This window comes from Brassica napus, chromosome C4, assembly GCF_020379485.1.
Source record: "Brassica napus cultivar Da-Ae chromosome C4, Da-Ae, whole genome shotgun sequence".
NCBI classification, from domain to species: Eukaryota; Viridiplantae; Streptophyta; class Magnoliopsida; order Brassicales; family Brassicaceae; genus Brassica; species Brassica napus.
In genome coordinates this window covers 36,574,033-36,716,175 of record NC_063447.1, presented here as the reverse complement: position 1 = coordinate 36,716,175, position 142,143 = coordinate 36,574,033, and the positions used below count along the sequence as shown (strand labels likewise).

The window sequence follows — 142,143 nt, the reverse complement described above, 5'->3', positions numbered from 1 at the left end:
TAGCATTTAATCTAATTAAAATATAATCAAACGACCAATCCAATTGGACAAAACCAATTGTATTAAACCAATCAAACCAAACACTTGATTCAATCGGTTTCATTAGTCACGAATACATTATATCTAAATATTTAAAACATGCAGTCAAACATTACGATAATGCGTGATGCCTAGTTATTAAATATCATACGATAATCAAGTATTATATTATATTAACTATGTATATATTAGTTGCTTAATAATCTGAAGAGTATAATTATCTCGAACATGCGTATATTGACTTTCTCAAAGTTCAATTTTTCTTCATACGCAAATCAATAATTCAGATTACATGAATTCATCTACTAAAATATATGAACCAAACTAAACTTAAACTCATAATCCAATTACGGTTAAGAATAATTCATATAGAGTTCAGCAGTTTTGTATATTTAACATATACTCACTTATTCAGATTCAGTATAAAACAAATAGGCTGTGATACCACTATTGGAATTCATACCGGTTTATAACGATTTATAAATCAACCTATAAATTCATATGCCTAGAATCTCATGCAAGTACTGAAAATAAATCTAGATCTTAGGGTTCCGAATATACCTGGTTATTCGCAGCAAAAAGATGAATAAACCAAATCGAGATGTCTAGCACTCCAAACGTCGTGCCTCTACCGGTATCCACACGTACACAAACTGGATCAGAACGGGATGCTAGTGCCGTCGAGATCAAATCTCAAACAAACCTTTTGTCTCTTAGTCTTTAGGGTTTCACGTGAGATCGCTCCACTCAACAATAATCACGTCCTTTTTTATAATCATCATTATAAACATAATTAGGTTAATGTGGGCTAAGCCCATATCCTTATTATTAAGGGGAGTGCACACACGTTCATTAACATGTACGTATGTCATATATTTATATTATATACATTATATAATATAACATATAAAACCCAAATATATTTATAGTTACGATCCAGTTTGTTTAGGTGTGTGACCTTGTAGGATCATATAATATTCGTAATGAATTCTCAATTCATAGATTATAAGCGGTTTTTACCAAAACATTATAACCACCTAATATTATACGATTGTCAATTTCGACACTATGACTTTAACAAGAGTAAGTACAAATGATTTTAGTACATTCCCAACAAAAACCTCTTAGTCATTTTAAAAAAAATCTTCATCTACAAATACGGAAGACTTTTTTTTTTTCCTTTTCTTTCAGTTATTGAAACTCAAAATGACCGGTTTGTTTTGTGTATGTAATTTATGGTGTAGTTTATAGATGGAGGAACAATGATGTCACCAACTGTTCACGCACGGCGTTGCCTATTATATGTGATGAACGAGAACGCACAAGAGGCTCTGACGGACGCATTTGAAGCACAGGTTGTGTCTCCAGAATGGCCAACCGCATTGTATCTAAAAGCTGCTTTGCTTGTTCAAGCTCGGCATGGACCAATGCACAGGAAGCTCTTAAATACGGTACTACATTGGAAGTCAAGAAGACAAATAGACGCTGATAAAGTGTTTTCAAAAAGAGCTTTGTATAGGCTTGTTTTGTCTCCTCTCTTTCTTATCTCTCCATCTATATGCAAATACACATGGTGTATATATGTATATTTGCTCTTCTTTGTCTATATTAAGAATGATGATTGTGATTCTGGTTTGTTTCATGTGATATCTTTTTTTTTCTGTCATTAAAAAGAGGTGTACTAAACACATACAAGTTCAAGACACAAAACCAATCAAAAAGAGAACGTAAAAACAAAAATCTCAAAATAAAAAAAATTAGGAAGTACAAATCCCTTAAAACATTCCATTAGCTTAACATCTTCTACATAATCGTGTATACTTTAGTACTCAGATATTTAAACTCTTGAAATCCTTGTATTTCAACAGTTGTCAAAGCCTTCCTCTCCACATTGTAGTAAAAAACATAAAAAGGGTCTGACAAATAGTATGGCGACAACACAATATCACTTGTGCCAGTCATTCCAGCAATGTAAAAACCTCTAAACGAGACAGCCAGTTCATAGATATTCGAACGACCTATTTGCCAGCATGATCTTGTTCTACCAACCAAAACTGGAGGTTTCTTCTACCAATATCTGTAAAGTGAACCCCCACCCAATTTAGTGATTTACCCTTGTAGTTGACCAAAGTAGAACCTCTTGTCATGCTTTCATCATCTATTTTGATATAGCTGAACTTCTCAAGCCTAACATCTAAGCAAACTATCATAGTCTCCGTAGCCTCAGCGGGGTAATACAAAACACCATCTATACAAATACCATGATAGGACAGAAGATAATGGCGTTTGCATTCAATCATTCTCCACAAATGTTTTCCAGTCTTTAGTGTCAAAACATGAGCCGGATGGAGTTAGCGTTAACGGATACACACAGTAGCGGCCCTAGAGGAAGCGTCAGCTTCTGGCCGTTTTTAAAATAGATAAAATATTGGCCTTCCTTTTTCCAGAGGTTTCATTAGTTCAACCAGCAAAACATGCAGAGTAAGTAAGTTGCCGTTCATGGGTTCGATTCTTTGTAACCGTAATTTTTTTCCTTGTTTTTATAATTTATTCCAGCCCAAAACATTTTTTAAGCTTTCGGCCCAATGTTTTTTAGAAGTTTCAGGCCGGGCCTGGATACACACAACACTTTGAATTGTTTGTCACTAGGATCATACATGCAATAAATTTTTGGACTAGGTAAGATTGCTTTCACTTCGGGTAATGTAATAAGAATATTTTACATCTACAGACACTTTCACACATTCAAATTACACTACAAGACACTTATCACTTGAGACACACTTTCTTTTGTCAAAAATACTCTTATAACCCTAAACTAAAGAGAATCTCTCTTCTCTTCTTATTTCATTTTATTATTTTCTAATTCAACTTTATGTATTTATTTACTTTTATCTCAAGTTCTAAAATATATTAAACAAAAATAATTGTCATAATAAACTATATATAAAATTCTCTATCTTTTAAGATCGATGTTCATATATATATTATATAATGTGTAAACAAAATGTGGATGTGGACACCAAAACGTGGATAACAGAATTATAAACTAGTTGTGGACATGAACAATATTCCTTCTATTCCATTCATCATCTCGGAATCTAAATTCAACTCTAATCAAAATTACATCCATCCACATCATGATAAAGCGCAAATTCCTTAGATCAGAAATCTATGACATGCAAGATCTATTACTCTCCGACAAAAGGTAAACGCTTCTTCGATTTTTCTCTCCGCTCATACTCACAATATCATCCCTTTCTCATTTTGATTGAAGTTTAATTGCAGATAATTTATCAATTGAGCTGAAGAAGCCAAGTGTTTGTATTGGAGATAATAGAGTCTTTGTCCACGTTTTATGGTATAATTTTAGTAACATGAGTCCATATCTACGTATTGTTGTATAGTTTTATGGAATCAAAACAGAGAGTTTGTCCACGTTATCTATTATAAACACATTAACATCACTCATCCACACATCACCAGTCCACAAATCACCCAACCACACATCACTCGTCCACAAATCACCCATCCACAAGTGTCATTTCCATTAAGGGCAAAATTGCCCACAATCTGTTGCTGGCCCACAACAAAGTGCGTCACATGTAAGAAGTGTCTCTATTGCTGGCCCACAACAAAGTGTGTCACATGTAAGAAGTGTCTATAGGTATAATAGAAAGTCAAAAAGTGTCTCTTAGTGTAATCAACTCATGTAATAAACTCTCTGGTAACATGATTACACATCACCGGCGTCATCGTTTAGTTGGCTTCTGTTTTTTGAGTCAGAGGGGATTAGAAGAAATATAAATTGCCATTATTGAATCAAACTCTCAATAATATTTTAAACAAAACTCTTTATTAATCACTCAATGCTTTAGAAAATCACTCAAAACTAAAGCTCTCAAAACTTATATGTTATGTCACACTTTGACATCTCCATATATATATATTTATATATATAACTTAACTCCTAAACACACTAGATCTATGATGTTTAGATAACACCTAAACATCTAAGGATTTTTCTATTTCCTAATCCATAACTCGGTAGGAAATAGCTAACTTGCTCTCCAAGTTAGTTCAAGCTTATCTCAACATTCTCCCCCTTAAGCTTGAAAACACTTCTTCACACATGTTGAAGTCCAATGAAATCTCTCATCTCTTTGAACTTGATTCTCCCAAGCGCCTTTGTGAGTATATCAGCCTTTTGCTCTTTCCTTGCTACATGCTTAACGTCTACGAGACCATCTTCCACACATTCCCTTATGAAATGAAACCGAGTATGTATATGCTTGCTCCGCCTGTGGAAAACATGATTCTTTGTTAAGGTGATTGTTGATCTATTATCCACCCGGATCACCACTTTCTTGCTTGATTCAACGCCAATCTCGCCAAGTATGTCCTGAAGCCATATCGCATGTTTTGCAGTCTCTTTTGCTGCCATAAACTCAGTCTCACAAGATGATAATGCAACAATTTCTTGTTTCCGTGAACACCAAGTAATAGGACAGAAAAGATATGACCGGTTGTTGACTTGCCATCATCTGGATTTACATTGTAACTTGAATCGCTATATCCAACCAGTTCAGTAACATCCTTCTGATCATACACAATTCCGACTAGTGAAGACCCCTGTAGGTACCTCAAAACCTGCTTCAAGGCTGCTTTGTGTGACTTTTTTGGTGCATGCATATATCGGCTTAGAACTCCCACACTGTACGACAAGTCGTAATGCATATGTATTAAGTATCGTAGACAACCTATCTTCCTCCTGTAACTCTTTGCATTTGCATCTCTTTCATCTTTCGCTTGACATAACTTCAAACCTGAGTCCATAGATATATGAACTGCATTGAATTCCGCCATTCCAGCCTCCTCAAGTATACGTCTTGCATATCTCTCGTGGCTTAGTATTATTCTTCCTTCACTTTGAGTTACCTCAATACCAAGGTAATAGTTTAGTTTTCCGAGGTCGCTCATCTCAAATCTTCTCGCCATACCTTCTTTGAACGCCGTTATCATCTCCATATCAGAACCCATGATGAGAAGATCATCCACATACACGACTACTATAAGGATATGCCCGTTTTGTTCCAAAAAAATGATGGCTCCGTGGAGCACTTAGTAAAGCCTAACTTGCGAAGAATGGTATTGAGCTTGTGATTCCATGCCTTTGGCGCTTGTTTTAAGCCGTAGAGTGCCTTATGTAACCTATAGACCTTACTTTCACTACCTTTGATCTCAAAGCCTTCAGGTTGAGCAATGAATACAACTTCTTTCAACTCTCCGTTGAGGAATGCCGTTTTAACATCAAGATGATGAAGCTCCCAACCCTTGAAGCTACCAATGCCCTGATGATTCGAATTGATTCAATACGAGCTACATGTGCAAAAACCTCTTCGAAGTCTATCCCATGTTTTTGCACATAACCTTTTGCTACTAGTCTTGCTTTATACTTGTTGATGCTACCGTCTGAATACTTTTTTCTCTCTTAAACACCTATTTTAGTCCAATGGGTTTGCATCCGGTGGGAAGATCAACGAGGCTCCATGTATTATTTTTCACCATCGAGGCTATCTCATCCTCACATGCTTCTCTCCAGACCTTCAATTCCCTTGTCTCATTGTAATCCCATGGTTCATCATTTAAAGCCAGCAGACGTTATGATTCAAGGTCTGCAAGCAAGGCTTAGTCGTCAAGATAGCTCAGTTTTACCTCTTTCTCTGGTTGATCTTCGTAGTTCAGTGACTTCTTTAGCGTCGGAACATTCCTCATTTTCACTATCATCGTTAGCTTCTTCTCGTATAATGACCTGCTTGTCATTACCCTTATTCTCTTCTCTAGTGAACTAAAAGTTTACCACACTAGATTCCGTATTCTTATCTTCCATCGGTGCATCCCACTTCCAACCTTTAGTTTCATCAAATACCACATCTCTACTCACCACTATCCTTTGGCTGGTTGGATCAAGAGGATGGTAAGCTTTCGATCCTTTTTCTGTTCCTAGGTGCACCAAAGTACGAGCCCTATCATCTAACTTTCTAAGATGTGGTGCCTCGATTTTTGCATAACTTATACAGACAAACACCCGCAAGTGCTCTACATTCGGTCTTCGTCCTTTAAAACTCTCGTATGGCGTTTCAGAAACCAAGGTTCTAGTGGCAACATGGTTGATTAGGTAGGTTTCGTGCCGAACCGCTTCTCCCCAAAGAAAGTTAGGAACATTCATATACTTTAGGAGACTCCGAGTCATCTCCATTAGTGTCATATTCCTTCTCTCAACTACTTCAATCTAGAGGGGAGCATGGTGCGGTGAGATGTCTATTTATTCCACAATTATTGCAGAAATCTTGAAACTCTTGGGACGTGAATTCTCCACCACTATCAGTGCGAAACATCTTGATTGCTGCTTTGGTCTCTTGCTCGACTAATGCTTTGAACTGTTTGAACTTTAGAAACACCTCAATTTTATCCTTCATAAGAATACTCCACATGTATCTAGAGTGGTCATTAATTAGCATGAACACATACCTATTTTCTGCATGAACACATACCTATTTCCTGCGGCCGTAGGTGGTGAGATGGGACCGCAAAGATCTCCATGAACTAGATCGAGTATTCCATTGGCCCTGGAAGAAGTTGATTTTGGAAACGTCTTTCTTACTTGCTTTCCAAGTAAGCATGAGCGGCATGTTTCTCTATCGATAGTGAACTTCGGTATGCATGCTACAAGATCTTTGTTTTTCTTTGTCTTCATGGTGTCTGGGCCGACATGCCCAAGTCTTGCGTGCCACTTACCGGAAGTGCCGAGTTTAGCTACTTGTAAGCACCGTGCACTCTCCACTTCGAGTATGACTTTGTAGAGTCGATTCCTCGATCTTCTTGCTTTCACTAGTAACTTTCCATATCTATCGTATAACATTAAGTGATCTTCCTTCATACGAACATCACACCCTGCTTCTGTTGCTTGACCGAGAGATATAATATTGCTTCTAAGGTCTGGTATATAGTAGATGCATTCAGGATTTTCCGCTCTCCGGTCTTGGTTAGAAAGAGGATATAACCTTTTCCTTTTATATCTATTCGAGATTCTTTTCCAAATTTCACTTTTCCTGTTACTTTCTTATCAAGTCTCGAAAAATAGCTAAGGTTTCCATTCATGTGGTTACTGGCTCTATTGTCTAAGTACACCATATTTTTTCCATCTACGCTGGTCTCGAGCTTGATTGGTGTGATGTTGTCTTCATTGAGATATACGACTTCGTGCATCATTAATTCTTCAGCCTCCTGGGTGGTGTCATCCTCATTCTCATGAATTTCTTGAAGTTTTAACAACCCATTGATGTATACCATTTTTACATGTTTTTGGTCATTTTAGTGTCTAAAGATTGCATTTAGGTGTCATTAGGTGTTGCATTTGTACGTATTGCATATACATGGGCTGGAATGCACAATCAAAAGTTATGGGGCTAAATGGAGGACAAAAGTGCACAAAATGGAAGTTATGAGGCCAAAGTCGAAGAGGAAGAAGAAGAGACACAGTTTCACCTACAGCTCTGAAGTGCCCACTTCAGGAACTTGCCTTCAACACTTTGTTGATGTAAGGAAATCTGCGAAGTTACCTAGAACCCTGAAGTGACCACTTTAGGAAAGCTGCATCTTGCACATTGATGCTCTAGGGAAGCTGTTTTGTTTGAGCCTTTGTGTTTTGAACCCCATTAGTGCTAGGACAACTAACCACTGCCACAGTGCCTATATATGTTGTTAAGGGTGATAAAAACCGTAAGCTACCTTAGCCACATTTTCTCTCCTTTTAGATCTAAAAATCTTGTTAGTTCTTGCTATTGATGTAAGTACTTACCTTGTTTATATATTTTATATTCTTCTCTAAACATGATTCTTCAAGGATCGGTGACAAATTCTTGAATTTCTAAGGCTTATAGTGAGTAGAATTTTAGAGTTCTTGGGTTGGTAGATTAGAGTGAAAGATGGGAGATTGATGATGCTTATGACTAAATTAACACTGTTCTAAGCTTGTTAGGTGTTCTTAATGCTAGATTGGACTTGATCTCTCTAGCCTAGATCTTAAGCTATTTCACGCCCGGAAGGTGTTTGTTGAAATGCTTGAATCAACCTAATATTGTCCTTTACAGATTTGGCCAATGGCAGTTGATGCCCGAGATGTTTAGTGGTTAGTAGACTTGTGATTCATGCATGCTAGATTGCGTTAGGCCAACGAAAGTTGATGTTTAATTCATGATTAGCATAGGGATTTTTGACACGGAAGTGGATTAATCTATTTGAACGAGATCTAGACCTTTAGAGCATTTGTTAGTCGATGATGTATGGTATCTAAATCTAAAGTCAATCATCTTTGATCAATTACCTCACCCAAGAACCCAAGAGCTTGCTTTTCTTAGTTTATTTCTAGTAGTAGCTATTAGTTGTCTTTATAATTCATTAGTTTAGAATTCATATCACCTCCATATTTTCTTAGATTAAGGAGATTTATGTATTCATAGTGTTATAGATCATTAGTTCTCTGTGGATTCGATCCTAAAGTGATGCATCGATATACCATTCGATTGTGGTAGCGTGCACATTAGGTTAATTGGCATGTGCTAAAATGCAGAACATCACCCATCGGGACATGAGGAAGCATAATGGCCGGTCTTGTCACACCTGTAACACACAACCTTTGATAGATCGATATTTGGTCTGTAATTACCATATTTCTGGTATAGATAACGTCCTCGACCTCTTCTTCGATACTGAAATCGTCCACATCTGCCTCTTCCTCTGTTTAATTCATACCTCTCTTGGTACTGCTGCGTCTCTGTATTCGCATACATAAGCTTACTCTGACCTTGATCGTCTTGTTTCTCTTCTTCCTCTCCGAAGATTCTTTCTTCATACGCCTTTAGCCTACCCAGAATATCTTCAAAGCTGGTTTTGTTCAGGTCAAGAACCTGTTCAAGTGCAGCTATGATGTGGATATACTTCTTCCTTGGTAGACTGTTAAGAAACTTCTTAACATGCTTTGGTTCTTCGATAGTCTCCCCCAATACCGCAGACTTTGATGACAATTCCGAAAGCCTTCCGACAAAGTTATCAATGGAGTCGGTTTCTTTCATCTTCATCCTGTCAAAATCCGCCATTAACGTCTGTAAACTAGCCTCCTTAACTCGATCAGCACCCATATGTCTTTTCTTTATGGCTCCCCAAACTACTTTCATATTTTCTAGGTTTCTGACTTGTATTATTAAAGATTCTTGTATGGATTGGAGTAGAAGAGCTCTTGCCATATTATTCTTTTCTCCTTCATCTTCTCCTGAATCAATTGTCTCAAATACTTTGTGAACCTTTAAAGCTACCTTCATCTGTATCGTCCATCCGGTGTAGTTGGTGTCATTAAGAAGCGGACATTGTATCGTCGAAGAGCTACTCTCCTTCGAACTGCTATTTGCTGCAACGATCTCCCCCATATGTTCGATTCAATAGAATGCTCTGATACCAATTATTGAATCAAACTCTCAATAATCTGTTAAACAAAACTCTTTATTAATCACTCAATGCTTTAGAAAATCACTCAAAACTAAAGCTCTCAAAACTCATATGTTATGTCACACTTTGACATCTCCATATATATATAATTTAAGTCCTAAACACACTAGATATATGATGTTTAGATAACTTCTAAACACCTAAGAATTTTCCTATTTTATAATCCATAACTCGGTGGAAAATATCTAACTTGCTCTCCAAGTTAGTTCAAGCTTATCTCAACAGCCATCAACTTCAAAGGTTAACAAGAGCCGTGGATGATTCAGAGACTTCCTCAGAAACAGCTCAGTGAAATATGGAAGGCGGAGTATGTTAGCCCATGATTTCGATACAAGAATATTTCGAAGTATATTTCAAGAATATATCGATAAGGAGATCAACTGGGATTAGTTTTGTGTATTGTCCTTCTGCGGTTGAAGATTGTGTATTGCGTCGTATAATCTGTGTTGGGTTAAACCCTAGATAGAGTTTCTTTTAGGTCATGGACGAGCAAAAATGATTTTGCCAGTGCTCTTCCTTAGTTTGCAGTTTTTGAACTAAATTTTATAACGATACTTATGATGGGCTTATTGGGCGGGACTAAATTACAATTACAAATTTTGCTTCAATAAATCAAAGTGTTTATGATAAAAACTTTACAAATTAATAATATTAGGAATATGACATTTTATTAATTAGTAAAATTATTAATTTACAAAAAGTTTCTCTTTTTAGAACTATACATTTTAATTTATGCTTAATGTATTTTTTTAAGTACTTGATTTTACGGTAAGTGGATTGATTAATTATTATAGATAAAAAGTTTTATGTTATTTTATTGGATTATTTGGTATATAGAAAATATTTACCGTAAATGTAAATGGACTTTGAAGTATAAAATGATAAAGTAACATTAGAATATTTTGAAGTGTTTAAAATATTAAAGATAAACTTCATTATGAATAGAAGACAAAGGATATAATATATTTTAATATTTATATAAATTTTATAATTAAAATATTAACGGTAAACTTCATTGTGAATAGAAGATAAAAAATATAATATATTTTAATATTTATATAAATTTTATATACAATAATTATTAATTTATGTTTACATTGGACCATTTGTTTACATAAAGTTTTTAAAAATTTATTATCTTATTATCTTATCAAGTTATATTATATTTTACACTGGTCCAAATTGAGACTGATGAAATTTATAAATTTACCATATTTATTAAATTATCGAATATTCATTTATAAATTTTCTATTTGTTAAGATTTGAGAGAAGATTTGTGAGAATGTGTTGTATATTTCTTATTGCTTACACCACTATATATAGTGGTTCATACAAGGTGAAGTCAAAGGGAGAATTGATTACAAAGATACTCTACATAATGACATGGTCAAACTCATAAAGACATAAGGTTGAATGGGTCTTCCATGTGGCTGGATGTAAACCCCCAATGGACTTTAGTCTTGAACTTGTATTGTCTAGGTTATGGACCATCCACTTCATGATTCATAACACTCCCCCTTGGATGCCATAACCATATAGGGTTTGTTACATGCTAATGTTGCCTCATTAAAACCTCTCCCGGAAAACCCAAAACCCAATGTGGTAAAAAGGGAAACCAGAGAAAGGAAAAAGAGTACAACACACATTAATCCCCCTGATTTGGACATCACTGAAGGTCCTTGAGTCTACGCGTGCCAATCTTGTTGCGTGAACTTCCTGAATGTGCAAGAGGACAATGATTTGGTGAAGAGGTCGGCTGAGTTTTCACTAGACCGGATCTGAAGGACGTTGACCTCTCCAGCTTTCTGCAACTCATGGGTAAAGAAGAACTTGGGTAGAATACGTTTGGTTCGGTCACCTTTGATATACCCGTCTTTGAGTTGAGCAATGCAAGCTGCATTATCTTCATATATGATGGTCGGACCCGTTGGGTCGTATATGGACGCATAATGTGGTCCGATACCTTTTGTTCAAAGATGAACTTCGATCTTATAGCTTATCTTTATGATAGCTTATTCATTCATACCACAACTTGGTTGGTTCATGCTGAGAATTCGATCAACCATAAGTATTACCAAAATTTTGCTAATTTGTGGTGATGGTCTATAACCTTTTCTAAGGTTTAATAAATAACCATTTAACCTATCTTAGGCTGGTTAGTATAAAACACAAGGAATTTAAAATTCTTCTATGGACTGATTTGAATTGTTCTTATAGAACTCTTCACTTGCTTACATGTAGTAATTTAATTCAGTCCATGAACAACTTTAGGAAAATGCTGTTCAAGAGAACTTATTTTCTCATCTTTTGATTCTGAGCTCAATACCGTTTGGTAAACCTTTTGGTACCAATAATATTATCATCATCATCCAGTGAGTCATATATAGCATACTACATCTTTTGAATTTCTTCCAGACATCATATGTAGTGAAATATGTAGTAGTATCCACCACATTGGATTATATAGACCTTTCCCGGTCTGTCTCACGATTTATCCTTCTTTCAGAATTTATATATTCACTGGGCATCATATGGCGTTTACATATTCATGGTCAATACAATACGCCTTTTATATATTACTTTAAACCCCACGTTTCTTTCATTATTCATTATGAGTACTCTTGTGTGGGTTTATGATCCTCGATATATATCTTTGTATTCATGTGCTACATACTTGCGCATTTTCTATGAATGTATGTGTCGACACACACACACATATATATATATATATATATATATATATATATATATAGTTCCTTTTAGTTCCAGACATGGTATAAATCAATTTGAGATTTCATTATCTAGGACCTTAATAACCTTATAACTTGGCGTCCCAAGCTATATGGTATGGTACCTAGTTGTTCAGATGGCCAGCCTTATATCTCAATGTCTGGAATGGTTTCCTTTAATAAAACTCAGATTTTATCTCATGCACCTTTCTTTCTTTCCGAGGTTCCTTAGAATTTATGGAACTTTATTTGGAACATTTATTTGGTCTATCTTATATAGACTTTGTAGCAACTTGGTTGTGTCCTTAAGACATCAAAACCGTGTGGTGCTAAGCTGGGATGACATAGTCATTCTTTCTCTCGGGTCAATGTGTCTGGCATTTTATTTTGCTATCATTGTAGCAAATGGACGTCTATAAATTATTTTCTAGTCCGAGGATCTTTGCCAAGACATTGATGGTTGATACCAGATGGTAGATACCATTCTTTATCATTCTTTATACCAGCTTATTACCTTTCTCCTTTCATTGTTGGATATTCGGATTCATAAACCTTATGTAATCCTTGTTCCTTGGCCTATAATTAGATCACCCATTTTGGCTCAAGGTTTCTTTTAAAATTATGGAGAAAGTATATTCATAATATATATCCAACATATATTCCCAATCCTCTTTATGAGATTCTAAGATCACATGATCTTAGATGGCACATATATTTGTGGTGGATTCTTTCATGATATCTTAAGATGATATATGTCTGGACTCATGACCCGTATCAGTCTGAGGTGGGAATATCTATGATCACTTATATGGCCTGATATAATTACTATGGCCTGATGCAAGTTCATTCTTTTATAACTCATGGTGTCCCCAAGCATATGAACTTTTAGAATTTGAACCTTATAGGTTATGGTCTTTATATCAAATTCAACCAATGTGTAATATGGTTGTGGACCATATTTCACGGATTTTAGTATGGTCATGTATCATGGGATTTGTCCTCACTCCCCCTCATGAACATACTCAAATTCGTGGTGCTTGGGACAGTAAATTCCCTTGTGCATAGATATATTGCACACACGTGAGATCTTATGGGATAACATTTGTGCCCTTTTAAATATTTGCATCATAATCCGAATGGCTAAGTATGGTAATGCGATCTAAGTGATAAATTTCGTGGGTTAATCAAACATGATTGCCCTGGCTATTTGCCTAATATCATATTGATCACTTGATCAATAGAGAATGTAGTCTCGACCATTAGGCGATTTTAATTTAGGTACTCTTATTCCCTTTTGTCCATTGTTGGAAACCATTTTTTCTTCTTAATTCAATGGACCTTATAGGGTGAATATAATGTCATTTAGGCAAAGCCTTGGTCGAGCTTCTTTTCCTTTCTTTCAAGGAATGTCCAGTTGAGTTCAAGAGTATTTTATAACTGAGCATGGATGGCAGAGCATGTCATGCCATTTGTCAAAGGCTTCTTTGAACTCTTTGGAAAAGTGAGTTGGGGTATTAATCCTCAATCATATTTATCTTGGCACAATAAAGACATATAAATATAGTTTCTTATCAAACAACAGTTTGAATAAGACAATGATGAACTCAAAGTAATTCTTTTTATTAATGAAGTCGTGTATAAAGCAAAGTATCAAAGCAATTCATGAAACATAAACTTAGGAAACATGAAAATGAGAATGTCAAAAGACAATTACAGAATATGGCCTTCACAATGCATGTGTTGCCATATGGCGCTCAACTTCAGCTTCATTAGCTATAGGAGGCCTCATCTCATTATTCTTGAGCTCAATGTATCTTTTCTGAAGCTTGTCAAATCTGTTGATGGTATCTTTGATTTTCTGTTTTCTTTGTTCAGAAGCCAAAAGATATGACAAATGGTCATTATAAGTGGTGAACTTCTTAGCCGTGTGTAACAACAGCACATCCTTTGGATGGAATGTGGAGTAGGTTTTATATAATAAAGAATAATGTGTTATCCTTTCACCACATAGTTCAAGACTATAAGCAATATCCATCAGAGCATAATTATATTTGTCCACGGATTCAAAATCCTGGAATATGAGGATCTCCCATTCATGGTTGGCCTTTTGCCACGATACCGGTTTGAACATTTTCCTTAACTGTAACCAAAGGTCACAAGGATCCTCAACATGGAGATACATGTCTCTTAGTTCCTCAGTGAGATGATAACGAATAATCGTTATAGCTCTATGCCTTTCACTATCAATGATATCATTGTACTCATTGATGCATTGTCCGAGTCCTCTGGATCTCAGGGCAACAAGAGTATTCTTTACCCATTCTAGGTAATTATCTCCAGAGAGATTTAGGGCAGAGTAATCTGAGGGTTCAAATCTCGTCATCTGAATATTTAACGAGTAATTCAAGCACTCAGAATTCTATGTAAGCAATAGAATAAATCAATGTATATGATTTCAATAAGGCTTTCCCCAAATCATATAATCTATTTGCTTAAGCAATCTTAGTATGAGAATGATCAATTGATCATTGCATCTAGTAATCCTTTTAATTATAATTCAAATTGGATTGATTATATATATAAGGTATTAAGGCCTTTTAGAATTTGAATAAAGATCAATCATCATTTTATTAAATGAGATCAAGCAAGATGGATGAAATCAAGCAAATGCATGGATCAAGAAATAGCTGAATGCATGTTCAGAACTAAGCATTGGACTTAAACAATCTATATGTGATTCCTAATGCATGAGGGTATTTGGTTTTCAAAGATCATAAAGCAAAAACCGATTCCTTCCCCCTTTTACAGGGTAAACCAAGACAAGAAAATTTTATAATTTTCAGGATATGTCTAGAACAAATTCAATTAGATTTTCAATCAATTTGGTTTCAAGGCAGGTTTATTATTTCAATTAAAGAAAACATGCTTAGTTTAAACAATAACCGATTTAATCTAATTAGATGCAAGCAATATGAATCAATTAGATGCAAGCAATATGAATCAATTAAATTTTAATTTAAATACACCATGATCAGAATAGTCAATGATATGCAAGCATGCATGATCGGTTTTAACAAAATGACAATCGGATGCATGGAAAAAGGTTGGTTCAAAATATTCCAAGTTTGATCTAATGATTTACTAATCTAATAGATGCTATCAGGTATGCATATAAGATCAGTATATAATTCAATCATCACAAAATCAGTCTTCAATGATGGTTTTAGATCAAGATTAATTTAGCAAGCAACTATGTGATCAATGTTCAGTATATGATTTAATCATCACAAAATCCGGTTTTAAGGTTGGTATTAGATCAAGATAAATTTATATCAATTGTTCAAACTATAATGAACCGATTTCAAGGCCGGTTAAGATATAGATAAATTTTGACAAACAATAATGTGATCAAATGATATCAAACCAGAATTTATTTTATCTTATGACATATTAATTTAAATCAAGACTATAGGTTATAATATTTAAAATACTACCTAGTCAAAGATATGCATTTATTAAAATCAAATATGCATTTATAAAAATTAAATACGCATTTATAAAATCAGAAAAGTTTTTAAGATTTTATCAGTTACAAAAACAAATATCAATGGTCAAAGATATGCATTGATTATGATTTATTTCGATTTTATTTGGTTTGACTGATTTTCAAAGAATCTGGCCGAATATGGCTCAGGATGTTTTTGATTGTTTTGAATTTTGGATTTGCTGGTTGAGAAAACCAAGCAAGAAGGATTTAGGGGATTGATATGTATAATGGCACTACAAGAAAACAGCGGTATTCTGACGGACATTCCGACGGAAAATGAAATCCTCGGAATTTCCCGAGGAATTTCCTCGGAATATACCGACGGAATTCCGAGGAAACATCAATCCGTCGGAATATTCCGAGGAAATTCCGACGAACTAGTGATCGATCGATGCGTTTTTGGACATATACCCATCGATCGATCACATTGTTACGCTTTGGTCCATCTTAGTGATCGATCGATGCGTTTTTGGACATAAATCCATCGATCGATCCGTTTATAAAAAAACATTTGAGATTTTGAAACCCCAAACACTAGTTCCTCGGAATTTCCTCGGAATATTCCGAGGAAATTCCGAGGAACACTTGATATCCTCGATCGATCGATAGGATAATCTCATCGATCGATCACATTGTTACGCTTTGGTCCATCTTAGTGATCGATCGATGCGTTTTTGGACATATATCCATCGATCGATCCGTTTATAAAAAAACATTCGAGATTTTGAAACCCCAAACACTAGTTCCTCGGAATTTCCACGGAATATTCCGAGGAAAATCCGAGGAACACTTGATATCCTCGATCGATCGATGGCATAATCTCATCGATCGATCACATTGTTACACTTTGGTCCATCTTAGTGATCGATCGATGCGTTTTTGGACATATATCCATCGATCGATCCGTTTAAAAAAAAATTGACGTTTTGAAACCCCAAACACTAGTTCCTCGGAATTTCCTCGGAATATTTTGACGGAATTCCGAGGAAGAAAAGGGTTTCCTCGGAATTCCCTCGGAATATTCCGAGGAAATTCCGAGGAAATAGGGTTTTTAAACCGAAAACAACGTTTTTGCGGTTTGAATAACACCTATATAACCCTTATTAAGTGTCTTACGTTCATTATGAAGTCAAAAATTTGTTCCTTACCCTATAATAAACACTTTTCCGATTGTATAAACGAAATCCCCACAACATAAGAGAAACACTTATACACTTTAATGAACGGTAAAGGGAATACTTACAATTCGTTTTGAAATTTGTTATTTCATGGTTTATGCTCATCTATACAAAGAATCCTCAATGGTATGCATTACAATTGTATAAGAAATGAAATACGGCAAAAAAATTGATGTTTTGAAACCCCAAACACTAGTTCCTCGGTATTTCCTCGGAATATTCCGAGGAAATTCCGAGGAAATTCCGAGGAACAATATAAATTAATAGAAATACATGCACAGAATATTCTTTTTCCTCGAATTAATGAAAATATTCCGAGGAAATTCCGACGGATATTTAAGTGGCCGTCGGAATTTCCTCGGAATATTTTCATTTAACCGGGCAAACAAGCCACCAAATATTTCGGGAAAATTGAAATTGAAAATACTGAGGGTATTCCGACGGAAAATATCCGTCGGACCCAAGGTTTTATAAACTCGAACGCATCTTCTTCCCCATTTCTCTCTTCTTCCTCTCCGGCGATCTCTCTCTCCTTCCGGCGTTCTCCACCTTCTCTCGCGGCGATCTCTCCGGCGAATCCTTTCCATTCCCTTACAAATCATGTAAGGACCCTATCCCACTCTCTTATGTCCTATTTGTTAGGTTTTTAAGTAGATTTGATGATTTTAGAAGGTTTTTGATAGATTTGTTAGGGTGATTGGGTAGGATTGTGATTTGTTGTGTAATAGGTTTAGAATTGTGATTTGGTTGTGTTGAATTGATTTAGAACTTTTTTTATAAATTGTTCATTATTTTTGTATTTACAAAACGTTTTTTCTATATAAATTTGATTTTACAAAACGTTTTTTGTATATAAATTCGATTTTTGGATTTATAAAAGATGATTTCATATTTATAAAAATATTTATATTTATTAAAGCTAATTTTGTATTTATAAAACATTTTTTTGATTTATAAACACTATTTTTATATTTTTTGATTTATAAAAAATATTTTTAAACATACAAACCGTTCTTTGTATGTAAATTCGATTTTTGGATTTATAAAAGATGATTTCATATTTTAAAATTAATTTTGTATTTATAAAATATTTTTTTTTATTTATAAACACTATTTTATTATTTTTTGTATTTATAAAAACTATTTTGTATTTATAAAAAGATGATTTCATATCTATAAAAATATTTATATTTATAAAACTAATTTTGTATTTATAAAACATTTTTTTATTTATAAACACTATTTTATTATTTTTTGTATTTATAAAAACTATTTTGTATTTATAAAAAGATGATTTCATATGTACTAAAACTAATTTTGTATTTATAAAACATTTTTTTTATTTATAAAAACTATTTTATTATTTTTTGTATTTTAAATATGTTTTCTATTTCAATTTTAATTTTATATTTTCGAATTTCAATTTTAAAAAATAAATTTATAATTATTTTTTTTTAATTTTGGAAATATTCCGAGGAAGTTTATCCCTCGGAATATTTCGACTACATCTTCCTCGGAATATTCCGAGGAATTTCCGATGAACTTGTGGTCCTCGGAAATTCCGAGGAAATAGGGTTTCCTTGGAATTCCGTCGGAAATTTCTGAGGGATTTCCGAGGAAAGATGAATTTCCGAGGAGTTATTTCCGAGGACTTTTTTCGTCGGTATGTCGTCGGAATAGCGTTATTCCGACGACATACCGACGATTTTTTCCCTCAGTATGCCGCTGTTTTCTTGTAGTGTGGCCATCAAGATACATATTTAGATTTAAGGATTTTGATGGTGAGGTTTTTGATGGCCGGCTTATTCATCCTGCTAGAATAACTGGTGATGCGGATGATCAAAGGGTTTGATTATGGGTTTTGATCCTTTAGACAATCCGGATTTAAGGTCGGATCAAATAGGAAAAAAAGGGAGAGCCGATTTAAAGGCTTATGATTTTATGATTTTCTCTAATATTTTTTATGATTCAAATAGTTCTTAGAGACAAGATTCATATAGATCTTAGATTATTAATAAGTTTTATAAGTTTTTAGAGATTCTTAGATCTTTAGAGATTCAAATAATTTTAGAATCAAAATTCATATAGATCTTAGATTCAAGATTAATATTTGAGATAATTTTAGATCTATAGATTTTTATAAGTTTTAGGATTCATATAGATCCAAGATTCAGATATATGATGTTCTTAGATCTTTAGGTTTTGATTAGTTTACCTTTTACACCACAAGGATTCTGAATGGACCACCGTGAGAGAGAGAGTGATCCGCGGATTGAGGTGGTTGAGAGAGAGGAGTTGGCCAGAAAACCGTGAGAGGGATAGACTTGGCCGGCGGAGCGAGGCTGAGGGCCGGAAGAGATGGCCGAAAAATAGATGATCGCCGGCGGATGGGATTTCTCAGGTGGAGAGAGTCTCGTGCTGATAACGTGTTAAGATTTGTGAGAATGTGTTGTATATTTCTTATTGCTTACACCACTATATATAGTGGTTCATACAAGGTGGAGTCAAAGGGAGAATTGATTACAAAGATACTCTACATAATGACATGGTCAAACTCATAAAGACATAAGGTTGAATGGGTCTTCCATGTGACTGGATGTAAACCCCCAATGGACTCTAGTCTTGAATTTGTATGGTCTACGTTATGGACCATCTATTTCGTGATTCATAACACTATTGCACTTGTATAGCGTTTTTGGGTAATAATGTTAAAATTCCATACCAGTTTAACAGATTCTTACTATTGTTTCTCATCAAAATCGATATACAAAATATATAAAAATATGAAACTGAGTGGGAGAAAGATGAAACCCGATTTTTGGAGAATAAACTCTCAAAACTCATGTACCATTTATCAGTTTTTAACTAGTGTAATTCTTTTTTGTATATTAATTTTCATTAGATAAATGAATTACCTTAAAATATGAATATATTTGTATTGAGAAATCCGTTTCAAAAAAACCCACCATTAATGATAGTTTTTATTTCGTGTTCCCTCTCTCATTCTATATGCACATCATGTGGGTGTAAGTGTAAGATATGCATATTTATCATGAATTATGATGATGGTGATTTCAATCGTTCAGTAAAATATATTTACAATTGCAAACTCAAACTTGAAACACAAATGAATTTACAATTAACAAAATAGTTTTGGTAAGATATTTAAGATTGTCGTTCATTTGGAAAGTAGATATACGATTTGGTCACTAAGTAAAAAAAAAAAACTTAATTTTGGATTACAAGAAAGTAGATGGAAAATGGTGACACCCAACAAGTTATCACAAAAATCAACAGCATCCGCCGCTGCCACCAGCTCTCTCCGTCTTCCCCCACCGCAGCGACTCCTTCTTCCTCAACCTCTACCACCACCTCCACCTCCTCCTCCTCCTCCTCCTCCTCTACCATTTCATTCGCGCCGGTCACGTTCCTCGCATCCGAGTGGCAAATCTCACATACTCTACAAGCAAAATTACTTTATGTATAAGTTTTACGTTTATCCTTTATTGATATATATCAGTTTTTAGTATACTAGACACCATAACCAAAAAGATCAATACATCAAAAAATAATCGCACGCAAAACAAAGTTAATGAGATTTGTTAATTCAATAGTTAATAATTTGTGGTAATGAAAAAGGAAAATAAACATGAATCAAAGATATGATATATATAGCAAGAAAGAACATACTCGTTTCCTTTGAGTCTGAACCAAGTCTCAGCACATTGTCGATGAGCAAACGCCAGATCACCCTTACACGAACATCCCAACTCAATCAAACCCTGACCGTATCCAACCTCCGATTTGCAAATCCTACACACACTCTTCTCTGACTCATTACTTACCGAAGAGACACTGCTCGAATACTCGTCAGTGTCATAGTCATAATATCCGTACGTATTCGAGTGGAAGCATGAAACGACATCTTCACTGTCTCTGAACGATAGACGATAGCTGTCGATCTCCTATTCTTCCTTGTTCTAAATCGATGTGTGACATTATATTGTACCACTCTAACAGTAGGAAGAAGCGATATTGTCATGAATGAATAAAGATCTGTGTGACTTTGTCCCATAAATAAGTTAATAAAAGGAAATAAGATTTCTACGCGTCTGTCAAATTAAAGGATCTTTCCTCTCTTACGCAGATTCTGTACATTATTTGATTTGTACTTCTTTTTTCATGCGACGTATGAGAATAATAATAAGATTAGATCCAACGGCTCATATTCAATGATAAGCTAACAGCTTTGTTTTACCTTCCTTTTTTTTTTTTGAACACAACTTTGTTTTACCTTCCATTTCTGAAAAACATTTCCTAAAGCATACAGTAATCCACCATTTGAAGAAATACAAAAGGTAATTAAAAAAAAGAATCATATATATAGTAGAGTTTTATATAGACAATATATATCAAATATTATTGGGTCCGATTGGTAATTGCTGTAGCTTTAAAATTTTTGCTGTAGAAAAAAATCTGTAAACTTTTCGCTGTGGCTTTAGATTTTATTGCTGTAGAATTTTATGGAAATCACTAAAAAATTGCTTTAAATATTTGGCTCTGCAGAGCACTTGTACAGCTGTAGGTTATTTCAAGAGCTGTGGTTTCAAAAAAAATTTTAAAGCTTGATTGCTCTGAATTTGGTGCTTTAGAAATAAATAGGACTGTGGACAGCACCTACAGCAACTACCAATCACTCCCCATTGTAAAATGAAAACATATACCTGAACAAAAAAAAATGAAAACATATACTTATAATGTGTTTCTATAAATCAACTCAACTATATATAACAATCAAATAAAAACTTGACACTGGATCAATCATATAGTGAACCGAATTTATAAGTTTGAACGATTCTGAAACAAACAAAACTTAGGTTCACTCTCTAGTTTCAACCGTCCATCCCATGCGTATAGTAGAACATGAAACCATTTATGACATTAGTTTAGCAATGCTGCTGTAATGATCCATTACTCGCCGGATTAATTTGGCCCAGCAAAACCCATGCCCATTGCAGAAAACTTTAGGTGAGTTTCTATTTAAACAGTGGCAGTTTCATTATTTTGTTCAGAAAAGTCTAAAGCGTCGAATCTCTGCAAAAACTGAGCTGTCAATGAGAGTTGAGATCGTCCTGCCACCTTCACCTAAGAGATTGACCACCGAACCACCGATACTCGCCGAAGGTATAACCGGAAACTGCCATATCTTAAAGTTTAGTTTCAGACGTTTAGTAAATCAATCATAACTCATAAACCGTTCGGAATTTTGTGATTCTAAGGTCACCATCGTGTTCGTGACGCCGAGACGAGTCCAAAACAGGAAAACCAGCCGGATAGCCACCGTCACGCGCCCTCACGCACGGCTAGAAGTCCTGAACATGAATCTCACGTGCCACTGCAGCCCACCGGAGTCGACGCGCGTGACGTCCACGAACCACCGTCTCCGAGCGCCGTCCGCCAGAGTAGCCGTGTCCGGCCACCGTCCATCCGCAGAGTAGCCGTGTCCGGCCACCGTCCGTCAGCCGTAGGGCAGCTGATGCCGTATCGCCGCCGCGCCTCCGCCGCCGTCGTTGACTTTCCGGTAAGCCGCCGCCGGTTTGATCCACCATCGGAGACTCACCGGTAACTCGGTGGCTCAGGCTGTCGACCAGTCAAGCCGCTCTGGTTTGGTTTATTTGATTTTTGGTTATGGTTAAACCGATTGGTTATTGAGAATTGATTTCGGTTAGGATTGTACCGATTTGAAATTGTTAAAATCTGGTTCAATTGAAATCGAATCCGGTTAAGAAAAATCGGTTGGTTCAATTCCATTTAAATTTGGTCAAGGGTTGAGCGGCTTGGGTCAAGGGTTGAGCGGCTTAGGTTAGAGTTGACCGTGTTGACCTTTGACCAGTGAGTTGTTTTTTTGACCAGATCGTCGGTTGTTCAGATTCAAATTTTCGCTCTGATTTCAGATTTGGAGTCTGTTTGAGCAGCTGAAGTTCATAGCTAATACTTTTCGACATTGCTAAGGTGAAAGTTTATTCCGTAAATTTTGTACCAGTGTAGAATTCTCTCTATTGTAGTTTAGATTTCAAATCATGATCCGTCTGTTTGAATTGAGTCTGTTTGAGTCTTGATTGGTAATTAGTTTGTTCATTGTAAACCATAATTAGGGATCCAGAGGATTCAACCGTTAATTGGATTGTGTGATGCTAAGTGATGGTATATATATATGTGTATACATAGTTATTTGTAGGGACTATGTGCGCGGACGGGGGCTCAGAGATGTTTGGGCTAGCGATGCTACTGTGATTGTGTGGACGGGGTTCAGAGACGTCGGGGCTAGCGACGCTGAGTATTTATATATCCATATGAGGAGAATGCGGGGTGTGTGATCTATTTATGCACTATCAGTGCATTGTGTGTTGTGTGTGATGCTTTAGGTATCTTGGTTGTTCATGTTTGAGCTAAACTTCCATAGTGGGAGTTCTATTTACTCAAGTTAAGTGGTTTGCGTGTTTAGCATCCCATACATTATTGAGTGACTTCTTTGTTACTCACCCGTCCTTTCTTCTCCCTTTCAGGTGAGACTGACGACCATAAGTGATTGCTATAGGATTAGTGCTTTTGGGCGTTTTATTTCTTTCTTTTCCGGACTTGCGATTTTTATGCTTTTATCGATATTTTCGGGATTCATGGCTATTATTAAATTTATGGTGTTTAGAAACGATTTATGAAAAATAATAAATGAAAATTTTAGGATTATTATTTATTATTTTATTTTGCAGAATACAGGTGTTACAGCTGCACTCTGCAAACAATCTTCAATAAAAAATGATCAACTCATATGTGATGCATTTTCTCATTAAAACGAATAGAAAGAGCTTTGGTGAGTTGTGTCTTTGGCTGATCTTGTCTTGTGTGTTTGCTCAACCGTTAGCCGTTAGGTTCTTCCTTTTTTATGTTTTTTCTTTTGACGGTAAATAGTTTTTTGAACATTAGAAGGGTTATTAAAGACACAGACCTAACCCCGGGTGGAGGTACAGCCCACGGATATACCATCTTCTGGGTATTCAAATGAGCCGAAAGTAATAGCCCATATCCGTGACTCCGTGTGGTCAGCGGGGTTCGAACCAGGATTCACCGTATTGAATATATTCCTTCAAGCGCCGTATTGGGTATATTCTTTTGACGGTAAATATTCCGGTAGAAGTTAAGGTAAATTTTATGATTCTCATATTTTCATGAATTACAACATAAACTCGTTGCGGGTTGACATCTTAACTTTAGATTTTTACCGTTTTATAAAAAAACACGATAAGATTTAAGAGAAAATTAACCAAAAACATATGTTCATGCCCAAATATATATTGTACAATCGTATTTACTACAAATAGATATTATAGTCAAAATTTTAAGCAGCACATAGTTTAGAAGACCATTTCCAACAAACCCCCTTATTTTGAGCGGGAAACACCCTCAAAATAAGGGTACGAAAGTATATTACTACAATCATCTTTAAATTTATTTTTAAAAGATTAATAATTTACATTTTAGTCCTTAATATTATTAATAATTAGCTATGAATATGATTAATAAAATTTTATAAGCCAATAAAACATCATATTTGAAAGATACAAAAAATAAATATTTTTGAAAAATATAATAATATGTAGTCAAATATAATAAAAAGAAATTGTATTAAACTAAAATAATTTTAATTTTGAAATATTAATAAGAAAATATAACAATAAGTATTAAAATATGATATATAAAAATTTATTCATGATATTGTAAGATATATATATAATTATAGGGACAAAATGAAAAATATATAGTGTTTTGATGGAATAAAAGTGTGTTGTAACGCAAAACTCTTCAGAAAATGAGGAGATATTCCAAGTTGCCGGAGATATTCCAAGTTGCGATTGCACATGGTATATATAACGAACAGAAAACAATGGTATTACAAAAAGTGTTATTACATGGGGAAATATTACGAAACAGAACCACAAATCAAACTCACTCTGAATCCTCTTCTCTCATATGAATCAATTGATGAGCTAGCATCAAATCATATAAAGAGATATGATTCATTATGGATCAACAATCGAAATATTATACATAAACATGACACACGTGAAATTAATTACATTGATTTTACATAGCAGCCGGAGCTAGAGCAGGGGCTGAGGAGTCGGAGACAGGGCCTGGAGCAGGCTCAGGAGCCCCACCGGAACTGAACATTTCCATCATCGAACGGTGTGGATTTGTCCGTTGAGCATCACACAGATCAGGTAAAAATGCACCTGCATGTAGTCAATTGGTACATTACGTCAAGTTTACACTTTACATCATTGATTTTATATAGTATTAACGTAAGTACGTAACTATAGGACAATGATAAATCAAGCTCCTAACCGAAATTCCTTGCCTTGACGGTAAGAAACACCAGAATTATGAAAGTGAGTTTCATGCATGTACGTCTAATAAAAAAAGGGCTCGACACAAGGAATATATTGAAATACACAAAACACACACAAGCATAGGATTTCTTACTTCATTCATATGAGCCACATTAAACATCATAAATATATATATATATATATATATATTTTTTTTTTCTACTTTTTATTTACGGCAATAACTTTGATTTTTTTCCTGATTTGGTAAATACAATTTTGTTTTCATTTTTTGGTATATGAATTTCTCAACATATGTTTTGCAAAGAAACCTCAATTACGTAAAGATAATGGATCTAATGTTATAAATATGCTTTTAGTTAGGAAATATATAAATTTAATTGTTTCTACCTATTTATTTATGTGGACATACATGAATTAATTAAGTTTTTTAAAGCATGGCCCTTATTCTTAAAAATTCTAATATTTCATCAGAATACCAAAAAAAGTTGTCAACGTATGCATGAAGACTAAAAAGAAAGAAGCTCAAGATCTTACCTTCACCGGCGGCGAGATTGAAATAAAGATCAAGAATGTTAGGGCAATAATCGAAACAAGCAGGAGAGCAAAGCTTAGCGGCGAAGCCTGGCTCCATCATTGCGTCCGAGGAGATCCCTACGGTTTTCCGATCAACACCACAAGCGGCTACACACTCATCGCTCTCCACGTGGTTTACAATTCCTTCAACCTCCACCGCGGAATTCCGGCAAGTGTATTCTCCGGCAACGTTAGCTGTCTCCAATAAACATCTTTTCCCGGTAGCCGATATCGAGAACGCGCAGATACTAGTGGGCAGATTCTCGCAAATGATTTCTTCCCCTATAATTTTAAGAAAGCCAAAAACATAAACTGATTAAGAAAAAAAATCAAATGTTAACATAAAGGATAATATTTCATATGGTTTATCTTAAACCGGTCATGTAGTTGGTCAAAATGTGAAATCTATGGTTCTTTATATGATGTAAAAACTGAAAACTTGTCTAACCAAGAATGATTTTTGAAAAAAAAAAAATTTTGGAACAGATATTAGTGAAACAAATGGAGAAAAGCATATTGAACTTGATCATGACTCCTAACGATTATATATATATATATACAATAGATATATGTGTACGTACCTAAAGCGGCATGGAGAAGAGATGAGAGAATGAGAAAGATTGGCAATTTGAGGGAAGAATAAGACATTGCTTCTGTTTTTTTGTTGATTCTTCTTCTCTGTCTCCTTTCTTCATTTATAGGGGTTTAAAGTTTGATGTTGTCAAAGGGAATAGAAGGCGTATATTGAAGATGTTATGGGGGTTTGTGAGTATTATATACAAGATGCTTTAAATAATGATTTATATTTACTATTTAATTATTATTTTCAATATATATACAGTACAAGATGGTTTTTAGTCAACAGTAAAATTATATTTTTCATAGTAGTTGCAATTTTATTTGTACTACGTTATGTGATTGGTCATTTCTTTTCTTTTTTTTACCAACAATTGGTCATTTTTTTTAATTTTAAAACTTTGAATTGTTTGATCCATTACAAGTTCATGGATGTATCTATAATTATATGTATTTACTACATTATTTTGGGAAATGATCAAAACATCATAAACTGAGTGCTTATTGATTTCAATCTTCAAAGACTGAGCGCTGAAATTCATGTGTTACAGAATGAACTAGGCTTCGGTCGGTATTCGCATAGCTTATATGAAAAAAAATATTCATTCCTTAAAACTTATATACTATTGTTTTTTCTTGTACCAAAAATTCTGTATTGTTTTGACTTTTTACTATTGATAGCTACGTTCGTTTTGGTCATCTAGACTTTTCCTCGGATTCTTCAAAAAATTCGCTACATGGTACTATTATATAAACAAATACTTTTAGTTTGTAAATTGGCATTTTAATCCAAGGAACGTATCAACGACGTAGGCTATTCTAAAAGATTTAGTTGAATAATCTTCTTCATTACAAGAAAACGTAAGAATCACCTGTCAGAAGTTGATATGTCGCAGACATATGAATTAGGAACAATCTGCAAGATTTGAATTGTTTTTTGAAAATTAGTATATATTTAAGAAATGTATCATGAACAGTCTCAAAAAGAAGAAATTAAACCATACAAAAACCACACAGAAGAGGTGTGAAACGATGTAAACAGAGGTCACTAAACATAGATATTGGCTACAGACAAAGAACGTTGATCAACAAACAAACAAAGGTCATTGACTATACAGAGATACTGCATGATAGATTTACTGAATATGTACTAAACTTTTCAATTTGAAAATTAATTCAAAACAATTGTATGAATCCGACAAACACACCATTTTCGAAGGAATTGTTGCTTTCTGAAAGAAGATGTAAATCCACCCCCAACAGTAAGCCCCCCAAGTTCATAGAGAGAGATGAAGTCGATCTCTATGAATTTTACGAATAAGGTTTATTAGACAATTAATTAGACAAATTTATGCCTATGACGATTTAGGCGAGTTTACTTTGAACTTGTGCCTAATAAAAGGCGAATTTGCTTTAAACTCGTGCTTAGACGAATTTACTAAACTTATGCTGAGACAAAGGCGAGTTTACTGAGAGCTCGTGCCTAGTAGAATGAAAGTTTCTGTAAACTCATGCCTAGCCAAAGACGAGTTTTTGTAAACTCGTGTCTAACGATAAACGAGTCGACTGCAAATTCATACCTAGTAACAAGCAAGTTCAATTTAAACTCGTGCCTAGGATACAAGTTTACCGAACTATTACCGACCCAAAGTCTCGTGCTGAGATCGTGTGTGCCGAGCAAGTTGTTGGCTTGTGTGTTCGTCAGGCCATGATGACGTTGAGAGACATGCGGGCTTGTGCCGCTTGCACCGCTTCCGACAAGCTCACTCACCATTCGAAGCATGAGGACATGATAGTAGCAGTCACTTGTTGATTCTCTTTGGCTCAGCGATCTAATCAACTCTGGTTCACAGCAAAAAGCATGATCATGATTAATATAAGCCAAAAGAAACCACCAACTGTTGCATAATTATTATGCAAGCTATCGAACTTGTTTTTGCTTAGTTCTCTCAAATGCATGTGATCATATAATAATTGTCCACCAACAGCAAAACAATTACAAGAGTCATCCCATAAAAGTTATAAGAGTGAGCAGCTTAGAGTTGTTTAATAATTAACCAAAGCTATAATGTCTAACACATGTGTGTAATTTAAAAGTCATTAAAGCATGTGGTAATTTAATAAGAGAGCTTATCTTTAGCGTGAAGAGGTGGTTGTACGTGACGAGTTGAAGCTGGTTTGTATCTTTGGTGAAGGAATTGTCGTGGACATCATTTCAAGACTTCGTTCTTGTTGTAACAACTTCTTTTGTCTTGTGTTCTTATGATGCAGAGATGGCTTCACCGGAATCCTCCACAAAAGACTAAATCCAGAACATGTCCTCCTCCATCAAAGCCTCTTCCATTACTGGGCACGAGCTTCCTTGTCGGCAACGTCACACCATTTCCATCTCGTTTTTGTTCTCGTGAAGATTGCGCCGGTTGCGGCATGCTCGCAAGTAACAAAGCCTTGCTGTCCCCGAGCTTATCTTGGTGTGAACTGTGCTTCACTTAACTCCCAAAACATGTAGAACTCGGTAGTGAGCTCAAGTGTTGAATTATTCGGCAATATGGTCTCTTGTTAATGGGTTCTGTCTGAAGAACAGAGTGAAGCTGTTTCCCTTGTGGAGAAAGTGGTCAGCTACTCACAGACATCTCCACGAACATCAATAGAGACGACCTCACTTCACTTCCCAGATCGTCACCGAGCTAGCAACATCTTCCAAAGAAGAGACAGGGCGAGAGAGAGTTGAGAGGAGCTCGTGCCGAGACGACAAGTTTGTGATGAGATGGTTCTTGCGAGTTCAAGCCTCGAGCTTTGATGAGAAGAAGACGCATAGGAGATGAGAGCATCGAAGTCTTGATCCAAACCGGATGGGAGAACTTGCAAGGAGCTAACGGATCGAGCAGAGACTTGACCTTGATCACAAGCGTATCATAACGGTTCTGATCGTCCTTCTCAATGTTTCGTACCAGAAAGTAACGGCTCTGACGTCGTTGATCTCTGTCATCATCTTCTCCTGTGGCCACGAGATCCCGATGACCTTCCAAGGCTCTGGCTTGACTTCGACAAACCCAGTCCATAGGCATCTCGAAAAATCGTATTTCATGGACTGGAAGAAGCTCGAGCAGTCCTGAGAGCTTCACCGGTGGACCCAGACTGAAGCAGCGCTGCAGTATCTTCATGAGCAGAAGGATGAGACCGTAAGCTGTGTTGGGTCCCTCCTAGATGGAGAGGACCAATTGGGGTTAACTTAGGAAATAATTAATGTTCCCCTTTGCACTGTAGACTCACAATAATAGAGTTTAGAGAGAAACAAAAGAGAGAAAGAAGAGGGAAGGAGGAGAAAACTCGTCAGGCTATTTCAAGACTGGTTTTGGAGGATCAAACGGAACTTGATCGGGATGATATTTTGTGGGAAGCTTCTTCAGTCAGTGGGTTAGAGATTCACCGAATGGATTTAGATTTCAACGGTTGGATCTTCTGTTGTCTGGTTTTTAGTGAAGCTGGTCGTCACAGTTCTTCAGCGGGACAGTCTTGGGTGTTTGGTAAATCCGACGGTGAGATCTTCTCTTCTTGAGCTGAAATTTGGCGGAGGTATTTTTGCCTTGTTTATCTTGGATTTGTACGGTTGGATTAGTCTCTGGATGCCGGACTCCTTGTGAGCTGAGGTCGTTTGGTTGCTGCCGGTTTTGAAGCTTTGTGTTGCTCTCTTGTTGTTGTTGTTTGTGTTGGAGATAGCTCTTTTTGAAGCTAGTGTCTCTGTTCTGTTCTGGTTGTTGAACAGGGAGGACGTGGTTGTACTCACAAACATTTATATAGTAGATTGTTGAGTGGACGGTCCCGTGGTTTTTCCTTCTCACATCGAGGAGGTTTTCCACGTAAAAAGTGATTGTCTCATTTACGTTTCCGCTTATACTATATTCTGCCATCGTCGAAGTATTTTCTTCACAGGTTCACACAAGGTCAGGGGAACACGACCATTAGTATTTCCGCTGCGCCGTGTGACTTTCCCCAACAGAGTGGTATCAGAGCTTCTGGTTTTAGAGCTTTGGTTTTGATAACTTTGGGTTGTTATTCGCTTGTGTGAAAGATGGAAAATATGAGCAGGATGATAAGCTTGAATGGTGCTAACTATCATCTATGGAAGGGCAAGATGGAGGATTTCCTCTTTGTTAAAGAATTCCATGTTCCAGTCTTCGAGGAGCAGAAACCTGAGAAGAAGACGGATGAAGAGTGGAAGCTGCAGCATCGCCAAGTGTGTGGATTGATAAGACAGTGGGTAGATGATAATGTGTTGCATCATATTGAGACTGAGACGGATGCTCGTTCTTTGTGGAAGAAGCTGGAGCAGTTATATGCTAGGAAGACCGGAAACAACAAGATGTACATGATCAAGAAGTTGATTGAGCTGAGGTATCAGGAGGGGACTCCGATGACAGATCACTTGAATGCGTTTCAGGGATTGCTCAACAAGTTGTCTGATATGGGCATCAAGTTTGATGATGAGATTCACGGTCTGTGGCTTCTCGGTACTTTACCGGACTCTTGGGAGGTTTTCAGGATGTCTCTTTGTAACTCCGCGTCGGAAGGTGTTATTTCGATGGATTCAGTGAAGAACAGTGTTCTTAATGAGGAAGCAAGAAGGCAGTCGAATGCTAGCAGTTCGCGTTCAGATGTCTTTGTTACTGAGTCAAGGGGGAGAAGTACAAGTAGAGATCCCAAGAGAGACAAGAACAGGAGCAGGAGCAAGTCTAATAGATTTGCTAATATGGAGTGCTACTTCTGTCATAAGAAAGGGCACATGAAGAAAGATTGCTGGAAGTTGAAAAACAAGCAGCAAGGAAATCAAGAAGAAAAGGTGGATCGGGTGACTCTCACCGAAGATCAGTTTCTCATTCTTCTTGAGGGTGATGCCATTAATGTCGCATGCCAGGACACCAGTTGGGTGATTGACAGTGGAGCTACTACTCATGCTACATCACAGCGGGATTTGTTTTCTACCTATACTACGGGTAATTATGGTTCTGTGAAGATGGGGAATGATGCGATGGCTCAGGTTGCTGGCATTGGTGATGTTTGCTTGGAGACTAGTCTTGGTACTAGGCTGGTGCTTAAGGATGTTAAGCATGTTCCTGATATTAGGAGGAATCTGATATCGACGGGAAGACTTGATGATGAGGGGTATTTCAGTTTGCACGGTGGTGGTAAATGGAAGCTCTCTCGCGGTTCTTTGATTGTGGCTCGAGGTGAGAAGTCTTCATCTTTCTATTGGATGCAGGCTAAGGTCTCCAAAGATGTTGTTAATGCGGTGGAGAATGATAATGCCATGGATTTATGGCATAAGAGACTCGGTCACATGAGTGAGAAGGGAATGGATGTGTTGTCTAAGAATGAGGTGATTCCAGGAATCTCTGGTTTGCACCTACAGAAGTGTTCGCATTGCTTTGCGGGAAAACAACACAGGGTATCTTTCAAGTCTTCCGCACCTTCTAGGAAACCCGAGGTACTGGATTTGGTACACTCAGATGTGTGTGGTCCAATGAAGACAAGATCTCTTGGCGGCGCATCATATTTTGTGACTTTTATTGATGATCATTCAAGGAAGTCGTGGGTATTTCCTATGAGGACGAAGGATCAGGTGCTGGGATATTTCAAGCACTTTGTGGCATTGGTTGAGAGACAAACGGGGAAGAAGCTGAAGTGTATCCGCAGTGATAATGGTGGAGAGTATCTTGGACCATTTGATGCTTATTGCAAAGAGCATGGAATAAGGCATCAGTTCACGCCACCTCATACTCCACAGTTGAATGGGTTGGCTGAAAGGATGAATCGGACGATTGTCGAGAGGATGAGATGTTTGATCTCACAGTCAGGCTTATCGATGACTTTCTGGGCAGAAGCTTTGAACACGGTGGTTCATGTGCTGAATTTGTCACCAAGTGCTCCATTGGATGGTGATGTTCCAGAGAGGGTTTGGACTGGTAAGGATGTTTCTTACAGTCACTTGAGGGTCTTTGGGTGTAAGGCATTTGTTCATATTCCCAAGGTTGATAGATCGAAGCTTGAGATGAAGTCGCGGCAGTGTGTGTTCATCGGTTATGGTCATGATGAGTTCGGGTACAGATTTTATGATCCCGTTGAGAGGAAGCTCGTAAGGAGCAGAGATGTTGTGTTTATGGAAGATCAAACGATTAAGGACATTGACAAGTCCAAAAAGCCAACTCAGATTTTTGAGGGTTTGATCGATACAGAGGCTACTCCTTCTACATCGGTTCACGGTGAGGTTGAGGTTGAGGTTCAGGATAATACACCCAGTGCAGATGCTCCCGCACATGAAGATGGTAGTGGTGATCATGGTGACGATCATGGTGAGACACCAGCTGCTGAGAACCAACCTACTATTGTTAGAAGATCCGAGAGAGGTCTTAAACCGTCGACAAGGTATGATCCTAGTGAGTATGTATTACTTACTGATGGGGGAGAGCCTGAAAGCTATGAAGAAGCTTTGGAGGATGAACACAAGGATAAGTGGTTTGGAGCCATGGATGAGTAGATGGATTCTTTTGATGAGAACCATACTTTTGAGTTGGTGGAATTTCCTAAGGGCAAAAAGGCTTTGCTTAATAAGTGGGTGTACAGAATTAAGCATGAGGATGATAATTTGCCACCTCGACACAAGGCTAGATTGGTTGTGAAAGGCTACAGCCAAAAGAAGGGAATTGATTATGATGAAATCTTTTCTCCTGTTGTGAAGATGTCATCCATTCGGGTTGTACTTGGATTGGCAGCGAGCATTGATCTAGAGGTTGAGCAAATGGACGTGAAGACTGCTTTCCTTCATGGTAATTTGGAGGAAGAGATCTACATGGAACAACCGGAAGGCTATGTGCAAAAGGGCAAAGAAAATTTGGTTTGCCGCTTGAAGAAAAGCCTTTATGGATTGAAGCAAGCACTAAGGCAGTGGTACATGAAGTTCAAGTCTGTTATGGGGGAGCATGGTTATGCAGAGACTGATTCAGACCATTGTGTATTTGTGAAGGTGTTCGGTGAGGATGATTTTATCATCTTGTTGTTGTATGTCGATGATATGTTGATTGTGGGCAAGAACATGGACAGAATTAAGGAGTTGAAAGAGCAGCTCACTGAGTCCTTTGCCATGAAAGATATGGGTCCAGCGAAACAGATTCTTGGTATGAGAATTATTCGGGATAGAGGTGAGAAGCTGATTCACTTATCTCAGGAGAAGTACATTGAAAAAGTACATAAGCGGTTTCACATGGACAAGTCTAAAGTGTTGAGTACTCCTCTTGCTCCACACTTAAGACTGAGCAGTCAACAAAGTCCGAAGACATATGCGGAGAAGGAAGATATGGCGAAGGTTCAGTATTCTTCTGCAGTGGGTAGTTTGATGTATGTCATGGTCTGTACAAGACCGGATTTAGCCTACGCCGTTGGAGTTGTCAGCAGGTTTCTCTCCAATCCGGGAAGATAACATTGGAATGCTGTGAAGTGGATTTTGAGATATCTCCGAGGGACTTCTGATTTGAAGATTACATTTGGGGGTAAAAAGCATTTGCTGGTCAGTTTCACTGATTCTGACATGTCTGGAGATGCTGATTCTAGCAAGTCTACTTCGGGTTACTTGGTAACATTTGCGGGTGGAGTTGTGGCATGGCAGTCAAGGTTGCAAAAGTGTGTTGCACTATCTACCACTGAGGCAGAGTTCATTGCTGCACTTGAAGCTTGTAAGGAGCTGTTGTGGATGAAGAACTTCTGTGAAGAGATCGGTTTCAAGCAAGAAAAGTATGTGTTGCTTTGTGATAGTCAAAGCGCTATTTGTCTCGGGAAGAATTCTACATTTCATTCGAAGTCAAAACACATTCAGAGGAGGTATCATTGGATACGTGATGTGGTTGCTTCTAAGGAAGTGGAACTTGAGAAAGTTCATACGGATGATAATGGAGCTGATATGATGACAAGTCATTACCGAGGGGGAAGCTTGAGGTATGCCGAGAGACAGCCGGAATGGCTGTCTCTTCCATCTAGTCGGAGGGGGATTTTGTTGGGTCCCTCCTAGATGGAGAGGACCAATTGGGGTGAACTTAGGAAATAATTAATGTTCCCCTTTGCACTGTAGACTCACAATAATAGAGTTTAGAGAGAAACAAAAGAGAGAAAGAAGAGAGAAGGAGGAGAAAACTCGTCAGACTATTTCAAGACTGGTTTTGGAGGATCAAACGGAACTTGATCGGGATGATATTTTTTGGGAAGCTTCTTCAGTCAGTGGGTTAGAGATTCACCGAAGGGATTTGGATTTCAACGGTTGGATCTTCTGTTGTCTGGTTTTTAGTGAAGCTGGTCGTCACAGTTCTTCAGCGGGACAGTCTTGGGTGTTTGGTAAATCCGACGGTGAGATCTTCTCTTCTTGAGCTGAAATTTGGTAGAGGTATTGTTGCCTTGTTTATCTTGGATTTGTACGGTTGGATTAGTCTCTGGATGCCGCAATCCTTGTGAGCTGAGGTCGTTTGGTTGCTGCCGGTTTTGAAGCTTTGTGTTGCTCTCTTGTTGTTGTTGTTTGTGTTGGAGATAGCTCTTTTTGAAGCTAGTGTCTCTGTTCTGTTCTGGTTGTTGAACAGGGAGGACGTGGTTGTACTCACAAACATTTATATAGTGGATTGTTGAGTGGACTACGTTCCCGTGGTTTTTCCTTCTCACATCGAGGAGGTTTTCCACGTAAAAAGTGATTGTCTCATTTACGTTTCCGCTTATACTATATTCTGCCATCGTCGAAGTATTTTCTTCACAGGTTCACACAAGGTCAGGGGAACACGAGCATTAGTATTTCCACTGCGCCGTGTGACTTTCCCCAACAAGCTGATGAGAATCCCCGAAGGCTCCTCGTCGTACGACCAGATGGCGAGATACTCCTCCGCCGTTTAGGTTCTTCACAATCGGCTTTCACGATTTGGAGCAGATCTGTTCGTGTGTGGCTTGGTCGTCAAAGCTGAAGACTTGATCTCGGCCAGCTTTCATCTCTCGAGAATCAAACCAGTTTCATCTATCGAGATCGCTCTGACATCGTCTTCTTCTTCAGACGTCAGCTATTTAGCTTTACTCGAGCAATCCATGGAGAGTCTCGGCCTAGGTATCGACGTCGTCGTCTCATGTCTCGCTCGCTTCTTTCTTCCACAGTTCCGCTCGACTCCTCCCGTTTCACTCCACCGAGAGAAATAAATCCAAAGAAAAAAGTCGAGACTTTTGGGTCCTGTATGAACCAAATCTTAACTCGGTTCTCTTCTTACCGAACCAAAAAACGCCGATAATGCCTCCGCCGCTTAGGTTGATGACTTGGAGCAGATTGCCACCGTTTGTGTGCGGCACCGTCGTCGGGGTTCCGCCTGAGGGAATCATGAGGACCGGGTGATTCTCTAACTTGTTGGATCTCATTTGGGCTTCTTTTACTCTTTTTCTTTGAGCCCAAACAGCCTAGGTTATTTTAGGCCAAGATCGAATGAATGGAAACTGACGAGTACATATCTAGGAATTTCTCCCAAGTTTGATTTGCTTTGATGATATTCTCTTTGGATCTCCTCCTTCTAGCGCCAACTGTTTGAACCGAAATGGTGTCTTTGTCAGATTCATACAATGAAGAATTTAAGAAATAGATTCCTTAGATTCTTGAGGTTTAAGAGAAATCAACATTGAAATCAAATGAAAAATGAACATCAAAAGAGTTTATTGATTTAAGATTGTATTACAAGTATGAATACAAGTGTAAAGTAAATCTAAGAATTTATAAACTCTTTGTAAGAAGTGTTCTAAGTGTAAAATGGAGAGAAAAAGATCTCTTCTCATAAGGAGATAGTTCCTTATTTATAGAAGAAAGATGCAGGGTTTCATGGTAAGATGAGCCTAATTTTGTTGTCTAATGGACCTTGAGGGAAGATGTAAATCCACCTCTAACAACAATATAAAAAAATTTATTAGTTAAAGAGGTCACCAAATATAGTTCATTGTCTACAAAACAGAGAACATTGATCAAACAAATAACATTAGTCTATAAACAAACAGAGGTAATTGACTACAATTAAAGTCTATAAACAAATTCATTGGGTACAGACTACAGAGTTCACTAGATAGTGTTCATTGGCTACAAACAGAGAATATTGATCTACAAATAAACATACGCAATTGATAACAAACAAACAGAAGTCACGGGTTACAAAGAGAGACTGTTCGTAATAGCTTTCATAATAACATAATCACTCTAAATTGAAACAAAAAGCACAAAACTCATTCAAGTTAGTTAATCAAAAACAACACAATTAGTCTAATTGAAAATCTTCCAAAACAATTTTTTAAAAAATACCCAATAGAAAAGGACGATGAATATGAGAGACCTTGATGATGACAATAACGACAACCTCGTTAAAGTTGGACAACAACGGAGCTGATGAGTGAGACCATCTTAACTAAATTTCGATGAATTTGAAGGAGATTATCGAAGCTAAGGAACGACGACATAAATGATGACAGAAGAGCTGAGGGGCGACGAAGCAGAGTGACGCCAAAGCTGATGACGACGAACCACGGCGTCCATGATTGATTCAATTATTTTTTTGTTATTCCTTTTAATTTTATTATAATTAGGAGATTAGTGAAATGGATAAAATAGTAATTTTTCCTATAAAATGAAACCTAGTTATGTGATTTTCTAACCTAAATCAAAGCTATTCTTCATGAGTTTCTATTTTCTCTTTGTTTTTGGGTTTGAATAATTTCTTGTTTAAATCGGGATTTGTTTTGTGTCTTCAACCTCTAATCGAAACTGTTTTTCATAAATATATACTTTTCGATCGAGTTGTTCCAGTCATTTGGATCGGAATTAATAGAAGGATCTCTAGTTAATAACACACGTCCTTTCGTTTTCACTTCACTAGATTTTCTTGTTTTGGATAGGGTAATATTTTGCCTGCCTTGTCCATCAATCCTTAATGGGATAGTAAAAGTTACTTCGGGAGATTCGCAAGAGAAAGGGGGGTGCGCTCCTGCCATAGGCTGATGAAGGTCGGGAATGGGGAAGCAAGGGCGATAAAGAAGAAGCCGCTCAATCAAGTGAAATTTTATAAATTCGGCGACATTGGTTGTTGGTGGTAGAGCATAAAAAATTTCTTCATCTTACATTTGACAGATGGTAACGCGTGTTAAGCTAAGAAGAAGCGGTGGAAGACGCGTGGCTGACATAGCTCTAAGAGCATGATTATTGCAAACACCCATACTAGAGGTTTTTATTATTTTTTTAATGCTTTTAAGTACAAAAAGTGACTTGAAAGACATAATTAAGAAACCCCAACATTTAATTGCTCCATTGCAAAACTCTTAACTTAGGGTTCTTAAAAAAAAATTATAGTTGACAAGCATAAGAAACATTACAAGTCTATAGGATGCTGAGGCATGAGACAAAGTTGCAAGCGTTATACATTTCCCATTGCGTTCAAAGATCAACAACATCAACTAACACATTACAGCAGAAGCGATATGTCATGGCAAAACAAAATAGCATCCTTGTATCACATATTACTACACCAGTACGCTTTTCTCCAGGATAGAGTTCCCATGAGCATCCGCTGTAACTCTTTCTCTGGTGCCATTTAGGTCTGTTGATGATGTTGGCTCGTGCCCAAGAGGCTGTGCTTCTGTAATGGCACACTCTACAAATATAGAATCCAGCTGATCCACACTAGCTGTTTCTTGGATTCTACGCCTGTAAAGCTCACGGGTACGGTTTAGTAAATGAAGTACAGCCTCACCTCCTCCTCGTGTTCTCATCGTCATCACTACCTGTTGAGAACAAAAAGGGTCAATAATGCAGATCGTACACATAAAGTGAACAATGTTGCCAAAATGCTAGGCATCTCAAAATCATGACTTCTACTCAACCAATTCCAAAATTCAACAAGTATGATACTTTCACATTCTGAAAGTCTAGAAACAGAGTTGCTCAACCAAAACTAGCAACATAACTATATTTAAACTACCAAGATCCAGCAGAACAAAAGAGGACAGTTCTTGCTCTCTGTTGAGAAAGAAAAGCCTCTGCAATATAAACCAAATTGATTTCTTCTCATCCCTAAATAAAGTGAAACCTCATGTAAAGCAAGAGATAAACGATGAATCAATTCTCAAACTACCACTAGCCAAAGTTTTTGAGTCAAGTAAAGACATTTCATGATAAGAGTAAAGACATTTTGTTTACCATTCTGTCAATTTCATCATGCATATTAACACAGAACAACACATTCACTATAACAGATGTCAATAATGTAAAGCTACCTCCTTCTTGGTTTGGGGATTATTCTCAGCTAATTGAGCAGCAAACTTTCTGAAACAAAAAAAAAAATCAATAATTAAAATCTCCAAATCAAAAGAAGACTGAAAGAGGATGCAATGAAATCGTTACTGACCTAGTGATTGGTCGATGCACTGGAACAGGTGGTGGAATCTTCTTGTTACACATCACATTCTTCCTGAAAAAAAAAATCAGAGAGAATAAAAATTAGTTCTTTAGAACAAATGAACACAGTTTTGTAAAAAGGGTCTGTTTATAAACTTACTCAGACAACGGTCACTTGTTGACAGCACAAGGATAAACCGGAGCTCCGATGATGTTCTTGTTTATGTTACTGAGTGCTCTTCATGTCTGCCCATTCGCCGGATTCACCTTTCCTCCACGTAAACCACCTTCATTAACAACAAGTCGCTTAAGTCAATCAAAAACAGAACCAAACCAGAAGATTAGTGTTTCGTGTTTGAATACAATCATACCTTGTGGATTCATGGGTCCGATAACTCCGTGCTTGTTCTCGTCTGATCCACCCATCTGAGGATGATCATGCAGACAAATAAAAAATTGGGTCTTTGATGCGATTAAAGAATCTGATCAAAGACTTGAACAAGAATCATAAAACCCAGAAGAAATCAACGTGGAGATGAGAAGGAGGAAACCGAGACCAAAATTTTTTCTTCCCCTTCAAACTGATTTTTTCTCCCCTCGTTTTCTCCTCCCAAAACACTACGAAAGCTACGCTTGGCATCAAGAGGCGTTTCTTCTGTCGCTTAAATAAGATACGTTGCTTACACTAATTGCCTTTCTTCTTTTTCTTTAATACCTTATTAAATTAAAAACCCTTTATAAGATCCCGCGATAAAGATGGTTAGAGCAACCTCATTGGTATGTTTCTTATTTTAAGGTTCTAAAAAAAAATTATTATTATTTTAATTTAATAAAATGACTGATGAATTTTAATTGTCTTAAATAAAAAGAATCCAATCATAACTTGCCAAGTGGATAAAGAAGTTCTAATGAAGCTCTAAAAAAATCTAATTTTAGAACTTTATCTTACTCCATCTCCTACTTTCTCTTAATTTCTTACTTTGTTTTTGTAGTTTTAATTATTAAATACTTAGTTAGAACCTTCCATTGGTGGTTCTCTTAGCTAATCAATATATAAGGTGGGCTAAGGCTGTTTAAAAAAATTGTAAATGATGAAGAATTGATTTGTAATCCTTAACTTGTAGTGGCTCATTGGACATTCTCTATAAAATATATTTGGTTGACAAAAAAAAATAGTATACTATATTTTATATTATTAATTGGGTTTTTAGTAATTAAACCGACTTTTGCTAGCTGCATCTCTTCTCACTCATATCTGAAGTGGTTCATGATTAAAGAAGACAATAAGACTATACAAAATCAGTGCCGTATTCAAATTTTAGATTAGTTTGTACAATGACTAAATGTTGGCATGTATATTTTTAGGAAGTAGTGTCGACTATACCATTAAAATGTACAATATGATGTATAAAAAGAACAAAAATAGTCTCGAATATTGTCACTATGATTTATGAATAGTAGTATTTTGTAAAAAATGATGAGTAGTCCTTTGCTATTTTATTAGTTAGCAGGCGCGGTTGTGAACTTAAGTTGGGCAAACCATGTTTGTGATACTTATTTTTATGAATATAATTCCAACTCTTCCAAATGAGTATTTCTACACAGGGTTACCATAACACCGCACAACATTTGAATGGCACACCGCACAACAAACACACAGAGCTTTCCACAGTAGTTTTGATTTTTCTACGAAATGGTACCTGAAAATGTTTGCTGGAATACGGAGATAGTACATTTGTGTGTCATGAAGATGGGTTATGTTGGAGTCTGTGTTTAATGATGTGTGTGAGATTGGAAAAGGAAAGAGGATACAGGCTTGGTCGTTTTCCATAAAGTAAAAGGATGTTTGAAAATGAAGTTTTCTATTAAAGAAAATGGAAAGTTGCATTAAATGTGTTTAGAAGAATTGGAGAGCAAGTTGAGGACGTAGAGATCAAATTCTGATCTGCTATATAAGAAGAGATGTGTCTTATGAGAAAACCAGACCTCAGAAAAAGAGAGAGAGAGAGAGAGAGAGAGAGAGAGAGAGAGAGAGAGAGAGAGAGGTTTCGTTGTCTATTGGTGGTGTTGCTTGGTGTGGAGAAGTACCTGATGTAGTCTGATATGGACTTAATTTGGTGGCATTGGTGTTGATACTTTGTATGGTGGAGTTGGCCATTACTTGGAGCTCGTGGTGAGCTTTGTGTGTGTTTGGGTGATCAAGCTTGGTGTCACTGGTGTGCGCTGGGTGCTGACGTACTTGGTGAAATACTTTTAGAGATGTGGAAGATTGAAGCCTAGACTCAGGGGGAGTTTAGCACAAGAGGTTTCATTGTGGTGGTCTGCGAATATTGCATCTGTTCCAAGACAGTGTTGCTATGGTGCTACTGGATGGTAATCTATGCATGCATGCTTGATACCTATTTTTATAGATTATTTGCTTAGAAAAGAGTGGTGGGCACAAGTGTATGATAGATGCCAATAAAGAAATTATAGGTTTTCCTGTTTTCAGTAAATTAAATCTGGACGAGGTTCGATCCCGAGGATGTAGGAACGAACTCCATTAACACAATTTGTGCGTCTTTACTTTATTCACCTGTTTTTCTCGGCTTATGTAATTACAGTTGGTATCAGAATGGGTTCCTATGTTACCTATGTTACATAGTTTGATGAAGATCAACGAAGATGGCGTGATGGGACTTTTTCCTAGGTTTGGAAGGTGGTGATCATCAAGTCGGTTTTGGTCATGATGTGACTCATAGGAGGAGAATTAAGACGTGGTTATCAAGCTAGCTATGATAAAAAGAAAGGGGAGATTGTGACATCGCCTTAGATCAGATCTAACCTGAGCATGTGACATCGCTCAAATGCAATATGAACTACTGACCGTTGAGTCTAAAAACCCTAGATCAACCAAGTATGTTCGTCATCTCTTCTCTTTGAAAATGATTTGTCGAGCAAAACGCTGCGAAAACATATATATACCAACTTTGTTTGCCACTTAATTCAAACTGTTATAACATTTTGAAATGGTAATGATCATAGTTCTTTTATATGATAATACTGAAATAGATTTACTTAAACCTTGTCTTATTATATGAAATTTGCAGGATCGAAAAGGAACACAAAATATTTAAGCAACATTTGAGATATAAACACGTATAGTAAAGTAGGTAAGAGATACGAGAAAGTACTAAAGCGCCATGGTCAAACCGTTCAAACTCGTGATTAGCTACTTTTTTCCATGGAACTGTAATCTCATTCATGATATTCGTAGTTAATTACGGAGTAATAATCGGTGAGAAATAAACTCCAATAGCATCGAAACCACCACCATCACGTCCATAAAACCCAACAATAACATTACCTTGGCTCTCCAACACGAACTGGGTACCAGACACAAATCCATACGTTGGAGAAATTCTCCCTTTTGATGTTTTGAAAATCAATGACCTAACAACCAAAACGCCATCTTCAGGGATTGTGTTGTAGGTGCCCTCCACTGATGTCAAATATTCATTTGGATAGTCGATCACAAACTGCAATACATACAAAAAAAATCAGAAATCTCACAAACAAATTGAATTCTAATATATAAACCAATTATTCAAGTCAAAAGGTTTTGAGAGGAAGTTTGCATAAAATCAAAATTTAGTAAATAAAGCCAAACAGATCATTGATCATATCCAATATGTATGAAATGAAACCATACTAACTAGTTAAAATTTTCTTAACAAATAATTGTTAAAGTAGTTTGCAAACTGAACACGTATCCAAAGTGTTGAAAGAATTAAGATTTTTTAGGAATATGACCGATTTACCGAAAGTTAGTTGAATTATATTACTTTTTGTGGAAGCATGTTAGTCCAACGATTTGACTACGGGTTCATTAATGTTTCCACACCAGTAGGTCTGTGGTTCAAACCACAGAAAATACAAATTATGCAGATTATGGAGAAAATAGTTCCAAGAAATCTTCAGCATGGTACAGAGCGTATCATGTGGTAGAATTGTCGGTTGTCTATATTATATTTTTCATCGTTGTAATAGCATAATTAACCAGACGTTAAAAAATATTATTTTTTATAAGTCATGATATATAAATAAGTGAAAAGTGCCACTTCTCTAACTAAAACTCAAAAGTGTTAATAGAACTAAATAAATTATAGTAGAGTTGTAATTTTCTCAAAACCCCTAAATTATATGTTATATCAACTGAAGAAGATATATATATATATATAGAGTTAAAAAAACTTGACCTCCTTTGTCTCTCCATTTTTGCTCCCGTGAGAAGATGTTACCACTTGGCCGTCTTTGTCGTAGTCAGTGCTTATACTCCTTATAAGATAGTTAGTATAAGTAACGTACACCTTTCTTACACCGTCATAATTAGGACCATCATCCCAATATTCGCCACCATATAAACCACCTACGAGTCCCGATTTAGTAGGAGGAGTCTTTCTTAAATATGCTCCGAGAGAGTTTAGGAATCTTCCAGAAAACCCATAAAAGCCAATGATAATCTTGCCGTCGAATCCTAGTGAAAATTTACTAGTGCCCTTTGGATACCCAATCAAGTCAAAGGTCTTCAGATTTGTTTTGAATTGAAGGGCTTGCATCACGCCGGTCTTGTCATCGTAGTAACCATCCACAGATACAATGTGTTCATAATTGGATTGGTCAATCTCCAACTGCGAACCAAACAACGTTATTATCATTTACTAATATATATATATATATATGTGTGTGTGTGTGTGTGTGTGAATCTTAAAGAAACATTTCAATTTACATTTGAGTATCTAATTTGACAGGACTGTTAGAGAAATAGTAGAAACAACGATGACCTAACAGAATGGTAGATTCCATTTGTTGTTCTTAATTGTGCTAGTAATATAATAATATTTTCTCTAAAAGCTTTTTTGGTAAAAAATAAGAAATTGTGGTAGATTCCATTTCTCTAATATTTTCTCTAATAGTTGTTTTTTCTCTATCTCAAATAGATCCAGATAAAAAAAAATGAAACATACCGTATGTGTAAACCCATCACCGGAAACACCATGGATTAATCCATCTATGGATTGTCCATCCTTGACATAATCAAATTTGATGTAGTGAATTCCTTCACGACCACCTCGTATATAAACTTTTGTTACATAGTCGTGGTCAATTCCATCATCCCACTGCTTGCCCCCTTTCCCACCAATTGGTTCCAACTTTTGGGCCATGGCTAGCCCATTGGAATCTTCATATATTGAAGGCATTGTGTCATGATATACACTATGATTAGAGATTCGAAAAAGAAAATATATTTTCATGCTAAGCATATCAAACTAGTTCATAATATATAACAAGTAAAAACACATTTTTCTTTTCTTTTTTTTTTCACATAGATTTCAAGTTCCTTACTTATAAGATAAGAGTGGAGGGCAAGAATTATAGTAAAAATAATTTTTTTTTGGAAAAACGATGAGGGAGAGAGAGAAAGAAAGAGACGAAAAGCTTACCTATAATGGCTGAGGTGAGAAAGAAACAAATATAGATGATAAACATGATCGATGTGCTGTAGTGATTGATGAAGAAACTGGGCATGACGATCCTTATTTATACACAATTTGGGCAATTTCACTTATGCAAATTACTAATATATACTCCCTCCGTTTCATATTAAGTGTCGTTTTAGAGAATTTTTTTCGATACAAAACAAGTATCGTTTTCTATTTTTAATGCAAAATTTATTAATTTATGCAAAATTTATTTTTCTATTGGTTGAAATATGGTTAGGTGTATAGGTAATAGTGGTTTTTTATAGGAAATGTACAAAATTAATTGTTTACTTAATCAGTGTGCTGAAACCTAAAACAACACTTATAATAAAAAAGTAGCAGTGGAATCATAGAATAATGTTTCTCAGTTCCCAAGTTTTTTTTCTTACTATATTTTGTTAAACAGACTAATCTTTGAAAGGATGTTGTCCATAAAATAAAATATATTGTTAGGATTTGACAAGGCTAAAATACTCTCGAGTTTTTTTCAAAGCTGTTTTGCTAGTAAAATGTTGACCCTTTTTCACAACATCAACGAGAGAAAAACGGACAGACTTTCCGTTGATCATATCTTTTTCACACTTGTTTTCATCATCACTTTCATCTTTCTTCGCATCTTCTTCTTCAAGCTCGATTTCACCATCAATATCATCTGAAACTTCATACGACATAGCCACTTCCTCTCTATTAGGCGACTCAACAGCCTCTTCATTCAAGTTAAATCCGACCTTAGATCGAATACACACACATAACCGCGTTTAAGCTTTGTTCTTCACATATGTAAGAATTTTTTTGAGTTGTCGATCGTTGGTGATGAAAATACGTGGTGAGTCGAGGCCAATCACCAAATTGGAAGGTAAGTAACTCAGCTCGATATTGACCAAGTTTACATCGATTCCAAAGTCCTCACAAACCATAACTCTTAGGTTGTCAAAGGTTTTGCTTGTGTCCAAAGTAAGTAATCTACGTCCTGCTTCTTCATCAAAAAGAAACTTCCATCCTTTTCTTTTGGACAATCTCTGAAAACCAGAATAAGATCTGCATATTCTCACGTTAGATTGACAAAAGTTTGGAGAAACTATAAAAAGAGAAGAAGCACCACGATTTTTTGGTCCTAATCGTGGCTGACAACGAAGAAACTAAACTTTAGGGGAAGAAGACTTTAAAAAGGAAATAAAAAAGATTTAATAGATTTAGAGAATATTTTCTAACCGTTTTTTCCTAGATTTTCGGATTTTGTTTAAAAATCTAGTAGAAATTACATTCTACGAACGGTAGAATAAATATGAGGTGGTAGATAGAGAATACCGATATTATAGATAAAAGAGAAGTGAGAAGAATGTATATTCTTCCATAGAAGATATAAGAACATTTATTATTTCTTATGATCTACCAAAAATGCAGAACATAGAATAAAATGTAGATTTTGTATTCTGCCATCGTAGAGCTAAATGTTCGGTGTAATGCGCATTTTTCCTTGTGTAGATCATTGTGTTTCAGTTAGACTACATATTCTGAATCGCCGTATATGGTAGATCTTATATACTAAGACCTTTGGTCTATTTTTCAACTTACCATTCCAAATATTTTTTGAATCCAAAAATATTTTTCATATATGCACATGTTTAACTATTTCATGTTTTATATTTTTCTTAACTTTTTTGCATTGTAAATTAATTGATATGAATTTTTATAATTTTGAAGGGTAGTAAAAATCCAAAAGCGACAAAATTTGATTTTGTATCAAAGGGACAATAACGCAGTTTTCTATTTTCCCAAATTTTCCTATATTATATCTTGGATACTTTTTGTATATCTTAGATACTTTCTCAAAAAAATTTAGTAATGTTCATGTTCTTAGATCTTCATGTCCTAAATTTCATAAAGATTGGATTGTGATCAAAGTGTGAAACTCATCTTGTTTTTCCAAATTATTGGTCAAGCAGACTGATCGCGGTATCTTCAGTAATAAGATAATTTTCGTAAGTATCCACTTCCTCGAGATAAATAATAGAAAAAAAAAAGGGGACATAGTTGACTATTCAAGCACATGCTTGAGCATGTTCTTTTAATAGTAATTAATAGTAAGTCTTATCCAAAAACGTATATCTGAATAGTTTCAGGATTACGAAAGATATACTAAAAACCTACTTGTATTAAAATAATTTCATCTCAGATCTGGCACATGAATATATCGGACCATGAATTTTGACTTGGGCAATTTTCTCGAATAAACTATTTTTAAGTTTTTGTAACAAAAAAAAATTTATAGAAAAAAAAATGATCAAAATAGATTTTATTAACGGCTCAAAATATTCTTATAGCATAAAATAAAAAATTAAAAAGAAGTTTTTTTATAGTTTCAAATTATATTTCTTTTCAAAGTCGAACCTTTTTTAATTTTTTTTTCAAAATGTTTTTTTTTAATTTTCTTTTTGAAATTCAAAAATGTGTTTTGAAACTATTTTTTAAAATTTTATTTTTATTTTTAAATTTTTAATATTTATTATGTATTTTTTAAAAAAAATTAACCCACCTCAAAAACTCCACCATTTAAGGTTCTGACTGGTTTTCCCGCTATCATCTGCAATTAATTTTAAACTTAATCATTTTGTAATTATATTTTTTCAATTAAATAATTCTTTATTAATTAATTTTTACATATGTGGGTAAATCAGTATAAAATGATCTGCAAACAAAACAATTTTTAAACGTTGTGCCAATTATACGAAACGCTTAATAACGATTGAAACCGCAACCACCTGTTTCTAAAAACTCTCGCATACGTAACCGATGTGTTTGAACCAGTCAGGCTCTAAGTGTAAACCTTAAGATTTAGATTAGTTAGCTCTAGCGCTATAAATGTATATTTATCTTTTTAGTGAAACATTTTGATCATTCTGATCCTTATGAACTATATTTGTGACAAAAAAAATTTAAGCTAACTAAGAGTATTTCTCTTTTGACTTTGGAGTGTCTATATATTGTGAATAGCTTTCTGGCATTCTTTACGTGTCAGTATAGACTGACATTTCTTGAAGTTAACTTCTAGCTTGTTTATTTAACAAATGGGGATTTACTAAATATGACACAAAACTTGATTTTAAATATAAAACTATACTCAAATTTGAATCAAATGCAAAACTAACCTAAAAGCCTTGTGAAATTACAGTCATTTCCTTATGGTCCAACAAAAAAAACATAACACATTTTTACGAATATAGCTCCGAAAAGTCGTTTGAGTCTTCTGAGATATTGTAAGTCGTCTAGAAAAGTCTTCTGGTGTAGTTGATTTTAAAAATAATTTTTAAATTTTTTAAATAAAAAATTGAAATCATGTAATAATAAACAGTTTTAAGTAATACAAATTAAGATATAATAAAATTGAATAGTTTTCAACATGGATGAGTGAAAGTAGTTAATCATGATATTCTTTGGCTTAGGGTTTGACAACGTATGTTGTAGTATTCTATGTATTCTTAGGGTTAGATTTTGGAAAGTTTAAATGTTTTTTGAAAAACTAAAATTTTACATATATATATTTATTTCGGTGTATAGTAAACACTTTTTAAGTTTAATTTGATTTTATGAAGTGTTTAGTTAGTTATTTTAGTTTAGGGGTTATGTTTAGGGTCTAGACGACTAACAGGTAAGTCGTCTGGTGATTATAAAACTTCTCTGAAAGTTTTCTAACTCCCGCTAAAAGATTTTAGTTTTCCTCTAAAAATATTTTAGTTTCCCGCTAAAAATATTGAAGTCTTCTGGGCGACTTACAAGTAAGTCGTCTAGTAAGTCTTCTGAATCGAAAATATTTAACCTTATTGGAATTTTTATCTCCTTATATAAAGAAAAATTTACACATTATCTTTCCTCCTCTCAAATGACTGCAACAAAAATGATATGTTCCTCATTCTAAAACTCTCTAACCTCTCTCTAACCTCTTTGAACTTATAAACACCAAACTTTATATCAAATTATTATTTTTGTCTCATGTCTTTCTCACTAATTTATCTTATTTTGCAGGTTTTTAATCACATGGTTCTCATCTTCCATTCATTTAAAGATAGATCTATTAATTTTAGATATGTATTTTTGTGTGTCCTAAAAAGGTAGATATATCTAATCATCCACTCATTTTCTCTGTTTTTAAGTCATTTGAACATTTTTTGATATGCAGGTTTTTCATATCTGGATTTGGATATGCAGGTTTTTCGGATCTGGAAGACTTCTGGGACGACTTACCTGTTAGTCGTCAAATATATAATGCGCTAGAAGACTTCCAGGACGACTTACCTGGAAGTCTTCTGACAGAGTCTTCTCACATGTCTCCATTTCATAACAGATCTAAGGAGGTGTTATTGGTTTATATATTTTGATTGATTTAGAAATCCATATAGTATTTATAAATCCAAGTAAAATATGCAAATCCGGAGGTTTTCCTTCGGATTTGAGTCTTTGTATTTTTAACTAAAAAATCCAAACAAATCCATTCAAATCCATTATAAAATCAAATATATTAGTAAATTCGTACGATTGAATAACACTTGATTTGATACAGAATTTATGAACCATTAAACCAATAACACATGATTTTAATACAGATTTGAAAATCATAGAACCAATAACACTAGATTTACTTCGGATTTTCAAATCCATTAAAACACAACAACCAATAACCCCTACTAAGCGTTTCATTAAGTTTTTATGTCTGATTTTTCTTCATTTGGTAACTTCATGTTGCATAAAGTTCTTACTTTTTCCCCAAACTAAAACTCTCCAAACCCATTCTAATCCCTTAAACTTAAAAACAACAAACTTTATATGAATTTTTCATTTTTGCTCATGTCTTTCTCAGTAATCTATCTTTTTGTTGCAGGTTTTTAACCAGATGGTTCTCATCTTCCACTTGGATATGTACTTTGTGTGTTCTATAAAAGTAGATCTATATAATTTTCCACTCATTTTCTCTGTTTTTAAGCCATCTAAACATTTTTTGATATGCAGGTTTTTCTAATCTGGAACAGACTTTGGAAGATTTATGGGAAGTCTTCTCGGAAGTCTTCTGACGGAGTCTTCTTCTATATCAAGTGGAGTCCAAGCTTGTCTTTGTAGAGGAACGATCTATAATAGTTTCGTTTCTGGTATGTTTTGTGATTTGTATGTGTACTCCTTTAGTTGTGATTTTTTTTTGTAAATTTGAAGAGATATTAATAAAATATTTGGTAAATATGTTCATATTCCACAATATTATCTTGCCAAAATTACTTGACATAATTGAAGTTATTGATACAACTTCAATAGCAAAACACAATAACATAAAAATAATCAAATTTATTACAACTAAATGAGAAGAATTCTCAAGAAAACTTAGTCAAATTCATAGAAGATAAACCATTACATAAGTTCAAAGATATAAAACTTTCATTAGAAGTCTTCTCGGAAGTCTTTTAGCAAAAAGCATCATTGATGCATATAACAATAATGATATTTAAGTCATTGATACAATATATTAAGAATCATTTTAACCATTCTACTCACTCATATCAAAAAACATCATTGATGCATATAACAATAATGATACTTAAGTCATTGATATATAACATTTTAAAAAACAAGTATTTTACCCACTCATAGCAATAATCATCATTCGTGCATACTTAAGAGATGGAAACAAACAATAGTAACTAGTCAAAACATATCACAATTTTTACAAGTTTGTGTTGAAAAACTTAGTCAAATTTAGTAAAACTAAGGTAGAAAACATATTTTGAAAATATGAGTTTTACATATCTTGAAGTTACTTAATACTCTTAAAAATACAAGTTATACTCTTAAAAATACAAGTTATTCAAAAACTAGCGTAGAGATCAGCTAGAAACTTTAATAAACATGAATGTTGGTAACCTCATAAATATCACGAATTAAGTTATAAATTTCATTCATTAGCTAAAATATTGATTAATAGACATGAATTAACAAGAAAATGTTAAAAAAATCTTTATAGTTTTAGAGAAAATGAAATTTTATTAAACATTGACGCAGACGAGTTCCACGGGGGTCGTCTGGCAGACTTCTAAGAAGTCGTCCATTTAGGTTAGTTTTGCAATTAATTTTTAACCTAGACGACTTACATGGAAGTCGTCCATCTTTGTTTGTTAAAAAAAAACTCGAGACGGCTTACATGTAACTCGTCTAGGGAAAATAGGTTAGTTTTGCATTTGACCGGATTGTGTCAGAAATTTGATTTTTCTTGGACGGCTTACGTGAAAATTAAAAAATCAATATTTTGTTATACCTAGACGACTTCCATGTAAGTCGTCTCAGATTAGTTTTGCAATTGAAAAATAAAACAAAAAAAATATTTTTTTCTAGACGACTTACACGGAAGTCGTTCGTTCGATGACTTACATTGAAGTCGTCTAAGATAAACAAGATTTGACCAGAATCTCGGAATAAAATCATGGACGACTTCAATTTAAGTCATGACTTCGTTACAAAAGTGTTTTCTTTTAGAAGTTAATAGAGTTTGACTTGCATTTAACGCAGGTTTTATTTCTATCCTAGATTTTATATTTGTGCTAAGCACGCGAGTTTGTTTGAATAATTTAATTTAATTTTTGCAATACTTTTAAATGAAAAATAATATTATTGATTTATACTTATTTTACTTTATGAATATATTTAAAATTTTATCTGATGTTTTCCTATCAATATTTGTTTATAAATTTATACTTTTTGAACAACTAATTCTTAGCTATTTAATTGTATTATAACAATATAAATTGCAATTATTATTGTATTTATATTTTGGACAAAATATAAAGTTTACAATTTTATTATTATACAGATTGCTCGATGCATATATGCTATAAACTACTATAAATATTTTATCTACCGCCATAATATTTAAGTTTTCTTTGTACTTCAAACTTTTTACAATAACTACTTGATTATGTATATATATTGTGTGTCAAACGTACTTGAGAAAATTTTATTTAACTATTTATATATATATATATTTTTAGTATTAATTTAGATTTAAAACTTAATCATCATTTATATTTTGATAAGTTTTAACTAATATTAAATAGTTTTTTGTTAGATATTTTATATTGAAAATAAATATAATGAATTTGTACTAATGGTAAGTAACTTTTTATCTTCTGAAATAATAATATAGAGAATCTAAAGTATTAGATTTATTTTCTACTTTACCTAATTAATTATATTTTATAGTAGTAAAGCTTGTGTAACTGTACAATTTCTTAAAACAGATTCGATATAAAAATGAATATACATTTATGGTAAACCACTTTAATATATATAACTCGGCCAGCCCACCATACAGGCGGGATGAATATTTAAAAATAATTTTAATTGTTAGAGTAAATATTTAATGTAAATTTTTATTAATTAAAAATATAAATATTAGTTAAATTCTGTACATGTTTTTCTTTTTTTTTTAAACTAAATAAACCATACTATGTTGATAATTAATTATGTTTTTTTCCTTGGGGGTGCAATACATCATTTCTTGCTGAGTATTCATGAAGTTGTACTGGAAGTTATTATCATTGGTGCATTTTATATTTATTATAATTGATTATATATATATATATATATAAGTGAGAAGTTATTAATATTGTGTAAGTTGTGATTGAGATGTAAGAGTAAATTGTAGGCTAAAAATCTTAGGGGTTTTTAACTTGTTTTAGTTTTTTCCGTTTTTGTTATGTTTTTTAATTTAAAAATGTTTATAAGTTTATATGTTATAAACTGTTAAATTCCCATTGAAATTTTTGTGATTGAAGTTTAAATATTTATAACAAAATACAAATGATTACAAAAACATACGGCATATATATTGGCATTGAATTTTGAAGACTATATATATATATATATATATATATATCTTTTACAGTAAAACATATACCATATAAAAATAACTAATTATTTAAATTTTGATTTTAGTAGTTGCATTGTATTTTTAATAAAAATTATGGATTACTAAAAAGAATATACGATTTGAATTTTTATTAATATATAATGCTTTCCAACGGAATATGCGAATAATTATTTTTACTTAACAATATTATGGATGTACAATTTAGTTATTTATTTCTTAAAACTATTACTATTATGTATTTGCTTTTGTAATTATGATAGAATAATTTATGGTGTATGTATTTTATTTTATGTGGTTATGTCACGCACCAATTGTGTTGATTTATTCGAAATATGTTTATTTTATTTTTTGTGTGAATAAGGTAGTACGATATATTCCATAGATATATTAAATCGTTGGAACACAGTAAATACATATTAGGTACTCTGTATTTGAAACCACTAATTTGACTTATGTAAGTTTAAATATGATGGTTTTCATCAGAACGGGAAATGTAAACTCTAAGATAAGATATAGTCGTCTGTTGACGAAATTTAAAATAAAACAAAGTCAAGAGTCTCAAAATATTAGCATTTGTAGCTTTGAAAACGATGTTTTCGTCGAAACTTAAAAGTGTTGGATAACACATTGGCTGCTATTCATGTATGAAAGTGATGCAGTCATTATTTAAAAAAATCGGATCAGAAATAGGAGACGAATAGAGTTTCCGTATGTCAAATGCTTTTTTTTTGAACTTATGTCAAATGCCTAAATATTTATTATAAAGGCTGCCAAATATTGATCCAAGCTAATATGCACATCTTTTTTTAGTTCCTGACTTTTTTAAGGGAGAGTACCCTATTTTTTTTTCTTTTAGGGTATATTTTGCGGCCCTATGGTTTATACTTTATATCATTCGAGTTTTGGTTAATCGGTTTATACGTTACAAAGTATCAGTGATTTTTGGGTGCGTTCGATCCATATCTGAAATTGACTATTCAATTATCTGGCCGTCATTTTGTTTGGCAAAAAAATATTGATATCTACTAATTAATTTATGCACTGAAGTAGCTATAATATTCAGACTTTTTACTAAATCGTTCAATGTGTATATTTTTCCTAAATAGAACTTTTTATAGAAAGTTTAATGTCTACTTGTTTAGTGAATGTGTTACCATGATAACGAATAATAAATAACTGCAGTAAACGTTCCATTATACATTATAAATATTGTAATAATATTCTTTTTAGTACCTATGTGTTTTTAGAGATCATGTGATATAGAATATATTTTTACATTTTAAACGCCTTTAGTGGAACAGAGGACGCCAAACATAGTGCTTCGTATGAATGTCAAGTCAGCTAAGACGTGGACTATTCTAGTATTGAGATATAATTTCACCGTTAATGTCTCAAACACAAAGTGATTTGGCTGTTTATCTCACCGTTAATGTCCCAAACAACAAGTGAATTGGCTGTTTAAACAGAAAATGGTAGTCTCTAAATTTGGTATGTCATATTATAACATAAATTTATTTTCGCCTAAATTAAACCAATACGATTTAAACACCTGTATAAAATAAAATAACTTATACCGGAATGCAAATAAACTTTATAATATAAACTTGAATAAAGATAGCCTGAAACAAACTTAAACTGCCTATATAATTGGGAATATCTAAAACAGAAATAATCTATTACGTGAAATTAAACAAAGATGCATAAGCATTATTGAAATTAATACGTCGTGTCGCAAGTGTTGCAATTTCCAAACTCGTGTGCAATGAAGTGGACGCATGTCATCATGCCTGATAGCAGTGGAGGTACATAGAATGACTAATTGATTTGTAAACTGGGTTGGTTATTGGGCTACATTTTAAATTGTATTCAGATTGGATGGGCTTTAATATTGTTTCACCATGTAATAGTTTTTGGACTTTTCCATAAATGTAAAATATTGACAAAAAAACAAAAGTTATCTCTTCTCTTCTATCATCTTCATCTTTTCTCTTCTTCTCTGTTTATTTTGTTTCTCATCTCATTTCTTATGTTTCTTATCACTTTTCTGTCACAATCCGTTAAGCACAACCATGGACTTAATAGATCTATTTTCATCACCTTTTTGTGTTGTTATTAAGAAAAGTGAACTGATGATTTTATTGGAAGAAAACTTTCATATTTATACACAAATGAATGAATGAAGGGATTCATTCAATGTGAGATTATGTGAGAAGTGAAGAATAGGTATTAATGTGAATGTTAATGAAGATGCATGAACCAAGTTAATTTCCGCAATGGCGCCGGATTAAAGAAGTTTATTCGCCAAAAACGATGGCTTCCAACTGACATTGATCGGAATCGTTCGTCACCGGCAAAACTATTTTTGGATTTCTATTGACAGTTGAGCGAACGGGAATTGTTGCACGACGACCACTTTCCCTAGATTTCGTATACAGATTTTTGGAGAAGATGTATTTAGGCTGTAATAGACACATAAAACCCATTAAACTCAAGAATAAATGAAACATTGAGTTTTGATTGACCGTGACACGTATTACCATCACAAACTCCGATTTAGTGACATGAAATCTGATGTGGATAGTTAAGGAGTGAAAGAACCCTTCTTTAGATATATAAATAGGTGTTAGTTTGATTTATCATTCAAATAAACAAGTTCAATACATTTTCAAAATTATCACATAATTTAACAATTATTTTCGTAGTTGCTACGGTCAATCAAAATTAATAGGTCTCATAGACAACATAGTCATTATAATCTTCACATTTTTCTAGCTGTTAGAGATTTGTAAGATTTTTTTTTTTTTAACAATATCCAATATAATATATTATTATTTTCGTAAATGTATATTGTCTATTTTCATATCATATTATGGTGTTGTTCATGCTATAATGATACTCCTTAAAACATTGTTGGAATTCCAGCTGACTTATTTGATAACTATTTTTAGATTTTTAATTTTTATATTTTTGTAACTAATGTTCTTTAAATGTTTTTCCTTAACTCATTTGAGATCATCTTCAATTTTCTATGTTATGTATAACCAATTTGAAGACTCCTCAATATTATAATTATAAATGTATTTTGTTTCTATTTAATCATGAGAAGATAATTGTAATTTACCTATTATTACCAAGTGGAGTATTCTTACCATTATTTATTTGAAGACTTATCAAGTGGAGTTTTCTTACAATTATTTATTTTAATTAAAAAAATTGGTAAATTTGTTGTAAGCCAAAAAATTAATTGCCTCGGTAGAAAAAAAGGAACTAAAATCAACTATTATTTTATTTAAAACTTGGGTAACCTATTATAAATGTAGATGATTTTATAGTCGATATAGGAAAAAAATTATATTCAATTTTTATTTACCTTTTTATTTATTTTTGTTGGCTGAGTTGTTTTATATTAGCTATCTATTTGGTTTTGATGTGTATGCTAGTTATATTAGGCCAGGTACGGATTCAGATATCCGAAAAATTTAGGGTACCCGGATCCGGATCCGTGGATTTAATATCCGGATTCGTGGTTTCCGGATATCCGGATCTCGGATCAAAGTTATATGTCTTGACGTACTTTAGAAAATAATGTTCGCATATGGGGGAAACTACATCATGGAATTGCCATTCATGAAGGCTTTCATCATGTTCGCATATGCTGCAGGTCGTTGATCATCATATGTAATCCTGCTATATATTAATTGAAAAGTCATTTTAGTGATTTCTACTTACATTGCATTCATATGAGAGCTCTCCAATTAATTGTTTTAATTCGATTGGTGATGATTTTAATTTTAGATTTATTTGATTTCTGTTCTAAAAAAACTAAATCAAGGTCTAAACAAATAATATTTTTACAAATAATGGCTATCACAAATATGTATTTAAGGAAATTGTATCGTTAATGCTTGATTATCTTATGTTTTAATGTTTCCAATTATATAAAATTAGTATTGTAACTTTTGGTAAGTTATAAAAAAAAAAATTGTCATAAAAATAATATTTTTCGTATAATAACTAATTTTAGAATAAATGTTGAAATATAATTTATATTAAAAAAATTTGTATTCGTATAAAAGAGATTTAAAACTTCCTTTGCATGTTATATAGATAATAAAAACAAAATACGATTAGTGGTTAGTATCTTTTTTTATTACTTATGTATTATATAGATAATAATATACAAAATTATGTATATAATATAATGGTATTTGCACTCTCTACATACGCATTTATGCAAAATTAGCGATGTACCAAAAATCACTATTATACACCGGACATGCTCCAAATTTGCTTTGCTCTGATCAAGCTCTGATTCAACACGTGGTCTACAACAGTGCGTTTAAGGCATATTGTTAATTTCATCATTTTTTTTTTGGTTTTTAAGCCAATTCACTCTAATATCAATTAGGAGAAAAGTAAAAGTAACTCTAGATGAGAAACATATTAAAGCTTTTCTTTTAACAAATATATAAAATCATTATTTACTGTAAAAGCTGGTAAATAATTTCATACATTTTAAAATGAATTGTTTTAAAATGAGATTTAAAAACTTTTCCTTGTATGTTATATATATATATATATAATTAAAAATAAAATACAATTAGTAATTAGTAATTCTAGTTAGTTTCGTTTTGTATATATAATGATATACAAACGTGTATATATTATGTACTTTTAAAGTAAAAGAATGATGTTATCTTTTCCGTCAACAAATATGTAAAAATATATACAGTTTTTACACACGAATACATTATTTTATACATTTTTAAAAAATACACTGCATAAAAATATTTTGTATGTTATATAAAGAAATAAAAAGAAAATAAAATTAGTTGTTAATTGCTTTTGTTACTTGCATATCTCATAAATAATAATATACAAAAAGTAAAAATAATCATATATACTTGACTTAAATACCATATTAATTATATATATATATATATATATATGTTGTGTGTCTAACTGTTTTAATTTATTTGGAAGTATTTCATTGACTATTGCTCATAATATCTCTAAACTTTCCACTAGCCAGAATGTTTTGGTTATTTTTATCAAATCTTGCATGTTTGAATTGAATAATCCATATGGCGAATTACTCTAACCATATTAGCCAATGAATTTTTTTTTTTTTTCAGCAAATATTATCATGTTCATATCATCTTTTAGGAAAAATATTTGTGCTATCGTATATAAGTTATTGTTAGATAATATTACTGGAAATGTAATGTAATATTAATTTAATTACATTTGGAAATCAAAATTACATAACATATAATAATACTGTATATAAATTAAATTGGAGCATACATTAACTATTTTTACTATAGCTGTTGATAAAAAATCAAATAAAATATTTAAAAAGCATATTTTTATTTAAAAGTTATAAAAAAGATATAAATCTATTTATTTAGAAAATATATAACAAATAAAACTCACACTCAGTTTTGAAAAATAAAAAATATATATTATAGCATGTCAAAACATTACAAATATTAAACTATAAAACTATTTATACCCGCAAATTCAATTTGTGTTAATCTGAAGTTTGAGTTTACAATTGCAAATATATATTTTTATAACACTGGTCAAATTATTTATTACATCATCATCTAATATCTATTCTATTACATGTGAAAGCTCTCTAATTGGGAAACTTTCATATGAATGACATGTAAACAAAAATCACTAAAATAAATTCTCAGTTAATATATAGCAGGATGTGTAACTATAAACTATAAACAATACAATTGAAAATTTGACAATGGATCAATCATACATAATGAACGAATTTATAAGTTTGATTGATTCTGAAACATGCTTTTGTAATATGGGCAATGCAGATCAGTTCACTACTAGAAGTATAGAACTAGTGTCTAGCAAATGGTTTCAACCGTAGAGCTGTAAACTGGGTGGGCTGTCCGATGGGCGTCCATGTCCACATACATTTGGGCTTCCACTAATTATGTCCATATTTCCAGGTGGGCTTTAAGTGGTCAGAATTTGGAAACCAATTTATCTATGGGTTTTTATGGAATTGGGCAATGTGGACTTGGACACCCCAATAAAGGAAAATGTCTAGGGTTTTCAATTTTGGGGAAAAATTAAAAAAATTTCATTTCTCTCTTTTCAGGAAACTCCGCGAGTCGGCGTCTCCTTTGGCGATTGCCACAGACGACGAAGCTCTCCGTTCTCCTCTTGTCCTCCGTCTGTTTTCCACTTCTCCTCCGTATGTTCTCCACTTCTCCTCCTATCCTCCGGCCGTTCTCCACTTCTCCTCCCTTCCTCCATCTGTTCTCAACTTCTTCTCTGTGACTCCGTCTGTTCTCATCTTCTCCTCCGGTCAGTTTCCATCCTTTGGGTTTGTTCATATTGATGATTTTGTTTGAGATTTGAGTTGGGTTTTTTTTTTATCTGAGATGGATTTTTGTTTGTGATTTTCGAATCTGAGATTGGGTTTTATGAGATTTGAGATCGGTTCAAGTTTACTGATATGGGTTTGTTTGTATCTGTTCTTGTGTAGATATGGATTGATTCTTTGAGTTTCGTTCTATCCGTTTGTATTGCGTTTGAGATATGTAACTTAATGGTTTTGTTTTTTTGTAACAGGCAAGAGTAGGTTCGAGTCCTTGACACTTGACAGACAAGAGTAGCTGAAGTGAGAGAGCGTTTCTGTACTGACACACAAGGTAACTTGTCTCTTGCAAAACTGAATGTGTGTTTTATTGATTTGTTATGGGATATGATCAGATGATGATTTGTTATGAGATATGTAGAGGTCATCGATGAGTTTGATGTGTTTTATGAGTTTGCTTGCTACTTTTATATGATTTAAACTATGATCAGATGTGCTTCTCACTATAGCACATATTTAAAAAACGAGTTATCATCACATTCTGTTTTGTAAAGTCTTTTATGTGCTGTAAAGTGGTCATCTCCTTTATCATGTTATCTTTTTTTTTTTCAGGATGAACAATGAGGATACAATGAATCTAAATGACGCAGAAGACTACATGAGTGGGGATGAGCTGATGGATGAAAACTCAGATGGAGATGAAGCAGTAGCAGTGGAGGATACTCTCATGAGCACAGCTGAAACCCGTGCCAAAAGAGGAAAACGCAGAACCTCTAGATGCTGGAAGCATTTTAGTATAGTATCCAGATGGTTCGAATGACGTAGTGTGCAAATTCTGCAAACACAACTACTACTTAAACCTGCGTAGGAGTGGAACCTCTAGTCTTTTGCGTCATATGAAAGTATGTACTTTGAATCCTGTCCCTGGTACACCTGGATCTGGTAGGAAGATAGATCAGCTTGTGTTTCGTGAGATGATTGCAATAGCCTTGATTGAGCATAACCTGCCGTACTCTTTTTGTTTGATGTCTACAAGAAGAACAAAAAGAAAAACATGGCTAGAACTTTAGGAACTGCAGCACAGACTACTTTACCAGGATATGATGTAAGCTTGTTTCATTGCATTTCTCATTAGTGTGTTTATGCTTTCTTAAGGTCTGAGCATTACTGTTTTTATTTCTGGTTGCAGGCATACTATGCTTTCTTCTCACAGAACGCTGGTGGTAATGGGAAGTCAGCCTTGGATAAGTACCTAGAAGAACCGGTTTTAGACATGATGGCCTTCAAGAGTTTGAATGTTCTCTCCTACTGGAGAGACAATGCTAATCGGTTTAAGGAGCTCGCATTAATGGCATGTGACGTCTTGAGCATACCCATCACCACGGTTGCTTCAGAATCATCCTTCAGCATTGGAAGCCGTGTATTGAACAAATACAGAAGCTGCCTTCTCCCTTCGAATGTCCGAGCACTGATTTGCGCAAGAAATTGGCTAAGAGGATTTGAGTCTTTAGACTGTAAGTTCTTGATCATTAGTCTCTGGACTCTGGTTATATCCTTAGATTTGTCTCTGGTCTTGTACTTGAAACTGATAATTGAATTTTCTTAGGTGATGAAATGGATTTTGAACCCTTGGAGTTGGAGGAAGTTGGCGAAAAAGTTAATGAAACATGTCAAGTCTGAGTTCATGTGTAAGACTTGAGTCTGCTTGCTACTTATGTGTCTCGCATGACTAATTAATAACATTATCTCTTGATTTGGTGCAGGCAAGTGACATGTATGAAGTTGAGCATTTATGGAGTTTGAACTTTGAAGTTATGTCTTTTATTTATGATGCTATTTATGAACTGATGATATCTAAGTACTTATGAACTAATGCTATGTACTGATGCTATTTGTGTGATATTTGAACTTATGTATTGTTGCACTTATGAATTTATGGATGAATTTTAATCTTATGAATTTATATTTGAATTTTTTTAGGCTTATAGATTGAAATTCAAAATATTCTTATATGGTCTTTAATGGACCCCATGGCAGCCCATATAAATATGGGTATTAGTGGATTTGGGCCTTAATGAACATGGTCTTTAATGGTAATGGTCACTCTTTGTCCACAAATAATAAATGGACAAACGGATATTGGCTAATGGACATGGGCTCGCCCAGTTTACAGCTCTATTCAACCGTTCATCCCATGCGTATGGTAAGCACATGAACCCATTTATGGCACTAATGTGGCAATGCTGCACAATAGCGCGATTTATTGTATCTGCAAACTATCTCCAATAAAATAATGATCAACTCATACGTGATATTTCTCACCAAAACGAATAGAAAGAGCTTTGATGAGTTGTCTTTTGGCTGATCTTGTCTTGTGATTTGCTCAACCGTAAGCCGTTAGTTGAATAGGTTCTTCCTTGATTGACCGTCGAAGCTAAGGTAAATTTTATGATTTCTCATACTTTTCATGAATACTTACAACATAAACTCGGTGCCGTCTTAGACCTAGCCGACCATGGTTGATATCTTTTTTTAATTATAATTTATCTATTTATCTAATCCTCAAAAAGGAGGCATCGAAATAGTAACGAGAGCTGGTGAACAGGAGAAACGTTAAGATCTAGGTTGCAAGAGAACAACAACTACACATATAAAGCAGAGGGAGAGAGGGTTATGGGGAAGAAGACTAAGGTAGCTGGATGAACACCGCGACTCAAAAATCCAGTTTCCGTAAGCTTCTCACGGTGGGGTTGTTCAAGGCCCGCCAGATTCACCACCAGATACCATCAAAAGAGCCACCCAGAGATGTCCCACGGCCGCAATCGTCATCTTCAAGAATAAGTTTTGACTCCGAAACTCTAACCACCGTCAACCGCATACGATTCGCCGTGTCTCAGGTCTGAGATCTTGCATGCTCCTTCACCCTTCTCGGTGGAAACAAGACGGAAACGAGCCGGCGTATTAATGTACATAGTCGGTTTAGAGTCCGGTTAGGATGGTTTAATTATAATTTTATTTGACCATGATTTACTTTGGTTAAGTCATCGGCTATATATTAACTGACAATTATTTAAAAAGTTGTAACTTCGAATTTGTATAAATTAAAAATAGATTACGTTTAGGTGTCACTTAATTAGAATGATAATTTAGCTTACACAGCATCTTAAAAATCAATTGAAAAAAATATTGATCTAAATCTAATTATTATGGAACATTATATTAACATAAAATATAAAAATCGTGTATTTTTTTCTTAAATAAAAGTTACGAAATTACCTAATATGATTATGACAATTAATGACTATGATTAATAAATATTTGATAACAATTTTTGCATTCTTCTTCATTTTTGTTTAGTTTTATATTATTAAAAAAATTAAACAATAACATTAACTGTATAATAAAAATTTTATATATATTCTTATATGTTATATTTTAAATTTTTTAAAATGACTTTAAATTAAAAAACGAGGAATTGAATTATTTCCCTAAACAGATTATGTTTCTCTAGTATGGTTTCTTCTTGATCTCTCGATTTTCTTTGTGTTTCCAGATCCAACGATAATCCTTCGGTTGATTCTCGTCTCTTGAGCTCACTCTAATCGAAATGGGGAAACGTGGTGCAAAACCGAAGAATCTGAATTCAAATGACGAAGATCAAGGTTCTGAAGTTTGTACGAGGTCTATGACGCCGAATCTCAACGAACCTGGTGAAGTTTCTGCAAAGCAAAATCAATTTCATAGCCCAGCAACTCGCGATGGAACTGGTTTGATACCGATGATGATGGAACTAATTGCAATATTTGGTCCATAGCGATGAAGATAATTCTTGATGCGAAGAACAAAATAGGTTTCGTAGATGGATCGGATCTTTGGTTATACCTGCTATTGATGATAGATACTTCAAGATATGGAGAAGGTGCAACAGTATGGTGAAGTCTTGGTTCCTGTTGTCATTAAGGAGATCTATGACAACATTCTCTATTACGAAGATGCAGCTGACATGTGGGAGATTTTTTTAGGCGCTTCAAAGTTAACAGTCTACTAGGAAGTATCAACTTGAACATGTAGTAATGACATTCAAGCAAGGTGATTTGGATCTATCTACATTGTGTGAGCAGTTAGCCAACACTAAGTCGTCTATCGTGAAGAAATGTAATTGTGACCAAGTGAAGGAGTTGCTTGAGGATGCTGAAATAAGTAGGATCATTCAGTTTCTTCTTACGGGATTGAATGATACATTCAATAACATCTGTGGTCATATATTGAACATGAAGCTGTGTCCACAACTGAATGAAATCTACGAGATGAGAGTCAAAGAATGATTGGGAATAACACTAAAGGGATTGCGTTTCAGGTGCTATATTACTCTATAAATTAATCAGTTTATGCTCCCACAAGGAATATTTCAGAAACCTAAGTGTTCCCATTGTACAGATTTTGTTTCTCTTATATGGCGAGACACCAACAAAAGAACAGCCATCTCAGTTGTAAGGCCCGCCCACACCGACAACCAATCTCGTTAATTGGAGACTTTCCTCAGCCCTGATGGCTGACTTGCGGGTTAGCCGTCATCCTCAAACAACAAGCGTCGACCGTAATACGAGACACCAGAGCATCGGAGAAATTGTGGAGGTTTTCACATCAGAAACCCACCCGATCTGCGTTGATGAGAAAGAAGAACCACCCAAAAGCACCGGAGCTCGCCTGGATCATCTCGTTGAGAAAGGATTGGAAGGGGAGAGCACTACGACCACCTACGAGACCGCCAGATAGACAAGATGTATCCACCCTTTTTGAATCGGGAAAGGAGAGTTGCGAGATCTAGATAGAAGCGCGTGAGGACCAGAGGCCACTCAAAGGCTTTGTCATTTAATTTTGACCATGGTTGACGTCTTAACTTTATAAAAAAATACGGTAAGATTCAATAGAAAATGAACCAAAAACATATATGCATGCTCAAATATGTACCGTCAAATCGTGTTTATTTAAAATAGATTAATAGTAAAAAATTAAGCATCGCCTTATGAGAGCATGATTAATGGGGGTTCTTAAGATGAGGTTTTTAGCACTAACCGGTTTTTAGTTTTTTTAGTTAAAAATTAAGAAACGGTTTTTTATATTCTGCTAATAACTCCGGTCTAAGAACTTCCATTAATCATGTTCTAAGTTTTTTTCTAAAGGAGCATCGGGTATAACGGTATAAGTTGAGATTGCACATGGTTTACATATCGAACAAGAAAACAAAACAATGGTATAACAAAAAGTGTTATTACATGGACAATATTACGAAACAGAACCAAAAAGCAAACTCACTCTGAATCCTCTTCTCTCAAATCTATCAATTGATGAGCTAGCACCAATCATATAAAGAGATATGATTCATTATGGATCATCAGTCGAAATATTAAACATAAACATAAACATGACACACGTGAAATAAATAATATTACTTTTACATAGCAGCCGGAGCTAGAGCAGGGGCTGAGGAGTCGGAGACAGGGCCTGGAGCAGTCTCGGACACTGGTCCAGGAGCTGCGCCGCCGGAACTGAGCATTTCCAACATCGAACGGTGGGGATTTGTCCGTTGAGCATCACACAGATCAGGTAAAAATGCACCTGCGTGTAGTCCATTGGTACGTTACGTCAAGTGTACACTTTACATCCCTGATTTAAGGGTTTAATATAGTACTAAAGTAAGTAACCATAGGGTGCAATAGATAATTTCTTTTATTATTCAAATAATAATTAAGATTAGTGAAGGACAAAAATCAAGCTCGTACCGAAATTCCTTGTTTTGACGATAAGAAACACCAGAAATACAAAAATGAGTTTCATGCATTCACATGATCTATTGGTATGTAAGCCTTTTTTACTTAAGAAATTTATGCCTTTAATTCTTTTCATCTATTTATTTATGTGAACATGTTAATTAAGTTTTGTCAACAAGAACCATTTATTTATCAAAACAAAGATTTATTCAATTCATAAGATTTATATATGTGGTACCCACACCAAAAAAATGTCAACGTATTACACCAAAAAAATGTCAACATACGCATGAAAGATTTAGGAAAAGATCAGCTCAAGATCGTACCTTCACCGGCGGCAAGATTGAAATAAAGATCAAGGATGTTAGGGCAATAATCCAAACAAGCCGGAGAGCAAATCTTAGCGGCGAACCCTGCCTCCATCATTGCGTCCGAGGAGATCCCTACGGTTTTCCGATCAACACCACAAGCGGCTACACACTCATCGCTCTCCACGTGGTTTACGATTCCTTCAACCTCCACCGCGGAAGTCCGACAAGTGTATTCTCCGGCGACGTTAGCTGTCTCCAATAAACATCTTTTCCCGGAAGCCGATATCGAGAACGCGCACATATTTGTGGGCAGATTCTCGCATATGATGTCTTCTCCTACAATTATAGGAAAGACAAAACATAAACTGATTAAGAAAAAAAATCAAATGCTCACATATGGTTTTTATTTTCCTATAGTTTATCTTATATTGGTCTCAAGGCCGGTTTTGAAATTTTGATTGGCATAGACAATTTGTTAAAAACCTTGATAAAAATAATTGTTTGAATAAAGTGGAGGTAAATATCTATATATATTAACTCTTAAATTTTGGGGTCCAAGATCAATATTTCACATGATTATGCTGAGAAATGTGAAATATATGGTCCTTCGTGTTCCTATGATGTAAAAACTAAAGACTTACCTAATTAAGAATAACTTTTGAGAAAACAAATCTTGAAATTGGTCATGACTTAAAAAATGGAGATGATCATATTGGTCTTAATCATGATCTTTTCTAACGACCGGAGCTTTGTATACAATAGAGATATGTGTACGTACCTAAAGCAGCATGGAGAAGAGATGAGAGAATGAGAAAGATTGGCAATTTGAGGGAAGAATAAGACATTGCTTCTGTTTTTTGTTGTTCTCGCTCCTTCTCTTTCTCCTTTCTTGATCTTCAGGGGTTTAAAGTTTGATGTTGTCAAGGGAATAGAAGGCGTATATTGAAGATGTTATGGGGTTTATGAGTATATATATACAAGATGATTTAAAGAATGATTTGTATTTACTATTTTCATTATAGCAGCCTCTATATATGATTTTACTATAATATACAGTACAAGATGGTTTTTTTCAACAGTAAAATTATATTTTTCCTAGTATTTGCATTTTTATTTGTACTACGTTATGTGATTGGTCATTTCTTTTTTTTTTATCAACAATTGGTAATTTCTTTCCATTTTAAAACTTTGAATTGTTTGATCCATTAAAAGTTCATGGATGTCTCTATAAATTATATGTATTTACTACATTATTTTTGGGAAATGATCAAAACATCATAAACTGAGTGCTTATTGATTTCAATATTCAAAGACTGTGCGCTGGAAGTTCACATGTGTTACGGAATATGAACTAGGCTTCTGTCGGTAGCTTATTACATTAAACAAATATGCGTTCCTTAAAACTTGTATTTTTTCTTGTACCAAAAACTTCTGTATTGTTTTGACTTTTTACTATTGATAGCTTCGTTCGTTTTGGTCATCTAGAATTTTGCTCGGATTCTTCAAATTCGCTACAAGATAATATTATGTAAACATTTTAACTACTTTTATTTTGTAAATTGGCATATTTTTAATATTCCAATGAACGTATCAAAGACGTAGACTATTCTAAAAATTTAGTTGAATAAATCTTTTCCATTACAAGACTTTCGGGTTAGTGGCTTTCCTGGAAACAAATTAAAGCGACGTGCGTACATGTGTTCACGTCCGTATTTGACTCTACGCGTTAAATTGATTTTCCTCGCGACCAAACAATACGTTAGTTTGCTCAAAGTAATATCGGTGCAATCTTGAGGGAGAGTTTATAAATCAAGTATTATAATTTGTATTTGGAAAATGTATGACACATTTCTTGCCAAAAACTGCTTGAAAAATATATATTTATCATACGTAGAAGCAATGTTTTGAAAGTTCTGTTATAAAAAAACTTGTCACGTCCCTTGCTAACTTTCTACATGTACACAATTTCTTCTCAAGATATATTCTGGTATTGCTTCCATTGACCTAGTAAACTGGAAACTTCTAGCGTAGAGACAAATACTAATGCAGCATCACGACGCATCTTTATAACTCAACGTGAATTTTCATCTAGTTAGTCAATTCTACATATTGAAAAACTCATTAACTAGTAGCGTGACAAAGAGCCGATACATGTCCTCCAATAAATTGTTTAATTTCAGTTTCGTTTTGGTGTAATTAATCTCAACCTCTGGGTTACAAAATCATTACGAATTTAAATTCCCTTCGATTTGTTAGAAGCTAGACTTGCATGTTCGGATTAGGTTTTTCGGATTAAACCTTCTAAACCATATTCAGATTTTATAAATGTTCGAATCGGGTTTAGCTAATAACATTTGGTTTCAGGTAAATTTTATAATGCTATTAAATTTTGGATCAGAACTAAGATTGAGTTAATAATATTTTGTATTCATATATTTATAAGTCAAATATAATATTGATTATTTGGGGTATTTGTTTCATTTACAAACTCATTTCAAATATTAATTAAGATTTTTAAATTTGGGTTTTCTGAACTTTTTGTTTATTTTATTGGGTTCAAATAATATCGGAAATCCTAAATACATTTATACAAAATTTGTTTAGGTATTTTGACATTTGGATCGGATATCGATTCAAAATTTCCAGTTCGAATTTGGTTCGGATCTTGCAATTCAGTTACAAGTGCCAATGCCTGGTCTAAGGCCACGCCTTAGACCATGATTATCGCAGCACCTTAAGTGGGGTTTTAAAGTAAATAACCCATTTAAATAAATCAAAACAAAATAAAGAGGAGATTATCGATCCTTAACTAGGGATTTTGGAGACCGATCCTTAGCTTGGTTTCCAACCACGTGTCCACTCGACGTCCCCTCCGATTCTCCACCTCCAACCTTCCTCGTCGTAGTCTGCAGACCTTTCTCTCTCACCCAGCGGTTGAACACCACCACAGACGATGGAGACTTCTCGGAAGAAGAGTTCGTCGGGGCTCCTCTGATTCCGCGGCGGGAGCTGAGGAGGAGGCGGCGGAAGAAGAGGCGGGAACTTGCCGTCGGTTACGATCGCCTTGGGGTTGTCGAGTTTGAAAGGGGATCCCTTGGGGGAAACGTAACGGCTCTCCGGTGGATCTATGGAACGTTTGATAAGCCGTCGGAGAAGAAGAAGGGGCATGTGCTTCCCATGGCCGAGATATAATCGTCATTCAAATTGATCGAGATATCATCCAATGTTGAAGAGTTGTGTTACTATCCTCTCGAATATCTCCCCGACAATGGTAAAATTGACATGCGTCTGTTCTTGTTTTGTGTTTTATCCTCTCTTAATTATGACTTTTTTGCTGATTGATTCTGTAAAATCATTTGATGAGAAAATTGAACCTGATCTAAAGGTGACAGCGATGAGAAAATTGAACATGGTCACCTTCTTGTTCTTGTACACGGCATCTTAGTCAGGTATGATATGCCTTTGCATCTTGGTTTTTGTATTATTGATGCCTCTCATTCAGGTTGGGATAGTAGAAGCTTGCAAGTATTGTTGTATCTGAAATTTTGTTTTTATCATTCCTGCTACACTCTGTTTTATAGTCCACTTAATGTATAGGTCTGGGTTGTTCTAGTCATGAACTTGAGTGTATAAGCTGATTATATGTCTCCATATGATGTGAGAGAGAGAGATTATAGGTTAGACAAGTTGTCCAAAAGAGCAAGAGCTTAAAGAAGATTTCCTTTTTAGCACACTCCTTCGGTGGCTTATTTGCCAGACATGCTGTTGCCGTTCTTTATTCAGCAGCAGTGTCACAAGCCAGTGTTGGTGCTGGTCTATCTAACTCTGGGAACTCACATCTTCCGCGAGGTAGCCTTGCTGGGCTCGAGCCGATGAATTTCATTACCTTGGCAACACCTCATCTAGGAGTGGGAGGCAGAAAGCAGGTTCTATACATTTCCTGTTATAATAATTGGAACTCATCAATTGTTTAGTATGAATGTTAAAACGGTAGTTTTTTGGTCCCTCCCATTTTGGAATTACGAGACTGATCATAGAGGAAATTGTAGTGTCCACTCTAGCTCAACCCCCATAGCGATTTCTGAGTAAAAAGAAAACAAAATTTTCTTTGAGGTTTAGATCTCGCTAAAAAAAAATTAAAATGGAACAATTGTTTGTAGAGATTCAGTAGAGATGTTTCTGGTAGTTCATATAATTTTAATAATTTTTTTTTAAGAAATCTTAATTAAGAAATTCCCAGTGGACCACTTAAAATAGGAGTTTCTTAACTAAAGTTGTTCCTTTTATTAATTAAAGAGTCATTAGAAAACTCATTAGGAGTGATAGGGATAATGCTCTAACAAAAAGAACTTTATAATATTTTTATGTCGTGGTATTGGGTTGGGTTAGCTTAGCTAAGATAAACTTACATCAGGCCCAACTGTTTCGACCAACACTATATCAAGAGATAACTCCTATATCGATCCTTGACAAACAAAGTGGCCTGCTTATCATGTTCATGTCCGTAAAGAGCAGATCTACGTGTCAACTCCAATGAAGATAAGTGGGATCCACACGAATCGAATCCTTCGTCCACTTCACAATCCGATCCTCTCTCCACCTCCAAAAACAAAACTTATAATAGCCATTTTTCTCCAAACACAAACTCAGAAAAATGGCAGCAACCGCCGGAGCAACACCGTCGTCTCATCTTCTTCTCTCAAGCTCTCGCCATGTGGCGGCCTCACCTCAGCCACGAATCCTTTTCCCATCTCTGAGCGGGAAACGAGTAGCAGTTGGGAAAAACCATCATGCTACTGGAGTGAGGTGTATGGCGGTTGCGGCGGATGCTACGGCGGAGACTAAACCGGCTGCAAAGAAAAAGAGTGGGTATGAGCTTCAAACACTGACGAGCTGGTTGCTGAGACAGGAGATGAAAGGGGAGATAGATACAGAGCTGACGATAGTGATGTCGAGCATAGCGATGGCTTGTAAGCAGATCGCTTCGTTAGTTCAGCGGGCTGGAATCTCTAATCTGACGGGCGTTCAAGGAGCTGTTAACATTCAGGGAGAGGATCAGAAAAAGCTTGACGTCGTCTCCAACGAGGTCAAATATTTATTCATATATACACGCGTCTGAATATTCTTTAAGGCAATAACTTTTGGAATCATAACGTTTTATATGCAACCATGCAGAATCCTTTAGACCAATGAACAAAAACAATTCACACGTTTTCTATTGGATCAATAAATAAATATATTTAACTACATACACTACAAGAAAACATCGGTATTCTGACGTACATTCCGACGGAAAATGAAATCCTCGGAATTTCCTCGGAATATACCGACGGAATTCCGAGGAAATATCAATCCGTCGGAATATTCTGAGGAAATTCCGAAGAAAAATGTGTTCCTCGGAAAAGACCGATGAATTCCGAGGAAATAGTATAGGGATTTTACAAAATTCCGAGGAAAATTCCGACGAACTAGTGATCGATCGATGCGTTTTTGGACATATACTCATCGATCGATCACATTGTTACGCTTTGGTCCATCTTAGTGATCGATCGATGCGTTTTTGGACATAAATCCATCGATCGATCCGTTTATAAAAAACATTCGAGATTTTGAAACCCCAAACACTAGTTCCTCGGAATTTCCTCGGAATATTCCGAGGAAATTCCGAGGAACACTTGATATCCTCGATCGATCGGATAATCTCATCGATCGATCACATTGTTACGCTTTGGTCCATCTTAGTAATCGATCGATGCGTTTTTGGACATAAATCCATCGATCGATCCGTTTATAAAAAACATTCGAGATTTTGAAACCCCAAACACTAGTTCCTCGGAATTTCCTCGGAATATTCCGAGGAAATTCCGAGGAACACTTGATATCCTCGATCGATCGATGGGATAATCTCATCGATCGATCACATTGTTACGCTTTGGTCCATCTTAGTGATCGATCGATGCGTTTTTGGACATATATCCATCGATCGATCCATTTAAAAAAAATGACATTTTGAAACCCCAAACACTACTTCCTCGGAATTTTCTCGGAATATTTCGACGGAATTCCGAGGAAGAAAAGGGTTTCCTCGGAATTCCCTCGGAATATTCCGAGGAAATTCCGAGGAAATAGGGTTTTTAAACCGAAAACAACGTTTTGCGGTTTGAATAACACCTATATAACCCTTATTAAGTGTCTTACGTTCATTATGAAGTCAAAAATTTGTTCCTTACCCTATAATAAACACTTTTCCGATTGTATGAACGGAATCTCCACAACATAAGCGAAACACTTATACACTTTAATGAACGGTAACGGGAATACTTACAATTCGTTTTGAAATTTGTTATTTCATGGTTTATGCTCATCTATACAAAGAATCCTCAATGGTATGCATTACAATTGTATAAGAAATGAAATACGGAAAAAAAAATTGATGTTTTGAAACCCCAAACACTAGTTCCTCGGTATTTCCTCGGAATATTCCGAGGAAATTCCGAGGAACAATATAAATTAATAGAAATACATGCACATGATATTCTTTTTCCTCGAATTAATGAAAATATTCCGAGGAAATTCCGACGGATATTTAAGTGGCCGTCGGAATTTCCTCGGAATATTTTCATTTAACCGGGCAAACAAGCCGCCAAATATTTCGCGAAAATTGAAATTGAAAATACTGAGGGAATTATCCGTCGGACCCAAGGTTTTATAAACTCGAAACGCATCTTCTTCCCCATTTCTCTCTTCTTCCTCTCCGGCGATCTCTCTCTCCTTCCGGCGTTCTCCACCTTCTCTCGCGACGATCTCTCCGGCGAATCATTTCCATTCTCTTACAAATCATGTAAGGACCATATCTCACTCTCTTAGGTCCTATTTGTTAGGTTTTTAAGTAGATTTGATGATTTTAAAAGGTTTTTGATAGATTTTTGTTAGGGTGATTGGGTAGGATTGTGATTTGTTGTGTAATAGGTTTAGAATTGTGATTTGATTGTGTTGAATTAATTTAGAACTTTTTTTATAAATTGTTCATTATTTTTGTATTTACAAAACATTTTTTTTCTATATAAATTCGATTTTACAAAACGTTTTTTGTATATAAATTCGATTTTTGGATTTATAAAAGATGATTTCATATTTATAAAAATATTTATATTTATTAAAACTAATTTTGTATTTATAAAACATTTTTTTTTATTTATAAACACTATTTTTTTTTATTTTTGTATTTATAAAAACTATTTTTAAATATACAAACCGTTCTTTATATATAAATTCGTTTTTTGGATTTATAAAAGATGATTTCATATTTTGAAATTAATTTTGTATTTATAAAATATTTTTTTTGATTTATAAATACTATTTTATTATTTTTTGTATTTATAAAAACTATTTTGTATTTATAAAAAGATGATTTCATATCTATAAAAATATTTATATTTATAAAACTAATTTTGTATTTATAAAACATTTTTTTTATTTATAAACACTATTTTATTATTTTTGTATTTATAAAAACTATTTTTTTATTTATAAAAAGATGATTTCATATTTATTAAAACTAATTTTGTATTTATAAAACATTTTTTTTATTTATAAAAACTATTTTACTATTTTTTGTATTTTAAATATGTTTTCTATTTCAATTTTAATTTTATATTTTGGAATTTCAATTTAAAAAAATAAATTTATAATTTTTTTTTTAATTTTGGAAATATTCCGAGGAAGTTTATCCCTCGGAATATTCCAACGACATCTTCCTCGGAATATTCCGAGGAATTTCCGACGAACTTGTGGTCCTCGGAAATTCCGAGGAAATAGGGTTTCCTCGAAATTCTGTCGGAAATTTCCGAAGGATTTCCGAGGAAATATAAATTTCCGAGGAGTTATTTCCGAGGATTTTTTTCGTCGGTATGTCGTCGGAATAGCGTTATTCCGACGACATACCGACGATTTTTTCCCTCAGTATGCCGCTGTTTTCTTGATATATACACATACATGTAGAAGCTAATTAGTGGAAACACTTCAAGTTCTTGTCCCTCCAAAAATCATTTTAGGTTTTGATTATAACATTTTCCCAGCCTTATTTTATTTCTCACTCAGAAATATAATGGTTAGAGTAAACTGTTCTCAAATTCTATTATATTTTCTATTTTAGAAAAAAAATTATTCGAGTATGGAGTACATTCTTTTTACTTATTGTTTTATTTTGTACTCTAAAATAAAGTGAAACTCAACTTTATAAAGTTACTCCAATTTAAATGAAAAAAAAAAACAGAGCAATATTAGACAACATAGTCTCAGTCTACAAGTACTAAACCATAGTTTTTTCATGATGTAAATGGTTGGATGGTGTAATAAAAAGATTGAGGATGGTGCATGCAGGTGTTTTCGAACTGTTTGAGATCAAGTGGAAGAACGGGAATCATAGCGTCGGAGGAAGAGGATGTGCCAGTGGCGGTGGAAGAAAGTTACTCTGGCAACTATGTAGTCGTGTTCGACCCTCTTGACGGTTCCTCCAACATTGACGCAGCCGTCTCCACGGGTTCCATCTTCGGTATCTACAGCCCCAATGATGAGTGTCTCCCCGACTCCGACGATACCTCCGCTGTAATATAACTACTCTCCCTCCCTTGGTTATTATTCCCACTTCTAAATGGTGTACACATAACACAAACGTAGAAAAATAAGGTTAACCTATGGGTTGTTTGTTGTTTGCAGCTTGGGTCAGAAGAAGAAAGGTGTATAGTAAACGTATGCCAGCCAGGGAATAACTTGCTAGCAGCTGGCTACTGTATGTACTCAAGCTCAGTCATCTTCGTTCTTACTTTAGGCAAAGGCGTTTTCGCCTTCACCCTCGACCCAATGTATGGCGAGTTCGTCCTCACGCAAGAGAACATTGAGATTCCGAAAGCCGGGAAAATCTACTCTTTCAACGAAGGGAACTACCAGATGTGGGATGAGAATCTAAAGAAGTACATTGATGATCTCAAGGACCCTGGTCCAAGTGGGAAGCCTTACTCAGCAAGGTACATTGGAAGTTTGGTCGGTGATTTTCATAGGACTTTGTTGTACGGTGGGATTTACGGGTACCCTCGTGACGCCAAGAGCAAAAACGGCAAGCTTAGGCTTTTGTATGAGTGTGCACCTATGAGTTTCATTGTTGAACAAGCCGGAGGGAAAGGATCAGATGGACACCATAGAGTCCTAGATATCCAACCGACCGAGGTAAAACCATTTCATGTTTAATTATTACAAGAAATTAACCTATACAACTCCAAGACCATATCCGAAGTTAGGGTGTTATTATCAGACTAAACTTTTTCGTTATGATACATGACAGATACATCAGAGGGTTCCACTCTACATTGGAAGCAAAGAAGAAGTGGAGAAGCTGGAGAAGTACTTGGCTTGAGTCATTTATGAAACATAAGCCATTTAATTTCTATTGTAAGCCATTTTCTGACAACATGGCACATCCTAAATATGAAATTTTTATTTTGTTGTTGATATCAATATAGAGAAATCAGCTGTCTTATATAGAGTCAGAACCAAGTTAAATTTATACAAATCGTAGTAGAATTGAATTAGGATCGACCATGGATAACATTTTTATATTCCACAGATCATTTCAAAAATAAGCACACCATAGTTAGCAAAAGCAGAGGATCTTGCGGTTGGTGTCTTAAATCCACATGAAATCTTCAAAAATCAGTCTATTGTCTGTAACATCACTCTCTACCTGCAACTCTGGCTGTATTAAGAGAAGAATGGGAGATATTGGGAGAGGACTAATACATCATGAAAATCTCAATCAAAGAAAGAGTAAGCAATATTGCCTCTCGGTGTTACACGTGAATTTGGAATGTCTCCTCTAGACTGCAGCATGCGCTAATGAAGAAAACATCTATCCAGTTATCTTTGAAATGAAATATGCTGACTTACTCAAAATGATTAAAGAACAGGTGGATTGGACTATCTATAAAACGGACTTAGATTATTTTACCTAGTTTAAAAAATGATTTTTAAACTTTTATATATTTTAAATTAGGGGGTGTCCGCGCTTCGCGCGAAATATTATTTTATTGTTGTTAACTATGATGTTTTTGGATGATGTAATTATGTGGTCACTATTTATTTGTGAAGAGTATGATTTAGTATTTTATTGTGTTATGTAGTATTAGGTTATAGGTTAATATATTACGTGTTTGTCTTTTCAATAATGCGTTGTTGTGTATATAGTAGTAATTGTTAGTGGTCAATTGAGCTTCTGGTGTAAAGCATATTAAATTTTAATAACTTTGCATTTAAGCATTTATTAATTCTAACGTCAAAGTTGTATTTCATATTTTCATATTTTGAACATTATTCTTTTTTTTTAACAACGTCGAACATTATTCTCCTAAGATGTTTTTTTCCGTCTCCACATATTTTGACTTGAGCCGTCACCATCTATGTATTTTGTTTACATTTTCGGTGTGGATGTTTCTTACCATCACCGGAAAAAGACTCACTTTCGTTTCTGTTGTTTTTCCTCGTCTTCTTCTCTTGTGAGATTATCTGATATTTGTTGTAGATCAAGTTTATGAGTTCTCAGTTGTGCGGTTGTTTCTCATGATGTTATACACTATTCTGGTCAATATTTATCCTCCTTTTCCTTAGATTTGACTAATGTTAGGAACTACATCTCCTTGGGTTGGGTCTGAGTTTTAGTTGTCTTTTATGTTGTCTTCCTCGTAGTTGACTTGCCGTTGATAGTCCCTGCTCGTCTTGGTTTTCAAGATCTGGTTTTTGGTGATCTGACTTTTATGTTATCTTCATAACTCTAGGATGGCTCCACAGTTTGCTGATTTTGTATAGTCTCATTTTCTCTCTTTGTTCTCTCATCTTGTTGCACTTTTCATCGCTGGTTGCGGCTCTGGTGGCTCTCCATTTCGCCATGTTTGCCACTCCAGGTTTGGATAGTGTTTTCCTTCATGTATGTTTCGTGGGCTTGGAAGATTATTTCTTGTCTCAAACTTGAGCTTTGGTTTCTCTGTGGTTGGCTTCCATTCACCCTCCTTTAGGTTGTTTTTCTTCTTCTCATGCTTCCCTTGGTATAGGTGTGTGGAGTTAGTCTCTTGGAGCTTTCGTCTCTTCTATTTAGAGTTTTGTGGTTCTTCATTGGCATGGGGCCTTGTATGTGGTTGTTCTGTTTGTGAGGTGCTTCTTACCTCTTAGCTAGTGGTTGTGCTTTAGGCATGTGTTTTCCTGTTTCGTGGTGTCTTCCGGTGATTATTCTTCCTTTGAACCGCTTTTTTGGTTTTTTGGGTTGGTGTTTGATAGCGTGAATTTGTGTTCCACAGTTTGCTTATTTTGTGTAATTTATTTTTCTTTCTTTGTTCTCTCATCTCGTTACACTTTTCATCGCTAGTTGCGTCTCTGGTGGCTTTACATTTCTCCATGTTTGCCACATCAGGATTGGATAGTGTTTTCCTTCGTGTATGTTTTGTGGGCTTGGAAGATTATTTCTTGTCTCAAACTTGAGCTTTGGTTTTTCTCTGGTTGGCTTCCATTCTCCCTCCCTTAAGTTGATTTTCTTCTTCTCATGCTTCCTTTGGTATAGGTGTGTGGAGTTAGTCTCTTGGAGCTTTGGTCTCTTCTATTCAGAGCTTTGGGGTTCTTCAATGGCATCGGCGCCTTGATGTGGTTGTTTTGTTTGTGAGGTGCTTCTTACCTCTTAGCTGGTGCTTGTGCTTTAGACATGTGTTTTTCTGCTTCGTGGTGACTTTGGTCTTCCGTTGATTATTCTTCATCTAATTTGTGTTTTTGGTTTTTTGGATTGGTGCTTGATCGCGTTCATTTGTGTTCCAGACCTTTATTCAGTTAGTGTTACTATAGTATTTTGTTTTTTCTTTGTGATGCGGAGATTTAGGTTTAGATTATGTGTCGTATTCTAGTTTTTCTAGATTAGTTATTTTATAATTTTTAATAGTCAAATAAATTTATAATTTGTAATAAAAATAATAAAATAGTAAAAGTTTATGTTATTTTTTAGTTGTGAATAAATAAAATATTTAAAATATATTTATTTTATTTTATTTTTCCTTTATTCATCTTTATTTTTACTGACTAATAAAATAGATTATAATAATTCATATAATAATGGTTAGTGTGAGAAAGATTATAGTGCACAATTAAAAAGTATTAAGCCAAATTACAATAATGTAAAAGAAGAAAGACCTAAAATGTAAAAAAAAATATATATATATATGGGGACACATGTCATCAAATCCTCCTGCCACTTGTCATAAGAAGAGAAAAAATTAACTTTATATATATAGATATATAGATGTTCGATGTCGACTTATTTCTGAAAAAATTACACTTATACATACTTTTTCTCAAGTCCATATCACTTACATATATTTTCTCCATGTCACATACTTTCTTGTGTGACAATGTCTAATTTACCCCCAAAACTAGAATTAGTTTATTTATCTCTCTTTCTCTATCCTGACCCCACTCTCTCTTTCTCTATCCTGACCCCACTCTCTCTTTCTCTTCTAATCCTAAACGTCAACGATTTGGTTTTTCTCAATGAGCAGACCAATAATCGTAGATCTTAACATCTTTTACCCTTTCAATCTACTAATCCTATGTTATAGATTCACCTACATCCCCTTATTTCTATTGTAGATTTGGAACATCGAAGCGTGTAATCTATCCCCTCTGTCGAGTTCGTTTTCAGCCTCATCGTTGTGGCTCAAGCTTCTTCGCGGTGGTACAAAACTGGTATTGATTCGAAGCCGCCAAAACCACGTTATATTTGTCCAAGTGGCCTCGTCCTCTCCGTGGTCAGCTCTCCCATACTGGTCACTGCCGGAACCGTCATCATCAACCATATCAAAAGAGAAGAAGGATCGAGCACATCAATGGTGGTTTCTCCATATTTGCAGATCCGGTCTTCCAAATCTTAGTGGTTTACAAATTTATCTTGACTTTTAAAATGTGCAGAATGGTCCATTCAAATTTTCCCTAAACATTTTAACCTTACAATTTAGCCCAATCAATGTTAAACCACTGCCTTTTATCTAAACAACTTGTATGCATCCACAACTCTCCATGCCACATCAACAGCTATACACCTTCTCCTATCTACAACCACACCACTCCTGACCATAGTCAACATTACCTTCACCATGACCACATCACTCCTAACCATCTTTCATCTCATGACCACAACAACTTCATCCACATATCCCATTTTTGAATCCCATATCCTCTGACCATTAGATCCACATCTGCACAACCTACACACTATCACCACTACCACCGTTCCAAAAACTTTTTCATATTGTTTGACAAATTTTTATGCGTCCACATCTACCAATCAACTCCAATCAAATATACATAATCATAAAACTAGTTGACCATAAACACAAATAAATTAAAAATAAAAATAAAAATCAAATTGGATGTTAAAATATAGAAATACAAAGTTATAATTTAATATATCAAATACATTAGCTATATATATTTTGACAACGAAAAATTAACAAAATCAAAGTGGAAGGGTGAAATAAAACACTAATAACACAAAAAGTATGAAAGTCAATTACTTATTGCAACCGAAATGCTTAACAAAAACCTCACGACTAATTACTTTCTCCTTTTTACTTTAAGTCTTTAACAAAAAAAAGGCATCTCGCCTCTGAAAAGGGCATTTACGGGAGAAAAAAAATAAAAGTAAATCAAATAGTACCGTTCAAATGTAAAGTATCTAAACATGTAAAGGAACCAAGATAAAGTAAGAGAAATTAACGTTTTGACATACTTTGCCTCATTGTCTTTACATCCTAACATACTTTCCACTTGAGCTATACTTTGTGACTAGCTTTTTGATTTTCTGTTCCCAAAATGCCTTTGATGGAAACATGACTTATATATGTCGTAAAAGGTAAATATTAGTTAGACTTTTTAATTACAATTAATTGGTATATATTGTGTAATGTGCATTGATGGGACTATTAGATTAAAGTTTGTGGTTGTAATTAATTTTTGGTAGGTTTATTTAGTTTTTGGTTTCAGTAACAACCGTTGGATTGTGTTCAAGGACTCGTGTAGAGTGTTGGGGTCAAACAATGTGTGGTCAGATGTAGATGTTATGTGGTCAGTGTTTGCGTGGACTGAAAGAAAGTTAAAGACAAATATTTTGATTTCTACCCCACGAAGCTTTTCTGTTCTCTTCCTCATGAACCAGTTCTTCGTCGTTGTTTATATTGCCGTCTCCGTAAAGAACTATCGTAAAATTGAGAGCTGATATTGTAAAAGTGTGAACACTGACCATAATCCTTTGTCTCTCTAAAATGTTCATCACCTAATAACCTCTAACCACATAACCTATATGCGCTGACCACACAATATTGCAAAAGTGTGAACACTGACCATAACCCTTCCTTGTTCTCTTCCCCAGAGGCAGCAGCAACATGAAGAGTTATGGCCAGGAATTATTGTGGGCAGTGACTAGTAGGTCAGAGGTTGACGTTTTGTGGTCAGGGTTTAGAGTAAGTGAATTGGTTATGTGGTCAATGGATGTATAGACACCAGTCATGTGTGTTGGGTTTGGCTGGATAGGAATATGTTGGTTGGTGGGTTAGATGAAAGATTTTTGGATAGTAGGTTGGTAAGTTGGTGTCCCTTAAGACAGTTATGGTCATGGCTCAAGTTAGAAGTGGATGTGGTCACAGGTTAGAGTAGACAATTTTTTTTCTGGGATGGTTGTGGGTTAGATGAGAGATTAAGTGTACTGGATATTGATCTGAGTTCTCGGACGGTAGAATAGAGGCGTGAAGTTTTGAAGCCTTGGAAGTTTTGAAGTCTTGGAAGTGTACATATCGAGGAAGGAAGAGAGGAGTGAGATTGGTTTTGTAGAGGAAGAGACTGTGACGCGCCGTCGCTTTGCCGTCGCTTTAAAGAGGCGAGACGGAATCGAGTCCGAAGCTCGTTATCGTGGAGGTTGAGACATCGCAAGTTGATTAACGAGCCAAGCTTTAATGGGATGTGTCTACTGAGATGTTTTCCGGCGATGAAAATTTCGACGACATTGTGGATTTAGAGTTTTCTAGAAGGGTGGCATACAAAACAGAGGGGATGAAAAATCGTGGATTTAGGGATTCTAGTTGGTTTTAGGTTTTGTTCAGAGAAGGGTGTTTTTTTCATTCCATCAATCAGAAGTATGCCTCATGTTGGAAGTATGTCAATGTGAAAAAAGACTTCTAGAAATTATGTCTAAACGTAATATTTTCATAAAGTAATCTCCTATGTAACTCTCTCCTTATTTCTTATAAACTGAAGAAGAAATTCCAATAATGATATTATCAGTGACTGAAATTCGATAGAACAATTGTATTTAACAAACTATATCTAATCATCTATTAACACTCGAACTATACAAGTATGTTCCTTTCTGAATTTTTTTCTTACACAAAAAAAACTTAAAACAGATCGATAATCCACACCAGTGGTATAGAACCAATATAATCCATGCATGTTGTTCGAAGGTTCCAAATATTGTGTATTAGATTGGTCCGTCTGAGTATTTTTCACGAAAATATGCCAGATGACTAGAATATGAACTAATGAAAGAACTCCTTTTTTGTAACACCATGAAATAATTTATTTTTAAATTTATCAATATAAATAGAAAATCCAGGTCATTTTATCAATGTAGACAATATCTTTATCAATTCTAAACAATTTAACATCACATTTTCTTTTGATAAATTCGCATGCACTCCATAAGAATAGAATTTCATGAAATATGTGTATTTCAATTAGTTTTTTTTTTGGTGTAATTATTTCAATTCTTTGGTGTAACTAATTGAAAAATTATTCGACTTGGTGTCAGGCAATTATTCGACTTGTTCGAAGTAAAATGACAAGGAATAACTAATTGACGGATGATATCAAAATTACTGACACACACACCTAAAAAGTGTATATAAAGCGTTACGTAGCAGAGAGACCAGAGGGACGTTCGTTACTTAGCTGAAACCAAGTTGCTTAATTGTAATCGTCGTCACTGTTCCCGTGATTCCTCTCTTTCCCTCTGTGTTTAGTAACCCCGAACGTCTCTGTGGATCGAAGAAGATGGTAGCTGCTGATAGCAAACCCGACCTTACGTTGCCCAAAACTTTCGCCTGCAGCGCCTTCGCTGCCTGCGTCGGCGAGGTAATCATCTCACCCAACTTTCCATGGACTTTTGAATTTTCATGATGATTCCGATGAGGTTGTTCTTCGAGTGTCATCGTATAGCTAGAGCATCGAGTTACTATACTCTTACTCTATATACCATTTCTACGTGCTCGTGTTTAGTTTGTATGGAACTGATTCGACCTTCAATATTTCATCTCCATGTAAACGGTTAACCGGTCGGATCTGTGGCTAGGCTTGAGTTTTAAAGTTTGGATTGCAGTGTTTGACGATGCTAATTAATTACGCTTTGGATATGATCTTTCGTAACATTGGAAGGACTATGAATCTTGATGATGAAATCGATTTGATCATTGTATATAATTTTTGAAAATACCTTTAAATAGCACTAAAATACTTTATTATATTCCAAAATTAACACACAAGAGAGAAAATAACCAAAATAGCATTAATTAAAAATCTTTTGTAACATGTGCAGGTTTAGAAATTAAAGTGTGGGATTAGGATAAGAGTTTAGGATTTAGAGTAATTCAGTAATTTTTTCTTTTAACTTGTGCTAATTAAGTCATTTTTATCTTGTGTGCTAACTTTGCAGTAATATTTTTTGTGCTATTTAAGGGATTTGCCCGTTATATTTAGCAACGCAAACTTGATGATTTTTTTTCACTCTGAGAACAAATGAGCTCCACAGTTTAAATGTGTTGTTTCCTCACTCAGATAACTCTGGTTGCATCATCATCACAGGTATGTACGATTCCGTTGGACACTGCCAAAGTTAGGCTTCAACTCCAAAAGTCTGCCATAGCTGGAGATGTTACTTTGCCTAAGTATCGGGGACTGTTGGTACCATTGCAAGGGAAGAAGGCCTTCGCTCACTATGGAAAGGTATTGTACCGGGACTGCATCGTCAGTGCCTCTGTGGAGGTCTAAGAATCGGAATGTATGAGCCGGTGGGTTAGTTTCAAATCTACTTCTTTCTTGCTCTACAAAACGTGATTTGTTATTACACTAGTCAAAAAGCTTAACCATCCCTTTTATTTCCTCAGGTAAAAAACTTGTACGTAGGGAAAGACCATGTAGGTGATGTTCCGTTGAGCAAGAAAATCCTTGCTGGGTTGACAACAGGTTAGCATAACGTTAGAAAAATGTTTAGAAGAACCTCAGGATGTTTTTTCTTTTATCATTTGTTGAGAATAGCCATAAATAAAAGTTGAAAAAAGCTAGAAAACTAAAGAGAAATTTCATTGAGAGAAACTCTAATATTAAATGCTTATCTATTATTAACTGAATAATAATTTAATAACTCTTAAACTCGTATATAAGTTACTTTTTTTTTAACATCTGGTTAATTATGATATATAAGTTACCTTTAAGAAATAGCATTTGTGTCCTTGTTATTTTCTAACTCTACAGGCGCTTTGGGTATCATAGTAGCGAATCCCACTGATCTTGTGAAAGTTAGACTTCAGGCTGAAGGAAAACTAGCGGCAGGTGTTCCAAAACGGTACACTGGAGCGCTGAATGCGTATTCAACAATTGTGAGACAGGTAGTTATCATGTTGTCATGGAAACTGAGACTGTGCGTAAGTTTGCTTAAAGCCCTGCTTCAAATCTGTTTGATCTGGCTCTGGCAGGAAGGAGTCCGAGCTCTTTGGACTGGTCTTGGACCTAATGTAGCACGAAACGCTATCATCAACGCTGCTGAATTAGCAAGTTACGATCAAGTGAAACAGGTATGAAACATATTAAATCTCTGCTTCTGTTGCCTAACTCAATGATCCTATATTTTAATTAACGTTCCTTTTTTATTTTCTTTCAGACAATCTTGAAGATTCCTGGTTTCACTGATAACGTTGTCACACATATTCTATCTGGACTGGGAGCAGGGTTCTTTGCTGTATGCATCGGTTCCCCTGTTGACGTGGTATGATATCTAAACATGATACTAGAGCTTGAGTTTGTTTCACTAAGTTTCCTGATTAATCTTCTTGAATCTGGTTGTATGGTACAGGTGAAATCAAGAATGATGGGTGATTCTGCTTACAAAAACACTATAGACTGCTTCGTCCAAACACTACAGAGCGACGTAAGCAACTCCGACTCTCTCTATCCGCTCTAGAAGCCTTGCTCTTAGAAACTGTTTGCTTGACTATTGAGTTTTACCTCTACAGGGTCCTATGGCATTTTACAAAGGCTTCATCCCCAACTTTGGACGCCTTGGCTCATGGAACGTCATCATGTTTTTGACACTTGAACAGGTAAAAATGACTAATGCAACCTTTAGTGTATCGAATCAATCACACAAGGCCTTAATACTCAGTTCTATAATCTCAGTTCTTAATACTTTGATCCAGGCAAAGAAGTATGTCCGGGAACTAGAATCGTCCAAAAAATAATACTACACACAAAGTTTGCGGAAGATAGAATAAGAGCACCAATGTTTTCTTCTTAACTTTGGTGGTCGAGAGAGGACTAGTATCATCCAGAACTTCATCTAACACTGTTCTTGGAACAGAGTAGTAGTTTTCAAGCAAAACTTTGAAATAAAATTTCTGTGGGTAGCTCATATTTTGGCTGTACCATTCAAACATTTATCAATATTTACATGAGAGTTTCAGCTTAGTTTCTCATTTTCCGGATGAGCCCATATCTGGAACCTAAGGTAAAGCTCTGTTGTAGATGAGCAATAGTGATATATCTATGTAAACCTCGTATCTCTCATAGAAAGTAGGAACTGTCATAACCACTAAACCCCTGGCAAAAGAAACAACCACAGTTTAATGAATCTCCAGCTTAAACCAGTCCAAGTCTATGAGATATATTTACTTACCGGTATGGCAAAGTGTTTGAAAATCCACGAGGCTTCCGATGAATGAGATGAGAAACAGAGAGATGGCTACTTTGATAAACAACTCTGAGTCTCTTCCCATTGCAATGTCATGCGAGACTTGAAACAGTTTATTCAAATGGATGCGTAACAACTTGGACGCTTCTTTAGTCATTGCTTCAGTTATATGAAACTCCGGCAATGGTGGCGGTGATGGCCGGGAACCAAGCAATACTGAATCACAAATGAATGGAAAACTCAGGATCTCTTGTCAGAGAGTTGTGGGTTTTACCTGTTGAGGATGGATGCAGATTTGGACCAGAGGAAGAAAATAGAGAGCGGGAGGAGAAGAACACTTGAAAGAAGAGAGAGGATGGTGTAAGAAAATGTCTCAAACACCATCCATGATCCTATTGTTACTGTCACTATACCAACATTCATATTCTTCTTCCTCCACAGCATCACATCTGAAACTGCAGATTCATTTCATAAGAGAAAGAAGAACAAAAGGTTACACAAGCAAGACATCACTTAGCTTCTATAATGGATTCACTTACCATTGCCCCCTCCCAGACTCTCATGTACCCTCTATCTGTTGAACAACTTCTCCAAAGAAGAACCCATTTGAGAAGAAAGATCAGCAACCTTGGATTCAGATTTTCTCAAATCTCAACTGTTACCAAGATATTTGTATTTCCACTCTGAATGTCAGAGACAGATCATCATGTGCAGAGGAAATCACAAAGGCTTAAATCGAAAGAACCGGATGAATCACAAGAAGAGAAAGTAAAAGAAGTGATGAAACTAAAGTTGGGGTCATCACCATCATCATCAAAGCCATCAGCTTTGAATAAATAAATTCAACCTATGCTATGCTCTGTTAAGGAAAAAGAAACGGTTTACTGGCCGAAAAGAAATCAAACAAAACATCATTTTACAACCCGTTTATTGTTTTTGTCCATGTAAACTTTTATGTCCTGTATGTAAACTTGTTGATAACGAAAAAAACAAGTGAATGTTTCTTCACCTTCTCATCAATACAGCATTGTTCTCTGTTTTCTCTGCTACTTTTGTTTCCCAGTTTCCTCCCTTTGAGAAGTAGTCCTAACAGCTCCAAGATTAGCCCCAGCCGCAGAAGCATCTAACAAACTCGCTGCAATCGCTGCCTTCAAGTCATCATCTTCCATCTCTGAAAAAGTCCGCACTTCCTCACGCGACAACGCCTGATACGGTCTTTGCTGATCGACATTATCACTACTTCTATAGTTTACAGCCGTAGAAGAACTCCGTGTCGAGCTTGTCTCCTTTAGTATTCTCTCTGCGTCTTCAGGCGAAAGCCACTGTCCAAAAGCGTTGGAAGCTTCAGAAGAAGACGACATGGGACACTCCTGCGGGAAGTTTCCTTTCACTATGAAGATACTCCATCCCGAGCCTTTCAGAGAGTCGAGAAACGCAGAAAGGTAGAACTTCGATAGGTGTTGCGGTGCCGCGAGGAGGCTGTCGAAGTTATACCATTCGCCGCCCACTTTCCTTATGCAAAACCAATGGTCATGTAAGTGACAGATGAAGGCGTTTTCAAGCTCGGGGTCTATCTGCGCAGGCTCTGCATCGGGACAGTTGAGTGGAATCACTTGTAAATCCCACACTTCCAAAGCCTTCTGCAAGACCTGTCAATCAAAAATACAAGCTTCCTCAAGATCATGCAAGACTAGATAGATATACTTGCTACACAGATCACATAAACCCAAAAACATTGCTTCTACTTAAAACATGTAATCACCATTGGTTTGCTTTGAATATTAATACACAACACTTGCAAGAAAAACTGACTCGTCTCTCGCAGCAGACTTGTCACGCCACTAGTTTTCAAGATCTTCAAGAACCATCCATAGATGATAAGTTACTTCTTACAAGAGACAATCATGATCAAATACACCTACAGAGTAGTTCCCTTCATGCCCATAAAGAAGCTTTTCTAATCTCAATTCATTGTTTTTGTAATCGTATTCCATCTTTAGCACTTAGCTAAATAAAGTTGAAATCTTTCAACTGGTGAATTGATTAGATAAGCATTCAAAAGTCTCTGCAGTTGAGATTATTAAACCAACAACAACCAAATCCAATCTTAATAAGAAAGTCAAGGCTGTGTTCATATTCAATCGCAATTGTACCTGGATACTGAAATCGCCGCCGAGGGAAACATTGTGAGACTCCTCCGAGAAGAAATCGCCGGCGGCGAGGTTTCCGGTGGCGGCGCCTTCGAGCATGACCTGACGCTCCTTCCCGTCGAGATCGGCAGCGACGGCGGCCAAATCAAACTCGGAGAAGAAGGGTCCCTGCAGGACGGTATTGACGCAGTGAACGGCGCATAGATTAGCTTCCTGAACCTCGTGGTACAACATTCCTCCGTTGCTCGTTCGCTCCATAAGATTTAAATCAAAACCCTAGATTCCTCTGCTTTATATCATGAAGCGATTAGGAAGCGAGAGACGAGGAAGCGACGGGAGATCGGTGGTTAATAAACAGAATATTATATGAAAAGTTTTTCCACACGTGTGTCATCAGTTTTCATTTACAAACTTAATTTAAAATCTTGGTTATTTATTCTACTAATTCAATTTATTTCAAAGTAGATTAACTTACAACATATATATTTCCAAAATCTCAATGGCTTGTAAACTTCTTTTCTCCAAAATATTTAAATTGTCTTTCACTCTCTTTTCTTCTTCTTGGATTCAACTTATTTTTTTTTTGTAAACTGGCTTTCATTCTGATTAACTAAAAACAAAAAACACAGGCCTAGAAAGCAGTGTTTTGTGGGCAAGGCCCAAATTACACATAAGATAATAAAACCCTAGAGAAAGAATCTCATTAGAACTGACCCGACAGTAAGGAAAGATCAAAGTTTAAGCCCAAGTGTAATATGCCCAAAGGATAATCGGTAGGTGGTAGTTGGTTGGTGGAGAAGTCATGAGGCGAGAGTAAATGGAGGAAGAGAGACTGTGGGAGATTTGCATCTCATCCCATGGAGAACCATCGCTGCATCATCGTGGTCGAGAGAGAGGGGTTGATTTCTCTGAAGCTCTGAACTTTATTCCTGATTTGGCGATCAATCACAGAGTACATCACAGTTGTCGTTGTAAAAGGTCTGGCATGCAATCTCCCATTTTTTTCAGTCCAGAGCCAGTAGATGGTGGCTTGCCAGGCTAGAAGAGAGAGCAAGCGCTTTGCTTTATCACCCACCAAAGCCGTCAACTGATCCACCGTCTGACCCCAAGATCGGAGAGGCCGAAGACAACACCTAGACGCGATCAAGGTCCATAGATCATAACTGAATGGACAATCGAAGAACAGATGATCCCTAGATTCCAATTGCGAGTTGCAAAGCACACACATCGGATCCACATGAAGGCCCCAACCTATCATCCTATCTTTAGTAGGACAACGATTCAGGTAGACTTGCCACGCCTGGAAGGAGTGTCGCGGTATAGAGCGCGTGAACCATATCAGCTTTGCCCAACCTTTATCTTCAATCTCACCACTCAAGTAAGTATATACTGCTCCAGTTTTGTATCTTGTTTCACTGTTCCCCTGAAGATTCCACACATAGAAATCAACATTTGTAGAAAGCTGGATTGTGGTTAAGAAGGCATAGAGTTCTAACGCTGCTTCTGTTCTCGCAGGCGGAAGGAACCAGTTCCCATTTCTACAAAGCGAAGCCACAGTTGCTTTGTGCGGAATCCCTAGTCTTGAGATTGAGGAGGTTTCGAGAGCGGAAATACAACCTGCAGGAGCCCAATTGTGGTGCCAGAAAAGAGCAGAGCGACCATCCTCCACTTTCAACTTTATCAGAGGGTAGACGATCGGTCTCATCTTTATCAATTTATTTACCAGCCACGAGTGTTTTTGACTTGTCTTGACAGTCCAGTAGTTATGTATTGATCCTTTAAGGATAACCTCCTTAAACCATATCACCCAGACTGATTCCTCCCTGAAGAAAAGCATCCAGATGAGTCGCAAACAACAAACCCTGTTCCAGGTTAGTAGGTCTTTGATTCTAACTTATGTAGTTTAGTTAAATGCTTTCAACTTTACACTATCGAAACAGAGAAAATTAAACACTCATTTATAAAAATAAATCTTTTTTCCTTAGCAATTCAGAGGGTTGTTAATTTAGTTGAAACATACACCAAGTAATATAAATACATTTTTTTATATAAATACATATTAATGTGTGCCATGTGGAAAAATAATTGATTTCAAGAGAATTAGAGCATCTAAGAGTTTTTCCAAATGGTGTTCTGATGTATATAATATAAATATTAATTTAATTTAATTATTTTATCAAACTATATTTTATTTTAAAATAAACCATTTATAATGTAATATGTATCATGAAAGTTTGTCAGAAATATCATAAGTATTTACTTTGCAACCTTGTATTTTACTTTTTTTTTTATTTTTTATAAAGATTGTATTTTACTTTCTTCTATTTAAAAATTTTCTATTTAGATAAGAGCGTGATGGATATGAGTGGTGGCCAAAGAATAAAAAGGAATAATGCATTTCTTAATATTTTTAACAAATTTTACCATTTATAAAGAATAATTTTTTCTTTTCATTTTTTCCATTCTTTTTTTTTTGATCAAACTTTTTCTTTTTCTTTTTATTGTAGAAAAATATAAAACAAATTTATTCTTACTAAATTTGATATGGAATAATCATTCCTAGTCGTTTTTTTTTATTCGTTCATAATGTTCGTGTAATTATGTTAGACCACGTATCTTTCAATAGTGATTGTTACCCATTAGACCCTGTATCTTTCAAAAGGGATTGATGCTTCTAGTTCTGTTTTTGTCAAGAAAATGTTCAAAGCTAAAGCAATGCCAGGAATCAAGACTTGGAATTTTTTTTCGTGCACCTGGAATCAAGACTTGGATTAGTTTGCAGTTATTGAACTTTATTGTCCCAAGTTTCAAAGTGCGTTGGGCTAGTGGTTTAGTGCTTGAAGTAGGTTCCATTGCACATCTAGCTCGATTCCCATGGGAAGGGATGCTTTACGCCATGTTATCGGTATCAGCGCAGGCCGGCTCCAGACCTAGGGGGGATTAAGGCCGAAGGCCTGGTTAACAAAAAAAAAAAAAAAAAAGTTTCAAACTTTTTTCTTAATCAAATAACCTTTTACAGAGAAGTACTAGCATTATTCAGGAAGCACACACAATACAGTTACCAAAGCCGAAGCCAAACCCAAACCCAAATCATCAACTACACGTATATCTACATTTAAAAATTACAACCAAGAACTTTGAAATAATATTAAACAAAACCTAAACCAACACTGTAACCCTGTGAAGAATCTCAAGAATTGAAGCCAGTTTGTTTCATCAATGTGCCCGACCTATAGCTTTCTTATACTTGTAGCGTTTAGAGATCCATAGGTACACCAAGAAGTTGAGGAAACTCAGAACCGCCAGCAAGTAGAAAAAGTAATCAAGATGCCCCCGGTTCAAGTTATCCGGTATCCAACCCGGTTTACCATTCTTCTTAGTCAGTTTCATCACAACCGTTACAAGAACCGTGCTTAAGTAGTTCCCAAGCGCAACCGTGGTTAAAGACAAAGCAGAGCAGAGACTCCTCATGGCATCTGGAGCCTGGTCATAGAAAAACTCAAGCTGACCTATAAATGTGAAAACTTCAGCACACCCAACAAGTAAATACTGAGGTATCTGCCAGAAAATCGACATGGGGATCTTTTTATCATCGTATGCATTGTGGCTTTTGACGTAGTCGAGCCTAACGACCTCCAAAACACCTGCAGTGACCATGGCAAAGATGGAGATCACGAGACCTATTCCCATACGTTGAAGCTGAGTGAAGCCACGTTCTTGACGTGTGAACTTTCTAGCGAACGGGACAATAAACTGGTCGTAGACAGGAGTCCAGAAGAGTACACTGACCGTGTCGAAAAGCGAGAGGGAAGCCGATGGGATCTCGAAATTTTTCCCCATGTGTTGGTCCATTGTGTTTCCTTGTAAGACGAACATTGTGTTCATTTGGCTGTACACTGTTGCAAAGACTATCCCTGAGGCCCATACTGGAAGAAGAGTGATTATGGACTTGAGCTCTTCTACTTGTGTTACTGAGCAGAGTCTCCATGGATTCACCTCACCGTCTTTGATGCTATCTGAATGACTCTCAACCGCTGCCTTGTCGAAAAACCTAACATGTTCAACACTTTGGTTAGAAACCTCATTAGTCATTAGGAACGGTTAGATACAATGTTCTAAAAACCGGCTAGGCGCTCGAGTTGACGGCAAATCGGACCTAAATGAAATGATTTTTCTCTAACAATTTTTTTAAAAAATCGGTTTACACACCCGTCTAGTCATTAATCCAACCTAAACAAAATGATTTTTCTAAAACAATTTTTTTAGAAAATCAGTCTAGACATCCGCCTAGCCGATTAATCAGTCTAAACACCCGCCTAGCCCCTGGCCGATCAATCGGCCTAATCAGTAATCCTCTATACAACTCTTAATTGCCGCTTATCGATTTTTTGAACATTGGTTAGAATAGGACAAAAATGGATACTTTGTGTGTTTCTTACATTAAGTTGTCTGTGTGCTCAAGCTTCCTGCTACCTGTGATATTACTCTCATCATCTGCAGTTTCAAAGAGCAGAGACTTGTCCTCTGGAACCTTAACACTCACCTTCCTGAAAGCAGCAACAATAACCTGAAAGATCCTCGTGAGTGGACTCCCACCAGGTCTTTGAAGCCTGTAGTAACGACTCCCCAGGAAGAAAAACACAACCGCAATGACCATAGCCACTGTCGGAACACCGAACCCCCATCCCCAACCAACGTTCATTTGTATCCAGACAAGAACAGTGGCGGCAACAAGAGCTCCGACGTTAATGGAGAAGTAAAACCAGTTGAAGAAAGAGCTTTTCTTCAGCTTCTCGGCTTCGTCATTCTCATCGAACTGATCAGCTCCAAAGGAGGAAACACACGGCTTAATACCTCCCGTTCCAAGCGCGATCATGTAAAGTGCAACGAAGAAAACAGCTGTTTGGCCAGAGTTGGGGTGACACGTGTCGCCGTTGCAGTTACCGGGTTTAAGTCCAGGAACTGAGGCTGATAATGTCAACAGAGTCATGCCCTGTAAGAAAGAGAGACACCAAACTTGTTACTTCCACTTTAAAGATAATCATTAACAGAGGAAGTGAAGAAAAAAACTCACGGAGACATAGATGAAAACAAAGGTTGCAATAGTCCAGTAACGTCCAAGATAAGCATCAGCTAGAAAGGCACCAATCAAAGGAGTTATATAACATGTTCCGGACCAGTTGGTGACGTTGTTTGCAGCAGTAGCGTTGCCTTGATTCAGACGACTCTCAAGATAGTTCACGAGGTTAGTTCCCATTCCATAGTATGCCAATCTTTCACAGCACTCATTGCCTAGACAAGATTACAAACACTGATAAGTTTTCTATTACAGTATAAAGCAAAACACAAGATAGGATTGTTACCAAGGATGAAGCGGCAAGCTTTCCAGTTTCCGGTCTTCTTCTTGTTGGCAGGGTTTTTGTGAATATCGACAGTTCCATCTTCCGTATACACATCCTTTTCTTCCATTGTCCTATAAAAATGAGCCTTTTCAATCAAATAACTGTTGGAGAAAAAACTAACTTAAAGCTCAATACTTTGGATATGAGCAAACCCTTCAAAGTTTTCAAGTAGCTGATCATCTGATTTAAAAAAAAAAATAAGAATGAAACGATCATTAACATGAATTGGTTGATACAAGAATTGCAAATAAATAGTAAAAACTTAGACGGAAACAGGCAGAGGAAGCAAGCATAAAAATCCATGCTTTGAATATTCAAGATTCAGTTAACAAAAAAAAGAAAAGGAATATTCAAGATTCTGTATAAATTATCTTAAGGATGAGGCAATAATAAGACTTTATTCATCTATAAACTTAAGTAATGAACTGAAAAGCTTTAGAACATAACTAAAAACTCTCAGAAAAATGAAGAGCAAACCTTTGTCGGAAACAGAAGTTGACGGTGACGGTTACGGTGGCGGAGATGGGTGACGAAAAGATAAGTTTCGGGAAAAGGGTAAAGCGATAAGAGAATGATTACACGGCACTTGTGGGAGTATTAATGAGGTGTGAGCTTGAAAAGTTGAAGACTCTCTGTTTCCACTTACCAGCTTTACTATTTATATCCAAGAAGATGGATAGAACTATAGAAGAACGTTATTTACTTTTCTTCCCATGTTTGCAGTTTCATCCCCAGTGTTGTGATAGCTTTCATTAATAGACGAAAGGAATCATCCACCTAACTTTAGTGGACCTCTCCCACTAAAAACAAGAAAAGCAAGTGTGAAAACAATAACTTTGGTCTAAAATAAATTAAAGAAAACAAAATTTTGAGTTTCTTTTTAAAATTGTGTTCATACTTCATAAAGAGTATCTATTTTTTATTTTATGTATTTACTTACGTCATTTTCAGAAACTATTTAAATCTTTTTCTTTTCACACTTTGTGATATTTTAGGGAAAATTGAGTCATAAAATTAGAATGTTTTATAATCAGACTACAACTTTAATTTTATGTTGTTTTGATTATTGGTTCAAGAAAATGAAAAATAACAAAATATGTTTTTCTATAGTTGGTTTTGGACCTTCTCATTGATATTTTCTGGATTTGTGAGGATAAAAAAAAACAAAAAAAAACTACAGTAATTTGATTTTCTTTTTTGGTAGATATCATACATTGTTTTTAGGGTCAAAATAGAAGAAAAAAAGAAGATCTTAGTTGATCGTTTGAAAACTACGGATAGTGATATCGACAAAGTAAAAGATAATGGGGTTTGATTGGTTTAGGTGAAATAGTAGGGGCAAATAGACAACTATTTTCAAGTTATTGATAGTTGATCTAAAGATTCTTCAAGTAATACCAAAAAAGAAGAAGGATTGCATGTGCATCCACGTAGCTGGATCCTATTATGATGTCAAATAAAAAAAAAGTTATTCTTGGGTTCACCCCCTGGGATGAACCTAGAGTTTTACCGAGCAATAAGATTTCATTATTTCAAATTCGATATCTTTTAAAAAGGAAACAAAATATTGTGTTTCTTTTTAAAATTGTGTTCATACTTCATAAAGAGTATCTATTTTTTATTTTATGTATTTACTTACGTCATTTTCAGAAACTATTTAAATCTTTTTCTTTTCACACTTTGTGATATTTTAGGGAAAATTGAGTCATAAAATTAGAATGTTTTATAATCAGACTACAACTTTAATTTTATGTTGTTTTGATTATTGGTTCAAGAAAATGAAAAATAACAAAATATGTTTTTCTATAGTTGGTTTTGGACCTTCTCATTGATATTTTTCTATAGTTAGTTGGTTTTGTGATAGTTATATTATGTTTTTAAAATAAAAAAGTAAAAAAAATTAGTAGTTACAAAAAAAAAGAATTAAAAAAAATATTTTTAACGTCTTCAGCAAAACACTAAACACTAAATCCTAAACCCTGAACCCTTGGGTAAACCCTAAACCCTTGGATAAACTCAAAACCCTTAGGTAAATCCTAATCCCTTGGATAAATTCTAAACTCTAAATAAAAACACTAAATCCTAAAACTCTAAACCCTAAATCCTAAACTCTCGAGTGTTTTAGTGTTTAGTGATTTTGATTTAGAGTTTAAGATTTATCCTAGAGTTTAGGGTTTACCCAATGGTTTAGGATTTAGAATTTAGGGTTTAGGGATTAGGATTTAGGGTTTAATGTTTTGCTGACGACTTTAAAAATATTTTTTTGTAATTACTACTATTTTTTATTTATTTTTTTTATAAAAAGATAATATAATTTGACAATATTTTGTTTCATTTTTTAAAAGATATCATATATGAAATAACACAATTTTATTGGTCGGTGAACCTAGAGAATAAGTCATAAAAAAACTGAATCCTAAATATCTACTGAGGATTTGGCAGTATCTCCAATTATAACTTGTTGACTTGAACTCCTTAATCCCCAAATGATTAGCTGTAATTTATATTCGAATTCTTTAATACATGTTTGAAAGTCATCGAATCATCCCGAAGATTATCAACAAGTAATTATTTAAAGATTAGATTATCTTGTAAGCAAAAATCACTTAGCCGCTGACTTAAGAGAGACTGAGATCCAATGCATTATTTTAGTTATTACTTGTAGGAATATGGGTTCACATGGTGTAGTCCTCCCAAGTGATATTTAATCTATTGTTTCAATTAATGATAAACTCTTAAAATCAGTTGATACATAATAATGGTAATAATGGCCTAATTCATGCTTGTTTCGATAGATAGACATACTCACGTCAGTTTATATTACACGGAGCTGTAAGAAAAAATAGCTGGCTTAAACATCAAACTGAAAACATAATCAAAACTCTGTTAATTCTAAACAAACTTATTCTATTCTAACCAGCTAACCATGGCTCATCTACAAACCAACTATTTGATTAAATCTTAATCCAAGACCAACTGAAAGCATAATCAAAACTTTGTGATGCAGGTAAGTGTCTTAAAGACATCAACGTTAGAGCACGTACAACGCGGGAACGTGAGAGTAACTTAGCGGTGCAACCTAGGTAAATTTAAGTATTATACTAATATAATGTTTACTTTAGCTAAGAAAGAGTCCGTAACTAAGGCGTTTAAGGACTTAATCCTTAGAAGTCCTTAGACGCGTGGCAACTGGTGATAGGGGCGGAGGGGGCGTGTCTTTCACGTGAGAGAAAACAAAGAATCATTTTGCCTTTTCTTTCTCCATCACGAAAAAAACGAGCTCTCGCGAAAGAAAAGGCGATTCGGCGATCGGAGAAGGCTGAAGGTAAATCGGAGCTTTCACCTCTTCTTTTTGCATTTTTTGTTGTTGCATGTTGATTTCATATCTTTTTAGGGTTATATCGAGGGGTTTTAAAGGATTTAGGGTTTCAAATCGAGTTGGGGTTTTTTTATCAAATTAGGGTTTTCGTCTCGAATCAATATTTTCTTCATCTCAATTCGCTTATTTGTTGTTTTCGTCGTTATTAAGGTTTGGGATTAAGCTGTAAATCGATTTAGGGTTCGGGATTGAGTGTTAAATCGATTGAGGTTTTGGGATTGAGTCTTAAATCGATTGAGATTTTGGGATTGGGTTCTAAATTGATTAGTTTTTCTTCATCTCGATTCGCTTCGTTGTTGTTGTCGTCGTTATTATAAAGTTTTTCGATTTAGTTGTAAATCGATTTACGGTTCGGGATTGGGTTCTAAATTGATTCGTTTTTGTTCTTGCAGGTGTATAAATGGAGGAAGAATTAAGAGATATGAAAGCACACAAAGATTACTACAACAAGCTTTATGCCGTTGCAGATGCGCAACAGGGTATTCCTCAAATCTGCCCATGTGGATCAATCACGAAGGAACTCGTCGATGAAGAGGACACATATGACTACCTCCCTGGGAAAAAATACTTCATCTGCAAAGACTACGAGGTATATGCGTGGAATTTGCTATTAAGCTTTATTTTCTTTGAAATTAATTTGCAGTTTGACAATGGTTATTATGTTTTTGCATAATGACGGGTTGCATTTCAGGCAACCATGGATTATGGGTATGCAACAAGAGGTTGAGAGGCTCAAAAGAAAAGTCTACGAGCAGGAGAAGCTTCTAAGAGAGTGTCAGGCGCTTAAGGTGAGTTCAAATCTATATTGTAACATGAAAATTATAGTAGTTTGTACAACCTGTCTAATATAATGATTTGTTTGTGTGATATATGTTCAAGAGCAGGTGAGGATGCTGCATATGCGTGTGACTGCACTTGAGAGAGGCCATTTGGAGGTTAGTGTCTAAACTTAAGTATGTAGTTTCAGAAAATAACAGTGAATCTCTTCCTTGTTTGAACTTTAAAACTTTTTAGTTCAAACTTAAGTTTGTAGTTGAGAACAATAACTTCTGTAATTTGAACTAGTTAACTTTCGGGTGTGAATTCGAAACTGAAATGATAGGTTATAAATGCGAAGTAAACCACTTGTCCTTGGAACTAGTTAACCATTAAATTGTCCTTTAGGTTCTATAATTTTTTTGGTAGCTGTTATGATAGGACAGTTTCCTACTAGAATTCAATAGATTTGCTTTAATAATCCCTTATTTAGTCGCCTCCTTTAGTTTAGGTAGTTGAGTAAACCAGAGTCTTCTTTCTAAATGGCAAACTCCCCAAGTTTTGTAAACCTTTTAGCTAGTCAAGGGGTAGTTGACCTTGACTCACCGCAACCTCCCTTTCCTAACTTTAGCACCCAATGTTCCGATGAGTGTACTGTAAAAGAGAGGAGAAAATGGTCACCGAAGGAGGATATAATCCTCATCAGTGCTTGGCTCAATACTAGCAAAGACCCAATAGTCAGTAATGAACAGAAAGCTGGTGCGTTCTAGAAGAGGATTGTAGAGTTCTACAATTCCAGTCCTCTTCTGGTTGGGACAATCCCAAGAGAACTCGGGCAATGCAAGCAAAGATGGGCTAGGATCAATGACTTGGTGTGTAAGTTTTCTGGCTGCTACGAGATGGCACTGAGGGAGCAGAGAAGCGGGCAAAATGAAGACGATGTGATGAAGGCTGCCTTGGATATCTTCTACAATGACAAGGGCATTAAGTTTAACTTGGAACATGCGTGGAGGGAGCTTAGGCATGATGTGAAATGGTCGTCCACCTATCTCGAGAAGGACAGTGGTAAGGACAAGTGCAAAATAGTTGACTCTGATGCTCAAGGGTCAGTGACAGAGCCACAAGAGAGACCCATTGGAGTTAAGGCAGCTAAGGCTGCTGGGAAGAGGGAGAAACTTGGAAAAGAAGAAGAACTAGGACAACTTAAAGAAATGATGGTCACCAAAAAGGAAATCTCAAATCAGAGTTTGCTTGCAAGTTTGGTTGGAAAGACCGAGCCACTCTCCCATATGGAAGAAGCTCTGAAAATAAAATTAATGTCTGAGATGTTGTGATAATTGATGGTTTGTTAATGATAACTTTAACTTGAGTGATGTTTGTTTATGATTTTAGTTTGCTTACGCATCTTCGTTGTTCTCTGTTTCAGGTACAAGACGCATGTGAGCACTGAAGACAAGTACGCTGCTGTATAAGTCACGGGTTCTCATTTATCTTCAGGTCAAGTACAAGACCCATGCTAGCTTCTTTCACGTGAACCTCGTCACGGGTTCTCTGTTGCCCTTTCTTCCCTTTATAAACTATGTTTGTTTGCTCGGCTTTGTAACTCTACTTCTCTTCTTCTACTACTTTCAAACCTTGTATCTCGTGAACGTGTACGCTCTACTACTTGTTCTTCTTCTACTACTTATGAACCTTGAATCTCTTTAACGTGTATGCTCTACTGCTTCTTCTTCTACTACTGTAAGCTATCTGTTTTTTATGTACTGTAAGCAGCTTTTGTTTCTTCTAGCCATAATGTTTGAGATAGCCATAGGTTGAGATAGCCGCAATGTTTGAGATAGCCATAGGTTTGAATCTTTGTACTCATTAATAACTTAAAACTTGCAACCAATTAATATATATGACTCGTTTGAATCTTGTAAAAGTGTCTAAAAATAAAGAGTAATATATAACTTGCAACCAATCTAAGATAAACGCTTAAGTAATATGAGAAACATTTTAAGTAATCTTGTAAAAGTGTGTAAAATATACGCTTAAGTAAATCTCGATGTGTAACATTTAGATGCAAAGTAATGATTCAATTAATAAGAAAAAAATGTGTCTATATATAACTATATATTATGAAAATTTTATTTTGAAGGAATTATAGTCAAATATGGGAGATGAATTCGATCAAAGATTCGATGCGGCATTCGATGAGTGTTTTGAAGATACATACAACGACATCGTGGAGAACCAAACAAAGAAACAGAGAAAACGTGCATATGTCGAACGAAACCGCGAAGAGGGCCATACCCGTCTATGGAATGACTACTTCAGTGAAAATCCGACATTTCCGCCTCATTTATTTAGGCGGCGTTTCCGCATGAACAAGGAACTATTCATGCGTATTGTCGATCGCCTCTCAGAAAATGTTCCGTTCTTTCAACAAAGAAGAGATGCTGTCGGAAGGTTAGGTCTATCTCCACTACAAAAGTCTCCACTACAAAAGTGTACAGCAGCTCTTCGTATGCTTGCTTATGGCTGTGCAGCTGATGCCGTAGACAAATATCTCCGAATTGGTGAAAGCACATCACTTTCGTGTTTAACCAATTTCACTGAAGGCGTAATATATTTATTTGGAGAAGAGTATCTACGAAGACCCACTCCAGAGGATCTTCAACGACTACTCGATATAGGAGAGATACGCGGCTTTCTTGGGATGATAGGAAGCATCGACTGTATGCATTGGGAGTGGAAAAATTGCCCAACGGCTTGGAAAGGACAATACACACGTGGATCAGGAAAGCCAACTATTGTCTTGGAGGCTGTAGCTTCACAAGATCTTTGGATATGGCACGTTTTTTTTGGTCCTCCAGGTACCTTAAACGATATTAACGTACTCGATCGGTCTCCTGTTTTTGATGATGTCTTACAAGGTCGAGCTCCGAGGGTACACTACGTCATCAACGGACACCAGTATCATTTGCCGTACTACCTCACAAACGGCATTTACCCAAAATGGTCAACATTTATCCAATCTATCTCAAACCCTCAAACTCCTGAAGCACAATTATTTGCTAAAGTTCAAGAATCAACCCGAAAAGACGTGGAGCGTGCTTTTGGAGTATTGCAAGCCCGATTTGCAATAGCGAAAAATCCGGCTATTTTATGGGACAAGAGGCAAATAGGGATGGTAATGCGAACATCTCTCATACTGCACAATATGATAGTAGAAAATGAACGCAATGGATACAATCTTTGCGATACATCAGAGTTTGAAGAAGGAGACTCGAGTAGAAGTTCAGAGGTGGATATGTCATATACTCTCACGCCTTCAAATCTCCGTACTATGCTTGAAATACGGAGTCAAGTTCGTGATCCGCATATACATGAACAATTGAAATATGATTTGATTCAAAATATTTGGAACAAATATGGAAATGATGGAAATGTGTAATTGTTGTATGTTTACATTTTGTAATTCAATACATAAAATTTTAAATTTTAAATGTTTTTCAAATTTTTTATTTTTTTATTTTTAAGGATTCCATAACGGATAACACCATTGGAGCATCACTTGTGATTATAATCCTTAACTATTCAAAATATATATATATATATATATATATTATATTGTTAAGGATTCCAATGGTGGGTAAGACCACCCGCAACGGAGTAACATCACGAGTCCATAGCGCTTAATCTTAGGTAAATACACATATAATAATAATATTTTGCTTAATAAAACTAAGGACTGTAACGTAACTAAGGAATTTTAGGACTTGATCCTTATGGCACCTGGCTACTTGTGAATGGATGGGAAGGCTTTTGTGTTTCGTAGTGGGGGGAAAAAAGTCTGTCATTCTCGAGTCTCGACCGAAGCAGAGAAAAAAATTGATTCTCGAGTCTCGCCTAAAATCTAGCTGAGGCGTCTTATGAAAGAAGAAACACAAACTGAAACTGAAGAGCAACAGATTAGAGAGCACTTGTAGCGGCGCGCATCCGTTTCCGGCAAAGGGTTTAGATTCAATTGTCTGATTTATCATTCTTCTGAAATAAAAACGAAACCTTGTCACTCTACTGGATCTTGATTCTGGTAAAGTTTCGATCTTTATTGTACTTTACGACTCTGCTTACCAATAATTTGAGTATGTTCTAGCTATTACAAGTTTTTAATTCTGGGTTTATGTTTAACTCTTTGTCTGATACAATCATTCTTGATCTCCTACTTTGTAGGAACTTGGGAGTTCTTGAACTAAAACCACTCCTGGTTTTGTTTTTGGTGTGTATATGAATGAAATGGACCAGATACGTTGTTCAAATTCGATCACTGTTTGTGAAAGTTCGAGTGTATCTGTCCCTGAGGCTGTGATTGTAGTCTCTGGTCTCAAAGGTGAGACCAGTGACTCTGTCTCAAACCATGTATTGATGGAAGAGCAAAAAGAGAATGATTCAAAAATGGGGAAAGAAGGTGTCACGAGAGTGATGCTTCAGAAAAAGCAAAGGAGAAGGAGTTTCACGTGATTGATCTGAGTGCTGGAGGAGAAAGAAAGTGATAATGGACAAAGAATCTGCAGGATTTGTCATTTTGGTTCTGATCAAACGCCGGATAGAGTTTCTGGCAAGTCAGTAAGTGTAGACTTGATTGAGATTGGTTGCAAACGGAAAAATGAGCTTGGCCTTGCCCATTTTCATTGCGCTGAAGCTTGGTTTAAGCTAAGAGGAAACATGTTCTCTATTCAGTTCATTAGCTTAGTAACCAAATGGATTGTGTAAAACCTCTGTTTCTCTTATTTGTAGTGTATGTGAAATCTGCGGTTCTTCAGCACTGAATGTTCCAGTAAGGTTGACGGCGGAGGAGTGGAGTGAAATAAGGGACACTACAACGGGTGAAGGAAGAAGACGTGGAAGTGGACAATCTTGCTGCATCTTCATGGTTTTTCTGCTTACTATCATTGTCCTTCATTGGTTCTTCACGAAGATGAGTGGTTACTACCAAAACCACATAAAATTAATTTGTTAGTTAATAAGCATATATGTTTGTAACTTGTACATCCTATTCTGACTCTAAGACTATATGGAAACAGAAGAAGATAGAATATAATACAAGTTCTTTAGATCAAACTCTGGTTAAAAATTTAATAGATTGCCAAGTTCTTTAGAACAAAACCATTTTCTGAAATATGTTTTATAGCTTCAGACCTAAGGACTCCAAATTAGAGAACACCATTGGATATACCTTTTGAATTAGGATCCTTAACTATTTAAAAAAATATATATATATATATATTATAATAATGCTAAAGATTCCATGGTGAGACTCACCATTGCGGATGCTCTAACACCATTGGAGGTGCTCTTAGTATGAAAGGTTGTTGCTAGGTCCAATATCAGAATAATATCATTTGTTGACAGATCTAACTGGGATGTATATATAAACAAACCAATCAATGCAATGTAATCACTTGATAGATTCATTTTTCATATAGTATAAAGTTATTTAGAAAATTTGGATCATAGTATGTAATTGGCTTCTTGATTCCACTCTACGATCAATTCACTGATTCTTCCAATCCAATTAAAAACATCCTTAATTACTCATTTATTGGCGTTGCATCTACATCTCAAATTTGTTTCAGAAGTGTGAAAATTCTAGTTCTAAAACATTTAATTCAAAATACTATCAGGGTTATAATATGTTTTATGTACACGCAGATGGTTGGTTAATGATGATATTTATTTTCTCACAATTCATTGGTGATTTCTTTTATATATATATTTGTGTATGACTTGTATAATGGGTTCAGAAACTTGACTGGTAGAAATAATTTGTTTTGTATGAAAGTGACACTTTTATGAAAACTATAATGATGGGAACATATATGTCTATAAAAGAAATGAATTTAATTATAGGTGTATAAACAAGTTGATGATTTAAAATAATCAAGTTTCATTTATTTTACAAAAAAAAAAGTGACCTCCAACTGTCTAAAGAATATAACCTTTTTACTAGGCATGGCGTTCGGGTAGCCGTTGGCATTCGGATCGGATTATTCGGGTTTTCAGATTTTCGGGTTTACGCTTCTAGGTCCCATACTAAAATTTTATTAGTACGGGTCGGGTTCGGATAATAACACTTCAGATTCGGTTCAAAATTGTATTGCATCATAAAACCCATAAAGTAATCATATATCGTACGGATTCGGATTATATCGGTTCGGTTCGGATATAACCAAAGTAAAAAACAAAATTTTTGAAGTAAAACATAAAAAAAAACATCTAAATTAAATAAAAATTAATCTATCACATATATAATTGATAAAATAACAATAAAATGTTAAATCAAACATGAAAACAAACATCATTTGTAAACAATATGTATTGCCTTATACAGAGTAGACTTTTTATTTCAATGAGCAAATTATAAAATACTTATTTATAACTAACTGTGTACTTAAAGCATTTATTAGAATTTTAATAATTATTATTATATATAATATTACCACAAATATTGAATTTAATAATTGGAATACTTATATATATTTCAAAATATTTATATTGACTATTAATTTCGGATGTTTTGGATTATTCGTTCGGGTTCGGTTAATAACAATTCGGGTTCAGATATTTTTTGTACCATCCTACAAGACCCGTTCGGGTATTTTTATGTTTCGGATCGGATAACGGTTCGGATTTTTCGGTTCGGATTTCGTGTTTCGGATTTTATGCCCAGGCCTACTTTTTACTATAGCTTTTTCACAACTCTCAAAACATGGGAATTTTATATTATCACAAAATAACTTTAGCCAAAAGAAATCATAATTCAAAAAAGTGATGCTGACTTCAAATGCTCTCTACATGGTGTTTAAGCATAAGCAAATATCTTGCCACCTACGTTGTGCTAATTTACTCAATGTAAAATATTAGTAGCATTTACATAAAGAAAAAGAGTAAAAAATGAGTGACAATTTGTTAAAATATTGTGTATTGTAGTATTTTTTAATCCATGTTTAAGTGTCCCAACGCCATATAGTATATCTAGCATGGTCCATCTAACGTTAGTAATTAATTTTCTTCCAAACATCCAAATCCAGTAATTTTTTTTTTTTTTGAAAAACCATAACTTGGAGTGTCCGAAAGCACAGAAAACAATAATATGTGGCCTCTTATATAAATACCAACAATAAATAGTAACTCTCAGCCAATACAAAAGTGTCTTAAGTATTTTGGTAATAAAAACTATTTTACCAAAAATTACAAAAACTATGTTGCACAAATCCAGTAATTTTGACAGGCATATTCCTACAATTCTCAAGTCTATCATATTCCAGGTTTGTGCAAGATCCAACGGCGTTGAAGTTATTGATAGCTAAAACATAAACATTAGTTAATTACTTTCTCAAATGGTTTATTAATAATTTATTTAAACCCCTTATCTATTGAAATATTACCAAAATACTGACGATGATTCAAATTTTAACTAATTTACAAATACTTATGTTTATAACAAGAGGTAGTGCATATTTTTTCTCTAGCATGCCTCATCTTCACTTGTATTTTTTTTTTTTCTTCACTTGTATTTTGTTTCTTAATTTGTCTGTTTTCTTCATCAGATGGTTGTCGCCTTTCTTGTTTTCTCCCAACCTCCGTTTGGTGCAAGAGATCTTCGTTACCATCTTTAGACACTTGTTCCGATTCACATTTCACTTCCTGCTCAAAAGACAATTAACAACAAGCTAATAAGTATCACTAATTGCTATTTAAATGTGAAAAACCTAATTAACATATTGGATGGGTACCTTTATTTTCCCAACAATCATATGAGCCTTGTAGAAAACATCATTAACTTGGTTTTCATCACCCCAAGCCTCCTCAAACTTGTTTATTAGATCTTCATTGACAAGCTCCACTCCTTGCTCCTTGGCCTTCATCGCTGGCTGCCATGATCTCAAGAATCCTATAAACCCTTTAAGCGAAAGCTTATGCGGAATATCTAGCCTAACAGGCTTCCCTTCAGACCCCATCCCTATGCTCTCAAAAGGAAACGGCAGCGTTTTATAACTATCGAATGCCAAATTCATAATAGGAGTTCTAAAAGGAAGAGTAGAGTCCACAAGGATCTTCATTATGGGATCGATCTCGGAGGAGATAACGATATCGTTGTAGACCCAAATGGCTATTAGGCCTCCTTCCTTGCGAAGAACACGTTTTGCAACGTTGTAAAATGTGGTTGTGTCGAAAAAATGGACAGCCTGTGCAGCAACTATGAGGTCCACAGAGTTTTCTCCTCCGAGGAGAGCGACCATTTCGTCTTCTGCCATATGTTTTGGAGTGTGATGGTAGCTGATTCTTGAGTGTTTGACTGCTCGTTTAAGTTGTGCCTCATTTATATCGGTAGCCACCACGTTCTCGTAATGCTCAACAAGCTGTAAAATATAGAAAGTTCTTGATATTTGTCAAAAAAAGTTCTCGAAATTGTCAAAGATTAGTTTTTGTTATATAGTAATAAAAATCACCAGACTAGCATGACAAATTTTCTAACTATATCAACTAAACTGTTCTTGTTTTTCTTCTACATATTCACAAAATAAACTCATCAACCAGAAACCAAATGAGTAAAATATATATATCGATTTCTTTTCTCTTCTTCAGTTTTGCCTTTAACATTTTCTCCCAAATCTGCATAAGCTCATTTGCAATAAGTTCTAATCAATGAAAAAGATTGTATCTTTATATTATATATCTTCTTAAAAGTAGAATTTTTATTCAATAATATATTCTAGTCACACAAATAAATTAAATTATATAATATAATAAAATAAAAAACCCATGCAAGAGCCCGAAGAACAACAATCAGTGTGCGGCACTAAATTTGACTTACCTCTTGGATAATGAACATGAAACAGTAAAAGAGCCTCCTAAGTGAACTAGTTACCTTGTTGCTGGATTTATCAGCCTATTCTATCGCAAATCATACATATACTAACTCGATCATATAGTACGGAAGGTTTCAGTTTTTTTCGAAGTCTTGAGAGAAGATATAAATCTTTTAAAACAAAAAAAAACAAGAAGATAATAATGAGAAGGATTACGCCAATAGCAGCCTGACCGCTACCAGTGCCGACATCCCAAGCAAACTTGTGGTCTTGTGTCCGTGCGGCTATCTTCTTATACCAATCCATTGGGTATCTCGGCCTTGCATCGAGATAAGCTTCAGCTTCTTTCTCTGATAAGGCAGCCATTTTATTTTCCTTATCTCTCGTTTTCTTTTCTTGCTTTGAATATCTATCTGAATTATCCGCAGCTTCTTTATACAACTCTCTTGTTAATGAAAAGGGTTGAAAGAAGTCAAACTTGGCGTGAGGTAAAGTCTTTTCAGTTTATGTTTGCTTTTGGTTCGAGATCTTTGAATACAGTATAGTGTTGAAATCTCAAAATGCATGCATGTTACACGAAATGATATAGAAAATGATTAATCAGTGAATTGGATTTATCTACCTGCCTAGAATTGTATTAATGATTTGATCACATGCATGCGTCCATGCCTTGTAAATTCATTCAATAAGAAAGAAAAAAACAAACAAAACTCATCTTGTTTTTGTACTTCGATAATTAATACGAAGAATGTGTATTTTTAGACGCATTTGATCACTTGAACAATTCTTCCAGCTTTCCTCCACTACCATTTATTGTTGAGAAAATTGTAAGAAGACTCCAAAAACCTAAAATCAAAGGGACAATACAAAAACTACCACACACGTTCTCTTTAATTTTGACATTTTAATCCTGGGAAAAGGAACGAATTACACGTGTAAAGTAAAACTTGCGAATCAGGTTTTCGTTTTGAGTGAAGTTGCTATAATGGACGGCGATTTTGACGGAGAACATTCAGCTTCAAATGCAACCAGGGCTTCAGGTAGCAAAAGAAGATTTGGTGACCATGAAAATGGCATCTCCGGGTCAAAGAAGGTTAAGCTTTTGATGATTTTCATCTCTTATATCCTTTGGAATATGGTAATGATGATTTGGTGAGACATTTTGTTTGTTTGTCATTTCAGTGTTGTACTGAATGTGTTGCAGTAGTTTCGTCAATCAGCGAGAGGTTCCTTTGATGCTTATTGAAAGAGTGTTTTGCTTTCTCATGTAACCTCTTTATTTCTCTGTGGGCAGTCTTGAGGAAATTAAAGAAGAGCTTGCTTCATGTCGAGCATTGGTCTCTGGCAGTCTTGACCATTAGATTGTCGCTAAACATTGTTTTTTTTTACATTTGCATGTATAGTTAGCTAGCTATCCGTGATCTGAAAGCTCAACTCAAGCCAGAGTTAGAGAAGGTATACAATCCTCCCCCAAATGTTTTATCATTTTGGAGTAAGCTAGTTGTTGAATCAACTTGGACTCTTCTAGGCATACATAAGTAAGTGCTGTTCCTTGATATGTTATTCATGTAGAGGGAAACTTTTCTCCTTGTATAACCTTTTTTTCCTGGCCTCTGGTTGCAGCCAACAGATGGGGATACAGTGTTGAGATAAGCTTGGAGAAAGCTTGAGAGTCAAGCTACCTATTCCTAGTTGGTTTATGATCTTAAGAGATAAGGATCATATTATTTGTGTGTTACAATTAGGAATAGGAAATATAAAGTCTCTATATAAGGCAAACTCGAGTAATGGCATTAGTCACGAGTTGTGTGATTGAGAATCTTAGTTTTTTGAGTAATTTTTCTAAGACATTAATAAAGAGCGTTCTTTATAAATCTCATTCTTGAATTCTATATTTGGTATCAGAGCAAACAAATTGAAAATTGACGGCAGAGAACGAAGGCTGATGTCAAAGAAGAAACAGATACTCCCGCGAAGGGGGTGGGTCCGTCCTCGATCAAATTCCCCATGTTAAGCTCTTCAAATTACATTGTGTGGGCGATGCGTATGAAGATAGCCCTCAAGGTCAACAAGGTATGGGAAACCATAGACCCCGGAAGCAAACACGAGGAGAAGAACAATATGGCTACTGCTTTACTCTTCCAGTCCATACCTGAGGCCCTAATGCTTCAGGTAGGTGATCTCGACACGGCTAAAGCAGTATGGGAAGCAATCAAGGCGCGGCACGTTGGAGCTGAGAGAGTTCGAGAAGCACGATTACAGACGTTGATGGCTGAATTCGATAGACTTAAGATGAAGGAAGGAGATACAATTGATACCTCGGCAAGTTATCCGAGATTTCGTCCAAATCCGCTTCCCTTGAAGAAATTATAGAAGAACCTAAACTCGTCAAGAAATTTTTGAAGAGTTTACCAAGGAAAAAGTACATCCATATCGTCGCATCTCTTGAACAAGTATTGGATTTAAATACAACAAGCTTCGAAGACATTGTTGGTAGGCTAAAAACTTACGAGGAGAGGATATGTGAAGAGGAAGAAGAGCATCCTGATGATCCTGCGTAATGTATACAAACTCCGATTCACAACATGAATATTCGCACGGCGGTGGAAGAGGTCGAGGAGGAAGAGGCCGATCAGGCTGGAGAGGACGAGTTAGAGGAAGATTTGGTGGCTTTTATCAACAGAGAGATGCATACAAACAAGGGCAAGAGAGAGGAACAACTCACATCACGTGTTTTAGATGCAACAAGCTTGGACACTTTGCAGTCGATTGTCCCGACAGATTATTAAAGCTTCAAGAAACCATTGAAAAGAAAGACGAAGATACAGAGGAAGCTGATAACTTGATGGTACATGAAGTTGTTTACCTTAACGAACAGAAGGTCAAACCGAATTTGTTCGAGATAGAACAAGATATGATCAACTTGTGGTATCTAGATAATGGGGCAAGTAATCATATGAGTGGGAATCGTTCTTTCTTCAAGGATCTTGATAAAGGAGTCACAGGGAAGGTTCGGTTCGGAGACGATTCAGGAATTGACATTAAGGGAAGAGGATCCATACTTTTCAGACTAAAGGGAGGTGAGAAGAAGTTACTGAACAATGTGTACTACATCCCTGGTTTGAGAAGCAATATCGTGAGCTTAGGACAAGCCACTGAAGCAGGATGTGAGGTCAATATGAAAGACGAGACATTGAAGCTATTCGACCGTTCAGGACAACTAATGATCGAGAGCACGAGGTTGAGAAATAGACTCTATAAAGTTGTTCTACAGGCCGACACCATTCAATACTTGCAGTTGACAGCTTCTTCAGAATCGTCGAAGTTGCATGCTCGCTTGGGCCATGTCAATACAGAAACAATGAAGCTGATGATCAATAAGGAGTTAGTCGATGGCATGCCTAAAATCACAGTCGAGAAAGAAACCTGCGTTTCATGCTTTCTGGGCAAGCAAACAAGACGATCTTTCCCACAGTCAACTTCGTACAGAGCCAAACACCCTCTCGAGCTAGTCCATGGTGATCTCTGTGGCCCCATTACGCCTGCTACACCAGGCCAAAAATGATATGTTCTCGTCTTGATAGATGATTACACTCGGTATATGTGGACTGTCCTACTCAAAGAAAAGAGCGAAGCAACGAAAACATCCGTGAAAACATTGAGGACAGATAGAGGTGGGGAGTTTCATTCCCACGAGTTCAAGATATTTTGCGATAAGCATGGAATCAATAGGCATTTAACGGCCCCATATTCACCGCAGCAGAACGGGGTCGTTGAAAGACGCAATCGTACACTGATGGAGATGACGAGAAGCATGTTGAAACATATGAAAATGCCAAATTCGATGTGGGGAGAGGCAGTGAGACATGCTACTTATTTAATCAACAGGATTGTGACACGATCCCTGGTTGATAAAACGCCTTATGAAGCTTTGCGAGATCGAAAGCCAAACCTTGGCCATATTAGGGTCTTTGGTTGTGTATGTTACGCAAGAACGGAAGCAGCTGGGAGAAAGAAGCTCGATGACCGCTCCAGAACCTTGGTACACTTAGGAACAAAGCCGGGCTATAAGGCCTATCGGCTCCTGGATCCCACAAGTAAAAAGATAGTCGTGAGCCGTGATGTTATATTTGATGAAGAGAAGGAGTGGAACTGGAATGCGACGAGAAAAACAGAGGATAGCAGTAGTGGTTCATTCAACATTGATATAAGAAGCATCGAGGATGTACCTTCGGTCCAAGCAATAAGCGATGATGAAGATAACAACGAGGAAGATCACCAAAGTGAAGAAGAAGAGAATGTACAACATGGAAACAATGAAGAACCACTAAGGAGATCGACCCGAGTAAGCACAAAGCCATCCTATTTAGATGATTACATTCTTTTTGCTGAGTTTGAAAGCGAGAGACTATTGATGGTAATCAACAATGAACCATGGGATTTCAAAGAGGCGAGAGAGATAAAAGTGTGGGTTGATGCTTGTATGGAGGAGATACGTTCGATCGAGAAGAACAATACTTGGATACTTGTTGAGTTACCTATAGGTTTGAAGTGAGTGTTTAAAATCAAGAGGAACGCTCATGGGAGTATTAGTAAATACAAAGCGCGCTTGGTAGCAAAAGGCTATGTTCAAAGACATGGAGTTGATTATGAGGAAGTGTTTGCACCGGTGGCTCGCATTGAAACCATTAGATTGGTAATAGCTATTGCAGCATCAAAAGGCTGGGAAATACATCACTTAGATGTAAAAACAGCGTTTCTACGGAGAATTGAAAGAATAGTCTATGTTGGTCCACTACAAGAAAACACCGGGATTCCGACGACAAATATCGTATACAAGTATTCGAAGTAAAGGGAGAGGAAGATAAAGTATACAAACTACGAAAGGCTTTATACGGTTTGAGGCAGACTCCACGAGCATGGAACATCAAACTTAATAAGATTCTTAAGGATCTTGGCTTTACACGGTTCGCAAAGGAGGCCTCCCTTTTCCGGAAAGGAGATACACGGGGTTTGTTGTTAGTATGCGTCTATGTTGACGATTTGCTCGTACCGGTACTTCACTACAGTGCATTGTCGAGTTCGAGAGAGAGATGACTACCAAGTTCGAGATGAGCGATCTAGGGATGTTGACGTACTATTTAGGAATCAAAGTGCACCAACTTGCGCAAGGCATTGTCTTGACACAAGATAGGTACGCACGGAAGGTACGTGAAGAAGCCAGTATGCATGCGTGCAATCTTGCTCATGTGCCGATGGAATTTAATGTCAAATTGTCTAAAGCTCCGCAAGAAGCCAGCATCAATCTTGAGTCGGAGTTTGTATACATTAACTTCGCGGGATCATCAGGATGCTCTTCTTCCTCTTCATACAGACGTCCATGACGAGCAGCAACTAGGATCTACTCCTTCTGGTCCATCACTGGCATATCTCGAGGTAAATCAAGTGTAATTCTTGTCTCATTTTGTTAACTTCTGTATTCGTTACTATATATTTCATTTTTTTTTTTGGTTTCTTAAATTGAGGGCAGCAACTGCGCGGATCGCAGAGTTGAATGAGTATCAGAAATTAAGTGGAGTTGAAGGCGATGGCGAAGGAAATGGAGGATAACCGCAACGTGTGCAAGGTGATTCTTGAAAAATTCCCAGACTTGGTTCCTCCACCACCTGCACCAGAGGCTGACAATGAGCTGAAATAAATATATGTTGTCCTTTTTCCTTATATATTATATAGTTTTGTTGGTAACTTAAGAATCTATCTATGTAGAAAAACGTTAGAATCATTTCAAATGTTTTTTCTGGTAACCGCATGATTAATATCCTTAATTTTTGTAACATATTCAAATTAGTTAAGCGTAGTATTTTTTTCTAAGCTTCTCCCAGTAATCACAAAACATTTTGTATATATTTTTAGAAAACGTAGTATGTTTAAGGTTCAAGTACAATTATAAAAAGTATAATTTTCTAATTATAAACAAGAAGAGGCTTCACTTTGCATATTATAATTGGGAAAGAGAAATTCAGTGGCGGGTGCATAAGTTTCAAGATGTCAGGTTCCAGTGGACAAAAAGAAGTGCAAATAAAGTGGCAGATAGACTAGCAAAGCGGCTTGAGGATGGAAATGATTTCATGTTTTATTTTTATGTACCGCAATTTTTGAATTTGTTGTTACATGAGGATCATATACATTCAAGCTAAATCAATAATATAGATGTTATAATAAAAAAAAGTATAATTTTTTTTAATGAAAATCATCAAATAGTTAGTGAAAACATTGGAAATATTTAATTGATCATACAGGTCTTTCCTCATGCAACTATACAAAACATTTGATAATTTTTATTTATTTTAATATATAAAAAGTTATTACATTAAGTAATGTTGTAAAATTATAGAATTTAATAACAAAAAGAAGAGAACTATACAATTATACAATTTTTACATGATGTATGTCTCAGAAGAAAAAGACCTTGTAAAATGATTTGGATACAAAAACATTGGTATTGAATTATAACTCTAAGATTTAGTTTGTAAATTTTTTTAATGTAGATGTATGTGATTTAGCGGTAACAAAAAAAAAAAAAATTCTTACAGTAAATGATTTTTAAAAACAACTTACTAAATCAAACTGGACGGTAATATTCATTTGTTTATTTACTAAACACGTTTGCCTCGGAATAGGGCTGACCAAATAAACCGAACCCGAAAACCCAAACCGAATCCGATCCCAAAAAAATGAATCCGAACCGATCCGAATCCGACATAAATATCGAATGAGTCTTGTTTTATGGTATTTCGGGTTATGGGTATTATCCGAACTAAACCCGAACCTAAATGGATACCCGATAGAACCCGAAACATACAAAATTTCCAAAAAGAACTTGTACCAAACATGATTTCAATTCCTAATATGTATTCAAAATATATTAAACATCTAAAATAATAATCTATTATATGAAAATTGATGGTTGAAGGTGGCGGTTGAAGTTTCTAGATTTTGGTTTTGTTTTCATTGAATAATGTTTTCATTTCATGAGAACTTGGTTTTCGTTTTATGCTTTCATTTATTTGGTTTTCTTTTGATCAATAACTATGTTTATCTTTCACTTGATTTTGAATGATCACATTTGATGTTCATCTCTTTTTTTTGAACCGATTTTATTTATGTTTTGATTACAAAATAGGTACAAATCAAGTATTTTAAAACCGAAGAACCGATTTTACTTACTTTTTGGTTACAAAGTAAATATAAATCAGGTACATTTAAACTGAAGAATCGATTGAGACCCGAACCCGAAAGTACATCGGGTTGTACCGGTTCTTTGAAGATTTACTAACCCGACCCGAACCCGATAGAACCCGAACCGGTTCCGAACCGAATTTTCATATAATCCGAATGGGGCTGATTTTTATAAACCCGAAAAACCGAAACCCGATTAGATTAAACCGAAACTCGATTGGGACCCCGAATGTTCATGTCTACCTCAGATGAAAATTGTATAGGAGAAGAAAGATAATAGAGTTACATTTTTTTTAATGAATAAGTTTTCAATTCGAAAAAAATCATCACCTTTCTTTTGAATCAGTTTTAAGAGCATCTCCATCTTCACTTCATAATTTACTCCATAAATGGAGTGGAAAATATAGTATAAACAAAAAAATAAAAGATTACTCTATAAATAGAGTGAATTTTTATTTTTATATTTTTACTCAATTTCTCACTCCATTTAAGAAGTAAATTACGAAGTAGAGATTGAGATGGCCTAATAAATGTAGCATACATCAGCTTATAACATAATTGATTTTATCAGTGCTTTATATTGTCCAGGGGTATGTTTTTCAAAAATTATGGCTATTAACTTTATAATCATTTGATTAGTTTACATTTAAACACTACATTCTCAAAGTTTACAATTCTGTCAATTAAAAAAAGGAGAAATAAATTAACTTAAGGTCATTACACTCATTTGTATGAAAGGAGAGAGTGAGAATTCAAAACTCAGAAGGAGCGGGAAAACAATCCGACGTGGCAGCATCTCCCCCAAAAGGAGCGTCTCTCTCTCTCTCTCCCATTAATACAGAGAAAAAGAACCCTAAACCACAACCATCTCTCGATCACCAGAAGAAACCAACCAACCAACAAATGGAGAAGTACGAGAAGCTAGAGAAAGTCGGCGAAGGAACCTACGGCAAAGTCTACAAAGCCGTCGAGAAATCCACCGGAAAGCTCGTCGCGCTCAAGAAAACGCGCCTCGAGATCGACGAGGAAGGCATCCCTCCCACGGCGCTCCGCGAGATCTCCCTCCTCCAGATGCTCTCCACCTCCCTCTACATCGTCCGCCTCCTCTGCGTCGAGCACGTCCTCAAGCCCCCCGCGAAGTCCAACCTCTACCTCGTCTTCGAGTACCTCGACACCGACCTCAAGAAATTCGTCGATTCGTTCCGCAAATCCGCCAACCCTAGGCCGCTCGGGGATCCCCTGATCCAGAAGCTCATGTTCCAGCTCTGCAAAGGCGTCGCGCACTGCCACAGCCACGGCGTGCTTCACCGCGATTTGAAGCCGCAGAATCTGCTTTTGCTGAAGGATAAGGAGTTGCTTAAGATCGCTGATCTGGGGCTCGGGAGGACGTTCACTGTGCCGCTTAAGGCTTATACGCATGAGATTGTTACGCTTTGGTATAGAGCTCCGGAGGTTCTTCTTGGCTCGACTCATTATTCTACTGCTGTTGATATGTGGTCTGTTGGTTGCATCTTTGGTTAGTAGTAATAGTATTCTTGATTGATTGTTTTGGATTTGACTCTATGGGATATGTGGTTTTGTGTTTGATGTTTGTTTATTTGTTTGGATTTGAATAGCTGAGATGGTTAGGAGGCAAGCTCTTTTCCCTGGTGATTCTGAGTATCAGCAACTGCTTCATATCTTCAAGTATGTTTGCCTCTTCTTTGAATGTTACCTTCCATTGGTTCTTTTGAAAGATTGTTACTTTGTGTGCATCAATGAATGATATAGCTACCTACTAATTGAAATCGAGTAGACCCTTTACTGTCCCGTTTTTCTTGATCATAGTGATTCACTCTTCAATGTTTTGCTGAATTGAATTGAGATCAATAGACCCTTTCTAGTCCAGTTTCTTTGATCATAATTATTCACTCGTGACTGTTTTTGCTGAATTGAATTAAAATCGAGTTAGACCCTTTACAGTCCAATTTTTTTTTTTGTCATAATGATTCACTCTCGAGTATTTTTGGCTGAATTGAATTGAAATCGAGTTCCCATTACAGTCTAGTTTTTCTTCATCATAATGATTCACTCTTGAATGCTTTTTGCTGAGTTGAACTGAAATCAATAGACCCTTTGTACTCCAGTTTTCTTCGATCATAAGGATTCACTCTTGAATGCTTTTTGCTGAAATAAAGCTCATTTTGGATTCGGCATTGTATCTTATGACCATTCTTGTACAGAGATTTGTAACTTCTATTGGTCCTTCTGGTTTTCTCAAAGTTGTTTAATTTCTATGCATCCTTGAATAATATATATAGCTACTAATTGAAATCACTAGACCCTTTATAGGCCAGTTCCCTTTGATCGTAATTGATTCAGTATTGAGTGATCTTTTGGTGAATTGAAGTTCTTTTTAGATTTCGCATTGTAACATATGACTATTCTTGCATAGAGATATGTATCTTCAGGTATGTTTTCAGTATTGATACTGTCTGTGTATATCAATGAATGATATAGCTAGCTACTAATTGAAATCAATAGACCCTTTGTAGTCCAGTTTCAACGATCATAATGGTGTACTCTTGAATGTTTTTTTTTTTGGATTTGGTATAAAATATTATGACTATTCTTGTGTAGAGATTAGTATCTTACAAATGGTTTTCTTGGTTCATGGAGATTGCTAGGAACACCAACTGAGGTACAAGTCGAAATCAATAGACCCGCTTGTAGTCCATTTTTCCTTGATCGTAGTGTTTGACTCTTGAATGTTTTTGCTGAAATGAAGGTCTTTTTGGATTCGGCATTGTATATTATGACTATTCTTGTATTAAGATTAGTATCTTACAAATGGTTTTCTTGGTTCATGGAGATTGCTAGGAACACCAACTGAGCAGCAATGGCCAGGTGTTTCCTCTCTGCGTGACTGGCATGCCTACCCAAAGTGGGAGCCGCAAGACTTAGCACGTGCTGTTCCTTCTCTTTCGCCTCAAGGAGTTGATCTTCTCACGGTAAATTAACTGCCTCATGAACCTAGCATATGAATATTGTTGCGAAATTTCTTCTGCTTCCTATTTTTTCTTAAGTTGTGACTCTATGTTAAATCTGTTTTTATCCATCTGACAGAGCTTTATATGTTTTAAACAAATGCAGAAAATGCTCAAGTACAATCCTGCTGAAAGAATTGCAGCAAAAACAGCACTTGATCACCCATACTTTGACAGCCTTGACAAGTCCCAGTTCTGAAGCTTCATACTTCCATACAAGAATACGACTCATCTTTGAGTGGAGAAGTTATTTGATAAAACTTGTTATCATCATCTTGGTGAATCTAAACGTTTGATTTCTGTTGCTTTCCGACACATCAGTGTCATGTTTGAATTATAGATTTGCTTTCTCAGTTCAATGTAAAACACAATGGTTTGGTAACAACGGTAAGATTCCCTAAAGATTGCTTCTTTATGTCGTCTCTATTTTTTTTTTTTTTTTGAACAACATTCTTAAGATGTTAACTTGACCCTAAGCGTAGAAAGAGGAATTGCTAAGATGTAGGGTTTCTTTTCAGTGGAAATAAAGGGTCTCTAATAAAATTATCAAACCCCAAATGTTACGTACAATGATACTAGTGTTACACAACACAAACACATGGCCAAAGTAGATTCACAACAAGCTGCTCAAAAGACACTAAGTTAAAAGATTGATTACTACACAGAATTGAAACCAAGTAGTACAGTAGAAGTAGCTAACGATGATGATGTGATGCGAGATCAGTTGGACCACACATGAACAAAACCGTGTCTGTTTCCAGTGTATATCTCATTGCGTTCTTCATCATAGAACAGAGCCGTTATGTCTTCCAAAGCTTCAGCCACAGCGTTTCTCCTCTGCTTTGAATTGGTCCCCAAACTACTACTGCTGCTCTCATCTTCTTTTGGAGGTCCACTGCTTGATGTTATCTTAGCTAAGCATTTCCCAGTCAATATATTGCTGATATTAATTGATCCCGCTGCACCATTAATATGATGAGATGTTAGTTTAAACTGTAGTAAGATGAGCTTATAATTGTGTTTTACCATTTCCTTCTATCCACTGATCTTCAGTATCAGCTTTGCAATACGAGATGATCAGATCTTGATCACTTGTTATGTAGATGTTGTTTGTGTTACAGTCCGGATGCCATAGAAGATGGTCCTCAAAGGAAGTCACCAGCTCTCCACGAAAGTTCCACACGGACACGTTCCGGTTCCTGAATGTTAGAAACAGCTGGTTCTCATAAAGAAATATGAACGCGGACGGTGTCATGAACTCTGCTCTGCTAACTTCCATTTGCTCGGCGGTTCTGACCTGCATATTGCAAATCAAAGACAAACCTTTGTTAAAGACATGTAAAACGGAAACTACGATATTGACTGGAAGCTGACTTACGTCAAGGATTTGGAGATTCTCATTCTCTTGCTTAACGAGAAGTTTCTCGTTGAATTGTTCAATGAAATCAACTTTCTTGTTTCGGTGAAGCAAATGATTGAAGGACTTGAGAACTGTGCCGTCTTCTATAGAAAGAATCTTCAAAGGAACGTGACTTGAAGCTCTCTTGAAGATCAATAACATTATCCCTGGACTGTTTCAGGAAAAGACTCAGTAGTTAAAGGTTCACATAACTAAGTCAACACAACGAAGGGGCTAAACACAAATGGAAAAAAGGTTACCTTATTTTAATTTCTTGGACATGTTTATCTGATATCGAATACAACATGGTATAGTTTTTCAGATCAAAAACCTTGTACACACTGCACAAACAGCTATAAAGCTCAAAAGAAGAAACTTGTAGTCACAAAATTTGGGTAGTGAAGGCCAGAAAAACAACCTGTCCTGTGCAGAATACGTAAGCACCTTTCCATTGACATCATCAAACTCTACAAAACCAGGCCACTTTAACGATTCTGACTCAAAAAGGGCAAACCCTGCATCTGGTTGACCTCTCAGAATATACCTAATAGTTGAAAAAACAACCAGAAAAGGCTCATTATTTCGCATAACCCAGTAAGATAAGACGCCACTAGATACACACCGATAAGGGAGAGACAAACATACTCAATTCTAGTGGATCTGCATTTCAAAGAGCTGAAATTGTCAGAAGCATAAACAGAAACAGTGATGAGGGAATCGTTGTTCTTGTTGTAGAACAAGCTCCTAATGACTTCATCTGGACTTACATTCAAAAAGCATATTCTCCTGTTCGTCTCTGCAAGAATCCAAAATGTAAAGTCTCTCAAAGCTAAATGATTTAAGCAAGTCGAACTTATGGCAAAGAATACCTCTACTGAAAGCTGCACAGACACCAGAGTGAGCAAGCGCAAAGACAATGTCCCTCGCAGCAACAATCTCAATAACTTTAGTTCTCTTCATCAAAAACGGTAACGCAACTAAACAATGTCCCTTGGGATCATGAGTATCATATTGCTCCTGAAAAAACCCAAATCAATTCAACGAAAGGAGCTTACTTTAGTACTGAATCAAGTTCATATAATCTAGGGTTTAAGAGAGAAGAAGCATATAAAGCCATTTCTAGGGTTTGTCAGAGAGATTCTCTAAAATACTGAATCAAGTTGCAAAGTTCAGAACTTGAGTAGATAATAAGCAGACCCAGAACGCAATTTCTAGGGTTTGACAGAGAGATTCTCTAAATTCCCATAAATTAGGTCGAATCACAAAGATTACCACGAGACGCATGTTGCGGAATCTCTCCTGGGCAGTGTTGATGGAGAAAGCTCGATCTTTACGAGACGAGATTTCTCTTCGTTGGAGCTTTTTAACACTGTTGACGAACCCATCGGGACGAGGTCTCTTCTTCGCGACGACTCTTCTTCCGCTGCTGCAAGGCCTAGGGCTAGCTGTAATCCGTCTTCCTTCCATCTATTAGAGTAAGGATTTTCGATTTTGTTGGAAACCCTAACGATGCAGGCAGAAGAAGAGGTTAGGAGAAGAAGCGAGAGCTGGAATCTCGAGTAGTGAGGGCTTCTACTACATACCCAGTGAAAGGTAAGAGTTTACAGATTCAGATTTGGAATTAAACTCAAACCTCTTTCCTTCAAAATCCCAAATTTCGAGCACGAACCAATCTTTTTTTTTTCTCGAGCACGAACCAATCATATAGTACAAAAATCATAATAGAATAGATGCCAAAAAAAAAAAAAGAAGTCATAATAGAATTATTTCATTAATTTTGGTAAAAAAATAATTTATTTCATTAATTATTTATTTAATAAATCTTATTTAATTATTTAGATTAACATATAAAATGTATAATTTTTTTAATAATTTTAATAATTTATAAGGATATTAATAATAAATTAGGTTTAATTGTAACGAAATTGGTTGAGAAATAATCTACCAAAATATTATTACAAATTTCAAATACTCCTTTACAAAATAATCTACCAAATTATTGTAGTTTTCTAATTTTTTCTGAACAAATTTATAATTTAAAAAAAAATATTCCAGACTCAAAATAATAATATTCCAAATTATACAAAATTTCAAAATCATAGATGCTAAAATTAATTTTGAAATGTAACAAAACCAAATTATATTGTCAAAAGAATGATAGTGTATTTTAAAATTTTTATTTAATAACAAAAAATTAAAAAAATTAATACCCATAAAATTAACTAATATATTATTTTGCATAATTTAATTTATATTTTCTAAAATCTAGAAAACAACTATATGATTGTAACCTATAATATTTGCAGAATCGATATTCTATAGTATCTTATATAAATACTTAATTTTGTAAAAACCTTATTTTGACCGAAAATAAAATTTTAAAATATTAAAATATTCTAAACTCGAAATATATTGGAAGATAATATTTATGTTTACAACTATTAATACAAATATTTTGCAGTATTTTTAATTACTTACACAATACAATATATTTACTTATAAAATCCTGCATTAATTAAAATGCTAGATGCTAAAGTATATTTTTTAAACACAACATGAAAATATAGATTAACCAAAATAAATATATTTTATATAGTATAAGTAAGTAATATTTTAATATGTATTAATGAAAACCGTAGAAATTGAAAAAGCCATATTTTGAAGGATATGTTCTATTTCTCTTGGTTCTTGGAGAATTCTAACTTTATCTCAAATCTAATATTATTTTCTAAAATTAATTTTAAATTATAATAATTTTCATAAATGTCTTAAGTTTATTATGAAAAAATAAAATTAGGAATCCTAAACCATTTATAAATATTTAAAATTTATTTATATATGTTTATAAAGCCAACTTCACCTCTTAAATACTAAATTTTAAACTATAATTAATCACTAAACGCTAAATCTAAATGTTAATGTATTTTTGATTGAATACTTTTTTGAAAAGTGTTATCTAAGCTAAAGAATTTCACGCAATTTTTCTTGATTATTTCAAATTATGAATTCACTGTACCAAACTCGAAAGATATATTAGTATGTCTTTACAATTAATAATAAAGTAAATTATGTATAAACTAAATCATTATATATTAATAATATCAAATAAGAAACCTAAATAATAAGATTATAGAGTTACACAATATATAAAACTGAAATCTAAATCAAATATTTAAAACACTTTAGTAAAAAGAGTTATACTTTTATAAAATGAAAAATACCCACACAGACATCATCTACAGTAACTTTAGTATGATTTAAAACCATCAATCGTCAAATAACTATTTTAAATAAAAATTGAAAATTTCAAACAAAAAAAAACATTTTTTAAAAAAGTAATAGAAATCCCTGCTAAATAAGGTAAACTAACAAAAAAATATAGTAAAATTATTTAAAATATATATAATCAAGATTATAAATTAGAAATCGTAAATAATTTTAAAATCCATAAAATAAAGTAAACTAACAAAACAAAAATCATTTAAAAGAATCAATGCAATATATATACAATTTTCAAAAATTAACATAAAATTAACAAACAATTATTGAAAAGATACTTAGATTTTTAAAAATAAAGGCTATAAGATTTAAATGACATAGGATTTTAAAGGTTAAACTACATAATATTGAAAATCTTCGTGAATAATTTAAAATATCAATAAAATATATCAAATCGCCATTTAATTTTATGTTTTATAATATTCAAATTTATAGAAAGTATTTTTTGACAATAAAATAAAATTCTGTACAAAATAAGGTAAACTAACAAAACATAATTCATTAGAAATAATCAACTTGAAATACATGCTATTTTTCAAAATTAATAATATTAAAATTTTAAAACAGAATACAAATTATTTACAAAAATCTATACTGCAATAATTTAAAACAAAAAAGATTTTAAAATTTCGCCCAAAATAAAGTCAACTAGCAAAGAAAAAATTCATTTAAAAGGAATCAGTATGACATATATATACTATTTGACAAAATCAATAATAGACAACTATTTTAAGGGGAATTTGTCAAAAAATGAAAAAGTAACCTAAAAGGTAATTATTTTGTTTATAACACATATGATATAACCATTTCCTTATGACCAAACCAAAAATATATAATCACTTTTACGATTATAATCATGCGACGTCTTCTGAGGTTAGTAAAGTATTCTAGAAGTCTTCTCGTGTATTTAATCTTATAAATAATTTATAAAATTTATTAAAAAAATTGAAATCATTTAATTATAAACCATTCTAAATGATGTAAATTTAGATATACTAAAATTAAATTGTTTTCAATATAGATGGGTTAATATATATTGTAACTCATGATTGTTCTTGTTTAGGGTTTGGTAACATATGTTGTAATATTATTTGTTTTTAGGTTAATTATTGAATCTTACATTTTTAAGAAATTTAAATTTGTCATATATGTGTTTACTTTTGTATATATTAAACACTTTATAAGTTGATTTTATGTTTAACGAAGTGTTCATTGCTATGTAGTTAGTTATTTGATTTTAAGATTTAGAAGACTTCTTGTGATGTTTTCTAACATATAATACATTAGAATATTTTTTGGGAGGTCTTCTCAGACTAATTGTAAATTTAGGGTTTAGAAGACTTTTTGCATTTTATGTTAGACGACTTCCTAATCAAAAATATTTAACCTAAATGGAATTTTGTCTTCTTATATATTTAAAACATTTTATGTTTGCAACAGATTGTTCTCAAGTGGTAAAGATGGTTTCACAACCAGATAAATGACCAGCTTTTGCAAATTATTTGGAAAACATAAAAACCATGAGGGAAAATTTTCTTAGCTCGGAGATCATTCATGTACCAAAAACGCAGAATTCAAAGGCGGATAGTATAGCACACATTGCTAGTAAGCAATCGTCTTTCGTCGTTCACATGGATGCGGAGTTACCAGTTTGGTTTACAGAGTCAGTTTGAGTCTGTTATAGTTGACGACAAAAAAATATATATATATATAAAGAAAATTTACATATTTTATCTTTTTATCAAATGACTGTAACAAAAATGTAATGTTTCTCACTCTAAAACTATCCAACCTCTCTCTAATCTCTTTGATCTTGAAGACACCAAACTTTATATCATTTTATCATCTTTTTGTCTCATGTATTTCTCACTACCCTATCTTGTTTATGCAGGTTTTTCATTTCATCATGTTTATTATCTTGCACTCTTCTAAAACTAGATCTATAAATTTTGGATTTGTATTTTTGTGTGTGTTTATATGTTAGATTCTAAAAAAATTGCAGATTTAACCTAATCTGGTTGTTTTATTTATCATTTAAGAAAAAAAATAATTATTTTTGAAGTTTTTCTTTGTTATAAATTTATTCTATTTTTGGATATGCAGATTTTTCAAGTTGTACTTCGGATTTCTTTAGCACTTATGGAGAAATTTTCTTGGAAAGTTTTTTGAGACGAATAGTAAATTTGGGGTTTAGAAAACTTATGGGAAGTCTTCTAGTGTATTTTATACTAGAAAACTTTTTGAACCAAAAATATTTAACCTAGTTAAAATTTTTGTCTCCTTAAATATAAAAAATGTACACATTCTCTATCTTCCTTTCAAATGGCTGCAACAAAAATGTAATGTTTCTCACTCTAAAATTCTCAAATCTCTTTTTAATCTCTTTGAACTCGAACATACCAAATTTTATATCAGTTTCTCATCTCTTTGTATCATGTCTTTCTTACTACTTTATCTTGTTTTGCAGATTTTTATTCATTGTTTTCATCTTCCACTCTTTTGAAGGTAGGTCTATAAATTTTGAATATGTATTTTGTGTATTTTATATGTTAGATTCGAAAAAGGTATAGATTTAACCTAATGTAATTGTTTTATTTAATATTAAGCATGAAAGTTTTATTTTTGAAGTTTTTCTCTGTTTTGAAGCCATATAAACGTTTTGGATATGCACATTTTCAGACTTAAAGAGTCTTTTCAAGCAGAATTCTCGGAAGACTTATCAAGCTCAATTTTTGGAAGACCTCTCAAGCAGACTTCTCGGAAGACTTCTCGAAAGACTTCACGCGAATTAAGTGAAAAGTTAAAATTTAAGCTGGAAACTTAAATTTTAAGTGAAATTTGATCGCGAATTAAAATACTTCTTGACACTATTGTGTGTGAACCCATAAATTAATTAAATTTGTGCGATGGTTCAAATTAAAACTCCAAACCACCTGAAATTAAAGTTCGGAACTCCAAAACCCATAGTCTTCAATTACATTGGTTTAAATAGGGTTTAACGTTTTCTGATCAAACTATAAACCATATAAATTAGATTTAAAAACCAAATTAATACCCGTCAAAAATAGCTCGTCAACCCTTCAAAGGGTATTAGTTTGATTTTAAATCTGATGTATAAGGTTTATGGTTTGATTACAAAAATACTAAACTATCTTTAAACCAATGTAATTAAAGTATATGGTGTCTCGAGTTGCGAACTTTGATTCCGGGGGATTTGGAGTTTTGAACTTTCAATTTGTGGGATACGATTTTGGACTTTAAATTCAAGGATATGTAGAATGTGGGCATTGTTTGGAAGATATTTGATGTTATACAATATTTCACGTGGAGAAATACCTCGTCAATCCAATTATTATTTTTTGAAGTTTACAATTTATCATTAAATAATGTATTAAAAATATAAAATATGGATTTTTTAAACAAATTTTCTATAAAAAAATATAGACATTTTTGTAGCAGAGGGAGTATTTTTGTTAGTGTATGAAGTTGAGAAATTTGTTACTGTATGGAGTTGGTAAATTTCGGGGAATTGTGCAGCCAGCACATTTGTTTTTTAAGAGAAAACAAGACACAAATCCCAAGTAGATATATACGAATGTGGCACGGATAAAAACAGCATCACATGTCTTCAAATGACAAATTGACAACCATAAAACTCAGTAGAAAATATATATGAAAACGAGTGAAGCTGTAATTAATTAAAATAAAAACGAAATATATGTTACAGAAGAAACTATAACGGAAACGAGGGTCAGTGTTGAAACTGAGAGGTGGTTGGTGCCAGAACTTGAGGGAGACGGTGCAGTCATGACCGGCGACTCAGCCAAAGATGGTGAAGATGTTGGTGACCCGCCCGAAGATGGCGAAGTCATAGGTGTTCCAGCCGAAGGAGAAACTGCATCATTATTATCATTCAAATTAAAACAAAAATTAAATATAGTTATAAATGTAAAACCAAACTAATTATACAATTGTAATTTAAGTAACAAATTCAAAAATTATGGTATACATAGAAGATGAATGGGTTGATTTCATTTGCTGAAAAAAAATCTAAAACTAAACTAACAAAGCGAAACTCACATAAAGCACCAAACTAAGATGTGAACTGCCTTTTCAATAATCAACAAAACATTTCTGATTCATTTTTTCTTCCTAATATTCAATTCTGATTACGAATATAATACACAATATATCATTAAAAAGGAAATATAGTTTACATATCAAAAGTATTTTTTTAAAAAAAAGGTTTACATATCAAAAGTGTAGTTCACTTATAGTTATTTCCAATGTGATACCATTAATTTACTTTTATAATTCTAATGATCCTCAATGAAACATGAAGTGAATTTGGTTTACCAGAAAAAATATAGTAAAATTACTAAAAATAAAACGTAAGACACCACACTATGTTAATACTTTTATAATCGATCTGTAAGGCAAAAGGAAAAACACAGAGAAGCCTTCAATGTTAATTATGAAACGTAACCGATTAATTATCTAAGAAAAAAGCCAAAATAACTAAACACGTACTCGGAGACATACCAGCAATAGATGCAGCCGGTGTCGCCTCGTCCAGGATTGCTACACCAGCAATAAAAAATTAACTTCGAAACAATGAAAATACTACGCAAAAAGCATTAGGTTTGAGGAAAAGAAAAATGAAAATACTCACCGCAATGAGGAGCAACAATGGTGAGCTTGCAAGTCGTAGGCATGGCACGAGCTCTAGTGTTATTCACTGCAAACCCCATAGTTTTGCTACTTTCTAAACCAACGCAAATACACTTAGGGTTATATTGTAGAACAGATAGAATTCCCCCACAACAAACTTTTGTGGGCTTAGTATCATTTGATCCAGGGGTAAGGTACGAGAGACAATCCATCATGTCATATATAATGCTGGAGCAATCAGAATTTGACGGTCCTGGAGCTGGAGCAGCTACGGGTGAAGGAGACTTCGGCTGTGGTTTGTTGCGGGCGTGGATGGGTGCAAATGATGATGATAGTAGAAGTATTAAGATGGAAAGAAGTGATTGCTTCATTATTTCTATATTATTTTCTTTGAAAGTGTTTGTTGTTTATTGTTTTCTTTGTGTTGGATTTGTTTTGGTACAAGGGAACACGAGGTTTATATATATATATAGAAGTGGACTCAAAAAGGAAAAGATAAGAATTTTGTCTTTTTATTCTTTTTTTAGGGTTTGAGATTATTGTTAAATAGGTGGATGGTGTTTTATATCTTGATTGTTTTTGTTTTCTGTTCGTTGAGCTGATCTTTCTTTCTCCTTTTTCGGTCAAAGTTGAGTTGATCTTTTAGGTCAAATGATTTTGTAACGGACGCGCATATCTTTGGCAAAGTTAAGTTTGAATTTAATTTCAAATCTCATTTTGATGTGTTTGTATTTTATATTTTCGTAAAAATGACAATTATCATTTGTTATATTTAGTTAACTAACAATATGAAATTGGTGAAAATAAACAGCTAATATGAAACTGTTCAAACATGTAGTGAAACTATACTATATACTACACTGCAACTCAGTACTATTAAAATAGAACCACAACTCTAGACTCAATTTGTTTTTAGGTGGATTTAAAAAAAAAAAAAACTATACACTATAATATTTTTGTTTGACATATTAATATTAATAACTACACTCCCTAAAATCTAGCCTAACTATGGCAATATATTTTATAATGGTTTTGATACAATTTTTTGATTATATAAAAATATATTAATAACAAAAATTAAGGAAACTTAACAAATATCTAACAACTTTGAATATATATATTTGCATATTCAAATTATCTTTCAAATATTTTCCAATATCAAATCAAACAATATATTTGAAACATATTGAACTGTTTATTATAAATGTACCAAAATATCAAATATTATAAACAGATTTTTTGAAATGTTATACCTTATTAATGGCTTGATTGGCATAGCATTAGCATAAACATCATGCTTCTTATTATCCAATCAACATTTGTCAGAAAAATATTTATCAAATGTTAATGCTCTATAAATGTTATTTGCTCAATGCTCTCATATCATTACAAAAAAACATGCCTATAATGATGAAAGATTACGAGAAAAATTTGCTTCGTAAAATTACGAGTCGTTTACGGTGACAGTACGATGAAATGTGTTTTTGTCGTAACGTGGTAGTAAAATTACAAGGAAATATCTTCGTCGTAATGTCGATGTATCTTTACGACGAAAGTACGTGGAAAGAGAAGATTCGTCGTAAAATTCTTGTAAATTTACGAGTATTTTACGAGGAATATGTTACCGTTGTTTAAGTGAAAACATGTATTCAGTGCGCTTTAACCTAATTAAATTCGTTTTAAAAATATTGTAAATCACATGTGAGGGAGTTGTAAAACCCTAGTAAAATATTTCCTTGTAAAATCGTTGTTATACCTTCACCTACCAAACTCGAAAACTTTATATATATATATGTCATTTCTCAATGCTAACAATATACAAACGAAATCAAGAAAAAAAATCTAAGAAAAAAAAATCTCAGAAAAAATGGCCGTTGGCGGTAATATTTATGAGTTACGGAGTTGGATGTATTCGCATAAAGATTCCGCCGGTAGAGTGACAGATGCATTTATGAGTTACGGAGTTGGATGTATTCATTTGTTTACTAAGTGCTGTACACCGATATCACATGAAAGCGGTAAGATGTTTTGCATTTGTCGAAAATGCAAGAATTCAAAATTTGCATGTACTGAAACTGTATGAAAGCACTTAGTAAACAAATGATTTACACCACATTACTATATTTGGTATAACATGGGAAGGGTTATGGTGAAAATGAAGATAGTAGTAGTAATAATAATTTTGATCCTGGTAATAATGAAGAACTGAATCATTTGCAAAATGAATATGGTTACCATCAAGGGGAGCAGATGGTAGATTATGATAGGTTCACAACATGATTACTGATAGGCCTGGGACGGATCGGATATCCGGGCAATTTTAAGGTATCCGGATCCGGATCCTTATCCGGCGGATCCATAATTTTACTATCCTTATCCGGATCCGGGGTTCTCGGATATCCGGGTGTCGGATATCCTCCTAAAAATTGTAATATCCGGCGGATATCCGGATCCGGATTTGGATCCTTAAAATAAATAAAAAATAATATTAATATATATATATAAAATATTAACAATAATTTAAAATATATATATAACATCTTTAATTATTTCTATGTACAATATTACAAAATTTACATAAAATTTATATATATTATTATAAAAATGAAAATATATTAGATAAAATTAATTTTTATATATAGATATTACTATTTTTGAAATATTTATTAATAAAACTTACGGATCCGGATATCCGGACTTAAAAATTAAGATATCCGGATCCGGATCCGGCTTTGACGGATCCAACATTTTACTATCCGGATCTGGATTCGGCCCCTCCGGATATCCGGATTTTCGGATCGGATCCGGATCGAATCTCGGATCGAATCCGGATCTCGGATAAAAGTCCCAGGCCTAATTACTGATGCATTTTTAGAAAAAACTACAACAATAGCTGATGAAACTGGAAATGTAGAAGAACCTAATTTGGATGCAAAAAAGTTTTATAAAATGCTAGATGCTGCAAATCAACCAATCTACACTGGTTGTTGAGAAGGTCTCATTAAATTATCTCTATCAGGTAGGATGATGAATATTAAAATGAATCATAATTTACCTGAGAATTGCATGGATGCATTGGCGGATTTGTTTAAAGATTATTTGCCAGAAGACAACGTGTCAGCTGAATCTTATTATGAGATTCAAAAATTGGTTTATAGTCTTGGGTTGCCTTCGGAGATAGTAGATGTTTGTATCGGCAACTGCATGATCTACTAGAAGGACGATGAGAAGCTAGAAGAGTGATAATTCTGCAAGAAACCACGATTCAAACCGCAAGGACGTGGGAGGAATAGGGTATTGTTCCAAAGAATGTGGTACCTACCAATTACAGACATGTTGAAAAGATTATATCAATCTGAGAGAACTGCTGCAGCGATGAGGTGGCATGCTGAACATGTACAGAGGGATGGCGAGGTCGCTCATCCATCAGATGCAAGAGCGTGAAAATATTTCAACCTGGTACACCCAGATTTCGCTAGAAATATTCGGAATGTCTATCTTGGATTATGCACATATGGATTTAGTCCATTTAGAATGTCTGGGAGACAATATTCTTTGTGACCATTCATTCTTACGCTGTACAACCTGCCGCCGGAAATGTGTATGGAACAAGAATTTATATTCTTGACCATATTAATCCGTGGGCCGAAGCATCCAAAATGGTCGCTAGATGTTTTTCTTCAACCATTGATACAAGAGCTAAAAGACTTGTGGTCAGACGAGGTGAGGACGTATGATTGTTCCATGAAAAACAATTTTACAATACGAGCAGTTCTACTGTGGACAATAAGTGACTTTCCTGCTATGGGATGTTGTCTGGCTGGACAACACATGGAAGGTTATCTTGTCCAAATTGTCTTGGATTGACAAATGCTTTTCAACTGAAGAATGGTAGGAAGAGCTGTTGGTTTGATTGTCATCGTCGATTTCTTCCTCTTTCTCATCCTTACAGAAGAAATAAGATATTGTTTAGGTACAAAAAAGTTGTGAGAGACAATCCTCCCCATATCTTACTGGCTAACAAATCGAAGCGGAAATTGATTATTACGGAGCTGAGGAAACTGTTAAGCGTGGGGGAAACTGGCATCTTCCTGGATATATGCCTGATGGGTATGGAGTCGCTCACAATTGGCATAAAAAGAGTATATTTTGAGAGCTGCTTTACTGGAAGGATCTTCTTTTACAACTTAGATGTGATGCATATAGAGAAGAACGTCAACATCATGAATGCAATATTGAACGTCCCAGGGAAAACAAAAGATAACAAAAAGTCAAGGATGAACTTACCTGATATCTGCTCAAAAAGTGAGTTACATATCAAGAGCAATGAAAACATTCATGTTCCCATTTTCCGGTTGTCACCAGAAGCGAAGAACACTTTGTTTGACTATATTGTATCAGAAGTTAAGTTCCCTGATGGTTATGTTTCAAATCTGTCAAGATGTGTTGAACGAGGTCAAAAGTTCTTAGGAATGAAGAATCATGAGTGTCATGTGTTTATGCAACGATTACTTCCATTCGTTTTTGCTGAGCTCCTTCCAACAAATGTACATGAAGCACTCGCAGGTACATATAAATTACTAATATATATACATGTTATGAAATGTTATTAATTTGGTTATTTTTGCAATATACAGCCATCAGAGCATTCTTCATAGATCTTAGCACACGTACTTTCAAGAAAGAAGTCATCCAACAACTTCATGAAAACACTCCAATCATATTGTGCAACCAAGAGAAGATATTTCTTCCATTATTTGTGCTCCACTTCCCGAAGAACGAAGGATAAAAATGGTCATTTTCCCATGGTTCTTAGAACCGGACAAAAACCCCATGCCAGGATCCGTCTAGAAGCTGTAAGTTTTATTTGTAATATTTACTTTTATTCTTTTAAAACTATATTTATTAATTAATTTTAATTTTAATGTTTAATTTTATTTATTCTTTCTGTTTGTAGCTTGAGAAGACGTGAGTCTAACCATCTCTGTCTGATCTATTCAAGATGACTCACGCCACATCAGAAGAGATTTTTGTCGATCCTGCATCCGAGAAACTAACAGTCTTCCGATAGATTACCCGTCAAATTGACATTAGAAGAAATCGACAGGATCTTCGCAGAGGTAAAATTTTATTTAAATTAATTTAACTATTTTAAGATAATTAATTATATTAATATGTTTTGGTGGCTCCTAGAAAGAAGGAACGGACCGTGGGAATATGCTTTTTTACAATACTTTACTAAATCCCAAAACAAAACAAAACAAAAACAAGCAATCCATTCACGAGACTATTAACATATCATGTCTGTCTCTTTAAAGTTTTCAAGGCAATGCTCCTATAAGCGAAGTAGTTGGTAGTGTCGTATATTCAGCATCCCTCAGCGACTCAACGTCTTGGCCGTGGTGGCCCTTACATTGGAAAAATGCAACGGTATAAGTCAGAAGTACAAACATCACCACAAATGTTGACATCACTAGACTCACTAGAGTCTCGATCTGAGCTAAACCGAAGATCAATAAACCGAAGAAAAGATTCAAGAGTAATAGTTTTGGCTTCATCCCTTTAGCAATCTTTACAGCTTCCCCCAACGCTTGTATCCCATAAGTTTCCTCGAGTACCGATACGACCAAAGATAGGTACCAGACGATAGCTAGATAGGACGCAAACAATGCGAACAGAACAAGCAAAACGCAGGTCACGACTGCGAATGAAATCAAGGAAGCAGTACTTAACAAAAGGAGAGGAAAAAGGATTGTAACGAAGAACAACCAATAGCCAAGACTGAAGAGACAAATGTAGAAATAGGTCACAAGAGGTCCCTTCCAAGATTTAAGGGACAGAACCACAAAATCTTTGCAGTTGACGTTCTCATCATTATAAGTAAGAGCCGAAGCGTGGACGATGACTAGAACGGATAAAAGGTTGATGATGAAGTAGACAACGCCAAAGATGTCTGAAGAAACACCAAATAGGCCAAAATCTGCAAAAACTTCCATAAGTAGGGCTATGTATTCCGCACTGCTTGGATCCATCGTAGGTAACAACTTTAAATGTTGAGTCAAGTTTGTTATCTCGAGTGTAATGGTAAGGATGTTGAACAAGTAAACTAAACCATTGAGCAAGAGAGAAAACACCAAGACAGAGAACATCAACTTCTTGTTCTTGAGAAAGAGTTTGCGGGATTCGTTTAACATACCCACAACCTCCTTCAGAAGATTCAAAAACGAAAACCGACCCATGGTTTACAAAGAAAATAAGAAGAAAAATGAAGAAAAGCTCCTGAATTTTGGTTTTGGAAATAATGGTGAGGAGTTGTTCAAAAAAAGAAGGAAATGATGGTGAGGGTTTGTAAGATCATACATGCTTATACCCGTTTGTTTATATACTACTAGGCTAGCAGTACTAACTAGCCCTGGAACGGATCCGGATATCCGGGAAATTTAGGGTATCCGGATCCGGATCCGGATCCGGATCCGTCGGATCCGTAGATTTAATATCCGGATCCGGATTCGTGGTTTACGGATATCCGGGTTTCGGATATCCGTCTCGATATTCTATTATCCGCGGATATCCGGATCCGGATCCGGATCCGTCAAAATAATTAAAATAATTTTTTTAACAAAAAACACAATTTTTTTAATATAATACATAAATTAAATATTTATAAATATATTTATATATGTTTATAATATTATAAAAACTAAAATATAATATTATAAGATTAATTCATGTATAAATATTAATATATCAAATATAAATATTAATAAAATTTAAAAATTTAATGTATTTTAAAAATACGGATCCGGATCCGGATATCCGGACCTAAAAATTAAGATATCCGGATCCGGATTCGGTTTACACGGATCCAAGATTTTACTATCCGGATTCGGATCCGGGCACCCCAGATATCCTATTTTCGGAGCGGATCCGGAGCGGATCTCGGATCGAATCCGGATCTCGGATATTAAATCTACGAATCCGGATCCGGATATTAAATCTACGGATCCGACGGATTGATTGATTGATTCACCCGCCACTTTTCAATGGAGGAAAACGTCTTTGGCTTGTATGTCTTTATCCAAAAATCATACGATAGAAACGAATACTTGGACATATTTAAAGCCAAGAAACCAAAGCATATATAACACGTGGAAGAAAAAGTCTAAACATGACTTACTGATCGTGCCATAATAAGATATGTTAAAGAGCGGAAACAAAAGGTATAACATGTTCAATATTGCAACTGGCTTTCCTCATCACATGAACGTGGTGACCTTTAGGGTATCTATAAACCAACAAACAATTAGTCTCCTAAACAATTAGTCTCCTCAAAGGAATAAGTCATCAATTGTAATGATGAATCAATACATCATACTGTTTAATCATGAAGATCATCTCAGAGAAAACATTGTACAACTTCAAATTTTAAGTTTTTTGTTCTAAAAAAAACTCCAAAACTTAAATTTAAACTTTTGAACAGTGAAACTTCATATCTGAAGTGCTACTATTCAAAACTTCAAATTTGAAGTTTCATATTTTTTTATTTGCATTTTGGTTCTTACAATTACACATTACGTTTATGATTATTAAATATTTTATCGTTTATTGTTTTAATCTTTAAACTAGAACTTAACCCGTGCATCCGCACATGTGTTTTTTTAATAGAATAAACATATGAAATTATTCACAACATAATAATGTAATGGTTTCACAAACATGATTCCGTATGGACGTTTGTTTGATTTATAGTATATAACATTTATTATAAATAGACGGTTTTCCATTGTCTATAATTTTATGTTTGCTAATATTGTGATTGGTTATTAAAACAATCAAAATAATATGTTATACATCATATTTTTAAGTTGATATTTCTTAACTACATTAACCATTTTGATGTATTTATAGATAAACTAAAACATAAATTAGTATGTTTATGTATATTAATAAATCTAACTTTCCAAAAATACAATATTTTGTGTCAAATAAAATGTACTTCTGTTTTAATAAGTTAGACATATATGTCTCTAAGTTATTTATATGCCAAATAAATTCTACTTCTAAGTTATTTTTGAAGAAAAATTTAAATTTAAATTTATTTTAATGTAAAATATATTTGAAAAATAACTTTATATATTTTAATAAAAAACTATAGTTTATATTTTATGTGAAATGAGACAATTATATACATGCATATATATAAATTAAAGTTTGTATGTCACATCTTAAATAAATCTGTTTAATTTTATTGTATAAATTAATTAGAAAATAACCCGGTTGGAGAATAATTTGATTTAGAGAATAATGTTAAGTTTGATAAATAATAATCTAACAAAATAAAATATTTTTTATTAATTAATAGTTATTAATTAAGTGGCACAAGTTGTATTATTAAGATAATAGAAGAGTTATTTCTAAAATATACTTCAATTTTAATAGAACAGATTTAGAGAAAAATGGTCAGTTTGGATAGACAATAATGTAACAAAATTAAATGAATGCTTTTTGATCAATTAATTAACAATTATTAGTTAGGGTCGCAATGTGTAATTCTTAAGATAAAAGAAGGGTTATTTATAAAAGGTATTTTATTTTTAATAGAATAGATTTAGAAAATGATGGTATGTTTGAATAGAGGATAATTTTTAAAAATAAATAATTTTGATTAATTAATTAATAGTTATTAATTCAGTGGCACAAGTTGATAAATATTAAGGTGAAGTAAGGGTTATTTTCAAAAAGTACTTAAGTTTTAATAATATAGTTTTTTATATCTCATAAATATTTCAAATTTGTTTTCATAAATTTAAGTTTTGCACACAAAATTAAAGAAAAATTTTGAAATATGATTTTTAAGATTTTAAAACTAGATTAAGAAATACACTAGTTAATCATATATAGGGATATTACGGAAATAATTTATGGATTAATGCGATATTTTTCTTATAGTTTAATATTTAATTATGTATTTATATGTAGTATTTTATATTTAGTGTAATATTTTTATATATATGCCAGTTATTTATAAAAGTTGTATGGATTTAAATTAATTATGATAAATATAAGAACCATATTAAAAATACACATATTTTAAATTTGGGTTTGAAGTTTTTATTTTGAAATATGAAGTTTTTCAAACTTTTTTTTTGTTTACGCTGGTTGTATTCAAATAAATGAAATCGTTTCAATGGTCACAGAAAAGAAGGGAATCAGAGGAGACAAATGAAAGAAAACTGAGCACCATTAGGCGACAGAAACAAAAGCATATAACAATGGATATGGCCTGAATCGTGGAAGGGAAGGCTTTAAGAAGCTGATTCTCTGGCCAGAAAAGAAGAGAGCCAAAGGGGACTGTTACCCGCGACATAGTGTCAAGTTTGGAGGAAACCCAAGTAGTATAATAGTTTCTCTCGTCTTATTAACTTAGCCAATAGGCTTATTTATACAAATACATAATTTGTCTTGCAAGTTCTTTACATAATAGAATAGGAAGTCTAACTTATATATTAATGCTAACTTTCCTAATAGTTACATGGAAATATATTTTAGGTGATCTCGTAATCACCGAGATCTCCTAATACATAGGATAAAATTATGTTGTCTCTGGTGACGCTAATTGCAATCTCCATGGCTGCTGTATTTTCCGAAGGGGAAAGCAAGTCAGAGGCACCATGCATCAATTTCTGAGAGAAGACAGTGTATGGCATCAAGGAGTACATGGTGCTCTTGACAATGTGATGGAGGGTGAAGGGCATCTCTGATCTCCGCATAAGAGAATTCAAAGATAACTCTTGCCTGGTGAAGGTTGCACATAATGGCCCAATGTAGGCTTTGGATACCAGCATGCAGAGGTGAGACAGCACTTGAGTCTGCTCTTCGAAAATGGAGCAGAGGTACCCCGTTGTGGTTTCGTAGGATCCAAGCTGCATCACCTAAATTTATGTTTCCAAGTTATGATGAAGCGATGTCACATTTGACGACGTTAGGCTCAGGTTTCTGACAGGAATTGACATGGTTCAGGTATTGCAGGGAGACACCGTTTTGGCTTTCATCGTTTTGACAAAGCTAGGCTCGGTTTTTGCAAATTTCAAAATAGAGTATTTTTTTGGAAATGCTCTAAAATAAACAAATCTTCAAACATTACTAGATCAACTAATATAATTTTCAAATTAAACTATATTTTAAACAAAACAGAGCAGTTACATATCTAGCACACTACTTCTGCTATGACCAAAACCTCGCCACAGTCCCCTTGATGTGCATCCTTCTCCCTCAATCTACCCCTAGTTCTGGAAATTGGGCAAGTGGCGGCTTTGACAACAAACGGGAATTTGTAAAATAACTATAAAAGGATAAAACTAATTTGCACATAAAGCCAAAAATGTATATATACCAAATTTCCATGTTAAAAAACGCAGGCGCCTAGCCGAGAAATCGGCCGCCTAAGATAGGCCTGGGCATTTTAACCTGGACCCGAAGACCCGAAGACCCGAACCGGAACCGACCCAAAAAATACCCGATCCGGAACCGAACCGAAAATTTACAAGTAACTTTTGGGTCTAAATTTTTTTTATCCCAAAGAACCAGAACCGAAAAGGAACCGACCCGAATAGACCCGGACCCGAAAAGAACCGACCCAAATAGACCCGACCCGATAAGAACCGATTTGTACCCAACTTAAAAACATGTATATCTAAAACTATGATGTTTTTGTGTTCTATTTTATATATATTATTTTATGATTTAGTTGAAATATCTTTTGTTAACAACATTTGTTATTATTTTTTAACATTTATTAAGTAATATAAAGCTTTAAAATGTAATATTTAGAGTTTTAAAATGTTTTATTTTAATTATTAATAGTTTCATTTAAGTTGTTTTGTAAAATTTTAGATATATATGACAAATATTCAACTAAAGTTGATGGAATTTGGTATATCATGTCCTTTTCAAATCCTAAATACCTGAACCCGACCCGGACCCGAAAAATTACGGGTATTTTATGGGTATTTTAATTATAGACCGAACCGACCCGGACCCGAAAAGAACCGACCCGAACCTGAACCGAAAATTTCTAAGTACCTATTGGGTCTAAATATTTACGACCCGAAAAGATCCGGATCCGAAAGGAACCGGTCCGAACCCGACCCGAATGCCCAGGCCTAGCCTAAGAGATCCGAATATGACCAAACCTGTTTGGAATGGTATCGAAGCTCTTTCCTTCAAAATCCCAGTTTTGAGAACGAGAGCCAATAGATTATCCAAAAAAAAGAGCACAAACCAATCATAATTTTGACCAAAAAAAGAACCAATCATAATCATTTTTCTGAATAAAAAGTACTTTAAAGTGTTATCGAAATTAGGAATTTGATCGCTATGGCCCGATATACACTTACATGGAAGATAGATAATTTGGTCTTGGATCACATCATTTTTCTAATGAAAATTAGTTGTCTACTTAGATTTTGATTTATTTGTTTTGATAGTACAACTTTGCTATTTTAATGTCGAATAAACGTGTGGTTAATTGTTTGTTTTCAAAAAAAACTTCTTTTCAAAATATTTTGAACGGCTACTCATGCATTACTTATCAAACAAGAAATTGTGAGTTACTTTTGAAAGCAAAACCATTATTATTGTGAAAAATTATGCAAAAGTGTATCATCTGAAACTAGTAGAACAAGTGGAGAGGCATAACCAAAACCCTGTACCAAACCCAAACGTCGCCTCCCATCTATAAGAGCAACCTTATAATTAAGGTTTGCTGAATCTTATATTTCAAGTTTGAGGGTGTTCTTCTCCAATGATAAACCTTAAAAAAAGCTTTAAATTTTTTAAATGTTGACATTATATTCTTTACTTTAGGCAAAAATCAAATAAAAGCATAAAACTTTTATTACAACTAAATTCATACGACAAAAATATTATAAACAATAATTTTTAATAAACTATTACGTTCTAATAGTAATTTACATATAAATAAAGGACTTAAAAACATAACTATTCTTTATTATTATATTCATAATGCTTTCATATATAATCAGTTATTGTATTTCGAAGCGATAAATGAGATTTTTATTTTTAATTTGTAAATTACAATATAAAAATTGTTGAAATCTGAGTATTTTTCGTTTACTGCCATTTTAACAAACCTAGAATTTATCAGTGATCATACTAGTGATTTATTTCCGATATAAATAAGAAAGAATCATAAAGAGAAGAACTCAAGAACAACAACAACCTCCGAATACACCAACTTGTTATGGACAATATTCTGGTTATATTATAGGTTCGGGATCAATTTTACCGGTGTTAGTATAATTGTAATATTAAGCTTATCTATATAATTTTATTTTATGCATTTTTATTTTGTTGTATTGTGAATTAACTTCTTTGATTTAATATTGTCTTCTATAATATTTGTTTAATATATTAAAATATTTTTTATTTGTTTTTATTTAAACATTTATACTTATTTAAATTTATATGTATATTTTAAATTTAGAAAATATATATAAACTATATAAAAGATATAAAATTGTATGAACTAAAATGATAAACAAGAAAGTTATCAAAACTATTTAAAAACATACAATCACAAGGACCAAAAAAATATAGAACCTCAAATATAAGGTTTTGTACAGTGAAATTTTAAATATGAAGTTTGTACTTAACCTTATAATTTAGTTTTGAAGCTGCTCTTGTATTACATAAAATTTAAATATAAAATATAAAGATTTAATGTTGCTTTGGGAAATGCTCTGAACGAAGACGGTGAATTATTCATTGAACATACGTAAACAACCACACGAAACTAGCAACGGATGTGAAACAAATTGTTACGAAACAAATTGTTACGAAGCCATGTGAGATCACCCTGATTTCTACTTCAAACCTCACTTTGTTATTTTATCATCACCATTCGTCCAATTCCAGTGGTAAGAACTCGATTAAAGCCCTCGTCAAAAAATAGACCTTAGAGAAAAAAGAAGAGTAAATTAAATGATACACGCAATACAAGAAAACAACGGTATTCTGACGGACATTCCGACGGAAAATGAAATCCTCGGAATATCCCGAAGAATTTTCGAGGATATTCCGAGGAAACAAAAAATTTGGTTTCCTCGGAATATACCAACGGAATTCCGAGGAAATATCAATCCGTTGGAATATTCTTATGGAATACCGAGGAAAAATGTATTCCTCGGAAAAAACCGATGAATTTCGAGGAAATATTATAGCCGTTAGAGAGCCGTTGGAGAGCCGTTGGGGGAATTTTAAAATTCCGAGGAAATTCCGACGAACTGGCCGTTGGCGTCGGAATTCCGTCGGAATTTCCTCGGTCTGTCGGCAGGATTTCAACTATAAATACAAGCACCCCTCTTCCTCTTCATTCACTCCATATCTTCATCCTCCCTCTTACTCTCTTTACACACGAATTTGATTCATAAAAAACATGTCTTCTTCAAATTATTTTCGTTCTTGGATCGATCGACCTCATTTGGATCCGAACACGAGATTGCTTACGGAAGAATACCAACGAGGTATAACTGAATTCATGGGGTTAGTTCACCTACAACCGGAAGCAAAAACAGGTATGTTAAGATATCCTTGCTCTAATTGTAAAAATAGAAAGATTATTAAAGAGTGGGATGTTTGGACTCATCTATATTTGAGTGGGTTTACACGAAGTTACAAAATTTGGTATCATCATGGGGAAACTGATTATGAACATGGTAGTACTAGCGAACCTCAGCCAGCGGTTAGATTAGAAGAACCAATTTGAACGGATGTAGATTATGGTGTAGGTACTGAGCAGATGGTAAATGATCATTTTAGAGGGAAAGATTTACCCAATGCAAAGATTTACCCAATGCAGAAGATAGGAGATTTTATGATATGTTGGATGCTGGAAAGCAACCATTGTACGAAGGTTGCAGAGATGATCATTCAGCTTTATCATCTGCTACAAGATAGATGGGCATTAAAACAGATTATAATTTGGCTGAAGACTGTATGGATACGATTGCTGATTTTGTAAAAGGTATTCTACCCGAGGATAATGTAGCTCCTGGTTCATACTACGAGGTTCAGAAACTCGTAGCTGGTCTTGGTTTATCGTATCAGGTAATAGATGTATGGAGCGACAACTGCATGATTTATTGGAGGGCGGATGAACAGCGGGTTACATGCAAATTTTGTGGGAAGCCTCGTTATAAAGATATGAGTGGAAGAGTTCCAGTGCCATATAAAAGGATGTGGTATTTGCCTTTGACGGAAAGGTTACAGAGGTTGTATTTGTCTGAACGCACAGCGCAACCAATGAGATGGCATGCGGAGCACTCAACAGATGGTGAGATCAGACATCCTTCAGATGAAAAAGCGTGGAAGCATTTCCAATCAAAGTATCCCGACTTTGCGTATGAGAGAAGAAATATCTACCTTGGATTATGTACTGATGGTTTCAGTCCGTTTGGCAAGAGTGGAAGACAGTATTCTCTATGGCCAATCATTCTTACACCATACAACCTACCCCCAAACTTGTGCTTGCGACGAGAGTTTTTGTTTCTCTCGATTCTCGTTCCCGGACCAGAGCATCCTAAGAGATCACTTGATGTGGTTCTTCAGCCACTAATATATGAGTTGCAACAACTATGGGCTCAAGGTGCTGAAACATACGATGTTTCGTGTAAAAAAAACTTTCAAATGAAGGCAGTACTAATGTGGACAATAAGTGATTTTCCAGCATATGGTATGTTATCTGGATGGACAACGCATGGAAGGCTATCATGTCCATATTGTCAAGATAACACTGATGCTTTCCAACTAAAACACGGAAGGAATACGTGTTGGTTTGGCTGTCACAGGAGATTCCTATCACCTGATCATCCATATCATAGGAGTAGGAATTTGTTTACGAAGAACAAGAGGGTGTTTGATAGTCCACCTCCAGAAATTTGTGGGAAAGATTTGAAGACACAACTAAGAGATTTTGGTGCAGAAAGGACTCCAGACGTCGGTGGACATGAGCGTTTTCCGGTAGATGCTGTTGGAGACCAACATAACTGGCACAAAAAAAGTATTTTCTGGGATCTGCCATACTGGGAGGATCATCTGCTAAGGCATAATTTAGATGTCATGCATATTGAGAAGAACTTTTTTGACAATCTCATGAACACGATCCTTAATGTTCAAGGTAAAACAAAGGATAATTTGAAGTCAAGACTGGATTTAGTCGATATATGTGCTCGTTCAGAACTTCATGTTGATGAGAATGGTAGTGCTCCTTTTCCCATATACCGACTTGATGCAGAGGGAAAAGATGCGTTCTTTGATTGGATTTCAAACGATGTGGAATTTCCAGACGGTTACGCATCTAATTTGCGTAACTGTATCGACAGAAAGGAAGGAAAGTTTACTGGCTTGAAAAGCCACGATTGCCATGTAATGATGCAGCGCCTCCTTCCGTTTGCCTTCAAAGAACTATTACCACGAAATGTTCATAAAGCAATTGCAGGGATAAGTGGTTTCTTCCGCGATTTATGCACGAGATCAGTGACCCTTGAAGGCATTGAAAATTTGAAGACTAACATAGCCGTGATTCAGTGCAACCTTGAGAAGATATTTCCTCCCTCATTTTTTGATGTTATGGAGCATCTTGTTATTCACCTGGCAAGAGAATTGGAACTTGGTGGTCCTGTGCAGTATAGATGGATGTATCTGTATGAGCGGTATATGTTCCATTTGAAGAAGATGGTGAAAAATTTAAGTAGGGTGGAAGGTTCTATAGTCGCACAGATGATCAATGAAGAAACTTCAAACTTTGCCGAGTACTACTTTCCAGCAGAAGTTCAGACCAAAAACAGAAGACCTGCTCGGCATGATGATAGAGGCGAACGGGCAACATATCATGTTACGGTTCCATATATTTTCATAGACGTTGGACGACTTAGCGGAAAATCAAAGGACCGTCGACTTACTGAGCAGGAGCGCAGTAATTTGCAAACATATTTGCTCACCAACTGCGAAGATGTTCTTCAATATGAGAGGTAAACAAATTAGCTTACAAATTTTTATTTTAACAAGTTGAAATTTAAATCTTAATTAATTACATTATTGTCATCATATGTACAGAATTTTCATGGCAGAAAAACAGTTCGAATATAGATACGCTACAGAGGACGAACTAGAAGAAATGAAGCAGAAAGAATTTGCTGGATGGATGTTTACTTATGTGAGTGCTTTAAACAAATTAAAATATCATTTATCATATATTTATACTAATTCACATTTATTGATATAACATATATATGTGCTATTAATAGGTGTCTGCTGGTTTGGCCAGAGGTGAAACATTTGACGATTGGATACGCGAGATGGTCGTTGGACCAAACTTTGTTGTGAAGTCATATCCGAGATTTTGTACTCGAGGATATGCATTCACAACTCAGAAGAGGAGACGTTCGAGTACGACTTATGATGCTGGCGTTTGTTCTGCATCAGGAGATAATGTATACTACGGACACATACATGAGATTTTGGAAATCAAGTATTTGGGCATGGTTGGATTGCGCTGTACTGTTTTCTAGAGTGTTGTATTGTGATTGGCACGACAACACTCTAGATCGAGGTGTGAGAAAAGATGCATTTGGTGTTACATCAGTAAATTCGAGGCGAAAGCTGCAATATTATGATCCTTTCATTCTTGCTTCTTAGGCCGATCAGGTAATTAAATGTTAATTATTCAGAATGATTCATCATCATGTGTATTAATTTATAATTGTACTAATAATTTTTTTAATGTTACAGGTTTGTTATATCAAGTACCCCTGGGTAAGGAACAGAGATAATCCATGGGTTACTGTTACAAGACTCAACCCGAGAGGCCGAGTTCAGGGAAGTTCTGAGCTGGAAGACCCACTACAACCAAGCACATCCGGAAACTTAAGTGCAGCAGAAAATTTAGCTGGAGTTGGCCTTGTAGTCGATTTCACCGACTTCGGAGAGGAAACCGTCGTTCACGTAGAGGATGAACCAGTGATTGGAGAGTTTCACCAAGATCCAGATTCTGATTCATCTGGTGATGATGACTCGGAAACAGACTAGCATCGACTTTTGTTTTTTTTAATAGAAATACCGAGGAAATTCCGAGGGAAGATAGGTTTTCCTCGGAATTTCCTCGGAATAGACCTTGTCGATTTAAGGATTTGATTATAGAGTCTTTTTCTTCAGAATTTCCTCGGAATATTCCGACGGAATTCCGAGGAAGATAAGGGTTTCCTCGGAATTCTCTCGGAATATTCCGAGGAAATTCCGAGGAACTAGGGGTTTTTAACCGAAAACAACGTTTTGCGGATTGAATAACACGTATATAACATTCATTAAGTGTCTTAACCAGATTATGAAGTCAAACTTTGGTGTTTTACCCAATAACAAACACTTTTACGATTGCATGAACGAAAACCACACAACATAAGAGAAACACTTATACACTTTAATAAACGGTAAAGGGAATACTTACAATTATTTTTGAAATTTTGTTATTTCATGGTTTATGATCATCTATACAAAGAATCCTCAATGGTATGCATTACAGTTGTATAAAAAATGAAATACGGCAAAAAATAATCGATGTTCTGAAACCCCAAACCCTGTTTCCTCGGAATATTTTCATTTAACCGGGTAAACCAAGCCGCCAAATATTTCGCGAAAATTGAATTAATGATTTCCGAGGAAATTCCGACGGAAATATTTAATCATTCCGAGGAAATTCCGACGGACATTTTCCATCGGACGCCTCATTTTATTAGGTCGAACCAGATCTTCTTCCCCATTTCTCTCTTCCTCTCCGCCGAAGTCTCTCTTCCTCTCCGCCGTTTCCTCCCTTCTCTCTCGACGATTTCCGGCGAATCCGCCTTAATCCTCCTCAATTTCAGTCATTGCATCATGTATGAACCCTATCCCACTCTCTTATGTTAGATTTGTTAGGTTTTTAAGTAGATTTGATGATTTTGGAATGATATTTATAGATTTTT

At 34.8% G+C, this 142,143-nt stretch overlaps 13 protein-coding genes, 1 long non-coding RNA gene and 1 pseudogene across 19 annotated transcripts; 4 read left to right on the top strand and 11 right to left on the bottom strand.

Annotated features, from left to right (window-relative positions):
• Nucleotides 1-24,982: 24,982 nt before the first annotated feature.
• LOC106345623 lies at nucleotides 24,983-26,779 on the bottom strand. The gene is made up of 3 exons (XM_013784799.3): nucleotides 26,621-26,779; nucleotides 26,001-26,321; nucleotides 24,983-25,349 (listed from the first exon to the last, which is right to left on the bottom strand). Exons 1-3 carry the CDS (start codon nucleotides 26,685-26,687, stop codon nucleotides 25,201-25,203), a joined length of 537 nt encoding a protein of 178 aa, XP_013640253.1. The 5' UTR covers nucleotides 26,688-26,779; the 3' UTR covers nucleotides 24,983-25,200.
• Nucleotides 26,780-38,015: 11,236 nt separating this feature from the next.
• LOC125585580 lies at nucleotides 38,016-39,706 on the bottom strand. The gene is made up of 5 exons (XM_048754903.1): nucleotides 39,423-39,706; nucleotides 39,212-39,338; nucleotides 39,062-39,124; nucleotides 38,931-38,979; nucleotides 38,016-38,438 (listed from the first exon to the last, which is right to left on the bottom strand). The coding sequence occupies exons 3-5, from the start codon at nucleotides 39,112-39,114 to the stop codon at nucleotides 38,178-38,180; spliced, it is 363 nt and encodes a 120-aa protein (XP_048610860.1). The 5' UTR covers nucleotides 39,115-39,124; nucleotides 39,212-39,338; nucleotides 39,423-39,706; the 3' UTR covers nucleotides 38,016-38,177.
• A 2,368-nt stretch (nucleotides 39,707-42,074) lies between these two features.
• LOC106345622 (jacalin-related lectin 10) lies at nucleotides 42,075-44,652 on the bottom strand. The gene is made up of 4 exons (XM_013784798.3): nucleotides 44,535-44,652; nucleotides 44,058-44,272; nucleotides 43,290-43,721; nucleotides 42,075-42,569 (listed from the first exon to the last, which is right to left on the bottom strand). Exons 1-4 carry the CDS (start codon nucleotides 44,617-44,619, stop codon nucleotides 42,312-42,314), a joined length of 990 nt encoding a protein of 329 aa, XP_013640252.2. The 5' UTR covers nucleotides 44,620-44,652; the 3' UTR covers nucleotides 42,075-42,311.
• A 16,084-nt stretch (nucleotides 44,653-60,736) lies between these two features.
• On the top strand, nucleotides 60,737-61,908 carry LOC125585579. Its single transcript, XR_007322563.1, has 2 exons — nucleotides 60,737-61,270; nucleotides 61,402-61,908. It is a non-coding gene; the product is annotated as an uncharacterized LOC125585579 (long non-coding RNA).
• A 2,114-nt stretch (nucleotides 61,909-64,022) lies between these two features.
• On the bottom strand, nucleotides 64,023-65,886 carry BNAC04G26560D. The gene is made up of 3 exons (XM_013895107.3): nucleotides 65,692-65,886; nucleotides 64,929-65,249; nucleotides 64,023-64,450 (listed from the first exon to the last, which is right to left on the bottom strand). Exons 1-3 carry the CDS (start codon nucleotides 65,756-65,758, stop codon nucleotides 64,287-64,289), a joined length of 552 nt encoding a protein of 183 aa, XP_013750561.1. The 5' UTR covers nucleotides 65,759-65,886; the 3' UTR covers nucleotides 64,023-64,286.
• Nucleotides 65,887-67,752: 1,866 nt separating this feature from the next.
• LOC106421663 (fructose-1,6-bisphosphatase, chloroplastic) lies at nucleotides 67,753-74,450 on the top strand. Of its 3 annotated transcripts, XM_048753292.1 has the most exons (7): nucleotides 67,765-68,184; nucleotides 68,299-68,362; nucleotides 68,697-68,839; nucleotides 69,429-69,999; nucleotides 73,296-73,520; nucleotides 73,632-74,138; nucleotides 74,254-74,450. In XM_048753292.1, exons 4-7 carry the CDS (start codon nucleotides 69,568-69,570, stop codon nucleotides 74,323-74,325), a joined length of 1,236 nt encoding a protein of 411 aa, XP_048609249.1. In that variant the 5' UTR covers nucleotides 67,765-68,184; nucleotides 68,299-68,362; nucleotides 68,697-68,839; nucleotides 69,429-69,567; the 3' UTR covers nucleotides 74,326-74,450. The 3 variants fall into 3 exon arrangements, with proteins under 3 accessions (XP_048609248.1, XP_048609249.1, NP_001302992.1); XM_048753291.1 differs by having other exon boundaries at nucleotides 67,753-68,839; NM_001316063.1 differs by lacking the exons at nucleotides 67,765-68,184; nucleotides 68,299-68,362; nucleotides 68,697-68,839 and having other exon boundaries at nucleotides 69,563-69,999; nucleotides 74,254-74,424.
• Nucleotides 74,451-74,623: 173 nt separating this feature from the next.
• Nucleotides 74,624-83,726, top strand: LOC106421518 (annotated as a pseudogene).
• A 1,085-nt stretch (nucleotides 83,727-84,811) lies between these two features.
• On the bottom strand, nucleotides 84,812-86,455 carry LOC106421517 (ataxin-3 homolog). The gene is made up of 2 exons (XM_013862351.3): nucleotides 86,103-86,455; nucleotides 84,812-85,598 (listed from the first exon to the last, which is right to left on the bottom strand). Exons 1-2 carry the CDS (start codon nucleotides 86,355-86,357, stop codon nucleotides 84,996-84,998), a joined length of 858 nt encoding a protein of 285 aa, XP_013717805.1. The 5' UTR covers nucleotides 86,358-86,455; the 3' UTR covers nucleotides 84,812-84,995.
• Nucleotides 86,456-86,949: 494 nt separating this feature from the next.
• On the bottom strand, nucleotides 86,950-87,804 carry LOC106421569. Its single transcript, XM_013862401.1, has one exon. It carries the CDS (start codon nucleotides 87,802-87,804, stop codon nucleotides 86,950-86,952), a length of 855 nt encoding a protein of 284 aa, XP_013717855.1.
• Nucleotides 87,805-89,079: 1,275 nt separating this feature from the next.
• On the bottom strand, nucleotides 89,080-92,235 carry LOC106421644 (protein NRT1/ PTR FAMILY 8.1). 2 transcript variants are annotated; one of them, XM_013862469.3, is made up of 5 exons: nucleotides 91,979-92,235; nucleotides 91,463-91,572; nucleotides 91,174-91,391; nucleotides 90,539-91,092; nucleotides 89,080-90,150 (listed from the first exon to the last, which is right to left on the bottom strand). In XM_013862469.3, the coding sequence occupies exons 2-5, from the start codon at nucleotides 91,566-91,568 to the stop codon at nucleotides 89,316-89,318; spliced, it is 1,713 nt and encodes a 570-aa protein (XP_013717923.1). In that variant the 5' UTR covers nucleotides 91,569-91,572; nucleotides 91,979-92,235; the 3' UTR covers nucleotides 89,080-89,315. The 2 variants fall into 2 exon arrangements, with proteins under 2 accessions (XP_013717923.1, XP_048610858.1); XM_048754901.1 differs by lacking the exon at nucleotides 91,979-92,235 and adding an exon at nucleotides 91,637-91,655.
• A 10,766-nt stretch (nucleotides 92,236-103,001) lies between these two features.
• Nucleotides 103,002-105,027, bottom strand: BNAC04G26480D (methyltransferase ptaI). The gene is made up of 3 exons (XM_013862420.3): nucleotides 104,711-105,027; nucleotides 103,418-104,044; nucleotides 103,002-103,328 (listed from the first exon to the last, which is right to left on the bottom strand). The coding sequence occupies exons 1-3, from the start codon at nucleotides 104,858-104,860 to the stop codon at nucleotides 103,104-103,106; spliced, it is 1,002 nt and encodes a 333-aa protein (XP_013717874.2). The 5' UTR covers nucleotides 104,861-105,027; the 3' UTR covers nucleotides 103,002-103,103.
• Nucleotides 105,028-112,514: 7,487 nt separating this feature from the next.
• On the top strand, nucleotides 112,515-115,174 carry LOC106421659 (cyclin-dependent kinase B1-1). 2 transcript variants are annotated; one of them, XM_048754900.1, is made up of 4 exons: nucleotides 112,515-113,249; nucleotides 113,350-113,419; nucleotides 114,585-114,723; nucleotides 114,866-115,174. In XM_048754900.1, the coding sequence occupies exons 1-4, from the start codon at nucleotides 112,637-112,639 to the stop codon at nucleotides 114,956-114,958; spliced, it is 915 nt and encodes a 304-aa protein (XP_048610857.1). In that variant the 5' UTR covers nucleotides 112,515-112,636; the 3' UTR covers nucleotides 114,959-115,174. The 2 variants fall into 2 exon arrangements, with proteins under 2 accessions (XP_048610857.1, XP_013717949.1); XM_013862495.2 differs by lacking the exons at nucleotides 114,585-114,723; nucleotides 114,866-115,174 and adding an exon at nucleotides 114,392-114,488.
• Nucleotides 115,175-115,277: 103 nt separating this feature from the next.
• LOC106421658 lies at nucleotides 115,278-117,876 on the bottom strand. 2 transcript variants are annotated; one of them, XM_013862492.3, is made up of 9 exons: nucleotides 117,742-117,876; nucleotides 117,431-117,661; nucleotides 117,028-117,175; nucleotides 116,804-116,954; nucleotides 116,577-116,702; nucleotides 116,419-116,499; nucleotides 116,138-116,330; nucleotides 115,786-116,056; nucleotides 115,278-115,718 (listed from the first exon to the last, which is right to left on the bottom strand). In XM_013862492.3, the coding sequence occupies exons 2-9, from the start codon at nucleotides 117,623-117,625 to the stop codon at nucleotides 115,480-115,482; spliced, it is 1,404 nt and encodes a 467-aa protein (XP_013717946.1). In that variant the 5' UTR covers nucleotides 117,626-117,661; nucleotides 117,742-117,876; the 3' UTR covers nucleotides 115,278-115,479. The 2 variants fall into 2 exon arrangements, with proteins under 2 accessions (XP_013717946.1, XP_048610855.1); XM_048754898.1 differs by having other exon boundaries at nucleotides 117,792-117,810.
• A 2,007-nt stretch (nucleotides 117,877-119,883) lies between these two features.
• LOC106421603 (non-specific lipid transfer protein GPI-anchored 4) lies at nucleotides 119,884-125,255 on the bottom strand. The gene is made up of 3 exons (XM_013862431.3): nucleotides 124,110-125,255; nucleotides 123,980-124,018; nucleotides 119,884-123,332 (listed from the first exon to the last, which is right to left on the bottom strand). Exons 1-3 carry the CDS (start codon nucleotides 124,477-124,479, stop codon nucleotides 123,136-123,138), a joined length of 606 nt encoding a protein of 201 aa, XP_013717885.1. The 5' UTR covers nucleotides 124,480-125,255; the 3' UTR covers nucleotides 119,884-123,135.
• Nucleotides 125,256-126,989: 1,734 nt separating this feature from the next.
• On the bottom strand, nucleotides 126,990-130,525 carry LOC106421612. Its single transcript, XM_048754897.1, has one exon. The coding sequence runs from the start codon at nucleotides 130,345-130,347 to the stop codon at nucleotides 129,430-129,432; it is 918 nt and encodes a 305-aa protein (XP_048610854.1). The 5' UTR covers nucleotides 130,348-130,525; the 3' UTR covers nucleotides 126,990-129,429.
• Between the last annotated feature and the right edge of the window lie 11,618 nt (nucleotides 130,526-142,143).

Excerpts from the sequence above, each read along its gene's own strand:
- LOC106421663 (XM_048753291.1), top strand. The coding sequence starts at position 69,568 with ATGGCAGCAACCGCCGGAGCAACACCGTCGTCTCATCTTCTTCTCTCA. Across the intron at positions 70,000-73,295 it reads TTGACGTCGTCTCCAACGAG|GTGTTTTCGAACTGTTTGAG; the intron begins GTCAAATATTTA and ends TGGTGCATGCAG. Across the intron at positions 74,139-74,253 it reads TAGATATCCAACCGACCGAG|ATACATCAGAGGGTTCCACT; the intron begins GTAAAACCATTT and ends GATACATGACAG.
- LOC106421658 (XM_013862492.3), bottom strand. The coding sequence starts at position 117,625 with ATGGAAGGAAGACGGATTACAGCTAGCCCTAGGCCTTGCAGCAGCGGA. Across the intron at positions 116,331-116,418 it reads GTCCAAGAAATTAAAATAAG|TCCAGGGATAATGTTATTGA; the intron begins GTAACCTTTTTT and ends TTCCTGAAACAG. Across the intron at positions 115,719-115,785 it reads TCAGTGGATAGAAGGAAATG|CGGGATCAATTAATATCAGC; the intron begins GTAAAACACAAT and ends TTAATGGTGCAG.
- BNAC04G26480D (XM_013862420.3), bottom strand. The coding sequence starts at position 104,860 with ATGGCTGCCTTATCAGAGAAAGAAGCTGAAGCTTATCTCGATGCAAGG. Across the intron at positions 104,045-104,710 it reads GCGGTCAGGCTGCTATTGGC|CTTGTTGAGCATTACGAGAA; the intron begins GTAATCCTTCTC and ends TATATTTTACAG. Across the intron at positions 103,329-103,417 it reads TGATTGTTGGGAAAATAAAG|GAAGTGAAATGTGAATCGGA; the intron begins GTACCCATCCAA and ends TCTTTTGAGCAG.
- LOC106421517 (XM_013862351.3), bottom strand. The coding sequence starts at position 86,357 with ATGGAGCGAACGAGCAACGGAGGAATGTTGTACCACGAGGTTCAGGAA. Across the intron at positions 85,599-86,102 it reads GCGGCGATTTCAGTATCCAG|GTCTTGCAGAAGGCTTTGGA; the intron begins GTACAATTGCGA and ends TTTGATTGACAG.
- LOC106421644 (XM_013862469.3), bottom strand. The coding sequence starts at position 91,568 with ATGGAAGAAAAGGATGTGTATACGGAAGATGGAACTGTCGATATTCAC. Across the intron at positions 91,392-91,462 it reads AGCTTGCCGCTTCATCCTTG|GCAATGAGTGCTGTGAAAGA; the intron begins GTAACAATCCTA and ends AATCTTGTCTAG. Across the intron at positions 90,151-90,538 it reads GAGCACACAGACAACTTAAT|GTTTTTCGACAAGGCAGCGG; the intron begins GTAAGAAACACA and ends TGAACATGTTAG.
- LOC106421612 (XM_048754897.1), bottom strand. The coding sequence starts at position 130,347 with ATGGGTCGGTTTTCGTTTTTGAATCTTCTGAAGGAGGTTGTGGGTATG.
- BNAC04G26560D (XM_013895107.3), bottom strand. The coding sequence starts at position 65,758 with ATGTCTTATTCTTCCCTCAAATTGCCAATCTTTCTCATTCTCTCATCT. Across the intron at positions 65,250-65,691 it reads TCTTCTCCATGCTGCTTTAG|GAGAAGACATCATATGCGAG; the intron begins GTACGTACACAT and ends CTATAATTGTAG. Across the intron at positions 64,451-64,928 it reads CAATCTTGCCGCCGGTGAAG|GTGCATTTTTACCTGATCTG; the intron begins GTACGATCTTGA and ends GACTACACGCAG.
- LOC106421569 (XM_013862401.1), bottom strand. The coding sequence starts at position 87,804 with ATGAGACCGATCGTCTACCCTCTGATAAAGTTGAAAGTGGAGGATGGT.
- LOC125585580 (XM_048754903.1), bottom strand. The coding sequence starts at position 39,114 with ATGTGTAACAAGAAGATTCCACCACCTGTTCCAGTGCATCGACCAATC. Across the intron at positions 38,980-39,061 it reads GTGCATCGACCAATCACTAG|AAAGTTTGCTGCTCAATTAG; the intron begins GTCAGTAACGAT and ends TTTTTGTTTCAG. Across the intron at positions 38,439-38,930 it reads ATCCCCAAACCAAGAAGGAG|GTAGTGATGACGATGAGAAC; the intron begins GTAGCTTTACAT and ends TGTTCTCAACAG.
- LOC106421603 (XM_013862431.3), bottom strand. The coding sequence starts at position 124,479 with ATGAAGCAATCACTTCTTTCCATCTTAATACTTCTACTATCATCATCA. Across the intron at positions 124,019-124,109 it reads CATTGTTGCTCCTCATTGCG|CAATCCTGGACGAGGCGACA; the intron begins GTGAGTATTTTC and ends TTGCTGGTGTAG. Across the intron at positions 123,333-123,979 it reads ACCGGCTGCATCTATTGCTG|TTTCTCCTTCGGCTGGAACA; the intron begins GTATGTCTCCGA and ends ATAATGATGCAG.
- LOC106345622 (XM_013784798.3), bottom strand. The coding sequence starts at position 44,619 with ATGCCCAGTTTCTTCATCAATCACTACAGCACATCGATCATGTTTATC. Across the intron at positions 44,273-44,534 it reads TCTCACCTCAGCCATTATAG|ATTCCAATGGGCTAGCCATG; the intron begins GTAAGCTTTTCG and ends CAATATATGAAG. Across the intron at positions 43,722-44,057 it reads GTGATGGGTTTACACATACG|TTGGAGATTGACCAATCCAA; the intron begins GTATGTTTCATT and ends TTTGGTTCGCAG.
- LOC106345623 (XM_013784799.3), bottom strand. The coding sequence starts at position 26,687 with ATGTCTTATTCTTCCCTCAAATTGCCAATCTTTCTCATTCTCTCATCT. Across the intron at positions 26,322-26,620 it reads TCTTCTCCATGCCGCTTTAG|GGGAAGAAATCATTTGCGAG; the intron begins GTACGTACACAT and ends TTAAAATTATAG. Across the intron at positions 25,350-26,000 it reads CAATCTCGCCGCCGGTGAAG|GTGCATTTTTACCTGATCTG; the intron begins GTAAGATCTTGA and ends GACTACATGCAG.
- LOC106421659 (XM_048754900.1), top strand. The coding sequence starts at position 112,637 with ATGGAGAAGTACGAGAAGCTAGAGAAAGTCGGCGAAGGAACCTACGGC. Across the intron at positions 113,250-113,349 it reads GTCTGTTGGTTGCATCTTTG|CTGAGATGGTTAGGAGGCAA; the intron begins GTTAGTAGTAAT and ends GGATTTGAATAG. Across the intron at positions 114,724-114,865 it reads AAGGAGTTGATCTTCTCACG|AAAATGCTCAAGTACAATCC; the intron begins GTAAATTAACTG and ends AAACAAATGCAG.